Raw genomic sequence first — 144179 nt, 5'->3', positions numbered from 1 at the left:
AATGATAGCCATTAGACACATATAGTACTGTATATAGTTTTATTTAGGTTAACTGTGTTGTTTTAGTCGATATTCTTTTCTTGCATTATTAACCCGTGTTAAGTTGGCACGAATGAGGAAAATTAACCTTGCACGTCTCAGTTCTACATTTTACGTCATTATTATGACGTCACACAATTCATTCTGACGCAGGAAATATGACGTCACTATAGACCATGGACCTGAATCTCGAGGACTCAATGTACTCTGACAAACACAATCTTAGTCGATTTCTGTCCACTGGAGTCTCTTCAGAATGTCACGGTAAATAGACTAGACAAGATACACAAGTACGATAAAATATGGGATAAAATAACATGCATCAACCAAGTTAGCCTCTTCAGACACGTATGGGTATCTGATCAATCAATTGTAATCCGCACCTACACTGAGATCAACAAGGTATACACCATATACCGATGTGACGAAATCCAAGGTAGCGTGGCTTGTTTTACTAAAATAGATTGATCCTCCTATTTATTCTGGTTAATTTTAAGCCGCTCAAAACTGACAAGGGATACGGATCCGACTAATGACATGTACAATGTTTTCTTACATTGTCTGACTGGTTGGACGTTCCACCACTTCGTCGACGCCAAAATGCTGTCAAGAACTTTACAAAACATTCCTCAAGCTTCAAGAATAATTACTGTTCAAGTTTCTGAGCTCTTTGTCAAGGTCATATGTCACGAATCTTCTATTCCCGAGAGAGTGTTAGCTCACTGTCAATTCACGCATTATATCATTTACATTGTTACTGAGTGTACTGGCTCGGTGGTCTCCATTTTCTATTCAGCTTTATAACCCTTTATCAAACTTGGTATCATCACTGATGCTCAGTGATCCATTCATATAATCGTCACCCGAATTGGTCCTTTGTGCCAAATGATGTCTGTAGTAATTGCAACAGGTGTCGAATGGAATGTCTTTAGCATCTGTAAGATGTGAGCTATATTATAGATCATATTCACGTAAATAGAAATGACACAACTTTATGGAAGCTACACCAAAACGTCGCTATTGTGAATATAAAGAAGTTGATCATCCATAAAATTTTGTTATCTCTACACCACCAATTTCTAGAATGCCACTCAAACAAATTAAACGTAAATACATGAATGTGCTCCACCTAGTCAATACTTTTCGAGACAGTAAATAATAATTATAAAGTAGTCGACTTCTAGGAACATTTTTCTTTTTCATATCGGACTGATGGAATTTGTATCATATAGATGTACTTTTATATAAAGTGTTGTCCAACAGGGAGACCCCCAGCCTAGTGTCGATTACAGTGATCCATACTAGACTTTGCATGTGACCTTAGCATGGTTGGTAATCAAGGATTCTTCAACACGCCAACTGTCCAAGCTGAATGTAATGTTCTCATGGTTCATCCATTGTCAACACAGCAGCAGGACCAAGCTCTGGTAGTCAAATAGAAAACATGTACCACCAGGAATTCAATTGGTATTGATTCGACAATCATTATTTGTCAGCATCTTTCCCTCTTGGTAACGACAGCTGATCTAACAAAGCAACCGTAGTCATCTTCCATCAATACGATGTTCAAGATGTACACGACAGACATATTACTTGGGCCCTGGTTAAAATTGTTTCTGGACAGAACGTCAATTCCGTGGACGCAGATGCTAAGACGTATTTTTGCAACTGGATTAGGATTTGAACGTAGAAACAAGGGAGATTGTCTGTTCAGTAGATTTTTGTGTTGGAGAGTGTGCCCTTTCATGAAAGAATGAAAGGGCAGACGTCAGTGTCTGTATTTCTGTGTCAGTGTGTGTATATCATCTGAATTACCTATACCTTTTAGTTCATTGACCTAGAATCGTCATTGTGTGCTCCTAACATTTGACGTGACAACTGGTATGAATTAATTTCAGTCGAGCTTCCAGGTTATCTATTGATTGACTGATTCTATTTAGTAAAGTATATAGAAATGCCCCCGCGACAGCCGAGAATGGAATGTACAGATTTAGTCATGCTTTCTCTGGCATTTCTTAAACCAAAATTTTATGGAGCCTGCATAATAGGTTCCATTTTCCGCAAGCCTCAAATGAAAATGTGTCTTTACAGTTTGTGAAATTATGCACTAAATACTGTTCAATCATAATACGAACTATCGATTTGATGAATCATTGGGTAATTTCTTGCCTTCTCGAATTAATTGACGTTACATTACCTTCACAGCATCATAAAGCTGGCACTGCTTGATAGGGAGATTCGTTTAATATGACTAAAATTTAATACATTATAAATAAGTTACATTTGCAGTGCGTCTCAGGAAGTCATGTCGCTGAGATGTTACTGACACGCTACCTGTTGCGTCGTCGTCGATAATTCGAACCACATCGACTTCCGTTGGTGATTCATCAACATTCTGGACTCCATTGCCATCAAACAGATAATCCTTACCGTGTTAATTGCATATAGAATTATTCTGGTATGAATCTGGACATAATTTCATAGTTCCCAAGAAAGAGAACGACTGAATTCCTAAGAGTATTCATTTTGGGCAGGGCGTACATCCTCATACTTTTCGGGGTTTTATTTATTCCTAACTGTCCCCATAAGATCGAGGATAGAACTGGTCTTCAGCTTTCTTTGCTTATCGTATTAGGTGACCCACGGGAACGGGTGGTCAGACTGCTTGACTTGACTGATCGCATTCACATTCCTTACATCTATGCTCTTGATGTCAATCATCGAATTGTCTGGGTCCACACTCTGTTACTGACATACGGCCATCCTACAGCTGGAATATTGCTGAGCGCTGCTTTGGAGTATTGCATAAAACAAGCAAATGATTTTCCAAATGATCAAATCAACTGATCTCACACTTATTATTTTATATTTGATCACATTGTCAACATGTACATATCTCTATCACCTCTAAAATATATAATGTGGAACGGTGGATTGGCCTTTTGGTTCAAGCATTCGCTTTAGAACTGGATTCGATTTCCCACATGAAACATTGTGTGAAGGCCCTTTCTCTTGTTTCCTCCATAGTGGTATTGCTGGAATATTGCTAAAAGCAGCGTAAAATCATATTCACTCTCTCAACATACTGCACTTTCATTGTCAGCAGAGAATACTAGGTTTAAACGCTGATACGAGATAACAGCCAAATCTTAGTTTTCACGGTAACGTAACACAGTTGGAGTAATAAATCTGTCTCTAGGAACAAAAGGATACAATTAAAGACAGTGCAATCTGATCTGTATAGTTTCTGTGCAGAAGAAGAGGCACTCTTTAATGAGTACCACTGAAGTCATCACCGTATAATTTGTACTGAATCCGATCTGATAATTCAATTATGTTATGGTATCAGACCCTTATGACAACATTTGGTTACAGATTTTGTTTCACCTTTAATAAGAACCTGATAATTACTTTCCTGAAGAGGAGGTGTTATGAACATAGCTCCTGCTTCAAAATTGTATCGTACATGTAATGCGAGTACTATATCTGAAATAGTCTTGAGTTTCGTAGGCAATCATCTTTCATGATAGGATTTGGAAGAAGGAGAGTTGTTCAAGAGATGCAGGGGTTTTCTTGATCTATGGAACATTTGTCAGTAACCACAGACGTAGCAAAATCCTTGTCAAAAGTGAATGTCTTCTGAAGTTTACTCAGAAAACAAATCGTGAACGGTAAACTTCCTTACTGGTAACATCTGGTTGAGAAAAACGTTCAGGCAATATAAGTACGGATCACTCCTTAATGATATGTAAAATCAATATAGGCAAAACGTCTAATTTTAGCTCCATGTCTATCGTTGATCTGTTCAAATTTATCCAGAAACATAGTTTCCTTTCTATGAATTACAAACCTGCACTAGAAATAAGAAGACCACTGTGAGGGCCTCGTCTGTTTCATTTTTAGTCTTATGCATACAGATTCAGACTGACAAAAACATGTCCAGAAAGCCTAAAGTCATGGATTCAATTTTTCAGCAATCAGCTTTCATTTTCTGAAGAGAAATATTCCAGCCTTCAGCATTTCAAAACATTTCATGTTCTAACTTCGCAACATGTTTCAGTGTTTCCCATGTGACCAACTGACTCACCTTTGTGCTTACCATATGGTTGTAAAATGGTTATGATATAGCTTAATGGAGATTCCGTATAACGGAAAGAGTTTGCAGATGACTGCAGCATGTTTTCTCACTGTCACTGTTATGTATAAGAAAAGCAACGAATGATTTGCACTGAAAAAAAGCGCTTTGAAAATTCGAGCATATCATTAAACGTATCATTAAAGAATCTAAATACTTGCATCTATTCAAAATAGATTCGGTCAAAATACATTGTTAAAGTGGTGTTAATACAATGCTACCTTCTAGTGATACAATTACATCAGTTATTGGATTCGACTTAACTTGGGAACCCCTTTGTAATAATCTGAGTACATGTTTTGACACTTCTAACAGTGTTTGTTACATTTTCAACAGAATGGAATTTACTGATATGACTTCCTTATTGCATAGTCGGCCACGTGTAATATATAATCCTGAATTGTGACAATATGGCGAGAGGGATGACTTTAAATTTCTTTAATTTTTCAGAGCAATAGTCCGGCAGCCCCAGACATTTGTGTCCGCATTTCACAACCCTTCAAAATAGATTGAGGACACTCCTTCCACCAAAATTTAAAAGAACGTCCTCTGACATTTGCTCAAAATATTCCTGTTACAACTTTCAAGGCTTTTGTAAAGCTTACAAAATGCTTCATTGTACACATCAGAGGGATCACAATGATGCCCGGTTTACTCCCGTATAATCACAAGTACTATATGATCCCATTTTCCAGGTGAGATATTTACGTGTTTATGTTTCTGACTGTTGCCAATTTACGGTTGCAATTTCTATGATTATGTGAGGACAGCGTTCCTAGCCATCAGGTAAGATGACATACAATCAACAAGGTCGGGTTACTGGGAATGTTTTTAATCTAGAATATCAACGTCTCCATAGGGATGCGGCCTTGAATTCGTCTTCACCAACTCTGTGCCTACCTGGATCGAGTGGTCACTTTCTTTTACTTGGAATACACATGTCATCCTAATTGTGTAGATTGATTTCCATAATGTCAATCACACGTCTGACAGGTCATGAAAGTCGAAATCTTACAGTTGGAATATTGCAAAATACGGCGTTAAATAACATACAAAATCCTCGCAGCTGTGCCATTCATGATATATTCACTGTGAAACTGTGATTGTCAGTGTCAACGTTTTCTGATGGAGAGTACATGGATTTGAATAACTGGCAATGTTTTCAATGAAACAACACACTGTTTTTTCGGCTGATGTGATGGAGGGTACAGACGCATATACACAGGTAGATGCAGTAGAATATGTACAAACCGAGATTGAGGCCTTTCACGCCAACAATCCTTGAGAGAGATTCTACTTTGAATGTGATTTATGACTGCGGTTTGTATGGATTTGAGAAGATAAGAATATTGTCTGATGTTTTCTAAGAAGTTCACACTTGGGCTTTGCTGAAATGTCATGAAATGACCGATATCCAATACTCGTGCGGGCTATATATTAACATATCTGCAATACAAAAGAAATATAACCCTACATCAATATCCTCTTGGTATTACACAATACATGGAAGCCCGGATTTACACGAACATATCCATTATGATTAGAATCTACAGGCAAAACAGTGTATGCACTGGCGCCCAGAGAACATACCGTGTTTACGGACTATCGTCACGAAATATTTGAATTTGCAAATTTCCATAGAACAATTCATTGAGCACCGTGCAGTCAGGATAAACATGAGTCTGTGCGTACATGGGTTTCCATAAAGTTGGCTCCGCTATTTCAATGGTATAATTTCAGTTCTCCATACTCCACCCTCGTCATGTTTCATGCCATAATGGCGGGCAGTTAATCACTGTTACAAAAGTAAATACGTTCTGTGTAGATACACGCATACGCTTTGGGAATCGCTCTCATCGATAGACAAACTGCACATTGCGGCCAAATATTCCAGATATTCCATTCTAGTTTACTTAACGGAATATATTATAGAAATGCTTGGTCAGCAGTAATTGCGTGCGATATTTCCTTCCATGTTTATAGCAGGTAATACTTCGTACATAAACAGCAGTTGGTGTAGTCAACATTCGGTTTGCAGAGCTACTGTAATTCTTCTACCACAGGTACTTGCTGAACCTAAATGAATATTTAGACGTTTTTAGAGGACACGTGTAAGTTCTGTCTTGGTAACAGGCGCAATGAGATACAGTTACGATGTGTTATTGAATTACGTAATGTAAATTGTGACGGGTCACATTTTTACAAAGTTAGATTTCGCATCAGCAAAGAATGCTTGATCTGCAGTTCAAAGCTGGGATTGACATTTGCCACTCTCCTTATCACAGACATGAAATAAGCAGATTCCCTAAGAGCATTATATTTAAAGAAATGTGCCATTTACTAGTCCCATGGTAATACATCAAAGTGTCTTTGTTAAAGGAAAACAACTCAATACACGGGTAAGACACTTATAAGAAAAAACGAAATGAGAGAATGTATAATGGATTTACAATAACTCTAAATACAATTTAAAACCGAACCCTTCCTTCATTAGATACTGTGTCGTTCTTACTGTGACTTTATAACCAAAGGGCGCCTTCTGAAGATGGTTATCTAAATTTCACAGTTTATTCTATTTCCAATTCTTTAATAATTTTGCTTGGTTGCCTTCTTAGTTTTACAGGAACTAGCACCAAGTCTGGGTCGGACATTCTCCTCTTCTAAATACTCCCTCTTCTCCGTAGTGATAACGTCAGTATCTCACGTCGAATATATTCTAAAAATCCAAGTGTGATGCTTACCTACCTGGATGCCTACCAACTTCGAATACGTTCCAAGAATTTATATGTGTGTGTGTGTGTGTGTGTGTGTGTGTGTGTGTGTGGGTGTGTGTGTGTGTGTGTGTGTGGGTGTGTGTTAGTGTGTGTGTGTGTGTGTGTGTGTGTGTGTGTGTGTGTGTAACACCATTTGATGATTGGCGTGATCCATGGTGTACATTTGACCACTTTCTAAATGGCATTGTATAATCATAGCTTTCGGCCATGGGAGCCGTGCCAATTACCACTTATCAGAGGTGTACACAAAGTCCGCAGTCTTGACTACCAGTTGTCCGACTTCCATTTTTGTGGAAGCCGCAATGGCTGAGTGGTCTAGGCGTCTGACTTTGTGTGCTGGCGATAAGGTGCCTGACTCTGAGGGTGTGGGTTCGAATCTCTGATGGTACTCAACCCAACAAGAGTACAAGAATGTGTACTTTACAAAGAAAGTATAATCCCAAATATAACATATGTTTGACCACTTTCTAAATGGCATTGTGTATTTCATAGTGATCCATGATGATGTGTTACAATAGGGAAGCTGACACTAACTCTTAAAGCAGTTCTAATGTAATGTAACGTCATTTTGTGTTTTAAAAGGGAATTCTGCCATTTAATGTATTTGTCAAAGAAAATATCAACATTTTAAGCTTTACCATTTAGCATCAACAATAATGCATTTGTTAAGAAGTGCATTTTGGCACAGTATCTGAACTAGCGATTGTTAAGATCTCAGTGGAATCAGCTGGAAAAATGCAAAGGGTATGCCCATCTGTCGAGTGATGTTATCAATTGTACCATCAAACACGGACACCAACCAAAAGCAGCCAAATTAAACATCAGGTGAATATCACTCGGAGATCAATGATGATTAATGTGGTAATCAATACTGATGAGTGCTTCCTCCTCGCCCGGGAATTTGAACCCAGCGGGAAGCATGACCAAATTACCATCATTTACGTCTCAGGACGGACAGATCAGACTGGCAGTTGGAAACGTAGATGCTAGAACATCACACAGTTATTAAGAGTTAGAAATAAAACAGCTTGGTTTTTTGTTGGAACATGAGACTTTCTATTCAGGGCATACTGCTGTCGGATATCGTGTCGGATGTATGTATGTCGGGTACATGTGTTAATTATGTCTAAAGTTACTGATTTAGAATTGCCTTTTTTAAAGTGGGGAAACTTGTATTGTCATTTTGCTCTAACAAGCCAAATCTCAGTGATCCCTATCGCGTAAAATACCTCGTTACACTGTGAAGCTCTCTATATTTACTGTTGCATGCATGGACTATACATTTGAACGTAAAATCATAGCACTATTTCCATTTCCTGTAATTGAAGGTTATTACCTGCCATCCTCATTCTATATACCACATTCTGGGAATCCCATACGCCACTTCAATTTCATCACACACTATTACTGTTACAAAGAAGAACGTGAATGTCAGCCTCCCTTACTGCTACAATGTCTAAATGTCTCTCAAAGTGAGTGAGTGGGTGAGTGAGTTTAGTTTTACGCCGCACTCAGCAATATTACAGCTATATGGCGGCGGTCTGTAAATAATCGAGTCTGGACCAGACAATCCAGTGATCAACAGCTTTAGCATCGATCTACGCAATTGGGAACTGATGACATGTCTCAACCAAGTCAGCGAGCCGTTAGTCGCCTCTTACGACAAGCATGGGTTACTGAAGATCAATATTCTAATCCGGACCTTCAAGGGTAGTCTCTCAAAGAAGTTAGTGAGGAAAACTACAATATATTAGGAGCAGAAACATTGCAAACAGAAGTGACATCTCATCTTTTCCGTTTTGTCATTGTGGAATTTTCACATATGCTTAACACATAAAATCACACTAGTTAAGTTTGTAAAATATTGTCAGTGTATCTCCATATTGAGAGAACAATTATTAAGCCATTACACAAGAGACCACGTCGGTAATGAGAGAAACTATTTTAGTTCAATGACAATTAGCCGAGAGCATACATGTGATTACAGTTTCTTGCAATCAATCAATTTAGCTGCAAAATGAGACAGATGTTTTGGCGAGTTGAGCCCTACTTGTTAATCATTAAACGGCGGAGGTGGAAGAGCCATCTCTGTGTTTGTTCCCAAGAGACAGAACTCATTGCGTCATTGAAAATCATGTGTAAATGTTCATTAATGTCCCATAAATACCTTTGCACAAAGCGTTAATGTGACTGTCGGTTTACTGGAACTTTAACTTTAGAAAATAATCAGTTTCGATCCGATTTGGTGTAAAAATCAATATTGATGAGAACGATGAATGGGTTATACAAAGAAAGTTTTGACAACAGAAGTTCGTGCAAAGGGTAACTGTGCCCTGTTCTACCGGAAGTATACACCGCTGATACAGTTTTCATGAAATAGTGTGAGGTTGTTGCCACACCTATCAACACTCATGTCTGACGATAATAACTTGTAAATAATAGACCATACCATCCAGTGATTGTAATGATTCACCTCACTGTGGTACTACAAACACCAGGAACCACCGATCCACAATGTGAGTAAGGAGATGTGAAAGCTCTCTATAAATATAATACTGTAGGATAGCACACGCATCATGGTTGCAAGCAGCGTGCTCTGTTAAATTCCAGCGGATGTCGAACTTTAAATATTTGAATGATCTGACCTTGAATGGAAGGCTTAGCTGTAAGTTCATGCCTTTCCATGAACTTTGAATGATACTTACCTGCTCCTAAATGCCAAAGCAACTGGAAAATGCAGATGTCATAAGCAGGGGCTTATGGTAAATATATAGATAATTATAAATTATTTGTAGATATCAAAGTCTTCAGCTGCTTAAAGATTGCTCGACATAATGGCACTGATGGAAAGTTTAAGTCATGCCTTTTGTTATACTGCTTTGTGAACATGTTTCTATATTTGTTAGTCTTTATTGTTATTCACACATTTAAATATGAAGGAGACAGGCCGTGTTCTTTTTTTGGTTCAACCATATCCATGGGGATTGGTGCCAATGGGGATGCTGACTTCTTGCCTAAATGTCATATACCCAAATTTCACATATGTCACATTATTTTCTCAGTAATCTTCCAACTCCGTTTTGCTATGATTTTTGACAATTTGTCCTGTACCTTTGACATTTATGAAAAGAATATGATTCTTCAAGGAATGAAGATGTTCCTTAGGGTGGTTGTGTGACGGTGTACAAAGTTGAAAGTTGAAGATTCATTTCCTGGTATTCATTTCACATTTCAACGTTTGTCTGTTGATACAAAAGTCGTTCCTCCATTGTATAAACGATACTTCTGGACACAGCAATATACTTTAATAATAATAGTGCATATTTATAACGCGCACATATCCACGCTCAGAAGCATGTTCTTGGCACTTTATGGACTACTGAGCTTTAGAATCCATTAGATAAGGAAGGTCATGTCTTTAGGTTTTGGAGTCACGCCAAAAGGTGATACCTTAACCCTTATTGCAATATGCTTTAATAGCATGAATATATCCAAACTGTCGATGTGTTCCTTCGTGAAATACGGTGAGTGAGACACATAAGGATTAAAGAATAGACGACAATTCAGGTTTCACATACTGCCGACTCACACTCGAGTACTTAAGAACTCATGAAACAACGGCTTGTTTCAGTGGCACAGGCAAAATAGAATTATGTTATATTGATGTAAGAACGGTGCATATAATGCATTATGCTTTAGTGTTGTCAAGCCTTCCTCCATACAAATACCCACTACTATTCATATCATACAAATTCCTCACACTGTGCCTGCATCCATCTCTGCTATTGTCCACCTGCGGTGATGTTTAAGCTTAAGGATTGTTATCTACCCAATGGTGTGTTACTGTCCAGCACTGCAAGTACCTACACCGATATAAAAGTGTCACTGCCAGAGGCTTCAAAACATGTTAAACATTTAGAACTCTCCAACCGCTGAGGTAGTTGTTTTTATTGCTTATATGTTAAGGAACTTTACATAATGTTTCAGCCTGAGTTTCCTATATATGGAACTCATTAGCTCAATGATAAACAACACTTGCTTGTTGAAATAAGTTACAGTTTCAACATGATTGTGGAACAGAGTATACTAATCGAAATGATCACGAACAGAATCGTTTTAAGTTGATCCTAAAGGCAATGAAAGACAAATAAATCATAAATCAATATATGGGAAGTGATATTTATTGTACTGTCTGGCATAATGGCAATACTCTCGTTTAGGATGGATATAGCAAAGATTTGGAAATATGTTTACACACAACCTGTGACGCAACGAACTGTTTCTCATTAAGTATCCAACATAAAGTAGTTATGAAGGCATTTTATGTCCGAATATTACCAAAACACATGCGTAATCGATCAAAGACGCAATTGCAGACTCTTAGCCACAACAGTTCATTCACGTTTGAAAAGGTACTTGCTTTACTTCTTAGTTTTCAAGAAGGAATATTGGGGGGTTGTTTATTCGTCCAGAGACTACCATTTCTGGCGATAATTATGAGATTATTCTTCCGGCTGATAAGGAAATTATTATAGCTACAAACTGTTTCCGAGTTCTAATTATAATAGCAAATAAATATCAGATCCAATTTAGTAGACACTAAATGGTGAATACTTCATCAACAACCGCGGGCAAGTGACTACTTGTAACTAAAGAAAGCAGAATCAGACTATGCTGTGTTAAATTACAGATTCTCCCCTCGGGACTGAAACATTACTCCGACTGTGAAGGTAGTGGTTTCCGGGTAATGTTTCCAATTAAACCTGAGACAGAAACTCATTGTGCGATGACAAATGGATGTCACCATTCAAGTAAACACTTTGGGGTTAACGATGGAATTGTTCAAAATATTTCTGATGTAGATAGTTTGGGGATTCTGTAGAGCTATTAGGCTATGTTTAGTGACATATGTTTTTTCATAACTCAATCACAAATTATGAAGCTTGATCTGTCAGTTTACACATTGAACAATGAATAGTAGTCCATGTATAAAGGGTTTGACAAAATATTTTGGGAGATATATGCATAATGTACGGAATGGTCAGGAATGGAACTTCAGCTTCAGCCTTTGACGTAAACGGTTTGGCGTAATGTCACCAAATGTACCTAGGTGGTTTCACCTGAGGTTTCTGCTATGTAGGTTTATGTAATGTGGTTTTCACCATTGATGTCTTTAAACCAACATCAGATGACCCATACAGATGCGTAATAACAACGAACCGGTTCACGATGTTTGCACAGCAGGACTACTGACAATGACTTCAAATGAAAAATGTCAGCAAGGTACATTAGGCTTTATGTTCTGTTTTCTGACAACATAAACTTCTTTGTTAATACCTCTTTTTCATCGCCCTAATACAAAAGTCAATACTGATAACAGTAAAAACTATCGGATCATGCAATAGGCATAAACCTTTTTTCAAACGATCTTTGGAAATGAGGTTGCTTCAAAAACCATCAATAAAAACACAATGGTCCTTTCACTACAAATAACGCAACGAATTGTTGATGCCTATATTGTGAATTATGGAAGAAATCCTCTTTCCGAAAACAACGCAGTTCCGACACAGTAATGTTTATATAATTGCAGATCTTACGTACAAAAATTTTCTGTTAATCTTATGTAGAAAAAAACGTCTGATGTATTTGTAATGTCTTAATCTAATTCCGTTCAACAACTGGTCATGTACAATCATACTGAAATAGCGTTTTCTTCAGTTTTGCGTGCATAATATTTGAAATACCTTGTTCACCCACGGCTACAAAGGCAAGGTATGTTATCCTTTAATTCATCCACCGGGTACACACAAAAGTTTAGCTTTTTCAGGCGTATATATATACACGAAATGTCATCAATGTATCATTAAACAAATTCTGCTCACCGTCGGTTTTATGCGTGGGTACAACATATTAGTCATGACTGACGCTGCCAGATTCATCATAAAGAATATAGCAGTAGACGTAGTACTTATTTTTTATCTGATGTGATTTGTCATCCTTTAATGAAAGCAGACCTTAAGGGGTTTTCGCTGTCGTGCCCGTGTCACTTGAAAAGATATAAAAACGTATGTCCAAGCAAATGTCAGCGGTTTTCAGACACGTTTGTTTGGAATATAGCTGTATGTCTCGGTGGGGCTAGTAGGATATGTAATACATCAGTGCAGTTATTTGTCACAAAGTATATGTTTTGGTTTGGGAGAAGACTTTCTTCTCTTTGTGAGAGTTATGGAATTTCCACAGTCAACCTACAATGCAACTTATTCATTGTTAGTTTTTTATATAGGTTTTATTAAGATGAATGATGAAGCAATTAGGGGGAAAAAATGAAATTTTGGGCTCGTTTTGGGCTCATATCGACCTTATCCGTAAACATCAGAACAAAGGAAATGTGTCGTCGATCGGATAAGCGTATCCGGTACTTTGGTTCGTCCCGCAGTTCGTGAAGGTCAAAATCACTGTAGAAACATTGTACTACTATCCAAGCTGAGGAACCACTTTTCCCCAATGTAATCTGAGACCTGTGACATTCTCCAAGTGGGACAAGACTTCATGTAAGATTGGCAGGTGTTTCCGTAACCTGTCAGTGGAGTTGGCCTTGACTTTAGAAATGTCAGATGCTGCTGCTACTGAAACACGTGTTTTCCCATTACAGAATATCCAGGACATCTGCTGTCCTCACTGTCTTGACGTGAATGAATGTGGGATGGATTATATTTTGTCACTACCATTTCTACTAAGACAGTGTACATGGACTGTGTAATAGAGACAAGCGATGGGAATAAAACATTTTGTGAGAAGGAACTTGCCGTCTAGAAATTTCCCAAACTGGAAAGGTATCACATTTTTGAGTGATTGAGTTTGGATTACGCCGTTTTGAACAGCATTCCAGTGATACCACGACCTATCAGTATGATGTGTGAGAAAAGCCCGAAGTTATGATGCTGTCAAGACACTCATTGTAGTCTGTAAATACACTGAACCTGCTTGTATCTCTAATTGGAGTCACAGTATCTCCAGTGCAATATAATGTAAAATTACAATATGAAATTTGAACGCTTTCCTTTTGGCTATGATATTGTGTGAGCCGGCATGTTTTCAGTGGAATGGCATCTGATTATACACTGATGATGCAAAGTAATCTGAAGTGAAGAAGCACTAATGATAGCCATTAGACACATATAGTATAGTATAGTGTCGTTTTAATTAGGTTAATTGTGTTATTTTAGTCGATATACTTTTCTTGCATTATTAACCCGTGTTAGGTGGGCACGAATGAGGAAAATAACCTTGCACGTCTCAGTTCTACATTTTACGTCACTATTATGACGTCACATCATTCATTCTGACGCAGGAAATATGACGTCACTATAGACCATAGACCTGAATCTCGAGGACTCAACGGACTCTGACACATGAAAACACAATCTTAGTCGATTTCTTTCCACTGGAGTCTCCTTAGAATGCCACGGTAAATAGTGCAGACTTGACAAGATACACAAGTAGGATAACATATAGGATAAAATAACATGCATCAACCAAGTTAGCCTCTTCAGACACGTATGGGTATCTGACTAAATCAATTCTAATCCGCACCTACACTGAGATCAACAAGGTATACACAATATACCGATGTGACGAAATCCAAGGTAGCGTGGCTTGTTTTACTAAAATAGATTGATCCTCCTTTTTATTCTTGTTAATTTTCAACCAACCAAAACTGACAAGGGATACGGATCCGACTAATGACATGTACAATGTTTTCTTGCGTTGTCTGACTGGTTGGACGTTCCACCGCCTTCGTCGACGCCAAAATGCTGTCAAGAACTTTACAAAACATTCCTCGAGCTTCAAGAATAATTACTGTTCAAGTTTCTGAGCTCTTTGTCAAGGTCATATGTCACGAATCTTCTATTCCCGAGAGATTGTTAGCTCACTGTCAATTCACGCATTATATCATTTACATTGTTACTGAGTGTATTGGCTGTGTGTGAGCCAGGTAGTCACTTGTACACCGAGTGACCAGCATGATGGTCTCCATTTCCTATTCAGCTTCCGGTAGAGCTGGACATGCTAACCCTTTATCAAACTTGGTATCATCACTGATGCTCAGTGATCCATTCATATAATCGTCACCAAAATTGGTCCTTTGTGCAAAAATGATGTCTGTAGTAATTGATGTCTTTAGCATCTGAGAGATGTGAGCTATATTATAGATCATATACACGAACTGTGTAAACTAAACGTAAATAGAAATGACACAACTTTATGGAAACTACACCAAAACGTCGCTATTGTGAATATAAAGAAGTTGATCATCCATAAAGTTGTGTTATCTCTACACCACCAATTTCTAGAATGCCACTCAAACAAATTAAACGTAAATACATGAATGTGCTCCACCTAGTCAATACTTTTCGAGACAGTAAATAATAATTATAAAGTAGTCGACTTCTAGGAACATTTTTCTTTTTCATATTGGACTGATGGAATTTGTATCATATAGATGTATTTCATATGAAGTGTTGTCCAACAAGGAGACCTCCAGCCTAGTGTCGATTACAGTATTCCATACTAGAGACTTCGCATGTGACCTTAGCATGGTTGGTAATCAAGGATTCTTCAACACGCCAACTGTCCACGCTGAATGTAATGTTCTCATGGTTCATCCATTGTCAACACAGCAGCAGGACCAAGCTCTGGTAGTCAAATAGAAAACATGTACTACCAGGAATTCAATTGGTATTGATTCGACAATCATTATTTGTCAGCATCTTTCCCTCTTGGTAACGACAGCTGATCTAACAAAGCAACCGTAGTCATCTTCCATCAATAGGATGTACAAGATGTACACGACAGACATATTACTTGGACCCTGGTTAAACTTGCTTCTGAACAGAACGTCAATTTCTTGGACGCATATGCTGAGACATATTTTTGCAACTGGATTAGGATTTGAACGTAGGCATAAGGGAGATTGTCTGTTCAGGAGATTGTTGTGTTGGCGAGTGTACCCTTTCATGAAAGAATGAAAGGGCAGACGTCAGTGTCTGTATTTCTGTGTCAGTGTGTGTATATCATCTGTTTAGTTCATTGACCTAGAATGGTTATTGTGTGCTCCTAACATTTGACGTGACAACTGGTATGAATTAATTCAAGTCGAGCTTCCAAGTCATATATTGATCTAATGATACTATTGAGTAAAGTATATAGAAATGCCCCCATGACAGCCGAGAATGGAATGTACAGATTTAGTCATGCTTTCTCTTTCATTTGTTAAGCCACAATTTTATGATCCTGCTTAATAGATTCCATTCTCCGCTAGCCTCAAATGAAAATGATTATTTACAGTTTATGAAATTAAGCACTAAATACTGTTCAATCATAATACGAACTATCGATTTGATGAATCATTGGCTAATTTCTTGCCTTCTCGAATTAATTGACGTTACATTACCTTCGCAGCACCATAAAACTGGCACTGCTTGACAGGGATATTTGTTTAATATGACTGAAATGTTCCACCTTATAAATTAATTACATTTGTAGGGCGTCTCAGGAAGTCACGTCGCCGAGATGTTACTGACACGGTACCTGCTGCGTCTTCGTCGATAGTTCGAACCACAGCGGCTTCCGTTGGTGTTTCGTCAAATTTCTGGACTCCATTGCCATCAAACGAATAACCTTTACTGTAATTTACGTTAATTGTATGTAGAATTACTCTAGTATGAATCTGGAGATAATTGCATAGTTGCATAGTTCATAATTGCAACCGCGTGGAATGACTGGATTTCAAAGAATTTTCATTTGGGGCATGGCGACCATCCTCACACGTTTCTGTTTTTCAAAACTGTCCTCATAGAGATCAAGGTTAGAACTGGTCTTCAGCTTTCTTGCTTATCGTATTAGGTGACCCACGGGAACGGGTGGTTGAATTCCTTACATCCTCACATCAAATTCCCTACATCGATGCTCTTGATGCCAATCATCGGATTGTCTGGATCCACACTCTGCTATTGACAGACTCCTATTGACAGACATCCTAATGCTGGAATATTACGTGTGCTGGCGGTAGGAGGTCACCAACGGGATCCGGTGGTCAGGCTGGCTGACTTGACTGATCGCATTCAAATTGCCTTTGTCGATGCTCGTGATGTCAATCCTTGGATTGCCTGGGTTCACACTCTGTTATTAACAGGCGACCGCCCTACAGCTGGAATATTGCTGAGCACTGTGTTGGAGTATCGCATTACTCGTTATTATTTTGGACCTGATCACATTGTTTATGTTAACGTGTCTCTATCAGCTGAAAGAATAAGTAAGTTGATCATTCTGTTTGGCTTTGGGGTAGACCAATGGTTAAAGCGTTTGCTAGTCACGCCTAAAAGTGAGTTCGAATTCCCACATGGGCACAATGTGTGAAGTCCATTTCTAGTGTCCCCCGTCGTGATATTGCTGGGATATTGCTAAAAGAGGAGTAAGATCATACTCACTCACTCACTCACTCACTCACTCAACATAATGCAAATTTATTGAGTAAATGTTTCACGTCCACGATCATAGATAAATGTAAGTGCAAGGAACATTGTCATTAAGGCCTGAAACAATTAGAAGGACCATTTACTTGCATGCACCCCATAAACTCGTGTATCGTCTCGATCGACTTTTGTCTCATTTGTGTAACGAATTCTTCTCACACTTTCCGATCATTTCCTGCTACCACACATTCATCTATATCCACTTGAAACTTTCCACTCGGCCACGGGATTTCCCACCGCCAACATGGCGACAAAATGTCGTCTGCTTAATTCCTCCGCAAAGACCACCCGCCTAGGTGTGCTATAAACAGTAAGTGCAACAGCGATGCTACACCTAAAAGACATCCATATAAGAGGATTTATCTGCGGAGTGTCGTGGTCGATCTCAGCGGGATGAAAGAGAGGGTTTCGATTAAATGGCTACGTTGAAGAAAGGCGATCAATTCCATTTCCTGAGAACTGTTCAGGACTCACGCTTATGTCGGCAAAACCCCTGTAGTCCGGACGCTCGCAATAGAAGTTTCACTGTACATGTATATTCTAATTTTACTTACGCACCTTACTTGTGTTCCTTAATGAAAGTTTATCAGCAGGAAAATATCATGAATCCAATGTAGAAAGTGCACATTGTTAGATGGAATAACCTTCTATTTGCAGGGCAGACTGCGTAACACCTGGTATCTTCACTATTTGATGGTGATTCAGAATCGTCTGCTCATGATACAGTCTGCTTTTAGCAGACATGTATTCTGGCTATAGAAAGACCTTTCGCACTTTTAGGGACAACTACTGTTTCCTTTCTTGTTTGTTATTTCTTTGATTTCAAATGCTTGACGGCACAATGCAAAATATGTATATGATATCAATGGGTCTGGATCAAAAAAAATTTAAATTTAAATTTAAGGAATAAAATTTTGGAGAAATGTCTTATATAGTTAAGACAGTAATTACAAATATAAAAAAATCCCCTGCAAACAAATATTTGTGGTGTGTTAACAAATGACTATTATAACCAGTATATAAATAAATTAGAGTAAATTGATGACTGGTCGCCAACAGACCATGACAACAGCTCGCCTTGTGTTTGACCAATTTATCCAACTAAACCAGGTTAATGCAGAACGGTCGACATCAATAAGTGTGGGGGAAGATTTACATTTCCCTCGGGTCCCATTTGATTTTCAATGGTATTAATTAAAATACGGTTATCAAATAGTTCTGATACCAGATACACAGTAAAAGCTGCATCGATAAATCGGTAGATCAGTTTTCTCCCCTGAAGCCAACTGTTCAAATAAACGAGCCACAACGTCTCCTGGTGTTCTTTACAAGATCTCTGAAAACCGGAAATGGGAACCGGTGATGTACACAATGCATTTAACGCTATGTGGTAACTTGTATGCCACGTATTTGGGTCAAGGGCCTTTGGTAAAATAATCGATTTGATTAAAGTGAAAATTCTCGTATTGTTATAATACGATGTACCTGTGTAGCTTTATGATAGAATCCTGACTGGCAGACGAACGTACGTACGCAAGACATGTATAGAGTTGACTCATATGTTGTTTATTCGTTGTGTGACTTTACATGTGTCGGCCGAGTGAGTCAACAACTGTCGTAAAGCCTGATAACCTATATAATTACCATTAGCCTGAAAAAACTGAACTTCACCTCCCGCCCATGGAACCAGGCAATATACGGATGACACCTAGCGGAATGGCAAAGTATTCATCCTGTAAAGATATGCGTACTTCCTGAAGCTTCAGTTGTCCAGGTGGAGGTTGACGTTAACGTAAGTCGGAGTCGTCCCACAGATGCTCAACTGTGTTGAGATAAGTGAGATCAGTGACCACCACAGTACTTACCAAGCTCTTGGGGACCAACACTGACTATTTCCTGAATCGGCCCACATGCGTCCTCTTTTCGCTTCGTTGGAACCGGAAACGGAACTCGTCACTAATCCAAACACTACATCAAAGAGTTGGAGTAGCTACTGATGTGGTTATCGGCAACACTGCAGCCGATGATGTCGATTACGTTGAGGTAAATCACGCCAAAGTAAGGCCTCTGAGCTCTGTGCGATTCCGGCAGGTCGTAAATGGTAATGGATATTCTGTGCGGACATGGGACGAAAACCAGGCATCTGTGAGGTCCTGTTGCTCCTGAGGTGAAAGGAAAGTTATTTTCTGCCACCACCGTAAAGTGTTGGGCATCAGAGTTTAAGTGTATCTAGGAGAACCTTCAAGACGACTACCGGTTGGCTCGATACGTCAGCAACACCAGAAATGATTCCGAGAATCAACGGAATGGTGATGACCGACCGTCAAATGACCATAGCTTGGTCAGTTGTCATTACCCCGGAGAGCTCACATCCCATTACCACAGAAACAATGGCAATGAAGAAAGCATCTGCTGGTTGGAGTTCCAAAGGTTCTGACATCTGATCAAACACACACCAGGATATCTAATGATCTAGATCTGTTACAGATGATAAAGAGATGTTCTCTGTCACTATATATACACTAGTACTATACATATAAGTTTCAGATATATCTATGATCAGTTATTGTTCAATAACAATCAAATAGCCTCTTCCCTTCACTGATATAACCACCCGAACTTGAAATAGAGGAGAAGAGTGAGACCATTTCACGTGTTTCATGTTTAGATATATGCTAAGATTCAAAACAATCTACCAGGTTTTATGCCAGAAGGGATGACTTTCCATCAATCAACTTTCCTTTTATGTCGATAAACAACAGGTCCAGCCTTTCATGTTCACATTTTCCACTTTTGAGGAAAAATCGAGCATGTTCCGTTTATCAAGATTTCAAAGAGCGTCGTGCGACTCTTGCTCAGAAGTTGTTGGATCAAGGTTACATCATTCAAAGTCTAAAGCTTTCAAACGTTTTAAGGTAGACATGTGGAGAACATTACCAAATGTGTCGCCACAAGGACAAACATTGTCAGATGACACATTCACGTGTTTTTTCGGGTGGAAAAACCTACCAGCCTTTGTATGTGTTTATGACGGGTTCCACCGGTGGAACGGGATACGCTCAGCACTTTGTATCATCACTTAATATGTGATTCGTAAACACATACCCATCGGAATCGTACTATCGACCTTGCTTTTAGCATAGATTTCTTATGAAGTCCAATCAAGAAATCAAGAGAAACAATTGACATCACTACAACCAAATAAGGCATAGACTGACCCATCAGATAGAAAGGGTTTCCATGTTCTCGAGTGTGGAAAGTATCATCTCGGTGAACAAACGGCTAGACAATACACGGGCCATATTAAACTGCACTTTGGAGACAATGTCGGGGATTACGTGAAGACCAACAGACTTGGAATGCTTAGAAAACGTCTGTTATTCCCATCGGGACAATAAGCCGGCGCCCATTTGACTTATTGCCACGGTTACATTCCAAAATGACTGTGAACGCATTCTACCCATGTGTGTGTTTGGAGAGTACACTCATTAACACATACATACTTGGACAGTAATAGGGCATGATGAGTAACGTCTACAAGTATCTTGCTGATTTCCTTGACCATCTGCCCATTCCAGCAGCACCATGCACAGTTCGGAGAAGTCAAAGGTTTCACCGGGCTCACAGAGACATGTTAAGTGTCCTGCTCTTGCTGGAGATTTCTGACATGTTCCTGTACGATATTGTTGGAGTCTTCTTCATTGCTTTACTCATGGTTATTTAGTACAAATTATTTCTCCATCTCCCCATCTTGAAATGTGGGGAAACATATATAGTGTTAGAGGTATATCTTGTGCGAGTTGTTTTAACAATAATGTTCCTCTTTGGTGTAACGCTGTGTGACTGATTGTAGCTAGAATTACTTACTTCAACCACACATGTGTACATAATACAGAGGGAGAGAGAAAGAGCGAGAGAGAGAGAGAGAGAGAGAGAGAGAGAGAGAGAGAGAGAGAGGTGTGCCAACTGTCGAGATTTTACTTCATGCGCATTTGCCTCTCTACTTCTAAATGTCACCACATGTATCAAACACACCCATAAAACACGAGGAGAAATTACTTTTCATTTAAACAGTAAGCTGAATCATACGACACTAAATATGTCTAATAAACTCAGAACAAATACCAAATATTCCATGTGCTGCAACATGTGGTGAAAGTTTCCCTTTAGAAGTTAATGCCACTTCTGCATTCATAGATTCCATGTGCTGCAACATGTGGTGAAAGTTTCCCTTTAGAAGTTAATGCCACTTCTGCATTCATAGATTCCATGTGCTGCAACATGTGGTGAAAGTTTCCCTTTAGAAGTTAATGCCACTTCCGCATTTCATCTCTCTTCCAACTCATAACACCTAGCTTCATTAACATTGGACGGATCAAAACCAAAAAACAAATAAAATGTATTTACGTAGAAATAAAAAACCAATTGGTGTCAAATAGTGATATGTCAGTGAATGTCGCACACTGATTATGACGTTTCGGGTCTCCCCATACTGTACACAAATAACTGTTGAAAATATCAGTCTTCGATATCGATTCTACTCAAAATCACGATAACATATAGGGAACAGAAGACAGAAATTTATATCTGTACTTTCGGGCTCGGGCATTTGCTGGTCACAACATCACTTGTTATGATATTTGTCTGGTTACCTTTAGGTATGAGTGCATGGGATATACAATTATTTTTCATACTAAAGTGTTAAGTTTATGTGTAATTCCATTTCTACAATATATCTACACGTACTATCCGCATTTATAATAGATATTATGTATATACGATCTTGTAGCAGAGCTATTAACTTGCGGAACTATTATTGTGGCAAATAAGGCCAGTTATCCCACCGCCTCCCCAAAAGGGCCAGGAAGAAGTCAGGGGATGGGGTTGGGGATGGGGATGGGGATGGGGTGGGGGTAGTCTAGTGGTTAAAGCGTCCGCTCGTCACGCCGAACACCCGGGTTCGAATCCCCACATGGGCACAATGTGTGAAGCCCATTTCTGGTGTCCCCGCCGTGATATTGCTAGAATATTGCTAAAAGCGGCGTAAAACCATACTCACCCACTCAGGGGAATGGGATAGATTGAAAAAGAATTAGACTTCAAACGGTTGAAAACAAAATGGTCGGCCTGCTAAATCACATTGTTGTAATGTGTTTCAAGAAAAAAAAATAAACTCATAGTTTTAAATAAGTAATGTCTAATTTAGCATCAGTAGCTGAAAGCATATCTCGTCTCAGTACAAGATCCGAGTTTCCAAATTTCAAACTCTCTCGTGGATTCCAGTCAGAACGCCTGTACCATTTTGAGTGTACACAGGATTTTTATAGCCACTGTGCTTGTTAGATCAAATGGGATCTACTTCCAGAGATAGCCAGGAGCGGGTATTCTGACTATTCTTTCGCACCGATGCTGTATATTTACGCTGTCTCTGAGATTTGGTCACTGATGCACATACAAAATGTAACCGCCTTATTGAGGCCTTGAATGCTGTAAGTATTACAACGTTTGAGCACTAGATGACAATCCCTGAAGAATAACACGTTACATTGTACCTCAAAGTAAACGTAGACATCAAAGCTGGAAGTGCTTCATTATTGCTCGACATTGAGTCATGTTGACATGCTCGACATAGAGTGCATGTTGCCAATTGGGAACAGTAAAGTCATTCCTCTTGGCATACAGTCTGTGGGAGAGTGTTGTTGTCAGATTGAACATTTATGTTCAGATCCAAGTATGGAACAGATGCGGCTGTGTGGGTAAATCATAGGGAATTGACTATTTCCACACAGCCTCATCTGTTCCATACTTTGGTATGTACAGAAATGCTGAATGTGACAAAAATGCTCCCCGACAGACTGTATGCAAAGAGAAATGAATATAAATATCCATGAGCTGTCATTCTGTGTCCACTTTCTCAGGTTTCTTTCTTTTCGCTATGAGATTGAATTTACGCACTATGAAAGACAATCCACAGGTTCATCCCCTTCGGGTTGGTACGTGATGACTATTCTCACTATCACGGTAGTATTTAATCACATGGGGGTCAGGCAAACATGTGAGTGACAGCATCAATATCGGGGCACGATGGAACACAATCTACATTGTCCCTTGATCAGATCCATAGATCTGACTGTCCACTTGGTGTCGGGCACTTGGTTGGTTCATTCATACGGAACATGGAATGTTGTCATATCAACCAAACGATGCTTATGCGTGTGGGGGGTTTTCATCACATAGTAGTTCCCATAAAGAGTGGTTGTCAAGGAACAACTCTGAAATGTTACATATGTTATATTTTGGATTACACTTTCTTAGTAAAGTACAGATTCTAGTACTTTTTGGGTTGAGTCCCATCCGGTTGAGTCCCATCCGGCACCTAATCGCCAGCACACAAAGTCAGACGCCTAGACCGCTCAGCCACCGGACTCAACCCAAAAAAAAAGTGCTAGAATCTGTACTTTACTAAGAAAGTGTAATCCCAAATATAACATATGTTACATTTGATCACTTTCTAAAATGGCGTTGTGTATTTCACAGTTCTGAAATGGTCAATATCTTTATTTTGATGAACACCTGGTGTCTGGGTGTGTTGTATAGGCATCATGAAGATTTATACTGGTGACACCACTAACGTTGAGGGATTCATTCATATAATTGCGCCACAGTTATTTTACCTTGTAGACTCTTGCAGGTCGTTTTCGTCGGATATCACTGTATATTCACCGTCGGGGATTTCAATAATGTCGCTGCAGTATTCAACTAAAAGTTGTACTTGGATTTATAGATTAACAGTTTATTTAATTAGAGTCGTTATTTGTGTTACGTGTGGGGCTAAACAAATTCGTGATTTATGGGCAGCATCAAGAGTGACATGACATACAATCAACCAAGTGACGGAAGCTGTTATCCACCCAATCCACAGGAGACGCCTCGAACGTCTATGTTTGTAGATCCAACTGTGAGTATGCACATCATTATCCATGTAGTGACGGGGACTACCTTAAAATTGAAGTTTATCTCCGTAAATACTTGTTGGATTTATTTAAGTTTCATGCAATGACTAGCCATTGTCTCATTGATCTTGCAATTTACTGAGCCTGGCCTGACTTTATCTCGAATATGTTTACAAGTAAATGTCGATTTTAATTCATCAATAGAGAACGTTTGTTGAAGTAGTCTAATACAAATTTAACTGTGTCTTGTGGCACCTCTGACCTCGTAAATATTGACTGATCTCACAACAGAAATCAGTCAATATTTATTAGAAGTATCGTTAAGTGAGAGCGACTATCTCATTCCAGACGCTGATTCCATTACGTTAAACTCGGGAGCCTCCTCCTGTTTTTGTATTTCGTAGCCTCAAATCTCGCATCCGAAGATACAGCTCATTGCTGTCTCAAAACTTGAAAGCTGCATCTTTTAAATTACAAGTTAAGGATGAAAAAGATCTGAGAGAAACATCAGTTATAATAAAGTTTCAATCCAAAAACATTTATTTCAGTAATGTGAAGAGACGTGTTATAGTTTCTATTAGTAACTTCTTTTCAGACACGAGGGAGCTCGAGCAGCTCATTGTAGCAGAGTTGATGAAGTGTTCTCCTGTCGATTGACAGTTTCCCGTCAGGGTGGCCGTGATATTGTTGGAATTTTTGCCAAAACCATTGTACAGGCCTGTTTAATGATTCTTTCAGTCAGTAAATTTAATTTTGGAAGTTTACTAGCTATATGTTTGAGCATGTTATGATCAATGAATCTAGCTTGATTAGCACGGCTAAAATAAGACCCATTGGTGTCAGACATGTGCTAACCATGTTTTGTACCTTTTTTGGCCGTAAATGTTTTTGTCTGTTCCTTTGGAACCCCTTGGGAGTGACCAAGGAGTTATAACATTACAGTAGCCATAAAACGCAGGACCCCCTTCACTGTGGTTTACTATCCTAGGACAGCTTGACTCCTGACAGTTTCTAGGACTTCAGTCCTGCCCCACAACAAACCACCTAGCGCCTAACAGTCATCTTGGGTTATCCGGGGTAATAATGATCAGAGAGTGCAGTGAAATCGTTATTGACAAAACACATCATAGAGGTATATCCACACACACTTCAGTGATTTCAGCAAATTATTTCCTTGTTTCTTCGACGCAATAGCAGCTTGTTGTGACTTACTTGAAGAAGAAAACAATTTGCTCAATCGATTGACCTTTGTGTGGATATAACTCAGTGGCCACGAGTACAGATCCCGGTATCATGCAACACCTTCTATGTAAGGCTCAGAACTTATCACTCAATAATTGCAGGCCGTGTCATTTGATATTAAAGTCACACTCTCAAGGACACCTCGCGTCAGTCAAGGAATCCAGTTTCTGTTATGGTGCCCATTCATCTCTAACAGTGTAAGGTTAGTTTCTCCAAACGTTCACATCATTATAATAGCCGTGTTTTATACAGCTCCTACTTCTAATCACCTTCCACTCGACGACCAGTTTTTGTCCTGCGTCCACAATGGCGACCGGATGTCGTCTGCTGCATACGTTATCCCTGTGGCAAAGCCTGAAAACATGTTCCTGAAATAGAATTTGTTAGTGGACTTTCTAGATCGACGTCAGCGAGATAATGTCAAGGATTATATTTGTTTGACGTAAAACTGAAACATTACAAGTAGCTAAATATCTCCCCATCTTTTTCCAAACACCATGCGTGAAAATGTATCGAGGTTTTGTTCACTTATTTAATTGGGTAATGTAAATTTGTTATGAAAGTTTAAAATAATATTATGTTTGTGCCATTACAGACCGATATTTCCTATATGAATATAGCAAGCTATCTGACAAGACAGACCATGGCAACTTGTAATAATACCATATGTAATTCATTCCTGCTTGGAAACCGTACAAGAATCAGTATCGAAATGTGTCACTAACGAAATACAAGAAGTCGTTATCCGTAAGGTTGGTCATTATTGTCTTTCCCAAGTTCAAAGTTGTTGTCACGCAGAAACTATCCGTCCTCTTCACCTTTGGAACTACTTTACATATAAGCTGGCGATCAAAAGAAAGTATCCACTTGAAAATTGGATTTGACCAAACAATTACAAACGTTAACAAAACCTCCCTGTAGTACTAGCCACTTGAAATAGAGTCACGAAATATCGCGATGATTAGAGGAAGATAGCTGTGTGCGTGCTTCTACTTATAACGTGAAATTCCATACCGGCTTGTCTTTTCCATAATGACAATAATGTCAAAGTTTGCTTTTAAATAGTATTTTTAAATTATTCATTTCTCTGGCGATAAATATAATTATTGAGTTTAATCATGTGATTACAATGAGTAAGCTTGTGATCAAAACTCAAAAATTGTGATTATCATTCGCAAAATGGATATTTCTTGGAAAGAACACTCATCAATGTTATTAGTAAGATTAGCATTAGTGTAAGATATACAATTCCTTATTGTCGGGGTGATTGATCTTCTCTTTATTAGTGTTAGGAGAGCGGAAGGTCGCGGGTTCGATCCCCGACCGCGTCATACCAAAAGACGTTAAAATATGGTACTTGTTGGTCCCTGCCTGGCGCTCGGCATTAATGGGTACAACAAGGACTGGTCAGCTCGGAGTCTGTATAATGTATCTGAGTGGGGTATTCATGCTTCACTGCGGCATGGTATCTCAGTGGGCTAGCACTATAAAACCAGCTTCAGTCTGGGCTAGTACAAGCAGCCGCACATACACATACACACGCATGCACGTCGTCATATGAGCGAAATATTCACAAGCACGACATTAAACCCAGTTCACCTCACCTTTATTAGTGTTAGCACACAAATTAATGAATTATCGCAGTGTTCGTTATTGTATATTTGAATTTGAGAACAAAAAATTACAAACACTTTCAAAACGGTCCTAAGCTGAAAAGAGTCGCAAACACACTTTAGGTGGAAGTCATAGCTATGGTGGGCGTCTCAAAGACAGGGGCGGTGGGGTAGCCTAGTGGTTAAAGCGTTGGCTCGTCACGCCGAAGACCCGGGTTCGAATCCCCACATGGGTACAATGTGTGAAGCTCATTTCTGGTGTTCCCCCGCCGTGATGTAGCTGGAATATTGCTAAAAGCGGCGGAAAACCAAACTCAGTCAGTCAGTCAGTCAGTCTCAAAGACATCCCCGAATCGACAGTTCTTGTATGTTTCAATTTAAGCTACCATCAAACATAAACATGTCACCCAACAGTTTTTCATCAGGAACGTCGATCTACAAAATTAGAATTTATAGTTAATTAAATATTTTCTTAAAACATTTGGCTGTCGAAATCCTATGGGATCTTTATATGTGGGCCAATAAATAAAACGTAAACTATAAATCTTGAAAGAAAAGCGGTTTGTGAGGTTCTGTGCTTCTTAAATATCACAATATGATAAGTACGAGCAGATTTATTTCAGACCTACAAGAATCCCTTTCCACGGCTGTATTCTCACCTCTGTGGACCGTCCAAGAGATATATACACAACACAGGCACAAAGGCAAATAAAGTCTGATGTCTGATCCTCTGAGAATACATGGTGATTAATTCAACGGTTATCCTGAGTGAGAGCCATGCCTCTCTTGTGGGTTGGTACAGCGAGTGTGGAACCTTTGATAATTCCTCACCATATACCTTAATGGAGAGGCATATTCGGCTGTCGATGGTAACTGCTCGATCCAGACTTGGTTCCTTGGAGATGAAAGCAAAGAAAGCAATATGAATAAAAGATGGACTTGGTTTACCAGTTTAGCATTTTAGCTACGAAATATAGGAGACCTCCTATTTAGGAGAGTGTTTCATTGAACACAGACCGTCAAGATTATGGGATTTTGTAGGGGCAGATGACAAATAAATGCCTTCTTGGGAAGATACATTAAACGCCAGCATTTGATTACCTTGCAGAGTGTTCTGGGGTCAAGATCTCCCATGTTAAGTAAACGCCTCTGTGATGCATGAGCCCAGGGTCAATATTGGAACTCAGAACACATCGTATTGCCACTGCCGTCATTATTCTCCAGCCACCGTATTCGTCTACACGGGACACATCGTATGGCAAAACTTCATTGGGACAGTTTTCCTGCAACATTGTTTCAGTGTAGCAAAACGTCACTGGGACAGTTTTCCTGCAACATTGTTTCAGTGTAGCAAAACGTCACTGGGACAGTTTTCCTGCAACATTGTTTTAGTGAAGCAAAACTTCATTGTGACAGTTTTCCTGCAACATTGTTTTAGTGAAGCAAAACTTCATTGGGACAGTTTTCCTGCAACATTGTTTCAGTGTAGCAAAACTTCATTGGGACAGTTTTCCTGCAACATTGTTTCAGTGAAGCAAATCTTCATTGTGACAGTTTTCCTGCAACATTGTTTTAGTGAAGCAAAACTTCATTGTGACAGTTTTCCTGCAACATTGTTTCAGTGTAGCAAAACTTCACTGGGACAGTTTTCCTGCAACATTGTTTCAGTGTAGCAAAACTTCATTGGGACAGTTTTCCTGCAACATTGTTTTAGTGAAGCAAAACTTCATTGGGACAGTTTTCCTGCAACATTGTTTCAGTGAAGCAAAACGTCATTGGGACAGTTTTCCTGCAACATTGTTTCAGTGAAGCAAAACTTCATTGGGACAGTTTTCCTGCAACATTGTTTCAGTGTAGCAAAACTTCATTGGGACAGTTTTCCTGCAACATTAATATTGTTTTAGTGAAGCAAAACTTCATTGGGACAGATTTCCTGCAACATTGTTTCAGTGTAGCAAAACTTCATTGGGACAGTTTTCCTGCAACATTGTTTCAGTGAAGCAAAACTTCATTGGGACAGTTTTCCTGCAACATTGTTTCAGTGTAGCAACACTTTATTGGGACAGTGTTCCTGCAACATTGTTTCAGTGTAACAAAACTTCATTGGGACAGTTTTCCTGCAACATTGTTTTAGTGAAGCAAAACTTCATTGGGACAGTTTTCCTGCAACATTGTTTCAGTGAAGCAAATCTTCATTGTGACAGTTTTCCTGCAACATTGTTTCAGTGTAGCAAAACTTCATTGGGACAGTTTTCCTGCAACATTGTTTCAGTGTAGCACAACTTCATTGGGACAGTTTTCCCTCAACATTGTTTCAGTGTAGCACAACTTCATTGGGACAGTTTTCCCATATTCATTAAGTTTAACGAGGCTTTACAGATACAGTGTTATTGGAACAGTGCGACAGTGTAGCAAGGCGTCATTCTATCAGTGTGCCTTTATAGCATTATTGTGTAGTAGTAAGACTGTAGTAAGACGTCCTGTCGATAGTGTTCTTTTACTAGCTCCTCCGTCTAAATCTACCTTGAAGAAATATGAACACAAGTGAGAGTGCTCCTTTATCACAAATACAGTGAATGACGCAACAGTTTTCTGTAACATTATAACAGTCTAAGAAGAAGCCATTGTTACAGGGGTGTATGTAATGTTGTTTCAACATTGCCAGTCGCCACTGTTCCTGTGTTCCTGCAAGTCCTGCTGAACCAATGTTCCCATAACGTGTTCACGTCATTGCAAGACGTTATCAGGTCATTGTTCCTGTAACTGTTACAGACTTGCAAGACACAGCTCTTAAAGTAACATTAGCCATCGTTTCGTAGTTTCGCCAATCCACGGACTATGTGCACAACAGCCGTTTCGAAGATAGGTCATATCCCCACACAATCCATAACATAGTTACCTCCGTTCTTCCTGAGCCTGATTGCTTAGATCATATAAATACTTTGGTCCCTGCTTGGCAGATCGTCTTTATTGCCTAATGTGCCGAGATGATTGTATGTAATGCCTAATGTGATGTTATAATGGTATTTTGGTCGGAGAGCGAAGGAGCGCTAACCGATGTCTGACCTATGACTGTAGCAGGCTTGTGATGTCTACGCAAACAATTTGCTGACCATCTTGGCATCTTAAATGATTCAGGCCGACAATATGAGGCCGGTATTAGTCTCTAATGTTATTTATTTCCTCGCGGGGTCATGTTCAGTCCTTCTAATCAGGACACATTAGTGGTGCGCCTTACTGTGAGGGTCTGAAGTCGCAGACAATCACCAACATCTTTATTCAAGTATTTTGGTCCTTATGCGTGCATGTTTGTCCGGAGGCTGGCCGGAGTTGTGATGAAGGCGTTAGCGCAACACCGGGCTTAGATTACCCTCAAGGAGGAAGCAAATGCTATTTATATACCGGCTATTCAATAGCTTGAAACTTAAACCGCCCTGAAATAAGTCTTATTTATCATTTAAAGTCTGATAAGACTGGATGTTCATTGACACATCAAATATGTGACGGATGTATTTGTAATAGTCAAAAGTTATGTGTATAGATCTTTATGATGTGACACACACACAAGCGCACACACACAACGCACGCATTTACACGCACACGCACACGCACGCGCACACACAAACACATCCTGTGCAGTTTCTCGTTTTATCCATCCAATATCAAATTCTGGAACTGATCGCTCAACACAATCAAGAACAGTTCCTATCATGAAGAGATTTAGCATCACTTTCGGGATACACATCGGCAGACCAAGCACTCCACGAAATGTACTTCCAACTAAGGAAATTACATTCGGAACAAGTCCCCAGCAACCTACGCTCTGCACAAACCTTTTAATGAGCAACACTCGGCATCAGCGTGTATCCCCCCCGTGTTGTTAGTGCAGCACTACAGATACACACTATCATGACACTGACGGTCAGGGACAAGTGCTTGCCTCCGTCTCCATCAAGTACAACTGGGGCTCGTACGGAAGTGCCCCAAGGTATATCGCAGACTTCCTTTCAGCATGTTTGTGCTTTAACTCACATGGATGACCAGCTGGGAGGTTTAATGGCTGTTTTGATTGATCTATTAGCTGGGTGATCATGCCTTCTGTGATCTATTTGTCTAATACTTATGTAGTTCTTCAGTGGATATGTTGCTTAGCAACTGGGTATGAATTCGGATGAGTGTTTCAGAAGCGCACCTCAAGAATCAATGTTAAACGACGTAAGGTGCAATTAGGGCCTAACGGGAGTGTACCACTGAGAAAATTCAGAGTGCCTTATAACTCGGTGGCATTTAGCGGGTAATCAAACATGCGTGCTAACACTTCATCGATTGGGAGCTCTGTGGTTGTTAAAGGAGACGAATCAAAATGTTGATCCGGTGGGCAAAGTGGATGTACATAAAAATATAGATGGGCATACTTAGGGGAGAACAACTGCAAACTGTGGCTACTTTGCACACAGGCTTGTTAAAGTTATATATAATGCTTTCTGGACGGAGGGGCAGCCCACAGGTTATAAAACGTTAACTTGACACACCGTGAGTCCGGTTTCGATTTCCAACTTGGGTGCAATGTGTGATACTCATTTCTGGTGTACCACGCCGTGGAGCATGCTCGATAATATCCAGGGTATACGTTACGATCACTCTCCACTATACCCTGGATGCATCCACGGCTTGGCCCGATGATTTTATTACTTACCTTGGCTGTCTTTTTATCCAATCAGGTGTCTACTCTGGGAAGTTGAGCGAACCAATCACAACTCACTTTCGCTTCTTAAATTATCTAACCGTTTAAACGTGGCAACTGAATTGATGCAGAGGTACTCTGAAAGAGGTAGAAGGAATTCTTTTTATATATTTTTTTAAAGTTTCAGATCTGTCAATTTGTCTGTATTATTTCCTCAAAAAATCTGAGTGGCACTGCGAACAAACCTTCGCGACTGCGACCGCTATCTTTGTTGACACTGGCAAGCTGGGATGTAACGGCGGGTTAGCTGACTGGCTACTGTGAGAATGCGGAGCCAGCAAAGGAAGGTAATATAATTATCGGGCCAAGCCGTGGATGCATCCAGGGTATAGTGGAGAGTGATCGTAACGTGTACCCTGGAGATTATCGAGTATGGCCGTGGAGTGCCTCAACCATCAACTAAAGCCGTGTGAAATCGATTGATCTTCAGCAACCCATGCTTATCATAAGAGACCACTAGCGGGATCAGGTGGCCAGTCTCGTTGATGCATGTCACCGTATCCCAAGTGCGCAGGTCGACGCTCGTGATGTCATTCACTGGATCGTCTGGCCCAGACCGGATAATTTACAGACCGTCGCCATATAGCTGGAATATTGCTGAGTGCGGCGTTAAACAAACCAAACAGAACCTAACGCTCGTCACAATATGAGCACTAGATAGTCCCATAGCAACATTGTCGGTCGCACCAGATAGCCCCATGCTATTCCTATCTGCCGTGCGCTCCTGTGACATGCTCCCGACCCCGTTCACCATCAGCCTTCAACATCAAAACTGTTCGGCAAATCTAGCGTGTCTCCGCAAACTTCGTAACGACAGTAATGCATTCCCTATTAGCTTAGATTGCGGTGCTGTCAGGCTAGTAATTATTATCAAACATGTGTTATAAATAATGAATATGAAAATCCAGTCGTGGCAATCTCCTAGAAACGCACATGCCGGCCATGATGACAGAGTCGTCCCTGCCGGCCTCACACCAAGTGTACGTATTGGCCGCCTTGTGACTGATGTCGATGACACCAGACAGACAGATTGCGGAGCATGGACCGTCATCTTAATGAAAACACCTTCGGGCCAATTCCAGCACATTGCGATGTTAATATAATGAAGCAAATGAAAAAGTTTCTTAGACTGGATGTTAAAGTCACAACACGATCCAGTGTGTAGACTAAGATTTTTAATGCTTGGTACTGTCGCATTAATTGGGTGTATTTGTCTTTTTCCGTGAAGTTATTGTCATCTGAATTATTCTTCAAAGACAGGTAAGCACGGGTGGATCAGTCTTCTAAGTCGTCGCAATTAGCTGTTCAGAGTTGTGTCCCTTGAGCGTACCAGGAACAAATGATCGTGGGTTCGAATGCCTGTTTGTGTGTCATGGCCTGTCAACGCCATATCCGTGCTCTTGATTTTAATCAAAGTGGTAAATATCTACCATTTGAATCACTAATCGGGTATCACGCCTGACACACTGTTAAACTGTGGAAATCTGGACCACGTGATCTCGACTTGCATGGGCTTTCTTGGATATACATTTGTATGTATTTGTTTCAGGGTCTGTATGACAGACTAACTGCTAATTAACTGCCACACGTTTTAAAGCGGTCTTAAACCAACTCACTCACCCATTGCATTGATACAAAATGGTTATGGAAGGCGTCAGTGATCCGTACAACACATATAAAATGTTGAATTCTAAAACTCAGATTTTGTCATCTTTTTATGACAATAACTCAACACTCCAATCGAATAAGAAAGAAAACTCTCCTGTACTGTCTAGACGAAAGAAGACCGTACATCTGATCTGACGGCGACTTCTAGACGCTAAGGCGAAGTTACTGCGAAACAGACCAGCCCCAAGAGTATATGGGAAGTATCATGTATGTTTCGCTCAATGTCTCGAGGCTCTATTGTTTCGCCCGGTTCCATGGAGATGTGTGATTAGGTGGCGGTGTGAAGGATGAGCCTCGATAGGAACGTGTGTTGGCTTAACGATCTGTAGGATGCAGTCTTCCCGGAGAGTAAGTTTGGTTTAACACCGCGTTTAGCAATATTCTAGCAATATCTTGAGGTGTCTGTCTGTCTGTCTGTCTGTCTGTCTGTTTAAGGGGGTGGGGGCACCAGAAATTGGCTTCACACATTATGCCCATGTGGAGAATCAAACCCGGATCGTCGGCGTGACGTGCGAGCGCTTGAACCATTAAGCTATCCCACCGTCCCGTTTCCATCGTGAACATTAATAGTGAGTGAGTGAGTGAGTGAGTTTAGTTTTACGCCGCTTTTAGCAATATTCCAGCACTATCACGGCGGGGGACACCACAAGTGGGCTTCACACATTGTACCCATGTGGGGAATCGAACCAGGCTCTTCAGCGTGACGAGCGAACGTTTTAACATCAGGCTACCCCACCGTCCCTTTTCCATCGTGAACATTAATAGTAGTGAGTGAGTGTATTAGGTTTATCTCCGTTGAGGGCAGTATTTTGGTAATGCCATGGCGGGGCAGACAGGCATTGTGTGACAGTGGTCGCATACGTTTCCGGGTTTGGTGCCACACATGAGGACAAACCAATAATACCCACGACGATTCCGAGATCCGAATGAACAGATTCTGACAGACAGGGGGATGACGGTTACAGCAAACATAACACCTCTACAGGGGTCACTTCTTAAAATGCAAACATCCATCTCACAAGTATTGTCACCTCCGAGATGTAGGCGCGTCAGTATATGGCTAACTATATTTATGTACATGGGTTCTTTAAACACGTGTGTTCTAAACACATCATATAAAGATGGTGGTTATATGGGTGAATGCATGCCAATGCGTCAGTATACGGCTAACTATATTTATGTACATGGGTTCTTTAAACACGTGTGTTCTAAAGACATCATATTGGTGAATTGATACCAATGCGGCGTATAATGTTAACTCACTCACCCACAAGGAGATGAAGGGAAAATAGTTGTCCATCTCACCTGAACCATAAAAAGTTCCATTCTACTCTACCCACTCTGTAATGCAAAAGCCGTAACATTTCTAGATTTTCCCAGGTTCTGAATCTCCAACCAGGGGCGTAGCTAACACTATTAAAAAAAGCCCGGGCTTACACATGATTCTTGCTAAAAAGTTGGGCAAGCCATCAATACTATCTAAATATAAAGCTTTGCAAACTATCGGACTTACACCAAAAACATGGCTTGCTACGCTCCTGCCCACCTTACTGTTTCTTCTTTTTAACATTAATAGAGTTACTACAAAAACTAGTCTCACAGACTAAGTGTTAATCTTGGGAAGATTTGTTTAGCGCTAACCAAATGTTCTGGTCTCGTAATATATGACAGTTTATACTTTTTAGAACAGAACTTTATTATCAATTTTGACTAAATTACCATGCATCATTCCTTCTGATCGTTGATAGTCGCGTAGGGAAATCTCCTGATAGTCGAGTAGAAAAAATATTCTTAGTTTGTTGGCAGAATCTCTATCTTATCTCGTTGATTTTTTATTTACCTTTATAATGGGAGTTCGCTATATCCACAAAAAGTCCATGTAATTTGCTCGGAAAATGTTGCCTAAAGAAATTGTCCTCGGTGAGTGATTGGGAAAAAACGGTAGAACTAGCACAACAAAGTACCAGCCTCCATAATCAACCCAACATCGGAATCATCCAGGACTTTGTCTAATCCTTGACTGCCTCCGAGATTTTATGTTCGCGGTTCCATCTAAATATACCTTGAGGCACGAAACCTAAGAACACAACACGACGCCAAAATTCAATAATTCCACAATGAGCCTAAATGCCACGACAGGATATAATCCAAAGCTCAGGGGTGCCATTTCTTCGTTCCATCTGCCCCTCACGCAACACAGTCTGTCTCTGTGTTAATTACTAAGCCACTAGGTGATACGAAACTCTCGTTTGCTATCAATCATATCATTTTCCATTCCAGCTAATGGCACCAACATTAAAACCAAACACTGTACCCGAATTACATCAGAATACGTCCTGAGGGTCACGCAGAAACAATCGATACTCACGTTCTATGTAAATATTTAAACATAGCATGTAAAACAACAATTATCCTCTACTGTAGTGAGCGTGAAAGCACCTCGACGCGTTACCACTCCTTGGAACTACACGCCTGAAACTACCGCGCATGCGCACTGTTCAACAAAACCAATAACACAGATCGCGTGGTCAGTTATAGGAAGCAAGTTGTGGAGAGGAGACATCTGAACGCGAAGGATACTCAACTTCGTTCAGCGTGTCACACAAACTGTACAAGGTTTAAGGTGAGTAGATATGTTTCCAGTATGGATGTTGAACGGATTTGGCAGACACCATCCTGACCGTGAACTGTGTTGTTTTCCAACTCGGCCGTGTGGACCGAGTCTCGTCTGTCACAGAGTTGCACTTTGTTTACAACTTTAGTGTCGACAGCGTATTCGATATGGCGGGACTGGCTGCTATGGGATTTATCCCCCAGCTATGTCAGTTAGGGTTTTGGACGGATGTTAGGATAATTAATCGATGTCATCGATTATCTGTAGTCAGACAGTGCTGGATTGATTACTATTGATACGAACTTTCTTCTCGGTCAGCGTGGAAGTTTTCCTCCGAGGGTTTACTTTCTGGCTCGTGGTTAATGACAAATACTTAAACTACAACTATCTTCAACAATTATATAAATTATATTTATAAAGAATTTTAAGATACGTACAATTATGACATTTCCAGTCAGTTATTACGCTTATAGTCACGACAAGACTGAAACACAGCCTAATACTCTAGCGTGTTATTGTTGTGTATACTTTTCAAATTGTGGCTTAGCAAACATCAAGAAGTTGGTGTTGCAATCAGCATTATCGAGCTATTTACCAGAAATGCCTAAGCATCATTTTTAAAGTGGCTTTCATATTCAGTATTCTTTGGATTCATCCACTTGCAATTTTCATAGAAGTGTGCCAATTATGTAACTCTATCAAAGCTATTGTGGTGTATCCAAATGTACCAAATAGAGCTCTTCTAACATTTTGAATTCTTGAGATTGCTGGTGGATTCTATCTCAATATTCGAAACTGCATTAAAAACTCATCTTTTCCCAATTGCCTTCTCAAAGCTACTCTAAGATTACTGTGTACACTGCTATTATTTCCAACTCTTGGTGTTTTCTCCTATTCAAGACTCTTTCTCAAAGGGTCGTTGAGCACCATATGGTGGAAACAAGGGCTATACAAATCATTATTATTAGCAGTAGTAGTAGTAGTAAGGGGTAAGTAGACAAGTATTTCAACTGGGAAAGCAATATGTGAGCAATTTGTCCGATCACATTCACAGGAAATTTTAATTATTACAGAACTTGAGATGTAGTTGGTTCACACAGAACTAGAACATTGGTTCATCGGGGGGGTGGGGGTGGGGGGACTAAAGACCACATTGAAGTTAATGTTTTGCATTGGCGGAACACATGCAGCACCCCCCACCCCACCCCCCTTTGAAAATTCCTGGATCCGCCTTAACCTTCCCTAGTTGGTCAGTTAACTCTGCTACCTGAACAAATTACAATCATGATGAAGTGTAAATTGATTATTTGGTGAAGAAATTTGCTTCCTGATCTGGCTTTTTAAATTTTCAAAAATATCATGTCAATCCTGTACCACCTGGAGAAGGGAGAAGATCAGCTCTGTTCAGAGACCCAGCTGATCTGTTTGCTGGACTCTAAGGCAGCAGCCTTGATCCTGCTGATGAGGCCATATGGTTTAGTGATCACACGATGTAACTGTTGTGTAGGTCCGGTTGCTTTATCAGTAACACTGTAAACAGACAATTAACTACTGACATCACAAATTAATTAGTGTTGCTTTCAAACAGTCAACTTTCTGATTAATAGTCTTAAGAAAGCAAGCATTGTTGCTAATTATGATTTTTTTTTGCAATTGATGGTATTTTGACAGAAACTAATATCTGGTTCAGCAACATTCGACTGTAACTCATCGGTTGTCTTCATAATGTCTGGTTTAACAAGGTTTGACCAACTGGTACCAGTACATAATTATGTGTATATCTGGTTTAACAAGGTGACTGTAGATTGTTCCTTTTCCATGTTGATGTTTGGTTTGACACAGTTTGACTGTAGATGGTACATTACTATCATATCTGGTTTAACAAGGTTTGACTGTAGATGGTACATTACTATCATATCTCTTTTAACAAGGTTTGACTGTAGATGATACATTACCATCATATCTGGTTTAACAAGGTTTGACTAGATGGTACATTACCATCATATCTGGTTTAACAAGGTTTGACTGTAGATGATACATTACCATCATATCTGGTTTAACAAGGTTTGACTGTAGATGATACATTACCATCATATCTGGTTTAACAAGGTTTGACTGTAGATGATACATTACCATCATATCTGGTTTAACAAGGTTTGACTGTAGATGATACATTACCATCATATCTGGTTTAACAAGGTTTGAAAGTATAGTATATTTAGGTTGTTTTGGAATTTTCTACATTCTCTCTTGAAGATTTTACATAACCTCATGTAGGTTTATCGACGGTGAAGATGAAAATGAACAAGCTAAAGTTCATTAAATCCCTCCCGGAAAAGCTTTGACAGCTGAGAATCTAAAAAATAGGAAAAATACCAAATAAATTGTAAGATTTAATTTTATCAAAGCTAACAAGCTCAAGATAATACCTGCTTTTTCAAAGACCTGCAATGAAGAAAAACTATAGTAATTAATTTACAATGGCGCAATGTCAGATGAAGGTGGAATCCATTGTTGAAGAAAGGAGATATCTGATCAGCATACAGAAGATTGTTTTAGGACGTCTTGAGCTGAATCTCATTGTGATACGAATTCATCATGATTTGTCGCATGCTGCAAACAGCCGAAGCACAGTTTGTGTCCAGATCAGTTGTAATTAAATCTCTACCAGATATGATCCTGATTTGGTCTCATTCCTGATTAGTGTGCGATCGTTAATGGTGGCAGATTATTCTGCTGGCTGGTGGGTGTTATTTCTTCTGGTTGTCAGTGTGTATTGTTCTACAGGTGGTTTAGTATTAGTTACTTGTAATTGTTACCAGTAATTTAATTAAAACCTCAAAACGCTTTCACTGCAATAAATTTTCTGTATTTAGCGAATCTAAATAAATTACCTTTGAAGTGTTAACATTAACAATGTCAGAGGGTGGAGATGCCACGTGTTTACTCTGCAGAGTTGCCTCCCTTAGTCATGACAGGATCTTATGTTTGTTGGTTTGAATAAAACCTCTGATGCAGCTCAGAGATTACAAATTCTTCTGAGGGTACCACATATCGCGTGTTCAAAACTGAACTTGTCCTTGAAAAATATTTCACATATATCCCTTTCTCCTTGGCTCCTAAATCTCTCTTGTTTAGAACTTCCTGCCATTGTTTACCTGTAGAAGTAGGTAGGTGGCACCAAATTCCACCTGAAGAAAGAATGTGTAACCTCTGCGACACATGTGATGTTGGCAAGGAATTTCATTAAATTTTTCTCTGCCCTTTCTTCTAACATCATTGGAAAACTTATATCCCAAACCATTATGTTAAAAAAAGACCAATGTGGTAAGATTTAATGAATTGTTTAACTGTAAACGAATTAGTGTTTTAAAAAAACTGTGTATATATTGTAGTACTATCATGAAAACTGTACAATCTTCCTTGTAAACCATCCCATGTATTCTCAACTGTATATTTGTACCTCTTATGCCGAGTGTCCCGGCCTGAGCATAATAAAAGTTCTGTTTTGTTCATGTTCATTGGATTGTGATCATCATCACACTGTGTGTTTTGTCTTTTTCTAAACTAACCTAACATGCACCATTATTACTGAAATATTATTCAGCATGGCATTATAACAAACACGTACATTCACACATCTGTTATTCTCAAGAATAACGTATACATTGAGATTATCCATCTCCTCTCCAAACACAACAGGAAAGTGTAATGGTAAACCAGTCCATCTGCCTGGTTCAGCTCCTCCAATTATGGCCAGTAAATGTCAGATCATGATTCACTTGGATCATCCACCAATGCCATGTATAGCAGAGTCATCAAAATAACCCCAGTAAACTGTGCTCCCCTCCAGTCGTCAATTTCAAATCTATTAACACTGTAACTATCAGCCTGGTGACCAGGAATAGAAATAATTACATTGAACTTAAGAGCGAGTCGAGATTCCATTTGGAACACACGGAATACTGTTATTTTGTAATCATCAGCAATGACCTCTCTGCTGAATTGATCACTGATTGTTGTCTTGGGTTTTAGCTTTCACCAGTAACAGGTCGTATAGTATTGATCCATGGCAAATTTTGTCATATTTAGATATAATACATTGATTTCTTCTCATGGTGGGTCCGGAGGTTGTAGCGTTAGGTTAACCAGGAAGTCGCAGGTACTCCAACATGTATACAGCCAGCAGCGATGATGATAGTTGTAATACTCACAGAATATTGGAGTCTGTGTAAAGGGTCAACCTTTGGTGTTGCTAGGCAACATGACAATATGTCTTTGTTTATGTAATATATCCGTATCGTCTCTGATCAGACATCATAAGTCATGGGAGGATGCTGTGAGCTATATAGCCTTGTCATGATCATGTTATGGAATTCTATTTCTGGAGATCATATGAAGATCTACGCAGAATTACTGATTATTTGTCAAGTGTGAATTCTGTTTGTAGGTCTGTTGGAGCTGCGGGGTATTTTCCACATTGGTTCATAGGAGTGTGGTTTTACCTACTAATAGGTATGCTCAGAATTTACGTTAGCTTGCTAGGTGAGGTGAGGTGAAATTGGGTTTAACGTCGTGCTTGAGAATATTTCGCTCATATGACGACGTGCATGCGTGTGAATGTGTATGTGCGGCTGCTTGTACTAGCCCAGACTGAAGCTGGTTTTATAGTGCTAGCCCACTGAGATACCCTGCCGCAGTGAAGCATGAATACCCCACTCAGACACATTATACTGACTTTGAGCGGACCAGTCCTTGTTGTACCCATTAATGCCGAGCGCCAGGCAGGGACCAACAAGTACCATATTTTAACGTTTTTGGGTATGACGCGGTCGGGGATCGAACCCGCGACCTTCCGCTCTCCGGGCGGACGCTCTAACCACTACACCACGGAGGAGGTACCGTTAGCTTGCTAGCCAGAGACTAGAAAATTGTGCCAAGGGCCAGCGATGATCTAAATTCTAATTATGATATTGCTTGTACAGCATTGAGTACCAAACTCTCAATCAGATCTCACTCACTCAGTATTGCTACAAATTGGAATTGAAAACAACTGACAGAAAATGTAATCATGATGAGCCTTTTGTCTCTTTAAAACAAGACTTTCTAAAATCTCAGACCATGAGTGAAGTATGGTTTTCACTACTCCTCTGGACAGCATGGCAGAATTGATGAGGCTAAGTGACATTGTTGCCATTGAGTCAGCATAACCCTCGGACATGGATTGGTGCACAGACTATCAATCGTTGGTTTGTTTCAGTGAGTGAGTGGGATGATTTTACGCTGCTTTTAGCAATATTCCAGCAATATCATGGTGGGCAACACCAGAAATGGCCTTCACACATTGTACCCATGTGGGGAATCAAACCTGGACCTTCTGCGTGACAAGTAAATGCTAGTTTAACCACTAGGCAACCCCAACGCCCCCTCATTTATTTCATGTCAACGTGATTATTTACAGCCTATCGCTCTATAGCTCAAATATGCTGAGTTGGGCATGACAACAAACACACAACACTAAAGACTTTTGTGTCAGATAATAAGATCATCTTCAAATATTTTCAAAATTCATTGTTATGATGTTAATTACCAAGGACTGCTTCACAAAAATTGAAAAAGGATAAATAGATGATTCTAGGTTTGTAACCTAGCAGCTAGATCATGTTTCTCATTGGCAATAATTGATCAAAATGTAACCAATATCTTTTACCCTGAGGGAACTCTGATTAGCAGCCTTTCTGTTTACCGAAGTGAACCCAGAGTCCAACATATTGATGCTCATACAGTGAGCCAGTATACTTATGACTGACTGCTGATTATTTAGTCCTGGGTCCATTTCCAAGATGAATATTTGATAGTGCTGATTTTGTTTAAATCTCAGTGTGCAAAATGTATGCTGATCCTATGGTCCCTGTCTAGTAAAAATTTGTCAGGACCACTAAATGATCATTTGCAGTGGTCCTGTTGGCAAGTGAATTTTGTATTGATAGTTAAGTAATTCTACAAATGTTCCTTTAGACCAGTGAAGTACAGACAGGACCACTAATTATAGTCCACTCACCACTTGCTCACTGGTCCGGTGGTCTAGTTGGAAATTTTGAAGGTTTCTGTCCCTGAAATCTATGCTTCTGTTTAAGAATTGGTCCACAGCACCCTGGTCATGAGAAGTAACTTGATGGATTGGATGGTGAGGCTTGGTGACTTCATTGTTTGTGTGTCGTCGTACGTTGATTCCTGCTCACAGGATCAGCTGAATTGTCTGGTCCAGACTCAATTATTTAATGACAGTTGTCATTTACTATGGATTTAATTTGCCATTCTTGTCATGTCACCATCTCAGTACCAGATGAATTCTAAGGTACAATTATCAAAATTACATTTATGAAATTTTTACCTGTTCGGATTTGCAAGAATAGCTGGTTTTAGTCAGCTGTGTAATGATGCAAAGAAAGCCGATAGTTGGTATTTTTTAGGTGAAATCAACTTGAATGACATTTTGAGGTGTTTATTTATTGATGGAAACAAAGTCTGCATGCATGATGATAACACAAAACGATCATAGTGTGAAGGCAATCATGGCTCATAAACAGGGACACACACTTGTGAAAATCGTAGGGCTTAGATCACTTTGTGGAATGGAATGGGAGTTACAAAAGTCATAGGAGTTCAATTACCTTAAGGAAGTGGATCTGATCTGTTTTCAGACAGTTATTTTGTCCTTCTAGCCATAGTTGGAGAATGTTAAGCCATGATATTGTTGGGATAATGCTAAAAGTGGCGTAAAACCTCAACTCACTCACTCACTCACTCACTCACTCACTCACTCACTCACTCACTCACTCACTCACTCACTCACTCACTCACTCACTCACTCACTCACTCACTCACTCACTCACTCACTCACTCACTCACTCAAACCTCTAGCTTGGCCCTTCATGGCTGCAGCTATGTGGGGTGTTACCTGATATTTCTACACTGTCCAGTGCTCACATAGAGAGTTTTATTTTGTGTGTGTTGGCTAGTGATGCAGTGATGAAAGAGCAATAGCCATGAATGTGTCACAGACTATCCCCAGTAAGTCAAATTCAATGACACAATTGCATCAAGAGTTGTCCCCACTTGAAACCTTGTATGATTAATAGCAATAATCATCTGTTATATATTTTGCGGTATTCACTGGTCACTGGATCAGTGTGCACTAGATTTGCATTCTCAACTCCCTGGGGAGAATACAACCTGAACTGCCAGTGTTGTGCACGAAGGTTAACAGTCACAGTACCATCTCATCCTACTTATTAACTGCTGAGAGAACGGAGACATATTTCAAACACAGTCCCTTGCCTATGGAGACTGTACGTAAGCTATGTGCATTAGGCCAGGAACAAATCCCCAGAAACTCTTAACTTGTTTAACTTGAGTTATTTGTGACCTGTGTGCTGTACAGACGTCCGTGTGTAATGTTATTTGTGATGGCAGGAACGTTGACAGCTCGGACCAGTCCAGCATCACTGTGCTAATTAACTGCATGTTCTACCTGAAGACTTGTAGCAGTACACAGAAACCTCTTCAACATCCATGTTCCTCCCTCAAGTAAGTCATAGCCTCTACTGCCTGAATACACTGATCCGTCCTTGATAACAAGCAATGACAACCCCCACCCCCAGAGTTCCGAGAACATGGAAGTCCTCTTCAAGAGATGCTTTGGGGAGACATGCCATTAGCTGCAGCAGATGATGCATTGGGCATATAACTTTATTACATCCATCCCTGTGGGACGTGGGTGATTTATTGCCTCTCTGCAGGGTTGCGCTGCATGTTTAATTCAGCATTCCCTTGAGGGGTCTACAATGTTGAGTGTCAGGTAGAGAGAGCAAGAATTGAACAGACGTGGGGATACATGCAGGTCCCTCCTTAACTTGAACTGAACTCGTCCTTCGTGTGTTAATTCATCAGTTACACAAACAGGGTCATGTTAACCTAGAAAAGACACGTGTACACAGAGTGAATGGTAAAAACATGGCCGCTTATATACAGGAACTTGCATGTGTAAATAGGATCTAGGATGTGGACCAGTGTGGGCTATTTCCTGGGGCAATACTGGGAGAGTTGGTGCATTTAGAATAGAAATTTTAGAACTGGAAAAATAAATCAGTCATCCCAGGTTACATTCTTACATGCTGTATGTTTAGTTTGACTTAAGATTGTTAGTAAGGGCCAAGTGAAGTTGTTTTTTTAATGTTGTTGGAGGAAGAGAAGGGAGGGGATAGTGATTTCTTAAGTCCCAAATCTTTACTCACGGCTCCAGATAATTTTTCAACATCAGGAGTACGTACTCCTTTTTTCCAATACTGGAGTACTGGAAAACCTTAAGAGTACATTTAGAGTACTGAATGGAATTTAATGGAGTATCAGTAATCTTGTGATTCATTTCATATATGCACCACAACATTGCTATGCTTAAGTAAAAAGGTAAAAAAACAATAAAACAATAATTTTTCAGAAAAATACGTCTGTAAATGATTCTAAGACCGTACACCGTTGCCGTGGTGCATATCTTCTACGTTTTCTAAATTATTTCCTACCGTATCGTGCATAATATTTATCCGTACATACACCAAACGGCCCTTATCTGGAGACCTGTTTACTGATATGCAGTGAAAAAAGTACTTGACAAAGCAAGAACATGAAGAAAGTGCTTTAGTTCCAGTTCAGCATGGTCAGACTGCTGTCAGCCATTGCTTTTAGCTTCATTCTCAAAGTCAAATATCACAAATACTTAAGCATCCTGTAGACTACTAGCATGAGGATCGGTTGGTCACTATGGCTGCTGATTATGAGTGGTGGTTGGAAATATGACCTCTCTTTTGTGTCACCCTACCTTAATGTATGGACCCTGAACTGCATTATTGACCACAGGTTGGTCTAATCAAGGTTTGAATGTTACTGCTTCCATTATTCAGTTGCAATATTGCTCGGAAAAAACACAGCTGAAGCATTCACTGATTCAGTTAGTCCTCAGGAGACACTGGTGACCGAGTCCACATTTTGCTGTGCACAGTTGCATCAGAGATCCCAGAAATCTATGATCATGGTTTGAGGTCAAGTTTGATGTGATTATGTTTCTAATTCTGTCAGGATGGATTTCACCAAAGGGAGAAAGGTCCAAGACCTGCTTCACTTCAGGCACCACTCACTCATCAAGCTGGTATGGTGTGAAGTAACTGAAATATGTTTGACACAGTTTTACAGTTACGCCACTCTCACTCACTTTCTGCCTCTAATGACCTTTAATACTGATGCCCAAATTTGTAGACACTACTTACATTCAGCACTTAAGTAGCTGTAACACTAAGATGATCTTCTTTGACTCGGTCAGCACTCAGAAGTTTCAGCATCATTTTCAAATCCAGTGTCGATGTATCTCTATAAATCAGGCTCGGACATGATAACCTGACTCTATGGGAATGTTTTTCTTTTCTTGCGTCTCTTCAAATGAGTCGACAAACAATCCCGTCAGCAGCAGACCTCCAAAACATACATTTCGCTTCGCCTTACAATCGACTAAGTAAATTAACTATTGCCATGATGTTTCTGTTGATTGCGGAGCATGTTCCTTTGAAATAGAAAGAAATCAATTATTTAAGCTATTTCCCAGACAATATCTGTTTGGCGTAATGCAGAGTGCCGACCCCATGATACCTATCACGCTTGTGTGATGTTTATGTGATAGCTGGGCCAGATGATGTCAGATAATTGATTTTAACTCATTTTTTGAATCCAGGAGTGACTCGTTTCTGATACTTTATCTATTAAGGTTTTTGTCAGAAAAAGGTCATCACTGAATTGGCCTCGTCATGGATTATTTGTTTCAAGGAAAATAGTTTCCTTTTCAGTGGAAGAAGTAGAATGGGCATAATTGGTATTTTATGTTTTCTCTTTTTCTAAACATCATTTAACAATTGAATTGTAATGGAAATTTTGTAGGAGCCAGACTTGACATGTTTTAAGTGTAGCAGGATGTGGAGTTATCCCACAGATTACATCCTTACCTTGTCAGCTTCACAGCTGACACGGTTAATATCTTTAGTTATTGTAAGTCTGATCAAAGTTGTGAACCATATATATAGAGAATCTCACCCATGTGTCTACTGATATCAATTATATCAATACGAGTTGACAAAGTTACTAATATCTGAGGTTTTGCCAAGGATATTTTTACTTTTATCAAGAAGTGTTGATATATTTGATATCAGAAGACATAAGGGTGAGATTCGATTTATCATAAAGAAAATCACTCCTCATTAGTTTTCAATGAAAAATGTACATCTGAACATTAGATGTACAGTGCATTCATGTCATAGCATTGTGACATCATCAAGTTTATGATGTCATAGCATTGTCAGGGTATTGTACAAAATCTACTGTCAGAACGATATCTCCTAGCAGATATTGTTTGATATCGCACAAGCAATATCACCAGTGGAACACAGTGTTGGATGATAAGTCTTCTTATTAGGGAGTGACCTTGACTTAAAACACTTGGATGCTTGGAGACCTTCAGTGGTATATTTCAAGGGTGAGGACATATGAGGTTCCTGTGACATAATGAAATGTTGTAATGTACTGTAAGATTTGATCATTATTAAATTCAAGAGACCAATATATTGCTTCTGAAGACATTGGTATGGGGAATATAATGCAGTGTTAATGGAGTTTTCTGTACAGCTGTGCATACTTGACACATATTTCAGCTTTCTGTCTGATGACTTCATTCCCTGCACATGTACTTTATTGAACTTTAAATGTCTCCCCCCGTCCCCCTCCATCTAATCCAAAATGTATACAATTAAAACCAATTTAGCTTCATCTTTTTTGGCCTTTGTAAAATAATGTAATCTAGCATTAGTGTTTGACATGTCAAGTAAAAAACAAGTTGTTACAGTAAATGAGATAAAAACATCTCCAACATGGAAGCCAGATGTGGCAAGCAAAGGCCATAACTACATTAAACATTAAGCTACTATCCTGGCATTTTCTTAACTCAAGCCTGCCATTTCCCAAGCAGTCTGTTTTTCTACACCTGCCAAAACATACCAGTTTTACATTTCATTTGTCAAGAAAAAAATATTACATCGCAGCTCCCAGAATGGCATAACTAAATAAAATTGTCAGTTGTTTTTCTCACATTGGGATGTGAACAACATCACAACAATGGTTATGGGAGTATTAAGTTCATCAGTGTCACAGAATGCTGTATGTGGAGACATATTGGAGGGTAATGTCCTGTAGTGCAAGAGAGGTTGTTTCTTAGGCACGCTATGGTTAGTTATATACATGATACACTCAAATCTACTGATTCCCAGTACGTACATTGATTCATTTACAGGATTTCTGTGGCCCAAGTGAGAGAGTGAGTATGGGTTTATGCTGCTTTTAGCAATATGTCAGTTGACACCAGTAATGTCTTGCATAAAACATGTTGTGGTTGATATGTTTCCTAGATTTTGTATATTCAGCTGTTGTGGCATCAGGTTTGGTTGTTGAAAAAGATTTTCAGAATGCAGGGCTCCAGATAACTTTTGGTGGTGTGAGTGTACTTACACATCATATTGCAAGTGGAGGTGTACTAAGAATTGTGAAGGAGTACTGACATGTTTTTGTGTGAGCGAGTTGATGTGGTTTGTTTAGACAATTCATCGATCACTATTTCCAACCATGTATTTGTATTTGAAGACGCGTGAGAAATAACTGAGCGACTGTGTGATGCGCGAAATGTCAGGTCCGACTGGATATAAATAGGAACAGTGTAGTTTTTAGCCAATCGAAAAATAGTGATGCATATCGTTGCATGGCAACGCAAGGGATTCCTACTGTCGGGGTTTCCTTATGTGTCAAATCCTGTTTCGCAAAGAAACTCTTGACAAGTATTTATCCGAAATAGATTTCCATTTGCACGATACGCACGGAAATTAATTGTTAGACGTACGAAGGTATTTATGTGCGTACACGATACTCTTGAAATCTTATATTGTGTCATACTTAATTGATTTTGAGGCGTACATTACGCCTGTACGCCCCTTATCTGTAGCCCTGAGAATGGCCAGTAGATTGGTTGATACATGTCCAGATTCCATAGAATGATGCTGATGACGTCAATCACTGGATTATCTGATCTAGACTTGATGATTATTTTCAAACCACTATCAGTTAGCTGGGGAAAAACATCAACATTATTTCAAGGTTCATGTGGTTTATTTGGATTCACAAACTGTTCCTATGTGGACATTTTCGATGTGTCAAGAGCCCGGTCCAATGGGTCAACTACAATTATCAACAAACAAAACACCTACTCTTGTGTAAATGATTTGGTCTGGCCTAAGTATAGAATTAACAATAAGATAAATATGTAAATTAAATGTGTTGTGTTTGCGGTTACATAACCTAAAGGCGACCACAAAAAGACAAAAGTTTGTGTAATATTGGTGAATGTAATTGTTACGCTGCTTGTAATGTGTATAGTGGAAGACCCTACTTTTAAGCAAGACAGTCAGAATTGCAACATTTGTGCCCTAAAGCTTGATTGTTAGATGAAAACTTAATTGGACATAGAGACTACCCTAGCTGATCGTCAAAACGATGTATTTGCAGCGTGAAATACAAATATAATTTATCGAATCGTTTAAGCAAGATAAATTTCCATCGAAACAAAATTTATACATTCCATCAAGTGTGCTGAAAGCCTGGTGATAAAATGTTCAATTCTGTAGCATCATTGGCCATGGTGAAGAAATAGCTTGTAAAAAGTACAAACGGTCGTGTTTAAAGTCTTCGCTCAAACCAAACTCACTATCTGGAAAATACATGCACTAAAACCACTCAAGAAAAAGGATATTAAAAGTAACATGGAAGCCTGAAAATTCAAGTGAAAACACTTAAAGGTGTAGGTATTGAACCGCCTGATTTCCTTGAGACGCAATTGTGAAAGGATTCGCTCAGGCTGAAGACCAGCTTTCATTTCACTTCGATCTTCCATTGCCTGCACTGAATTGATTTGACCTGAAGTAATATTGCATACCTTTTGCTGCAACAATTCCAGGAACATTCCAGATTTGGTCAATAAGGGTCCCATTAATCTATTTTTTAATGTTTACTGAAATATTCATTTATTCTGATAAAAAGATACTTTGCACAAATACACAGTTTTTTCTTAATGATTATCAATGACTGCCTTTGGGCCATTGAGAGTATTTACATGTATTTTAATCATTTTCAATTATAACAGTTTCAACTTAATTGGTGTTCCTGAACCAAATGTTATTGGAATTTATTCCAAGCATGTAATATATGAAATCACTTTCCTCAACAATGGTTTCTGGTCAGCAAATACATTCATCGTTGACTGGCAATCAAAGGTATGATTATTGGCGACATTAAGCGTGTTTATGCGGCATTGGTTGGAATGATAGAAATTACTCATGGTTTTGAACATCAACGATAATATTGTCGAACTGATACATCAAAGAATTCTACAGCAGGTCATTTATTCTTAATCACATTCCTGTGGCAATAGCTGTGGGAACATTAAGAAGATTAGTTATATGGATGTTATGAATTCTTCAGCATAAATCCTATATTTAGTGGGATGTACAGACAGTGTTAATGACATATAGATGTTATCAATATACATGATTGTCTATGTCAACATGCTTCCAACCCTTTGACATATTACAGACTGAAGCTTCATCATGACATCAGTGGTACAATGTTAAGAGCAGAATTTGGATTCAAAGAACCTGGAGATGAAATGGTGGTAGGCATGCATGTAGAGATCCCACAGCAGAGAGATTTTTTGATTGATAATATCTGCCCATGTTGCCTGAAGCCAAGTGGGGAATGACTCTGATTCACAGCTTCAAAGAGTTCCGTGAGATACAGGGGAAATTGACTGGTAAATCTATTCAGATTTATTTCAGAATGACCTTGCATGGAATCTGCTTTTTAGGGTTGTTGAAATAACATCAATAGGACCTTTTCCTAAAAGCAATGTCAGAAATACAAATGTTGTAGTTCTTGCCCAGACTAACAATGTTATCACAAACCTATGGTAAGATGGTGTAAGGATGCCTTTTGTCACAGATAGACAGTTGCTGTATGAAGGATGCCTTTTGTCACAGATTGTCTGACCTCTGGACAGAGAGTTGCTGTGTGAAGGATGCCTTTTGTCACCGATTGTCTGACCTCTGGACAGACAGTTGCTGTGTGAAGGATGCCTTTTGTCACAGATTGTCTGACCTCTGGACAGACAGTTGCTGTGTGAAGGATGCCTTTTGTCACAGATTGTCTGACCTCTGGACAGACAGTTGCTGTGTGAAGGATGCCTTTTGTCACAGATTGTCTGACCTCTGGACAGACAGTTGCTGTGTGAAGGATGCTTTTTGTCACAGATTGTCTGACCTCTGGACAGACAGTTGCTGTGTGAAGGATGCCTTTTGTCACAGATTGTCTGACCTCTGGACAGACAGTTGCTGTGTGAAGGATGCCTTTTGTCACAGATTGTCTGACCTCTGGACAGACAGTTGCTGTGTGAAGGATGCCTTTTGTCACAGATTGTCTGACCGCTGGACAGACAGTTGCTGTGTGAAGGATACACTGATCCTTGGACAGAAACTTGTGAGCTATGCCTGTTGTCACTGGTTGGCAGATCCTAATATTGAACAGGCAGACAAGGGTGTAGGATCAGAGGCCCTTGTGTCACTGCTTAAACATGTTAAAGGTTTCCAAATCATTTAACCTCATGTGTGTCAGAATTGCACTATCCTATATGTGTTTACACAATACCAGACATTCTGGACATGAGCCCGAGATAGCTGAGAGCCTTGTGTTTACCTTGTTTTGCTGTTTCTCAAGTAAAATCACAAATCATACACAGAAACTTGATATATACCGAGGTTTAGATGATTAATCTTTCTGTTCAAGTTGCATAGTGTTTGTTAAGGATATATGTCAAGTTGAAAGCCGCTCCTCCAAGCCTGAATCAGGAGCAAGAGCCAATGGTCAATTTCACTAGTCACTTTACCCTTTTCCGATAATTTCTTAATTGACAGTAAAGAAGTAGGGCACCGTCTGAGGCAGTTGTCTTCCTCTGAGCATTCTTGGACAATAAACTGATGGAAGGCAGGCTGTTTGGTTACTCGACAGGTAGGTATGAAAATCAAATAATTAATGTTTTTTGGCCTTTTTAAGCATCTGTGAAGAACATAAGGGTGTGGGTCCCATTCCACAAACTGATCTCAGCACTACGGCTGTTGTGAAATATTTTTGAAACATGTTAATTTATCATTCATATTGCATATTTTAAAACCCAAACAGTCAGATATGTTCTCATTGTTATCTTAAAAGAACAAACTGCCCTGATTCCACTGCCAGCACATATTCATATTGTAATTACTTTCAATAAGTCAAGCTATAGCTGTGAGGGCAGAGTGGGGCGGTGGGGTAGCCTAGTGGTTAAAGCGTTGGCTCGTCACGCCGAAGACCTGGGTTCGAATCCCCACATGGGTACAATGTGTGAAGCCCATTTCTGGTGTCCCCCGCCGTGATATTGCTGGAATATTGCTAAAAGCGGCGTAAAACCAAACTCAGTCAGTCAGTCAGTGTGAGGGCAGAGTAGAGAGATACGCCATTTCTCTTTGTTTATGGTCATCCATGTACATGACATTGAAGCAATTTTCTGAAATTCTGGGTGTACTGAAGATATTCAAAGGGGCATTGTGTTGTGTGGAAGTGTAATAGTTTATCAAACAAATGCACCAAGTGTCAATTCTTCAAATTCACAAGTGATAAGGTTGGTTAAGAAGGAGAAAAGTTCTAATGGCAGTGTGGAGAAAAGAAATGGAACCCAACTGGCCTTGCCACCTAGTGTTCTTGTGTGTCAAGAAATGAAGAATGGAAAAATGTCAGTGTGAAGAAAGTTTTTGTGTGTCAGTATTTTGGGATCTAAGGTTATTCAGGTTCTTTCAAATGAACATCTTTTAATCGGACAGGAGGACAGGATTCAACCTAGACCATGTAGAATAAGCTTAGTCCCTGAATATATACTGCATGTATAAAAACTACTAACTCCATTTAAATCGAAAAGGAGCCCCCAGTTAGTTGTGAGCCTAAACCCGAGAAAAGTCCAGATTTTCCTCATATAGGAATTAATGCGGTAGTAATTCAGTAGTTCAGTGACTATGAGACAGACAGGATTCAACCCTCTGAATCCTGCCTCTTGATGCACAACTGATGATGTTTTAAGTCCTGTTGTGTGTATAAATCTAAGATGAGTTACCATGGTTACTATGTGAAGAAACGTTGGTTTTTGACAAGTGTGAATGTAGTGCAGGGAGATTTATGATTTGACAGATTTAAAAAATATTCTTCATTGGTCTTTAATATCATGACAGGGATTGCATTCACGTCATGGTGCTTAACAGCAGATGATTGAAAGACTGACAGAATGTGGATCAAAAATGCTACCTGAGTGCCCAACCTTGTGTCACTCCTACTTTAGTGATCAGTGTCAGTGCCATAGCCATGTTGACGGCCTATATTAGAGAACGTGCTGTACGCTAAATGCCAGCCACTAATATCACTCTGATCATTACAACTGTTTAAACAACTACCGTATATAAACTGAACATGTGATGAATCAGACATTAGACAGTACAATTAATGCTTAACATTCATTTATATAGGAAACAATTAGTTTTATTTCTGTGCTTACAGCATAGGCGGATCCAGAGGGGGGATGCAGTATAAGGATGGCAGTAAAACAACTAATACTATTTATTAGTTTTGATAGATGTCAGGATAGCATGTAAGTCCTGATTGTATTTTTCTTTTTGAGTTTTGCATGTGCTAGATATACCTTGCTTTCCTCGCTGCTGTCTTGAATGACCTTGGGCTCATATTGATTAGACAAATATGTGTAAGGTCACTGGGCAAAAATCAACGTTTTCATCCATTGAATGTCAGTCTGTGTCATTCAATGTCATGGTGATCCCATGGCAAAGGCATGTCATCAACCTCAGCCTAAACATGATGCAGAAGCAGTGATTGTCTCCACGTCTGCTCTCCACGATGACATCAGGTCACGTGATGATATGATGATACTGTCCCACATTTATCATTCACATCTCCTTTAAGGTATAGGAGAAATTATCTCCTTAGCTCAGATCACTTTAGTGGTGAGATCACCTCAGTGCTAAGATCATCTTAGTGCTGAGATCACCTTGGTACCGAAATCTCCTTAGTGCTAAGATCACCTTGGTGCTAAGATTACCTTAGTGCTAAGATCACCTTGGTGCTAAGATTACCTTAGTGCTGAGATCACCTTGGTGCTAAGATTCCCTTAGTGCTGAGATCACCTTGGTACTGAAATCCCCTTAGTGCTGAGATCACCTTGGTGCTAAGATCCCCTTAGTGCTGAGATCACCTTGGTACCGAAATCTCCTTAGTGCTAAGATCCCTTTCAGTGTAATAGGGCTGAGGTCTTGTCACTGGTAACATTTGCAGATGTTGGTCAAATTTTGGAGTGTATATATGCCATCTTCTGTCCTGCAGTATAATTTGCTAAATTCTGATGCAGTATTAGACATTACCTGTAAAGGATTATGTGAAACATGTACATCTTGCAGACTCATATTGCAGCTATTTACATAAAACCTGTTTTACATTGGGAGTTATTTTGGTTTCCAAGCAGATATTTTCTTCTTATGTAATGACGCATGATGCATTAGTGCAAGAAGACATCATCGTGATCATAATATTTTTTTCGTTCGTAAACATTGCCAAAGTATATGATGACAGAACTTGACATTTTAAGTTACATCAGACTGACTGACTGACTGAGTGATTTTGGTTTCCAGCAACATCACGCCACTTTTACATTGTACCAAAGTGGGGATTCGAATATTCCAGCAACATCAACGCTTTAACCACTCGGGGACACCTGAAATGGGCTTCACATATTGTACCAATGTGGGGATTTCACCCAGCCATGAACCCTCGATAGAAAATAACTGTTTTGTGATAATATATGTCACACCCAGTGGTTCCAGTGCTATGAGCTTTTGCAATGTGAGCTTGGTAGTGATAATTATTGTCAAGTCTAAATGTAACGCTCAATTTAAAAAATAGATTTTAAGATATGGTGAATTTACTCAGATGTATGGAACATATTATCAAAACGTTTATCAGACCATCGGGCTGGCTAGCTGTGAATTTAGACAGTCTGTCAGAAATCAAGCCCTTCTCGGGCGGTCTGATAGGCCTTTTTTCATACACTAGATAAGACACTTTGGTGCAAGGATACTTATGGACAAGATCATGTATTTGACATAGTGTGACTGGACTGGGTAAAGTCAGAAGTTTAGAAATGGAGGTCACAGCCGACTGGAATAAATTGTGGCAATAATCACCATGTTCAATGCTATAACCACCTAGTGTTGTCATTGGTCAAGATCTGGATGAGAGGTCACCATGAGGTGACTATGTAGTATGGTTGCTTGGTCAAGATCTGGAGTGACCGCCTCCGTGGTGTAGTGGCTAGAGCGTCCGCCCGGAGAGAGAAAGGTCAGCGGGTTAAATCCCCAGCCATGTCATACCAAAAGACGTTAAAATATGGTACTTGTTGGTCCCTGCCTGGCTCAGCATTAATGGGTACAACAAGGACTAGTCGGGTCGGAGTCAGCATAATGTGTCTGAGTGGGGTATTCATCCTTAACTACAGAATGGTATCTCAGTGGGCTAGCACTATAAAACCAGCTTAAGTCGTCATATGAGCGAAATATTCTTAAGTAAACCCCATTTCACCTCACCTCACCTCAAGATCTGGAGGAGAGGTCACCATGAGATGACAATGCTAAGTGTTGTTGTTTGGTCAAAATCTGGAGGAGAGATCACCATGGGGTGACTATGTAGTGTCGCCACTGGTCAAGATATAGAGGAGAGGTCACGATGATGTTGCTTGGTCAAGGTTTGGAGTGACCGCCTCCGTGGTTAAGTGGTTGGAGCATCCACTCTGAGAGCGAAAGCTCGCTAGTTAGATCCCCAACCCTGTCATACCAAAAGACGTTAAATATGGTGCAAGACAACAATCAGATCTAAAAATAAAAATATTGTGGTTCCGATTCTGGTGCCGACCCTAGTTTTTTGTAAGGGTATGAATAAAATAAGCTTTCAGATACAATTGTTTTTGCCCGGCACCAATGGACATCGGTCATTCTGATAGAGAAAGTCAACAGAAGCTTGTTTGAATAAATAATTAACCATTGTTATTAGTTCATACTGTACTTCCCAAAAAAATGTGAAAAAAAAAGAATTCTGACCTACCAACCCTAAATTCTAAAGAGGTGTTATCGGAACCACAACATTTTTTTATTTGGCCTCAGTGGAATAATGTCACATGCTGGTTTACATGATAACTAAGGTGGCAAGTTAGTCTAACAGCTGAAGCATTGGCACATCAGACCAAAGACTGGGGTTCTGATCCTCACGTGGTGCTGCATGAAGTTAGTGTCTGCTACCTGGAAGATTGCTCAGGAAGATCATTCACTGTGCAGAGTTGCATCCATGGGCATGGCAGATATCGAGGATCACTGGAATCCTATTTCAGTCTGATTTGGAGCTTGTGGTTTTCACCAAAGTTGTAAACCATTTGAGACCTGCGTCCCTTTGGGCTGCCTTCCACATTATGCTCACATGCCATGATATATCTTGAATATTGTTCAGAGTGGTGTTAAACCCAACTCAATCATTCAGAAAGATCAATTGACTCATTAGAGCGTCTTTGGTTACAGCATCATGGAAGTGCCACTGAATATGATATAACGTGATCCACGGTGACACTGCACAAGACGTAATGAACACGATGCATGACATGGCCGTGATGGCTGATGCCTTCATGTAACTGGTGTTAACGTGCTCTCACAGCGGTGGCCCATCAAGACTGTCAATGCCCTATCACATTGTCTTTGATCACCAGATGAATGTCAGAACTGACAAACTGGCCAAACATCATTATCACATGATTCAGTGTCGATGCGTTTGTCAGTCAATACCCCGTGTCATCTGACCCAAGAAAGAGGATATTGAGCCAGGTGATGAACCGTTATTGACCAGCGGTTACATCACACAAGATCACAGGACTCGTATTAGAGGCTATTTCATCGCCAAGTTTGATGGGAATTATTTGTGGTAATGTAGATTTAGCCTTGTAATTAGAGCGTCTTTGTTGTAAAAGCTAATGTAATTTGTATGCGATATTGACTGAATTGCTTGTTAAGAATGTGAATTGCTGGTTTTCTCATGTTGTTTGGAAAATAGCCCTGAAATGGTAATAGCCGTCAGTGAGTGTATGGTTATGGGGGATTTACGTCTGCTAGATCACACGTCTGCTGTATTTTCTGTGTGTCTTTGGCAAACAGGAGTGAAAGAGTGTTGAGAGATAATGTGTACTTTACTGAGTAGATACAAAGGCAAAGGAACTTTCATTCTTTTTCTCAGATGTTTACCCGTTCTGATATTTCGTTTCCATGCCCTGTATTTTACAGATTTGTTTGCATTGACAAATTATGTTTTATCAACTCAAATTCCATCTATCCTTATCCAACTCTGAACTCACTCACATTAATATCTACTCCCTTATAACTCTTACCACTTACACGTTACCCCCATAAATAAAAATCATGACACATTAATTTTTAAACACCAACCCCCATTTGAAGCTTAAACTCATTCACTGTTTATTCTGAATCCTTGCCATTAATTCTAAACACCTACCATTGATTTCGACAACTACATTTAATTCTGACGACATTTAATTCTGAAACCTTCATTAAAATCTGAACACCTTAAGTAAATTCTCAACACATCCAGCATTGATTCTGTAGACAATACAAAATCAGAAATGACGTTTTTGGGTTTATGGAAACATGAACGCAGAAATATTGTCTTGGTTAGCCAATCAAAATACCGGGAAATTACTTGCACTTTATTTATTACATGTAGCAGCCAGAGTATTTTAGTGGCATGCAGGAATGAATCTTTTTGTAAGATTGCTTCTCTGTTGGGAGAGCTTATTTGGAGTGAGGCATTCATTACTATGAATAATTTACGTTCTTTTGAGACAATAAAACTGATTAAGTACTGCGTAACGACCTTGGAGCACGAAATGGCACATGTCCGAAGTGTTTCTGTTGACAAGACAAACAGCCAATCAAAAATAGGGCTAATGAATTTGAGAAAACTTCATGATCAGTTTGAAAATAATTGCATCTCTTTGTACTGTGTATCACTATCATGGTTCTTTGGCATATCAGAATGTGTTTGTTTACGTGAGAAAATGGTGATTGTAACAAATGTCCCAGAAGAGTTTCGCTCGTAAAATGTAGTTGTCATTAATCAAGCCTATAAAACAAACATCCTTGATCAACCCAGTCATGTTACCCTTGAAATGTGTAAATGTTGAGATTATAGAACTAGTTGTCCCAAGGTTTCTTGTCCATCATACGGATCACTGAATGTTTGCCATCCCTTGATGAAAGCCATCTCCTAAATATTTTCGTATTGGAACCATTCACACAGTAAATATTGCTGTAAGTCTTGTATGAATAGGAAGACTAAACTTGTCCTAACATAAGATTGATCCTTTGATCGTCATGACAGGATTATGAAGACCTGAACACACAGGTTAATAATTTTCAATTAGGACTCCATAGTCGTCGCTATTCATTGAATGCAAGGCTAAGCAATATAACACGGTTATCACGTTGTGTAACAAAATGCGATGGAATACTCATCGACAAGACTCATAAATTTGGAAACGCTTGTGTATCCTTCAAAACTCTGCAAATTGTGATTAGACTGGGCTTAGAGAATCCTCAATATACTGGTCATGTTTTAGACAGGATATTATCGAGCTTTCGTAAAGTTTCTCGTTGTTATGATTGAGAGGATGGGGAAGTCCCAAGATGAAAGGCTTAAAGATTTTTCCCGGGGATTACAAGATGGTCTCCTTGTCAGACATTGTTTGGAGAGCGTTAGATATTGTGGAGTAGGTTTTGGCAAGGGGTTTCGAGTAATAGTGTGTGATGGAGAAGCATTAGTCAGACAACTGGAACACCTTCAAGGCTCTTGGTCCCATTTTCATATTTTGGTGAAATGGCATTCTGACCCTGTTTTCTTAATGGGTTTGTTGTTACTTGTCAATGTTAAAAACAGCTGAATTTATGATGTTTATATGTTTCAAATGAGTTACGATATATGGATATTTTTACCCTATGGACATGCACATTTTTGTCTCTGGCTTATGCTTTGGTTTTATTGCGTCGTAAAGATGGAAAATGGATTCATTAGAACTGTGTACACTCTATATCAGGAAGCAGTTTCTGTTTTTACATGAACATAACACCAGAAATACCCATTCCAGTATCTGGTTGTCATAGCTACAGTTATGTTTGGAAGTAGGAACAGAAATGCAAATATTCATTTATAGTCCCAATATAACTACTCCACTGTCTGGTAATGTGGGGTGCTGGGAATGTATCATCATGACATTCTGTCATTAGTAACTGAAGGTTCTGTGTGTGTGCTTTGGAATGGTAAATATCCTGTAATGATCAAGCATTGTATTCACTTAGATATCCTCTTGGAGACTGATCTTGACAAGTTTCCTTGCTGAATTGGGGCGGTGGGGTAGCTTAGTGGTTAAAGCGTTAGCTCGTCACGCCGATGACCCGGGTTCGATTCCCCACATGGGTACAATGTGTGAAGCCCATTTCCGGTGTCCCCCGCCATGATATTGCTGAATATTGCTAAAAGCGGCGTAAAACCATACTCACTCACTCACTCCTTGCTGAATTGTACATATCTCCCTATAACAAAACTCAGCAATATTAAGTTAGTGATTTTCAGCATCTGAGACTAGCAGTTTGATAATGATAACAGTTATATCAGTAATTTTGTTCAGATCCCCGATGGTTAATTATGACTTGGTTGCTGATAGACAAGAATGGAACCATGTTTGTGTTTAACACTGAAAGTTACATCTACCTGACCTCTCATATTTTCTCTGGGTCTTCAATACATTGCTGCTGTCTTGAGTCCAGACGATTGTGTAAGTAAAACAATTTGTAGACTTTATAAAAAAATATAATCCTATAATTCTGAACTGTTTCAACGAGTTCAGGTGACTTTTGATCAAGGGCAAAGGTGCTGAGCCCAATTAGTCACATAATCCTTTCAATTTTGGTATATGTCCATGTTACGATAAACAAGATGCTGGACATCTACGCAGTATTCACTGCAGCAGAGTTCATGTGCTTGTAGTCATGGTAATGACTACATTCAGGCAGTAAGAAAGAGCTGTAAAGAGTCCGGGCTTAGAATTGGTTTTCAGCACCCTTTGCTTTTTGTACACAGGATTGGGTGGTCAGGCTCTGTGGTTGATGAATGTTATTGTATCCTTATTGTGTAGATTGATGCTTGTGATGCTGATCACTGGATTGTCTGGTCCAGATTCAGTTAAGTTATAGCTGAAATATTGCTGAGTGGGCGTTCCCCAACAAACAGTAAGAAAAAACTGTGAAGACATATGCTGAAAAGTGTTTATCACTTTCTTTCATTTGTATTTGTGCACAAGCAATTGAACACTAATTTAGTTGTGTAAATAGGCTGATTATTTGAAGACGTCTTGATCAAATTAAACTACTATCTAAGTCTTTCGAGAAAAAAAATCTACAAATTCTATCGGAATGAAATATGATTAGTCCATTCCAAACACTGACCAACCCTGGTGCATGGGCCAGGCAAAGAGTAATGAATTTCTTTCTAGTTAATTAAGTTGCCAAGGGCTCTGGCTTGAGAGCTGAAGCTGTACAGGGTGAGCTAAACGATGTCACATTGGGTCTCTCTCCTTCATCTAGGCTACCCCCACTGATCAATACCTGTTGTCACTCCAGAAGAGTAGATTGATCAGTGATTGCCGATTCATCAGATCTGTTGATCCAAGGAAATTTGAGCAAGTCCTGCTCATGCTGTGTGAAATTGAATCCACAGTTTGGGGTGTCCGTTGTATGCCAACAACGGTGTGTAGGTCATTCGCTGTCAAATTATACATCTGATGCATGGCACTGGACATGACCGTCTGCTTAATGGCTGTTATTTTGAGTCTGGCAATATTAGGGGCCATTTCTGGATACTGCGAGACATATTAGGTGATGTGCTGGCCACCTCGTCAGTTTGTGTTGACGTTGACCTGTCAGAAGATATGGAGAGGGATTACATCTGATTGGTTTCTTAGGGATGCTCAGAGACAATTGTTTATGGCATTAGAGATGCCCGATCGGCAACAGGAAATTGTGCCACCAGGAAAATAAGCTTGTGGTGAACATGTTTGACAACAGTATTAGTGAAAAGCATGCAGATCAAATCCAGAAAGCCCAAATAAACTTAGTGCGTTGTATGGCTGCGCAGCTTAAGATGCATCATAAAAGTCCACAAGAAGTTGTGTGGTGTGTTTTTTGTTTTGAATCTTCCTACAGAAACAATGTTTCTACTTGCAAGCGTTCCTTACGTATTTTGTAACTTTTTGTTATGATCACAGTGTTGAAATTTTTACAGTTATATGGTATGTTTGTATTAAAAGCACCACAAAAAAAACAGTGTTTATACAGTTACATTAACAACATGATTCAATACTTTTACATATTTTTTCCATGCTCCCTGAAATTTTCACACATTTGAGACAACGTATTTGTAAAATATTTGCCTACCAAATAACAGATATCAGCAGTATTTTGTCATCCATGTCACCTGAAGCACAATGTTTTCCCTCAGTCGTGATCGGGAATACAGAAGTAGCCGTTTTCTGTCTGAGCGAGCAGGTAGCCGTGAATGGCTATTAATGGCAGTGTTAATGACATTCACCTCACCAGTCAGCCCTTCAGTGTAATACAATAACCTGGACATAAAAAAATCATCTGATCAATATATTTCAGCAGACGGCTTCCCAGTGCATGTGGTGGAGTAGATACTGTCAATATGCCGGATCCATGCCTACTTGGAGCCAGGCCAGCTTCTGAACTAACGATTTTTTCATAACTCTCAGATACATTTGTTCATTTTATACTTATATAAATATTTAATTAAAGCCAAACTGATAAAATAAAGAAAACTTATGACATGTTCTGTCAGTACCTCTGTATTTAAGAACAAATCAGTTTTAATTTCATAGTGTGGAATGAATAAATGTTACCATGTTATCTTAGGGTTAAACTTTAACTCAACCATTTCTGTCCTTCACATGTTTAATTAGCTAAGTGGATATTTGTGGAGTTTCGTTAACTTTGAAAATAAAACCTTCAAGCTACTGTATTGATAGTATCAAAGTTAATTCCGTTTCTCGGCAGTCCTCTCTAGCAATATATTAATGGTCCAACCTCTTCATGATCCGCAGACTCAAAGATATAGTAGGTTAAACCATGTCAGCTGATGAGAGCCAGAATGGGTTCAGCTAATCAATGGTAATGGTGGAGATCCTCTGCGGGTTGACGAATGATTGGCACTCTTGGTGTGTTGCAATCGACATGTTCCAGTATCAGTGAACATCATCACCTATGTCATCTAGATGATTAGGCTGATCCAGCTGCAGGAGGACAGTGTTAAGTACTTGCTTGTTGACGACAATTTGACCACAATGTGAGTATTTTTATAGACAGTGCTACATAATCATTTTCTGATATTTTTTCTGCCATACATGTTTGTTTTTCTCTCAGCATGCTCTCGGTCGATAGTATGTGATTAGTCAGGTGGTTAATTTGGGTCCGTCTCAACATTGATTGGGCGATGAAGCGTGGTGTCCGAAGATTGGTTAATGGGGCATCATGTCCTAAGAATAGATTTCAGTTGATGGTTCATCAATGTGACAAAACTCTACATCTTACATGATTTACCATGAAGTGAATATGTGGCTCATTGTGTCCAATTTCTGGATGGTGGCAGTCATCCAGATTGCCTTCCAATTCCCGATCTACATCACTTGACTCTTGTCAAATATTTGGTGTATTCACTTGGGAAATAATTATACTGATCCTTATGATGCTAACTGATGGTTTATTCTTAGCTTGTGATGTCTCCAAACATATTGTCACGAATCCAAAGAAAACATCTAAGGAGTACATATAGACTCACCTGAAAAATCGCCAACATACCCACCCTACACATCTACTCACCGAAATACTCACCCAAATATATCTACCCATCTGCCACCATCCACAGACAGTCCTTCTTATTTGGGGGCGGTGGGGTAGCCTAGAGGTTAAAGTGTTCGCTCGTCACGCCAAAGACCCGAGTTCGATTCCCCACATGGGTACACAGTGTGAAACCCATTTCTGGTGTCCCCATCCCTGCCATGATATTGCTGGAATATTGCTAGAAGCAGCGTAAAACAAAGTCACTCACTCACTCACTCATTCCTTTGAACAGCAGACATTTTTGTTTGAACTATGTACTTTGAATACATTTGGAGCAGGAAACATAACAGGTTGTGCTTCTAATTATTTGTAGTTGTCACATTCCACATCAATCTGGGGTGGTGGGGTAGCCTAATGGTTAAAGCGTTGGCTCGTCACGCCGAAGACCCAGGTTCGAATCCCCACATGGGTACAATGTGTGAAGCCCATTTGTGGTGTCCCCGCCGTGATGTTGCTGGAATATTGCTAAAAGCGGCGTAAAACCAAACTCAGTCAGTCAGTCAGTCCTCATCAATCTAAAACATATTAAAGTATGCCATTGTAAACATTAAGTACGGTTCACCATGATATGATGAATGAGTTGTAGCAGTGTAGCTTCACCAGAGCCATCCACTTGAGTACAACTCTCCGTAGACATCTTCCTCATTCATCTAGCCAAGCTGAACAGACTCTTGAGACAGCTCAGCCAAGTTTGGAAACAGTTTGACATTTATCTCAGTTATAACTGATTATTATTAATCATGTAATTGCGAAAATGTCTGTCTGGAAATACTGCTCTAAAGAAAACACGCTGTTATTCCAACCTGGGTAAAGCTGTACAGGTACTTATCACTGTTCTCTGTATTGAATGTAGAAGGATCATACTTAATGCATGTCCTCAGTGGCACATTGTTTGAATGAAGCTGATGAATGTTTTTCTGTGGTAAATGGAAAATCTATGAGGATTATTGTACAGTAACTACATGTATGACAAACACAATTATAACGATCGTATAGATACAACAAACCGGGGTTTTTTTGCTCTAACTCGATGTTTATTTTTATGAATGGGTATAATGAACTACACTTATGATAAACTATAATTAGTGGTACCTTGCAATTGTTATAACTGATTTTATGCTGTAGTTCTGGTGTAGATAGAGAAATGTTTGGAATGAGATAGAGAGTGAAGTGAATTGTGTTTGTGTTGATGAGAAAGTTAATTGGGGTATTAATGAGGGTATGTGTGGGTTTTTTGAGATTGCAGCCTAAGGCAGGTCTTATTCTTAGACAGTTTCCACTTTGGTGAAAAGTATGATTGGAGATGTACCCATTATCATAACGAAGGTAAATTTGTGAATGCAATCTGCAATCTTAGAATCATGGTGTGACTAAGGGAGGTAATTCTTCATCATGTTCAGAGATGAAGGCAGCACTTTATATGACTGAACCAGCAGTAGCCTCACTTTTTGCACAGTTGAAATGTTGTTTTTGGTGAGATAACTGTCAATGAAAATTGTGGTTCTTTAGGGCCTAGAGGTTGAAGTGTTCATTCATGACAAACAAGGGGTTCTTGAAGTTGGTCTGAGACTTAGGACATAAGTGTGTGAACATCAAGCAGTACTACAGGACACCAAGAATAAGCATCACCACTGCCTCTCAAAGACTGCTACACATTCTCGTTCCCCTACAAACACAGATACTCACCAGCTAAAACCCACTTACTTGCTTACTCACTCACTCACTCACTCACTCACTCGCTGTGATCATCTCATTCACTCACTAATCCACATCTCACTCACTAATCCACAGTCAACTCCTTGGCCATTCCGTGGACACACCCACCCATCAACCCAACCATCCACCCCTTCAAAATGCTCCACTGACATCCACTCATCAACCCAACCATCCACCCCTTCAAAATGCTCCACTGACTCGCCCACTCATCAACCCAACCATCCACCCCTTCAAAATGCTCCACTGACACACCCTCTCATCAACCCAACCATCCACCCCTTCAAAATGCTCCACTGAAACACCCACTCATCAACCCAACCGTCCACCCCTTCAAAATGCTCCACTGACACACCCACTCATCAACCCAACCATCCACCCCTTCAAAATGCTCCACTGACACACCCACTCATCAACCCAATCGTCCGTCCACCCCTTCAAAATGCTCTACTGACACACCCACTCATCAACCCAACCATCCACCCCTTCAAAATGCTCCACTGACGCTCCCACTCATCAACCCAACCATCCATCCCTTCAAAATGCTCCTCTGACACACCCACTTATCAACCCAACCGTCCATCCACCCCTTCAAAATGCTCCACTGATGCTCCCACTCATCAACCCAACCGTCCGTCCACCCCTTCAAAATGCTCCACTGACACACCCACTCATCAACCCAACCATCCACCCCTTCACTCACTCACCTACCACCCCAAAGGCCATTTTATAACTCCATGGAGTGATCACCTGTTTCGTGACAATACACCAATGTCCTACAGTTCTTGATAACATCATTTGCAACTGAGACTAATAGTGGCACCAGGTCGTTACTGGAAATAGGATTCTGCCAGCAATGTGTACGTTACCTCTACTTTAGTCCTAGATAACAACCTGCTCCTAATTGACAGTACATTTTCACAAAACACTCAGAGAAAAACAATGCAAGCATCTCTTAACTGTATTATTGACACATTTTGCTTAAATGCGTCACTGTCAAGTCAGTGATGTTGTTTCAGTTGCCTATTGTTGTTCACAGGACTCACAAATAGATACATTGAGTAAACCGACACTCAGTTTTGTTTGTGGCAGAGCATGCATGGTGGAGATTAGGAAGATACATAGCATCAATGCTAAATACTACATTGTGTTCACCTCTGCTTGTACTTTGTGTTGAAGTGAGAGTAGCACTCGCATAAGTCAACTGGATGGTCGGTACAAATGTCATCCCTTCATGTCAACCTATGTCATCTCGTGTCATGAATCTTTCATGTTGTGGAGAGGACCAGATGGTTTGTCTAGACACTGTAAGTAGGAGTTGGTATCAGTTTGAGATGTTTTATGTGATTAAAGTATTCATGAAATACTTGATTGAAATAATAACACAGACAATGGGATTTGAATGACTTTGTGATCAATTGTCTAGGGCTGCATACTAGCCCGGGCCGAGACAGCTCTATCTATGAAGTCTGAGGGAATCCAACAACATTAAAAAGCAATGACCAGTTTTGACTTCACACTGTATCTGCCCTATTGTATGACCAGCGGAGCTCACTGTACTGTCGTAGCTGGTCTCAAGTCAATGTTTAACAGATGGGGAAATGTAGCAGCTTTGTCATGAATACATTGTGAACAATATTACATCTCTCATATTTAGAAGGGGCGGAGGGGTAGCCTAGTGGTTAAGGCTTTCGCTCATAATGCCGAAGGCCCGGGTTCAATTCCTTACTTGGGTACAATGTGTGAAGCCCATTTCTGGTGTCCCTCGCTGTTGATATTGCTGGAATATTGCTAAAAGCGGAGTAAAACTCAACTCATTCACTTACTTACATTTAGCACTAGTCCAGTTATAGTCACAAGTATTTATATGATTTTATCACTGATCTAATAATAGAAGTTGCACATGTGCAGGTACTCATTTGGATATGCATAGGTGTTCAAACAGAACAGTGAACTTGAAAGTTAAATGTTCATCTCTGCCAGTGTGTAGAATAGTTGCTAACACTGAGCCTGAGGTTCAAGTTAGACAGACACTTCATGGCATCATCGTACAATCTTGCACATACTCAAGGTTAGTAAATATAATGCTTCAGATTTGATAAGGATAATATTATCTTTCCATGATACACAACATTCATGATAAGTCAGGTGTATGTTTAAATAGAATGACATATCCTATGATCTTTATGAAAAGTTGAAGGGTGTGTTGCCTTCCAGCTACCAAAGACACAATGCCTGCCGTCTCCTGTATGCGAGACAGGTGCTAGGTGAAGCACTTCACCCTAATTGATTCAATCATCATCACAACACAGATGCAACTGCAGCAAGACTGATTAAAGTGCCCCTAAAATTAATGGTTAATGTCAGTTGTAAATATTCAGGATTTCTATCATGGATTGCAGAAATTCTATATTTGTTCTGAAAATATATTTAACAAGGAAGCACCTTATAAAATGTTAGCTGTAGAGTTTATATATGAATTGTATGCCACATAGTATGATCCTTGATCGGACAATATGCTATGGAGTCTTGACTTCAGCAGTAGCTACCAAATCTTACCTGTTCACAGTTTTGATTCTCACTTGTTTGCACTCATGAAAATGACCTTACAGTTCAATGTGAACTTTCAGAATGTGAAAATCTAGCCTTTTTACTAGATATTTATGATGTGTAGGCAGAACCAAAGATATACTTGGAAATGAAATGGAAATGAAGTAATTTCTCCCTCCTTGGTTAGAAAGAGATGAAACTGTCACATATCATAAAAACACAATTGTGTTTCTGATCAATACTCATGAAGCCCCAACAAGGTTGTATGCAAGGGACTTTGCATGGTTCATCACAGTGAATCTACACACCACTCACTGTAGAACTATCTTCAAAAGGCAGACCACAATTAACCTACAACACCGACAAAGACGTTTCGAATCACAAGATATAATTGAGACAAAAGGGTGATTCATCAATATCTGCCAGGTTCAAGCTTGTGGACAAATGAGAAAATATTGAAGCAGTCTGCAAATATTGTTCTCATGTGGTGCTGTACAAGAACACAATGATGAACCAGGCTGAGAGTCACATCTTGAAAATACTCAGCTGGATTAGGAACCAGTGTCTGCAACACACATCGATCGGAAACTGACGAATTTCATTAAATGACAGTTTGTGAATGGAAATGTGCAAAGGTTATAGTTGTGGTGTGTCTGCATTTCAGGAAAATAGATTAGACTTGTTTGAGCAAGAAATTGTGGAATTGGCTATATTTAGATTGTGTATGAAAACTTGACAGTGATTGAAGGAAGTGTTAATCTGTCATTGAACATGCTTTATTGAATATGTGAATGTATTTTGGCTGGTGAAGTTTGAGTGAAATGGTGTTCTCCAAATGAAACCTGGTGGCAATATGATCCAATTATTTAGGATTGAATTTAGTAACTAGATTCACTCCCACTCACTCACTCACTCACTCACTCACTCACTCACTCACCCAACCACCCACCCAACCACTCACTCAACCACTCACTCAACCACTCACTCAACCACCCAACCACTCACTCACCCACCACTCAAGTATTCAACATTGTTACAGCAGTGTCGCATCTTAAATACTGTTAACTGTTAGAACAAATAACGCAGCAGATGAGAAGAAGCATGTGAAACTAATGGATGATGATGATCATGATACTCATGATATTGTTGGAATCACACAACATACTCTGCATAAAGCTGAGATTTCTCAGGATTATGGATAAGATTTGTTGCCGTTTGTTACAAACCAGACTTCAAAATGTAAATAACATTTGTAAAAAGAAGGCCATATACATTGAACTCTCAGATAACAAACTCATGTCCAGATGTGCCCTTGTGGACTAAGGTGTGCCATCTACAAATAGTTTTGATTACCAAGGCCAGATTGTAACCACTTGCAATTTGCCCTTATAAGTATGAAACAAACTAAATATCCTAGTCCCATGCTGTCCGGAACAAACTAAATATCCTAGTCCCATACCGTCCTGGAACAAACTAAATATCCTAGTCCCATGATGTCTTGGAACAAACTAAATATCCTAGTCCCATACCTTCTTGGAACAAACTAAATATCCTAGTCCCATACTGTCCTGGAACAAACTAAATATCCTAGTCCCATACCTTCCTGGAACAAACTAAATATCCTAGTCCCATACCTTCCTGGAACAAACTAAATATCCTAGTCCCATACCGTCCTGGAACAAACTAAATATCCTAGTCCCATACCGTCCTGGAACAAACTAAATATCCTAGTCCCATTCTGTCCTGGAACAAACTAAATATCCTAGTCCCATGCTGTCCTGGAACCAACTAAATATCCTAGTCCCATGCTGTCCTGGAACAAACTAAATATCCTAGTCACATACCATCTGGAACAAACTAAATATCCTAGTCCCATACCGTCCTGGAACAAACTAAATATCCTAGTCCCATACTGTCCTTGAACAAACTAAATATCTTAGTCCCATACTGTCCTTGAACCAACTAAATATCCTAGTCCCATACCTCCTGGAACAAACTAAATATCCTAGTCCCATACCTTCCCGGAACAAACTAAATATCCTAGTCCCATGATGTCTTGGAACAAACTAAATATCCTAGTCCCATACCTTCCTGGAACAAACTAAATATCCTAGTCCCATACCTTTCTGGAACAAACTAAATATCCTAGTCCCATACCGTCCTGGAACAAACTAAATATCCTAGTCCCATACCATACCACTCCTGGAACAAACTAAATATCCTAGTCCCATACCTTCCTGGAACAAACTAAATATCCTAGTCCCATGATGTCTTGGAACAAACTAAATATCCTAGTCCCATACCTTCCTGGAACAAACTAAATATCCTAGTCCCATACCTTCCTGGAACAAACTAAATATCCTAGTCCCATACTGTCCTTGAACCAACTAAATATCCTAGTCCCATACCTCCTGGAACAAACTAAATATCCTAGTCCCATACTGTCCTGGAACAAACTAAATATCCTAGTCCCATACCTTCCTGGAACAAACTAAATATCCTAGTCCCATACCTTCCTGGAACAAACTAAATATCCTAGTCCCATACCGTCCTGGAACAAACTAAATATCCTAGTCCCATACTGTCCTGGAACAAACTAAATATCCTTGTCCCATACCATTCTTGAACAAACTAAATATCCTAGTCCCATACTGTCCTTGAACCAACTAAATATCCTAGTCCCATACCTTCCTGGAACAAACTAAATATCCTAGTCCCATACCGTCCTGGAACAAACTAAATATCCTAGTCCCATGCTGTCCTGGAACAAACTAAATATACTAGACCCATACCTTCCTGGAACAAACTAAATATCCTAGTCCCATACCTTCCTGGAACAAACTAAATATCCTAATCCCATGCTGTCCTTGAACAAACTAAATATCCTAGTCCCATGCTGCCCTGGAAGAAACTAAATATCCTAGTCCCATGCTGTCCAGGAACAAACTAAATATCCTAGTCCCATACTGTCCTTGAACAAACTAAATATCCTGGTCCCATATTGTCCTGGAACCAACTCTGTCCTAAATCTGATCAATTAAGCTATTTGTTCCAGTACAGCAGCTGATGCGACAGATCTTCAAAAATAACAATGCAGATATCAAGTAGATGGACACTTAGTGCTTGTACATTGTTTTGATTGATTTCTTCATGATATGGCTTTTATGGTCAGATAAACATGAAATACACAACGCTTTAGTGAATACATTTAAGGTCTGTGTGAGCAATTGATAACAGACACTGCAGTGGCCAGGAAGTGTTGGGCTCTGGTGAAAGAAACAGTGTATCCAGCAGAACGATTACTCAAATTGAAATACATGTTTTCCAATAAGTCCTGCTTGTCTGTGGCCAGCATCCTAGTGGGAATTGTGTACAAGCTATCTGCCTTTGGATTTATGGTCCTCTCATAGAACATTTTTTTATCGCTTTTGTGTGGCTTTTGAGTGGCTTTTGAATGTTTCTAAGGTTATTTAGTTAACATGTTTAGTGCTTCAAGTTGTGTGTAAATAGGAATTTGGGAGGTAAAGCAGAAATTGCATTTGAGCTATTTCGTTGTAATAGTTCTTTGACAGATGTTTTGGCATAATGGCTCTCAGTAGAATTATAAGTTTTTGAACCTGTTTTCATTGTTGCTGTTGAACTTCTGAGAAGATGTTTTATGTTCACTGAAGAGGTGGGGTGTGTAATAAGTGTCAGTTTTGCAGAAGTATCCTCTTTTTGCTTATTCATGAACTGGAGTGTTCCATGGAGTTCCATTGGTTTGTTGTTGAATGCCACAGTGCAATAATCCAGCTGTTTGATATCTGTAAAAAATCTGAACCAGACAGTCCAGTGACTGATATCATGAGCATGGATCTATGTAATCAGGATACAATGATAAGCATCATTCAAGTCTGTGAATCTGACCACCTGATGTTGATCATTAGTACTACAATTCATTGCAAGTTGGAGACCGCCTCCGTGGTGTAGAGGTTAGAGCATCCGCCCGGAAAGCGGGAGGTCGCGGGTTTGATCCCCGACTGCATCATATCAAAAGACGTTAACATATGGTACTTGTTGGTCCCTGACTGGCGCTCGACATTAATGGGTACAACAAGGACTGGTCGGCTCAGAGTCAGTATAATGTGTCTGAGTGGGGTATTCATGCTTCACTGCGGCATGGTATCTCAGTGGGCTAGCACTATAAAACCAGCTTCAGTCTGGGCTAGTACAAGAAGCCACACATACACACGCATGCACGTCGTCATATGAGCGAAATATTCTCAAGCACGACGTTAAACCCAATTTCACCTCACCTCACCTCATTGCAAGTTGGTACTTCATTCAGTTACACCAACTGCAGTACTGTTGGCCTAATGACATCCCTGATCTTGCACTTTTGAAACAAGATCATCATGTTGGAAAGTGCTACCTTGCAGCAAGAACTGCATGAACCTCCATGAACTCAAAACTGGTCTACTAAAAATATTCACATTGTATTAATATCTGTAATTATCACATCTGTTCTCTCCCCCAGAGCCTCCCAGCAACAATGGCCAAGAAGAAGCCACAGCCACAACCTGTGGCCAATACAAGAGATTGTTTCCGAGAAGTGTTTGGCTTCTCGCTGGCCGACCTGTCTTCGCCGTCTGCCGCAGTACGTCTGCTGTGTCGTCCATCTGACCCAGCCTGTCTTGGGGTTACTCGCTTCCTGTTTGGTAAGTATTGATGAGGATGCTGAAGGCTGTCATTAGTTGGATGACAATAATGTGAGCAAAGACCAAACCCAGTAAGTCCATTGGGAAATGTCAAATTGGATGGTATGTGTATAGTTAACACTGCAAAGACTTGACATATGGCTGATCCATAGAAACAAGGTTGTAATACTTGTAAAATGGGTTTTATGGGCAAACTGCAAATAGATTTACAGGAAGTAGATAAGCCAACTTCTCATTTCATGGAAATGATGAGGTCTTCAAGACAACTATAGTTGTATGCTGATATGCCCATCACTCAGAGCAATGAGATCAGTGGTCAGAATTAATGTCCAAGTCAGGGTTTGATTTCCCACAAGGACATTGTGTCAACGGACTCCCACTTCACATCATCAGGCTGAAAACTCCTTGTTATTTCCTGAAGGTATACTGCTGTTGACTTGTACAAAAGCCTTCAGGAATACATAAAGATATGGCAACAGTGCTTCCTACTGATAAATTGGAGTTGATCTTTAAACTTCTTGCTTTTCAATTAACTTATGTAATCAGTATCAGATGGTGGTTGTGAAATACAGACAAGGAGCTGGTTCTTTACTTCAGTTGTCAAAATCCCCGCCCAGCGGCTTAGTGCGGCGATTTGGATGTAAATATATCTTAAGACCAAGATCCTTAGTTTCATTGTTCGTTCACCTTCATTTCACCCAAGGGGACTTTAAGACCCAAGAACTGTTCACTGGATTTTCTTCATTCCCCACATCTAGAGTACAATGTGTGAAGCCCATTTCTGGTGTTGACATTTCTGCCCATTGATATTGCTGGAATATTGCTGAAAGCGGCATAAAACTAAACTCACTCACTCTCTGTTGAGATATTATTATACCTGCCTATGTAATCATAAAGTTATTAACAATGTTAGATGGAGAAATGATTTTTTTACCATAGTTGAGAAAGTTGAGTGATATATATTCAAGTAATACTCAAGTATAAGCTTATTCCGAAGTTTCCCTATCAAAATACATAAACCATCGTCCGACCAAGCTGCATACAAGACTCAAGAACTTTCACATGCTCTGACACAAACAGTGTAAAAATCAATATCAACTTTTATTTTCTACATGTTGAAAAAACTTTTCAATTTGGATCAGAATTTGATCAGTTGTTCAGCTGATTTATCTGCATCCTGTATCTTCCAACCTGTTTTTCATGTGATGTTCTGAAGTCTTGAAATAGACGTGTGCCTCTCAACAATAGCCATGTATGGGCAGTCAAGCAACATCTTTCATCACAAGCTTCGCCGATTTAATCTCATATCCAACATATTCAGATTTTGCGATGGATAAAGCTGATGTTTTTTTGTCCATGCAGCCTCATTCCGGTTGCCATGCTGAGTTGATGCAATGCATGGCGAGGGTGGTATTCAGTTTCGTGATATTCGAGCAAATATCTCCCTGATTACATACTATCAATACAAGACACAGATGAATAACAGCAGTGCAGATAACATCAGCAGGATGCTCCCCTCGATACATCGTATCATGAAATATTAAACTTCTATTAATGTTACCCTGTTGACTGTCAGCCAAGCCATTCAGCACATGTACCCAATTCATCTTGAAACTACATGTTCACTGTAATAAGGCTGATTATGAACAATTTAAATCATGATGTTATTTTCTTAATCAAGTTAATGACATTGTTGCAACCAAAGAAGTGCTTGGGCTTTTTGTGAGGTCACAGCAGTAGTTATGTATTTTTTCTGGATTCAAATCTTTACCATAACAAAGTTCAGCATTGCCAATTTTATTTTAAACCATGTAATATTAATTCCATATTTCATTTATTTCATGCCTGGCATTTATGAATTTGGTACAAGCCATTGGCCCAGCCTATATTCTATATAATACTGGCATGGTAGTAACACATGTTACCAGATCCAGATTCTTCAGTCATATAACATGAACAAAGAGGTCATTTACAGGAAACAGTTTTCTCAAATGTCAGTATATCGTCAGTATATCCTCTTCTGTTTGAATATTAAGGAAAATAGGTCTTCAGACATGTAATAAAATGTCCCAGCTTCTGTTTGAATAAAGCATTTGGCCATGGCATCAATGCTGTTGATCACTGGATTGTTTGGTCCCTGACATTATTTACAGACCTCCGCCATATAGCTGAATTGCTGAGTCGGCGTAGTCTGGATCTGTTTGAATAAAAGTTTTCCTGGCATCATTGGATGAAGGGTCCCTATGGTTAATAGAGGAAATGCAGTTTAAAAAAGTGTTCACCATATTGAATCTATTGGTATGCAGTTTAAAGAGCACCATCTTGAAAATTGGTGATAGGGCTTGTTGATTTGGTTAACGGATATGATACCTCAACAACATGGCACTCTCTGTCAACCACTGGTGTGTCCAGCTCCAAGATTGTTATTTAGCTGGTTCCCTCATATACTGAACTTAACTGCTTCCCGGGCCCCATTCCTCAAAGCGATCGTAGCGTTAAGATGATCGTAACTCCTGTACTTTAACATAGATATACGACTGTCGTAGCGCTACGATCGCTGTCAGGAACAGGGCCCGGGTATACCTGAACAATCTTTGACAGACACAACACAGAAAACAAAGCACCAGGAATACTGGCATACTAAAAACATGTTTATTAAAAATTACAGATTTATTTAGTGCATCTTGTCCAGGTACTCTGCTCATGAGAGCCCAGTCATATAACTCTTTTGAATAAAATGATCTTTTATACTACGGAGCCATTTTCAAAGAAATCCATTCAAAGGAATCAAGGAATGGTCACAGCATATGAGTTTGTGAGTTGGGATTTACAGTGCTGGTAGCAATATTCCATGGCAGGGGACACCAGAGATGGGCTTCACATATTGTACTCATGTGACAAATCAAACCTTTGGTGTAACAATGCAAAGGTAGGCTACCCTGCCACTTCACATACATCTGAAGACACAGACAATGGGCTTCACATGTTGTATGTGGTTGATGAATCAAACATTTGACATGACAATGCAAAGGCATTTTAACCCGGCCCAAAGTACCCCCAAAATACGGCATATGCTGTACTTGTGTGAGGACTGGTACGTTCAGTGTGATAATCCAAGGCAGGCTACCCCACTTCTCCACATCAAGTGCACATGGTAAGACTGTAGAGTGATTGAGCCACTGCAGGACACTGCACAGTTGTCTTATGTTATTATACTGACATTTATCAGAAGAACTAGCATCTCCACAGAAACTAAACTGGTTCCACTGTTGGCTGGTACAACAGACTGGGCACTCTCAGGCTACAGACTGACCAGTTTACACTTCTGCACTATATCCAGTTATCATCTACTTATAGGTATGCATGCATAGAAATCTTCATCATGAATGTAAATACACATGGACAGAGCTGCACCTAAAGTTTTGGGGTAAACATTGCCACAAACATCTCTTCTAATGCTAATTTTGGGGACAGCAATTTTGATTCACAATCTTCACATCATCTGTTTTTGTTCCTTCAATACAGGGAACCAATAAATGCTATGTCATCAAATAGCTGCTACACAACATTGGCACTGCTTGTCTGCTTGTTCAGGATCTCGGCAAGCACAACAGCTGTTATTGTTTGTGGTCTGTTAGGTGTGTAAATTATACAATATATTCTATACTGGATTATCCTCAACAGCCAACTAATCTTTTGTGTTATAGAAATGCTTTATATGTAGATTGTTGGTTGTGAATGAATCTTAGGGCATGTGAATGCATGTGAATGCCCACCACTATTTCATTAAAGTTCTTTTAAAGGAATATGTGTTTTGGGAAAGAGAAAGATGTATAAAACACTATTGCATTGTAAGTTATAGTGACTGCACTGCTTTTTATGATTTTTGACAGTATAAGACCCTGCTTCAAGTTCAAGGAAATGATATGCCGCCTTTCAGAACTATTGTGTCACTTTTTACATCATACTGTTACAAGTTTAACTATTTTGTTTTGAAAAGTTGGACAGAGAACATGTATGATTCATTTGAAAGTGGGAATATGGCAGATATTCAATAACTTTTATGACAGACTCACAAGACAGGGTTGAATTATGGATTTCAACTTGTTTCTTTTTTTGTTGGGACAGTCTAGTACAGATGCTAGTAGTCAGTAAATAAATAAAGTTCTTAAAAAGCATTTTGAAGTTGGACGAACACATTGTTATGGATAGCAACTTCTTTTTATTCTTTATTCGACATTTTGGAGCTAATTCTTGCTCCTTCATCAGGTGAAAGAGCAAGAATTAGCTCTGAAACATCGAATAAAGAATGAAAAGAAGTCGTTGTCCATAACAACGTGTTCGTCCAACTTCAAAATGCTTTTTAAGAACTTCAGTAGTCAGTGGTTAGTTGCTTGATAAACACAATAACATCTGTACTCACACATCACATTAAGGAATTAAGTCTTTATACTCTTGATTTAGCAACTTCTTTTATCCAACTTAATGATCCTACTTATCTGTTCATGTCAGCAACGGCAATCCATCACTCCATTACAGAAAAGCTGTAGTAGTTACAAAGAATCAAGTGTTCCCAAAATTCTTTGAGTAATATATTAACCCTATGCATGATTGAAGGCAAAATGTACAGACACATGTTGAAGCAAGGTGAAAAGCCTGTAACTTGAAGTGTTAAGTATGTATTGATATTAAGTTATGATACTGAAATGAGCTCTGAGAGACACATATTGTTCCCACAGTTCTGTCATTTATCACATACTTTAACTCAGAATTTCTTTTTATCTAATTGGCCAACTCTCAACAGGATACATCTGTAGAGACTCTCAGAATGCTGTAGTATATTTTTGCTAGTGGTTCTGGGAATTTCATTATATTGTGGTCTGTTTTCTACCAATGTGTCATCAAGGAAAAAGCTTTAATAATTCCCATAAGAGTCGATCTCATGGGGCCGTAGCACTCAGATGTTCTTGATGCTAAATTTCTAAGGTTACCCATTACACATTACCACTGTTTGATTTGTCGTTTTGTATGTAACGGTTGGTAAATAATGATGTCTGTGGTAAAAATGAGTTCCTGAAGTTCTTAACTTGTTATCAAGAATTTATAAATCACAATGTTTTATTAGGTTACTTTTGTAAAGCAGAACCATTAGTGTCTATTCATGTTGTAATTACCATGTAAAATGTCACTATGTGTGTTTAGCTTAACTTGTACCAAAATGCTGTGAGTGAAGTTGAATGAGCCATAAAGAGTGAGAGTGCTGCATACTCTACATACACTTGTGTAGCTTTCTTTAAGCAAAGTAACATGCAGATGCTTGACAAGTCATGTGACAGCAAACTTATTGTCAATGGCTTATTGAATATGTGACAGAGATAACATACAGGTGCTTGTCAATTCATGTGACAGCAAACTTATTGAATGGCTTATTGAATATGTGACAGAGATAACATACAGGTGCTTGACAAGTCATGTGACAGCAAACTTATTGTCAATGGCTTATTGAATATGTGACAGAGATAACATTCAGGTGCTTGTCAATTCATGACAGCAAAATTGTCAATGGCTTATTGAATATGTGACAGAGATAACATACAGGTGCTTGTCAATTCATGTGACAGCAAACTTATTGTCAATGGCTTATTGAATATGTGACAGAGATAACATACAGGTGCTTGACAGAGATGTGACAGCAAAATTGTCAATGGCATTGAATATGTGACAGAGATAACATTCAGGTGCTTGTCAATTCATGACAGCAAAATTGTCAATGGCTTGTTGAATATGTGACAGAGATAACATACAGGTGCTTGTCAATTCATGTGACAGCAAACTTATTGTCAATAGCTTATTGAATATGTGACAGAGATAACATACAGGTGCTTGTCAATTCATGTGACAGCAAACTTATTGTCAATGGCTTATTGAATATGTGACAGAGATAACATTCAGGTGCTTGTCAATTCATGACAGCAAAATTGTCAATGGCTTGTTGAATATGTGACAGAGATAACATACAGGTGCTTGACAATTCATGTGACAGCAAACTTATTGTCAATGGCTTATTGAATATGTGACAGAGATAACATACAGGTGCTTGACAGCATGTGACTTAAACTTATCAATGGCTTATTGAATATGTGACAGAGATAACATACAGGTGCTTGACAATTCATGTGACAGCAAACTTATTGTCAATGGCTTATTGAATATGTGACAGAGATAACATACAGGTGCTTGACAATTCATGTGACAGCAAAACTTATTGTCAATGGCTTATTGAATATGTGACAGAGATAACATTCAGGTGCTTGACAATTCATGTTATTGACAGATAACAAACTTGTCAATTGTCAATGGCTTATTGAATATGTGACAGAGATAACATTCAGGTGCTTGTATGTGACAATTCAGGTGCTTGTCAATTCATGACAGCAAAATTGTCAATGGGTTATTGAATATGTGACTCAGATAACATGATAACTTGTCAATACGGAGAAGGATTATGTGGCAGTAGTTGACATTTTGAATTGAAGTGAATACATTCTGAAACAAGGTGAGCTTCAGCTTATTATTTCCATTTTCTGAACCATCGGCCTTGAAGCTTGAACTGTGGCATCTTAGTGGGCTAGCAATGGAAAATAATCCTGCCCTAAATAATGTTGAGCATGACATTATATCCAATCTCTCTCCATGTCTCTTCACCAACCCCTTGCCACACAAAAAGAGTCTGGAACCTATCTCTGTGGGAAACTTTTCATCACTGAATAATGCATGATGAGATGCACGTATGTAGCAGTCAAATATTTTTGTGATTTTATATAACCTTCAATAACAAGTTAATTATTCATAACACATATGATGGAAAAACATTAATAATTTCAAGTCTTTGCACTTGCATTTTAACATGTCAGCTATATTGAAAGTATTATCCTGATTTCATATCAGCTCCATGAGTTTACTGTATGGACTGAGTGATTTAGTGTGTGTTTAGTAGTACGCCGCACTCAGCAATATTCCAGCTATATGGCGGCGGTCTCTAAATAATCAAGTCTGGACCAGACAATCCAGTGATCAACAACATGAGAATCGACCTGCGCAATTGGGAACCGATGACATGTGTCAACCAAGTCAGCGAGCCTGACCACCCGATCCCGTTATTCGCCTCTTACGACAAGCATGGGTTACTGAAGGCCAATATTCTAACCCGGACCTTCACAGGTCACTGTATGGACTGATTCTTTCCCTTTCAGTTGGTACAGTAGTCATTAAAATTTTAACCCGTGAAGATCCAGGTTAGAATCTTCAGTAACCCATGCTTGTCGTAAGCAGCGACTAATGGGATCAGGTGGTCAGGCTCACTAACTTGGTTGACATGCGTCATCGTATCCCAATTGGATAGATTGATGCTCATGCTGTTGATCACTGGATTGTCTGGTTCAGGCTCAATTATTTACAGACCACCGCCATATAGGTGGAATATTGCTGAGAGCGGCGTAAAACAACAAACCAAATCAAACCATTAAACTTTTATCACTTGCATGTGGATAATTGCGCAAAATCAATTATTGATTAAATGGAAAGCATGTTATAGAATTGCCATCTCCGAATAATCACTAGACATTGTGCAGAGCTGCTATTGCAGCATATCAGATTCTAATGATCTGTCACATCTGCCACTGTACACTGACAGGTAGGCAGCCATCTTGGAAATATGTCAAAAGCAGTTTGCCTCAGAAACTTGGATTGTCCCTGAAATGTAAGCGACAGCAGTGTTTAAAAAATTAACTGCATTTCAGTTGTCATCAGCTTGCAGTTTCTCCAACATTAAATCTATTTTAATGGCATTCTCAACTGCAGCAAAAGGACTGATTATGGTGTAAATTATTGAAGAAGCAAAATCACAGGGGCATTCCTGTGTTAAATGTCAGAGCTGAAGAAAATTTGGTTTAGTTTAAACTCCATGCACTTCTTTTTAAAACACTAATATGTTTAACAACATGAAGCCAAAATACACAGGACTCTAATTCTGCCATGACACATGGTTATCTTCATCTCCAAGGATTGGTTGAACTTTAAAATGTGTACAAAAGTGACATGAGGTTTTACACTTGAATTTTTAATCATATTGAAAGTGTCTTAATTTCTGGCTTACTCTTCAGTTTAGCGGATATGATTTGAAACCTTTCGAACATTTAAGTGAAATTTATGGGGATGGGCGATTTTGTTAAACAAAGATAAACATCCCTTAGCTGAAGACTGGCATGTCATTTTTAGAAACCACACAATATTCTGAACTTGTCTTTCTTTAGAGATGACAAACCTTTATGAATAATCAATTTCTTTGTTTTAACAATGGCGACGTTTCTGTATAGATCCTTATGCCGTTTTCAAGTATATCGGTTTAAGGATCTATACCGAAATGTCGCCATTGTTAACATAAAGAAGTTGATCATCCATAAGGTTTTATCATCTCTATACCACCAACTTCTAGAATGCCACTGAAACAAAAACAATTGTCTTTCTTTAAACGCAACTTCTTAAGAAATTTTGAATGATTAAGCAGAGTGTTAAATTACATCATTATATATCTTCTTTTGAGGATAATTTGACATATATTCGATAGTTTGTAAAGTTTATTCCTATAAAACTTGTTATCTTTGTGTGTTGTAAGGTCATGACTATACTGGTGAATAATTGCGCCTTACTTTAAAATGTCAAGGATTAAACTTTTTATTTGATAGCATCATTGCATCTGTTGACGATAATATGGCATGTATTTGATCGTTTGCAAAGTTCATAGCGATATGAAGAGGTAAAAAAATAGTTTTGTTGTTTAACACTGCTCTCTGAAACATTGCAGGTGTATGTCAGAAGCTTGTAAATATTTGAGTCTAAAACAGATAATCTAGTGATTGATAATGTAAGTGACATTGACAAGTTCTCAAACATATGTTCAACTCCGAACATGCTGACCATGCATCTTACAACCAGCACAAGCTGTTGAGGAATATTTCAAGATGGTTGTGTGCATCCAAATATTTCGGTGTACGCTGCTGAAATCTGCCTGCCCAACTGCCCAACTCACTCAGCCACTGCATTTCCAATTTGAGCAGGTCCACAATTTAGTATAAATTGTTCAATTTGTAATTTACCATTCTTAAGGAATCCGTCTTCAAAGGAACTTATATCTCAGAGTGTCAGATAAATACTGTTAACAAGACAGGAGCTCGAAACTCAAGGAGAAATTGACAAATGGTAATATGTGTACAACAAGATGGCAGTTGTTCCCATTGTAATGTGTCTGCTTTGTAATGTAGAAAGATAGCATCAAACAATGTTTAGTGCTCACATCAAACCGTCGGATCCTTCAAGCAGTTAGTGGGACGGATCACTTTATTAGATAATTGTCTAATGTTTTCAGACAGACGTAACTTTCTCCAGCGTAATCTACTGACCCGAGATTAATTTGGAGATACTGTGCTACAAGCAACCAAATTAGTTGTGCTTGGAATGCTGATTACACAATGCGTTCCTCACCGCCATAACCCTCATGTCCAAGCTTATTACGGTATTTGTACACTTGATGGAAATGGTCCTATGGCTCAGTCAGCATGGTTTTATGAAAAGCATTCTTCCTCTGTAGCCTGAAATGTTTTGTGTTTAAAGCAAAGGAGTCTTGCAAGGTTAAGAGACAAAGAGGCTTAATCTGGGACTGTAATTGTATGATGTACAATGTTTAATCTGGGACTGTAATTGTATGATGTACAATGTTTAATCCGGGAATGTAATTGTATGATGTACAATGTTTAATCTGGGAATGTAATTGTATGATGTACAATGTTTAATCCGGGAATGTAATTGTATGATGTACAATGTTTAATCCGGGAATGTAATTGTATGATGTACAATGTTTAATCCGGGAATGTAATTGTATGATGAACAGTGATGTTGTTAAATGAAGGTTTGATTGCATCACTGCCGATGCCGGCATCAAAGGAACAGCTCCAGCATGATGCATCACCCATCCTTCAGTGCTCACCTAATGTGCTCATTTCAGGAATGGTTCCCTTTTAAAACAATTACACATGTTTTTGATGTTTGAGGATTTGGTCTTATGAGCCTGTTTATGATGCAAAGAAAAATCTTAAGGTTGTTAGTTAAATTGATTTTCTTATAAGGATGAATGATTTCCTCTGCTAAATTCAATATTTGTCTATTAGTCATGTTTACATAATTTTGTAAACTTGAAGTAATTTCTCTGGAGAAGTAGTTTTGTGGGCTGGAAGGACTTGAGTAAATAGGTTCAGGCTGTTTTGATGATTCCATTCAGTTTGGAGTAGTTGCTCAAATGCTTCCAACAGCCAAAGTCAGCAGATATTAAGTTGTCTTGACATTCTTGTAGGATTCAGTGTTTGTAACATATTTTGGTGAGCATACAAAAGTATGCTGTGTGTTCATGGTTTGATGCAGCACACAGCAATATTCCGTCTATGTGCTTATATGATAGTGGGTAATTAATAATTATGTCTGGACCAAACAGTGATCGATGCTGTGAGTGAAGATCCCTATTGTCACGGTACATCTGATGTCATCAACCATGTCACTGAGCCAGATTAGCTGATATGTTAAGTCACCTCATTCCCCTACCCAGAGTTCCAAGCGACCAGCATAGTTAGCCCCCGCCGCATGTTTGGCACAAAGCAGGCGATATAGTATTAGGCTCTGTCCATCCGTCCGTACATATATTTGTTGATGTTTAACTTCATCTTAAAATTAAACTACGACCTTCACTTTCATTACTTTTTAGGTTTGATTTGATCATTTCTGGCGGGGAATTATGTCACCTTCGTGACAACTGCTAGTTGAAATTTGCCACAGATTACTGTTAATTACATTTCAATTTGCATAGTTTTATTTTGTTTACATTATTTGTACAGCCCTACAAAGAGATAACAAGAGAGTCACTTTGATGTATTGTCATCCACCTTACTGCTGCAGATATAGTAGAATATCTGTATCACTAGGCAAAACAATATGAACAGAGCAGTAAAAAAATTTCATTTGGCCAGTCTCTTCAGATTTCAGAGTTCACTGAGAGGATTTTACACATTACCAGCCATGTAGCCAGCTGGCAAGAAGCCACAACAATTTCATCTAATTTGCCAAAAAGTTCTTCAAATTGCACGGTTTAATATTTGTCAATTCAAGTAGGACTAGGGTCAGGAAGTCCTTGGGAAGTGCATTTTGATTTAGGTTTTTCAAACAACCATTAGTTGTCTGGTTACTTACTTGTCATGTTGTATATCAATCTAGTTGTTCAGAACTCCACAAATTACACTGAGACTGCGCTATTGAAGAGGTCACTTATTACACTGAAACTTCAACTGTCACTTGGACTTCCGTAGCAAAAGACTTTACTCATGATACAGAGACTTCACTAATTATACCAGTTACACCAGTGAGACTTCACTAACCTCAGACACTTTACTAACTACACTGACGCTTCACTGATTACACTGATACTTCACTAACTGCCCAATGACTAGTCATTATTTACCATGTCTTAACCAAGACTGGAATTGGAAACCAGACTGAAAAGTGTTGTCCTTCTGTAGTTAAGGCCCATGTTGGGCGAGGTTAGTTGAGGCCCATCTTGGATGAGGTTAGTTAAGGCCCATATTGGGTGAGGTTAGTTAAGGCCCATATTGGGCCAGGTTAGTTGAGGACCATCTTGGGCATGGTTAGTTGAGGCCCATCTTGGATGAAGTTAGTTGAGGCCCATCTTGGGTGATGTTAGTTGAGGCCCATTTTGGGATGAGGTTATTTGAGTCCCACCTTGGACGAGGATAGTTGAGGCCCATCCTTGGTATGTGAACAACACTTTACTATGACTGATGGTCATGATTGATATAATACTGCTGTAGCCTCAGCATTCCAATATTTATTCTCTTTAAACAGAGTTGAGCAGATCAATTTGTAATTTCTACAGCCAACACAGTGCAACTGAGTATTTAATCATTTCACTTCTGGGTTTGGAATTTTATGTAAGTGAAAAGACAATTAAAGAACCTAGAAAATCATAAAAGTTGCCCTGACTGTATATGTGTACCTTTTTTTTCAGGTCTGTTGATGCTGTTTGACATTCCCCAGGAGAGAGGGCTGGGGATGGCGGATGTGCGCTGGGGCAATGCAGACGAGTGTCGGTTCCCCCTTTTCAACTTCCTCCAGCCTCTTCCCCTTGTGTGGATGTACATTGTATACCTCGTCATGCTTCTAGGTTGGTTCACAATTTGGCCAGTTGTTCATTATGTACCACCATTCCAAGAAAAACATATACCAAAATGTGTTCTTACAGTTCTCCAGATTTGTGAGTGAGTGAATTAAAAGTTTAATATGCCATTAATGTTTCATTCAGTGCCACATTGCAACTAGAAACATAATGTGCCATTCAGGTTCTTAAATCTTTCTGCGGCTGATTCTGGCTAGTCAGCATCTACTACCCACTTGAGCACCAACATCACTGCTGATTGTCCTCTCTGATTTAGTTGGCAAGACTATGTAACTGAAGTATTGTCCAAAGGAATATTAAGTCAAACTCACGATCACTTTTGTTAAACAATACGCAACTCTGAAAGACTGATGCTAATGTTCATGAAATCAAGGTTAATGTTTGTTGCGCTGTGATTTTCATGTAATAATAGTAATAGTAATGGTCCGCTTATATGGTGCTCATATCCAGGCACATTGCCTGCTCACGGTGCTATGTACATTAATAAGCTGTATTAATAAGCAGTAAGTCACTTCAACAAGAACCATGGAGGTTCTCTTTATTTCATCATTTTGTGTCCGGAATCAGCTTTGGTAACTAGAGACTGTGTAGCACTATCACTGACTACTTTTCACCTTCCACCTTCCAATATGCAGGTGCAGCAGGTATCATGCTGGGCTTCATGTTCCGCTGGAGTTGCCTGTCCTTCCTGGTCCCCTACTGGTATGTGTTCCTGCTGGACAAGACATCCTGGAACAATCACTCCTACCTGTACGGAGTCCTGGTCTTCGTTCTGATGTTCTCTGATGCCAACAGATACTGGTAAGTGTCTTGGAACAATCACTCCTACCTGTCTATGTCCATGTCGTGGTTCTGATATTCACTGGTGCCAACCAAAGTTGGTAAGTGTGGTACAGGAAACACCAATCCTGCTTGTACACCTGTGGATGCCAGTATAGAGTGTGGATAGTTCAGATCACCCCTCTCACTTTGGAACAACCATTCCTGTTGTATGTTGTAGCCTACACCATGCAGTTGCCCTGGGATGCCAGTATGTACTGATAGGACAAATTGTGTTGCTAAGGAACAATCTGTATACACTGATTGCTGGTTGCACAACCACCTGGTTCTAAGGGTTCTGTAGAGTAACAATGTAGGTTTTTGAAGAAGAAAACATAGACAAATATTTCATGGACATGTACTTAGATTTTGAGACAGTGTGGCACAGGTGTGTCCTTCACCTCCATTGTGCTGGTGAGACTGCGTTGTATTAATGAACATGATTTGTTTCAGGTCTGTGGATGGCTTGTTATTCCCAAAGATACGGAATGCTCATGTTCCACTGTGGAATTACACTCTGCTTAGAACCCTGGTAGGTATGACTGCTCATTAACCATAGTTTAAACATGAATCATAGTTTGGGGTTAAAGGTGTTTTATCAGAATGTTAAGGCAGATAGGTTCCCAGACAGATAGGTTCCCAGACAGCCATGCTTGTCATGAGATCTGACCAATGAGCATCAAGTGGTTACTCTGTAGTTTGACCTGGGTGCATGCAGCTCATCATTCTTCAGATGTTTGGATTGTATTCAACCATCAGTCTTCCTGACCTAGACTTGACACAGAACACTGCTTTAAGGTTCTGTTAGAATCTGACCAGCATCTCATCTGTTGGTGATATTGATGAATTATCATTAGGCTATGAGAACTGACATTAGATAACAGATACAATATTCATCCATGGACTTATACCAAATGACCCTGAGGTCTGTTACAAGCTGTTGTCATTCTTAGAGCGGCATTTAGAAGTTTGAGCGGTAAGGATGGATAACAATATATGGATGAACAACTTATTTATTACAGTGAGAGCGATGTAGCACTGTAGGTTCATCACTTGCTTGATAACAGCGTTAGAACCTACATGTTGCTCTCACTGTAGTAAAGAGGTTTTTCATCCATATAGTGTTATCCATCTTTAACTTGTTATCCATATAGTTGTATGTTTCCTTATTTACTCAACTACTTTTAGAATGCCAGTGAGCAATTAGACAATACATGGTAATGTTCGGGGAGTTTTGAGTAATATTTATTGTGTACCTCATCAATGTACCCATTTTTGTTTGCAGTTTTCATATTCTATGTGAAGTGTCATTTATTTGAGAATAGATGTCAATATGTTTTGTGTTTATGGAGGTGTAAACTTTAAAACATTGAAGTCAACTGATAAAAATGATTGAGTACATTGTTTGTAAATCATTATCACCAAAGACTATAGACATCATTCTTTGCATTAATGCAGTGAAACACCCATCACTATAGCCATTCTGTCAGCAGTGTCGGAAAAGAATACAGTGGAAGCTGTCTAAACCAGCACTCGTCGGGACTAAAGAAATAATCCGGTTTAGACAGCGTGCCGGATTGTACAGATGACACGGTTACCTCCGACTAGAAGTGAACAAGTTTTGTCAGTCTCATATACATTGTTCTATCACAATAACACATGTCAACTCACTCATTAAAATGTCTTTGTGGGCAACCATGTTGTTTCAACGCAAGACTAATTGGTGACAATACACATCCAGCCGAATCCTCGCCACACGCCGGATTAGACAGCGCTGATTACAGCATAAACCCACATTCGGGCGGCTCATATCAGGCCGAGATCCGGAATAGACAGCTGCAGGATTGCAGTGCTTTTAAATGATGATAATTGCACTAGCCACGGACGGGACTGAGATTTTATGCCAGTGTTGACAACTTGCCGGATTGGACAACTGCCGGTTTTGACAGCTTCCACTGTATGGTTTATGTTCAGCTTAACCAGTTGCTTCTTTAGGCAATGAAATGCCACAATCTCTTAAAAGTATTTTAGTATCTTTTTGTCTTAAGTTCTGTTTTGTATTCAGAAGATACACAATATGTTATTTTGGAAACTCTTATGCTGTGAAAAAAACAGTGTATAAAATTCACCCTATGGACTTGTCTCCATCCTTTGCCTTGACCAGCTTTGAAGTTCAATTAAGACAGGCAGTGGGTAACTCACAATGCCTGGGTTCTATTATTAGCATGGGTCAGTGCTGGATACAGCATAACAACGGAATCATTGATCAATTCAGGCACACAGGAAGATTAGACTTTGATGGTGATTGAACTGTGTTTTGTCTTGGTAATCAGGGTCTGTTTAATTGAATAAATTCAAAGAGCTTTGTGTCTGACTTTCTCCAAAAAATATTTTGTGATGCATCTTTGAGTGAGCCATTGTTTTGATGATGAGACCCTGAAGATTGAAGGACTGAAGCTGTTGTACACCATTCCAATGAAAGTCGTTTACTCAACACGAAAGAAAATGTTGACAAATTGATTGAAATGCTGGAGCTACTTTTTCAATCATGTGGAAAGTTCTTTTATCTGCCTTTAATGGAATGATTTTGCCAAATTTAGATTTTATTTCTTTTCTTGAATAATGTCAACACTCAAATTCAAACGTTTAATTATGTAAAATTGTAGATGCTACCTCATGTCATAGATCTTAATGGGAGAATACAATTTGATTGATCAGCTCTGGTATCATTTGATTGGTCTTTTAGAGTCCTTGCCTTTGCAGGAACATGACTTGATATTAAACTACATCACATGAAAAAGGATTTGATGAGGTTGCAAATATGGCACTGCTTCAGTATGTAGAATATGAGTTGAGTTGAGTTGGGTTTTGCGTTACATCGGCATTATTCCAGCCATATAGTGACGAGAAAAAGTTTGCATTAATAAACATTTTAAGTACATACTTGGAATGAGTTTTATTTTAAAACCATATATTCATTACATTGTCATTTAAGAGCAGAAAAAGTCATACCACCAAATTTAGAGATAGGCAATTTGTTAGTCACATTTCACAGTTACAATCTATGATAGTCACATTTAACAGTTACAATTTATGATACAGATCAACTTCCCTCAGGTAGTTCACTATCAGATGAGCGCTCATGTGGGAGAACAGATCTTTCAGATTTGTTGCATCATAATGTGAGTCCCTTGCAGACGATAAGTCAAATGTAGAATATGAACAAACAGAATATATGACTTCTATTTATCATGAACTTTTTATCAAGTAAATGAAACGTGTTGACAGCCATGTGGCATTACACCTGATGACCTGACTTCCATGTTTCAGTAGATGACCTGACTGCCATGTTTTCAGTCCACCTAATGACCTGACTATCATGTTTCAGTCCACCTGATGACCTGACTGTCATGTTTCAGTCCACCTGATGACCTGACTGTCATGTTTCAGTAGACCTGATGACCTGACTATCATGTTTCAGTCCACCTGATGACCTGACTGTCATGTTTCAGTTGACCTGATGACCTGACTGTCATGTTTCAGTAGACCTGATGACCTGACTATCATGTTTCAGTCCACCTGATGACCTGACTGTCATGTTTCAGTAGACCTGATGACCTGACTGTCATGTTTCAGTTGACCTGATGACCTGACTGTCATGTTTCAGTAGACCTGATGACCTGACTGTTATGTTTCAGTAGACCTGAGGATTTGATGACCTGATGACCTGACTGTCATGTTTCATAGACCTGATGACCTGACTGTCATGTTTCAGTCCACCTGATGACCTGACTGTCATGTTTCAGTCCACCTGATGACCTGACTGTCATGTTTCAGTAGACCTGATGACCTGACTGTCATGTTTCAGTCCACCTGATGACCTGACTGTCATGTTTCAGTCCACCTGATGACCTGACTGTCATGTTTCAGTAGACCTGATGACCTGACTGTCATGTTTCAGTAGACCTGATGACCTGACTGTCATGTTTCAGTCCACCTGATGACCTGACTGTCATGTTTCAGTAGACCTGATGACCTGACTGTCATGTTTCAGTAGACCTGATGATCTGATGAGTCCACCTGACTGTCATGTTTCAGTAGACCTGATGACCTGACTGTCATGTTTCAGTAGACCTGATGACCTGACTATCATGTTTCAGTCCACCTGATAATCTGACTGTCATGTTTCAGTAGACCTGATGACCTGACTGACATGTTTCAGTAGACCTGATGACCTGACTATATGTTTCAGTAGACCTGATGATCTGACTATCATGTTTCAGTATACCTAATGACCTGACTATCATCCTCAGTAGACCTGATGACCTGACTGTCATGTTTCAGTAGACCTGATGACCTGACTTCCATGTTTCAGTAGACCTGATGATCTGACGCATGTTTCAGTAGACCTGATGACCTGACTGACATGTTTCAGTAGACCTGATGACCTGACTATCATGTTTCAGTAGACCTGATGACCTGACTATCATGTTTCAGTCCACCTGATGACCTGACTGTCATGTTTCAGTCCACCTGATGACCTGACTTCCATGTTTAAGTAGACCTGATGATCTGACTCATGTTTCAGTAGACCTGATGACCTGACTGACATGTTTCAGTAGACCTGATGACCTGACTGCCATGTTTCAGTAGACCTGATGACCTGACTGTCATGTTTCAGTAGACCTGATGACCTGACTGTCATGTTTCAGTAGACCTGATGACCTGACTGTCATGTTTCAGTAGACCTGATGACCTGACTGTTATGTTTCAGTAGACCTGAGGATTTGATGAGGTTGCAAATATGGCACTGCTTCAGTATGTAGAATATGAACAAACAGAATATATGACTTCTATTTATCATGAACTTTTTATCAAGTAAATGAAACGTGTTGACAGCCATGTGGCATTACACCTGATGACCTGACTTCCATGTTTCAGTAGATGACCTGGCTGCCATGTTTTCAGTTGACCTGATGATCCAACTGTTATGTTTCAGTCCACCTGATGATCTGACTTCCATGTTTCAGTAGACCTGATGACCTGACTGTCATGTTTCAGTCCACCTGATGACCTGACTGTTATGTTTCAGTAGACCTGATGACCTGACTTCCACGCTACAGTAGATCTGATGACCTGACTGCCATGTTTCAGTAGATGACCTGACTGCCATGTTTCAGTAGATGACCTGAATGTCATGTTTCAGGTGTTCCTGGTGTACTTTATCGCTGGCCTGAAGAAGCTGGACCTGGACTGGGTGCGTGGCTACTCGATGCAAGAACTGTCCAAGCACTGGGTGTTTGACCCCTTCAAGTAAGTCCTCACCCACTCCGAATCTTGTAAACTCCATCAATGGGTATCCCAAATCCTGCACCTCAAGTTTCTGTTGGGCCAACCGTGGTAATTCTTCGTATGAATGACAATTGTATTACACTTCGAGACTGTTGGACAAAGCAAAAATTCAACAGTGAAGAAACAAATCATCAATACAAGACTAGAATGTGGTTACATGTAACTCACAGTTAACGGGTAACATCGGTACATGTATCTTCATCTGCTGCTGCAGCAGTCTTCAGTCTCAAGGCATTGAACAGTGGCACACATTGTCCTTGTCCGACCTTGTACACAGTGTCACGTGCAGCATCTGTCTCAAGGCATCGAACAGTGGCACACATTGTCCTTGTCCGACCTTGTACACAGTGTCACGTGCAGCTTCTGTCTCAAGGCATTGAACAGTGGCACACATTGTCCTTGTCCGACCTTGTACACAGTGTCACGTGCAGCATCTGTCTCAAGGCATTGAATAGTGGCACACATTGTCCTTGTCCGACCTTGTACACAGTGTCACGTGCAGCAGTCTTCAGTCTCAAGGCATTGAATAGTGGCACACATTGTCCTTGTCCGACCTTGTACACAGTGTCACATGCAGCATCTGTCTCAAGGCATTGAACAGTGGCACACATTGTCCTTGTCCGACCTTGTACACAGTGTCACATGCAGCATCTGTCTCAAGGCATTGAACAGTGGCACACATTGTCCTTGTCCGACCTTGTACACAGTGTCACATGCAGCATCTGTCTCAAGGCATTGAACAGTGGCACACATTGTCCTTGTCCGACCTTTGTACACAGTGTCACATGCAGCATCTGTCTCAAGGCATTGAACAGTGGCACACATTGTCCTTGTCCAACCTTGTACACAGTGTCACATGCAGCATCTGTCTCAAGGCATTGAATAGTGGCACACATTGTCCTTGTCCGACCTTGTACACAGTGTCACATGCAGCATCTGTCTCAAGGTATTGAACAGTGGCACACATTGTCCTTGTCCGACCTTGTACACAGTGTCACATGCAGCATCTGTCTCAAGGCATTGAACAGTGGCACACATTGTCCTTGTCCGACCTTGTACACAGTGTCACGTGCAGCATCTGTCTCAAGGCATTGAACAGTGGCACACATTGTCCTTGTCCGACCTTGTACACAGTGTCACGTGCAGCATCTGTCTCAAGGCATTGAACAGTGGCACACATTGTCCTTGTCCGACCTTGTACACAGTGTCACGCGGCAGCATCTGTCTCAAGGCATTGAACAGTGGCACACATTGTCCTTGTCCGACCTTGTACACAGTGTCACATGCAGCATCTGTCTCAAGGCATTGAATAGTGGCACACATTGTCCTTGTCCGACCTTGTACACAGTGTCACGTGCAGCATCTGTCTCAAGGCATTGAACAGTGGCACACATTGTCCTTGTCCGACCTTGTACACAGTGTCACGTGCAGCATCTGTCTCAAGGCATTGAATAGTGGCACACATTGTCCTTGTCCGACCTTGTACACAGTGTCACGTGCAGCATCTGCACCTGCACCTGCATGCATATGGAGATGTGCACACAATGGACATGCATATACATTCATGCTTCAGTGTTCAAGATGTTCAAGAAAAGTGCAAGTTGCAGACAGGTGCCAACTATTTGTGAGACTGACATCAGTGCTTCTGGCTTCTTTCACCACCACCTTGTATTTACTGTCAGGGAATGGTAGATCCAAGTGGGTTTAAGGATTGGCAAGGGTATCAGTGACATGCATGGGGCTTCTGCTCTTGCATCTCAATCAGCCTTATCTGTAAAGTTTAAATGTCATTTGTAAGAGTTATCTGCCTTGGGTCATAAACTGTTTCATATCAGGCCTGGGAGAGGTAAATGATACATTATGGCAGACAAAACAGCAATTACTAGATGGGATTGTTTACTGTCTGCCCAGGCCACAGTGTGAGCCGTGTCAATGCAGTGCGGCCTGCATCGTGCTGAAGTGATGTATGGCGATCATATTTTTTCCATTGATTACCATAGAGATCGTTGGATCTAATGATATTGTCTGATGGACGAAAGTGTTGTACTTCTTTTGTTGCTCCAGTCTTGGCCCCTGTGAGATGATCCTGTTGTTAGACTGCTTGGTAGATATGATCAATATAACATGTTCATCCCGTGATCTCCTGTGGTTGGCTGTAGACTAAGTAATCTGTCACAAGATGATAGAAGAAGGAACATCAGCCCATCTTCTCTGTATTAAAAGACTGATGGGAAAGTGGAATATTGCGTTTCAGTTGCCCAATAATGACTTTCTGGGAACAAAAGTATAAAATTGGCAAACACAGATATTTTGGCAGAGCACATTTTAGTTCTCCAGTTCATCTCACTGTCAGTAATGGATTAGTTTTTGATTACGTGAGCAGTTGTTAGAGAGTGAACAGTTTGTTGGGAGTGTCAAGTGTGGGCAGGGCTCCAGATAATTTTTCAACATCAGGAGTACGTACTCCTTATTTTTTCAATATAGAAAAACTTAAGAGTACATTTAGAGTACTGAATAGAATTTAATGGCGTATCAGTAATCTTGTGTTTCATTTCATATATGCACCACAACATTGCTAGTGTAAACAGGTCAATAAACAATGAAACAATACTTTTTCAGGTAAATACATCTGTAAATGATTCTAAGACTGTACACCATTTCCATGGTGCGTATCTGCTACGTTTTCTAAATTATTTCATAAGGTATCATGCATATTTTTTATCTGTACATACGCCGATATGGCCCTTATCTGGAGCCCTGATTTGTGTATAATATTGGAAATATGTTGGAAAGAAACTTGTTCTTCCAGTTCAACGCAGATAGGCAGGTAGTATTTACATGACTGAGACATGTTACTTCTGTTGTATCTGCATTAATGGCTACAACAAGGACTGGTCGGCTTGGAGTCAGTATAATGTGTCTGAGTGGGGTATTCATGCTTAACTGCGACATGGTATCTCAGTGAGCTAGCACTATAAAACCAGCTTAAGTCTGAGCTAGAACAAGCAGCCACACATACACATGAATGCAGGTTGTCATATGAGCGAAATATTCTTAAGTACGACATTAAACCCCATTTCACCTCACCTTCATCTACATGTACCTCAACCACTACCACAACCACAACTTCCATTTCATCTACGGCTACTACAGCTGCATCTACCACCACCACAACTACTACCACTTCTTCTACATCTACTGCCGCTACTACAACCACTACCACCATTGTAACTACAACCACAGCTACTACCACTGCTACCATTTCAACTCTCACTGTATCTACTACCAACTTCCACCACTACTGCCACAACATCTACTGCAACATGTGCTTGTACCACTTCATCTAGCAGTCCCACGACCACCACTACCACATCTACTACAACATGTGCTTGTACCACTTCATCTAGCAGTCCCACGACCACCACTACCACATCTACTACAACATGTGCTTGTACCACTTCATCTAGCAGTCCCACGACCACCACTACCACATCTACTACAACATGTGCATGTACCACTTCATCTAGCAGTCCCACCACCACTCACCACCACTACTCCCACATCTACTGCAACATGTGCTTGTACCACTTCATCTTCATCTAGACCACCACCACTACCACATCTACTACAACATGTGCTTGTACCACTTCATCTAGCAGTCCTAGTGTTAAAGCAATACTACACCACCACTTCACCACATCCTCGATTACTGGGCACAATGTAGCAGTCCCATTTCACTACTGTGCTACCCCATCTACTACAACATGCTGCATGTACTTCATCTAGCAGTCCCACGACCACCACTACTACAACATGTGCATGTACCCACTTCATCTAGCAGTCCCACGACCACCACTACCACATCTACTACAACATGTGCTTGTACCACTTCATCTAGCAGTCCCACGACCACCACTACCACATCTACTACAACATGTGCTTGTACCACTTCATCTAGCAGTCCCACGGCCACCACCACCACTACCACATCTACTACAACATGTGCTTGTACCACCACTACTGCTTCATCTAGCAGTCCCATCGACCACCACTACCACCACTATCTACTGCAACATGTGCTTGTACCACTTCATCTAGCAGTCCCACGACCACCACTACCACATCTACTACAACATGTGCTTGTACCACTTCATCTAGCAGTCCCACGACCACCACTACCACATCTACTGCAACATGTGCTTGTACCACTTCATCTAGCAGTCCCACGACCACCACTACCACATCTACTACAACATGTGCTTGTACCACTTCATCTAGCAGTCCCACGACCACCACTACCACATCTACTACAACATGTGCTTGTACCACTTCATCTAGCAGTCCCACGACCACCACTACCACATCTACTGCAACATGTGCTTGTACCACTTCATCTAGCAGTCCCACGACCACCACTACCACATCTACTACAACATCTACTACAACATGTGCTTGTACCACTTCATCTAGCAGTCCCACGACCACCACTACCACATCTACTACAACATGTGCTTGTACCACTTCATCTAGCAGTCCCACGACCACCACTACCACATCTACTACAACATGTGCTTGTACCACTTCATCTAGCAGTCCCACGACCACCACTACCACATCTACTACAACATGTGCTTGTACCACTTCATCTAGCAGTCCCACGACCACCACTACCACATCTACTACAACATGTGCTTGTACCACTTCATCTAGCAGTCCCACGACCACCACTACCACATCTACTACAACATGTGCTTGTACCACTTCATCTAGCAGTCCCACGACCACCACTACCACATCTACTACAACATGTGCTTGTACCACTTCATCTAGCAGTCCCACGACCACCACTACCACATCTACTACAACATGTTGCTTGTACCACTTCATCTAGCAGTCCCACGACCACCACTACCACATCTACTACAACATGTGCTTGTACCACTTCATCTAGCAGTCCCACGACCACCACTACCACATCTACTACAACATGTGCTTGTACCACTTCATCTAGCAGTCCCACGACCACCACTACCACATCTACTACAACATGTGCTTGTACCACTTCATCTAGCAGTCCCACGACCACCACTACCACATCTACTACAACATGTGCTTGTACCACTTCATCTAGCAGTCCCACGACCACCACTACCACATCTACTACAACATGTGCATGTACCACTTCATCTAGCAGTCCCACTAATACACCACCACTACCACCTCTACTACAACATGTGCTTGTACCACTTCATCTAGCAGTCCCACGACCACCACTACCACATCTACTACAACATGTGCTTGTACCACTTCATCTAGCAGTCCCACAACCACCACTACCACTTCTACTACAACATGTGCTTGTACCACTTCATCTAGCAGTCCCACAAACACCACTACCACATCTACTACAACATGTGCATGTACCACTTCATCTAGCAGTCCCACGACCACCACTACCACAACATCTGCGACACATCCCTTCCACCAAAGCATATGCCATTTCCACTACCATGACTGCTTATAGCACTGCCCCAATTCTCCATCGCTCCTCCCCTCATGCCTCCCTCTTCCTTCACCGCCCAGAGCCTCAACCTGAGAGTGACTGACTGGGGAGGCCAGCTAGGGAGAGCCTCTCAATGGCATCAGTTCCATGTTGGATTTCACACCCTTGACATTCCCCTCCAGCAAGGTGATGTAGGATCTCACACCCTCACGTCCCTAACTTGGGAGCTTGTGTGGGATCTCACACCCTCATGTCTCCCACGAGAGAGCTGGTGTCGGATCTCACACTCTCATGTCTCCCACAAGAGAGCTGGTGTCGGATCTCACACCCTCATGTCTCCCACGAGAGAGCTGGTGTAGGATCTCACACCCTCATGTCTCCCACTAGAGAGCTGGTGTAGGATCTCACACCCTCATGTCTCCCACTAGAGAGCTGGTGTAGGATCGTCCACCCTGGCGTCACCCATAGGGATCTTTGGAATGCTGCATGGACTGTGAGCTGAGTAGGGACATTCCCCTTTATTCACTATGTCAGCTCCAATGAAGGACCAGACTGTGACATGCCCACAAGAGATATAAACTTGTGAAATTTCGTAAAGTGGTTTCAATAGGATGTCATAAACTACTTTATACTCCATGATATTGCTGGAATATTTTTACAACCTTTCTTACTCACTTTAAGTCATAAGGTTCCTGTCATATGCTGGTGCATAGTGATAAGCTTACATGACCTTGGACGATTTCATTTTGAGCTATCTATGTACAACAGAATCCAGGTGAGCTATCCATGTACATCAGTCACCAGGTGAGCTATCCATGCAGATCCAGCCACCAGGTGAGCTATCCATGTACATCAGTCACCAGGTGAGCTATCCATGCACATCAGTCACCAGGTGAGCTATCCATGCAGATCCAGCCACCAGGTGAGCTATCCATGTACATCAGTCACCAGGTAAGCTATCCATGTACATCAGTCACCAGGTGAGCTATCCATGTAGATCCAGTCACCAGGTGAGCTATCCATGTACATCAGTCACCAGGTGAGCTATCCATGCAGATCCAGTCACCAGGTGAGCTATCCATGTACACCAGTCACCAGGTAAGCTATCCATGTACATCAGTCACCAGGTGAGCTATCCATGTACATCTGCATCCAGGTGAGCTGTCCATGTTAATCTGCATCCAGGTGAGCTATCCATGTAGATCCAGCCTCCAGGAGAGGTATCCATGTATAGCAGAGCCTCTTTGTATCTTTAAAAGAAATATGAGATGTGATAGACAGGGCCCAAACGCTAATCAAATATTTTGTCCCAAAAGAGACATTCATTTAAGTGCTTGCAAAATATTTCTGTATCACAAAGTAATTCTAATGTGTTTTAAATTGCTTTTCCAACTTGACACATGTTATTTGATAATGATGGGATGTCACAGTCACAGACTGTATGAAGACCGAATGTTGACAGACCTCAAACATGAAATATGCTTTTAGTGTTGTTGTCAAACTCAATAATCAGCTATCAGACTGTTACTATCGAGTGAATTCATTGCATCCTAGTCAATAAAGGCCATGCTGTGTGGTCTCAGGAAAATGGCTTTCGTAAATTGTTGACATTTCCTAGTCCTTCAGTTTACTGTGTGAGGATGTCAACACCAATTACTACTTCATCTGGATCTTCCCAGGACATAACATGGGGCAGAATGTATTCATGAAGGTGAAACGTAAGAGAATGCAAGTTTGTGGATAAATGTTCTGTTTTTCGTATTGATTTATAGTTTATCTATAGTTACACAATAAATGTTTGAACTGTTCTGGATTGTGAGTTGTAAATCAGAGTCAAACACTATTTTAGGATTATTTTTTATTTTTTATTTTCTTGTACCTTAGAGTACAGCATTGATTTTGTTACAAAGCAAAGAGAAATATTTCTGTGACGAGATGGGACTGTTTGTCAAACTGAAGTTTGATTTTGAAGGCTTGTCTATACTGTGAATTGGAAATTCCTTATATGGAAAATATGACATAAAAACATATCAAAGTGTTGAAATTTAGGATGACATATGTCAGTAAAAGGTATTTCTTGTTAAAGGAATTGTGTCACCGGGGTAATAAGGGTTTCCCAGCAAAGGTTATTGTTAGTATACCGGTAGGTAATTATCAGTAAAAGGTAAGCCGTTTGTTTTTGTCAAGTCAGCACATACCACATTGGTTCTGACATTTCTCATAGCTTTTCTTTTCCAAGTTTCAACCACTGATTTCACTTCACAGCTCCATGTTCTGTCTGTTGTTGAGATGCTGGAGATGTATACATATATTACAGTTTATGAACAATGCAATAAACATTCACCCACCTTACAATCTACCAAGGTTATGGAACCAATCTGGCTTGAATATTATTACTTTCCACTGCATATGGTGTCAGCTTCCAGAACAGAAGCTCTTTCTCAAGCAGAAACCCCACATGCAATAAATGGGATCGTGACTCAACGTTAATGTGATGCAGTTTTTATGAAAATCCAACATGAATACAACCTCAGTAAAAATGATTGCATAAAGTTAAAATTTACAGTTTTCATGTTACATCATAAAATGTTCAGTTCCTTTACAAGCAGCCTTACTCCTTACAGATCATAACAGTTATATAAGTATTGTAAATGCTGAATACTTGAACATGCTGCACTAGCCTGAGATCCATGGGATGCCAGTGAGAGGGTTCTCAATTGCAAGAACCGCCTTGACTAACTTGTAGAATAACATCATTGGATCAATGGAAGCAGGAATTTCCAGGGCATCAATCTGTCCAAAGCAGCATATATAACTTCCAAAATATTTTAGGAACAGTTCAATGTAAATCAATTTGAAAATAATAAGTATTTTTGTTTGGTAATTATTTAGGAAATATACTAAAACAGGCTAATTGACATCTTTCCCTCTCTTGGGGCAGTGGGGTAGCCTAGTGGCTAAAGCGTTTGCTCATCACGCCAAAGACCCGGGTTCGATTCCTCACATGGGTATAATGTGTGAAGCCAATTTTTAGTGTCCCCCACTGATATTGCTGGAATATTGGTTAAAGCAGCATAAAACCATACTTACTCACTCACTTTTCCTTACTTCTGAAAATAGCAGTGGCATTTCCTTGATCACATCATATGCAGGCTACCAGGAAGTGCCATTTTTGGTGCTTCCTGATATTGCTGGAATATTGCTTGAAGCTGTATAAAACTGTACTCACTCACTAGGGCTGAGACGGGTCCAAATGTTCTACCCGGGTACCCCACCCTCTATTACCCTACCCTACCTGGATACCTGTTATGTTAATTCCTGACATCAAATTTGAAAGAAATGGCAATATATTCTTAAGCTCAGAGGCTAATGTTTCGAGTTTATTCAACATCTTAGCCATGTATTATATTTAAAAGAAGTGACTGTAGTAATGTCTAAATCTTCAAAGACAATACAACCTTATATTCATGGAAGAATAACATATTACATTGTTTAACCTATTAGTCACATGATGATAACGGGTCCGGTTATGGAGACGGGTACCCAGGTCCAACTCATTACCCACACGGGTATCCGGGTTACCCGTCCCAGCCCTATCACTCACTATTTGGAAGTGTTCTTCAATTCAGATTTTCCATAAACACTTCACGAACATTCATTAAAAATTGAATTTCTCTGTGTTTGATTTCCATATCTTCGACTATTCAACTGTTATTCTATCATTGTCTGCAGCATATCATGCATTTTCTAGTCTCCACATTTTATTGGTTTAAGAAAACAATTTATGCAACGGAGCAGGTGACAAATGGCTGAAACTTCAAGAAAACAGATCCCAAATTACATGCATCTCAAGTACCCACCAAACTGTTAAGTGGTCTACAATATCAGCATCTCAGACTCCTAATAGCAGTTATCGCAGACTTCTAGACCCTGGGTTGACTGACTAATGATTAGGCCATGTCGTGCATTAACAAGTCCGTATTCAAATACACAGTAAAAAAAGCCCAGAGTTACATTAGTGCCAGACAAGTCCACAAAAAGTATGTTTCTGTACAAATTCTGGCTGGTAATAGGCTCCCAGAAATGCAGCAGAGTATAGATGTAATCTAAATCATATTTGAATCCCAGGATGTTGGTCATCAGCCAAAAAAAAATCAATTAGTGTTACAAAATCAATATAATGCTTGCTTGTGTGAGTTTGTATCAGTTCATATAGCGCTCTGGTTAATGTAATTTAACTTTCAGTTGCATTATTGTCTCTCAAGGGATTCTTATCGTGTCAGTTGTGTTTTGCGTGCGTACATTTCCTTATCTGATGGTGTTTGTTGTTAGGAAACGTGATTATGCTACCTTGTCTCTTTAGCTGGGAAAATGGGAATATCGGTGTTGTGACAATCAATGATCCTACAATCAAATTCCTGTTTATTTGAATGTAATTTAAGTAAATTATTTCTGGTAAAGGAACAAAATAATGGTTGTTTGTATCGATTGATAACAGACAGATTTCATGTTGCATGATTGAAATGAGAATTGTTCATGCAGTTTCAGTTATAGATTCAGCATGTGGCGCAAGTTTGTATTTGAATTCAGGACCAAGTACAACACTATGTGGAAATGTGTTGAGAGTTTGTGTAGAAGGTATACTGCAGAGTCACTTTAAGATTCCTACAACAAGTTGACCTTCATTACAACAAAAGCGGTATCAGACATTGAACTTCATAGGAGCGTGCTCTTCTCCCTCTACCATGACAGGGTCACTAGTAGCCCAGTTGTCAAAGGTACCACAATTTACTTCCCTTGGGCAGGCCTCAATCCTCTGATTGTGGTTTCAAATCCTGGTCTAGAACAGTTACAAGAAGCAGCAAGAAATTACAGAAAAATAGCCTGTGACGGCATTGATTATTTTAAGTGTCTGTGGTTTCCTTTTCAGAAAGTGACTGTTGTAAAGCTTTACTGCAGGTGATTCATACAATATCCTATTTATCACGTAATGCATCCAGCTTCAATAATTAACTCCAGGATAAGCACTGAAAATTAACTAGACGCTCCTTATAGATTTTCTGTAGAAAACATGGGCATGGATAGGTTACTTAATTGGTTAGTAACTATTTCAGAAGATTGTTCAGTTTCTTCGACCTCTGATAACAAATTTAACTAGTGTATGGTTTTTATAAGTGTCCTACTTTTTCACCAATCAGGGTCCATCATTGTCGCAATTGTGTCTACATCTGTGCCCCTATAACAGATGATATACCACTCCTCATACCTCATCTACATCCAGTATTCCCATGTGGACGTTTTCTGACATGTCATCAGATGGCCTTGATGATAAAGCTAGGTCAGCTTGAACAAATTGTCAAACAAACTTCTGTACACAATGCCTTGAGTATTTATGGATGATGACGTCAATATGAATCAAGAGCAAATCATGAAACATGGTTCTGATTTCATGAAACTTTCAGAGCAATTCAAGTATTTTCCAATCTTTCCAATTGACCTCAACATGTCATGCCTGTGTGAAATGCCAAGGTCAGTTTGAAGGTCATTCACTCGTGAATGCTAGAAGTGGAAGTAGTGTCACTAAAGTCTTTGCTAATATATGGGCACAGTGGGGAGGAGAGGAGTAGGGGTGTGGGATCGTGGACAGGGTGGCTAAAAGTTCACTTGTCAGATGGAAGACCCACACATGGGTACAATGTGTAAAACCCATTTCTGGTGTCACTACCACAATATTGTGGGAACTTTGCTTAAATCAACATAAAACCATACTCACTGATATATAATGGAATTTGAAATGAATACTTTTTCTATGACGTTTATTTCATACTTTCAAGACCCAATTTAAATAGTTTGACACTTGACATGTTTTTCCCCAACCCAGATGCCATAGTATAAAAGTGGATGTGTGTTTTTAATATTTTTCGTGAAGAGTGGTGACAGTTCCTTTTTCAAAGCCATACTGCATTAGCCATAAGTGTTTTCCTACCGAGTACTGTGTCATTAAAATTGGTAAAGTTTGTTGGCTTTCAGGTAATAGATTGTATGGGGCTACTTCATGTAATTTCTAGCCTTTCTAGTTGCTAAAAAAAAAGCCATCACCAGATTGTCTGGTCCAGACATGATCATTTATAGGCCAACCATTTCATTCAGCTAGAATATTGCTATCTTACAAGCAAGCAAACAAACTTTTGAAAACCAAGTGTTGCTGTATTTTTGTTCAAGGAAAAGCTTCAAACGTTTTGTGTGAATTAGAAAAACAATAATTGAAATCTTGAAATAGAAAGAGACAGTTTCTTGGAATCACTTTCTGTGAACTTGCAATAGACGTATAAATCGTCAGATCATCCCTCTAGTAAAAAGTAGTTCTGAACGGAGATCATTACAATCTGATTATATGCCAACTGACTTTACTTCTTCAGACAATCTTTACAATCAACTTCTGTTTAAATTCAATTTCCAAAGCCTTAAAGTAAGGGTTCGATTGAAATCTAAGTTGATAGTGTTCAGTGTGTTTCACTGCAGGGAAAAGAAGACGTCATTGTTAACAGGGTTTAACCCCAGGTGACAAACCCTGTAGAGGTTCATTGTGTTGATGTTATTGGCAGAATTATCTAAATACTATTCCCCTTTGTACATAAGACTATTCACGCTCCTTTGTCCAAGTATACAACCTGTGGAGCACATCTTTTATATCAGTTTTTCATTGCAACGAATTTACTCTGACCCGCTCAATTATCTTCGTTTTTCCTACGGATGCTAGTTCAGATTCAATTTGTGTAAATAAATTCAAGAAGAGACCCATGCAAATTGACACAGCAAATACACTGGAGGGGTCTTTCTTATGAAAGGAGTTTTATCTGTTCGTTTCAATGAAATGTAGCTCTTCCTCGGGCGAAGCCAGTGTGTTTCGAACTGTGGGGTTGCTGTGGTGAGATTAGATTGTAGGAATAAGGCTAGCGGAGTGTCAGCAGTGTTACATTAGCTAACTCAATTTCCCAGTTCTGCTCAACAGAGTCAGGGAAGGTCAAGATGATTTGAAGGATCCAGGATGTTAACAACTTTGGTTTCTGCCAATCCTTGTGCAGGGGTTGCTGAATAAAGAAAGTAATATATGATTTGGGAAATTTGAAGTCAGGGTGTTAATGGATTTTGACCCTGGGTCTATTTGTTGTGTGAGAGCTTTATTCAATCATGTGAACCTGCAGAGAGGTATCCATCAGAGGAATAATTATAGACAAGTAGTGTTGTTGTGGTGAGAGGACCGAACACACTACATGCAACTCTGGGGATCTGTTGCTGGGAGACATTACAGTTAACATCATCAAAGATGAAATGGCCTTCACTTGTTGTATTGACTTTAGGAGTTTAAGATCTTCATAAAATGTTTCAGAAAGTTTTGATTTCAAGTTGTGCTGCAACAGATCATGTTGACCTTGTGGAACGTTCTCTGTTATTATGGAAATTCAATATCATACTGATTGATACGTGCTCTCATATCTGAAATAAAACTTCAGAAAAAGTTTGATGAATGATGTAGCTATCATTTTAAAGATGGTGTTTGGGAAGTAGAAGTAAACCTTTCAAGGAAACAATGTCATCCAATGAGATTGAAACACGCTATTCTTGATTTTTCTTGTCACATGGAGTTTTTGGTTGGCTTACATCCTTTTTTATGCTTTTTCTTGCAAAACTGATACATGAAAAACCTCAGACACCTCAATGTGTTATTGTGATTCAACTTTCCAAGTTGAAATTTGCACTGATATACATACAAGTCACACACTGGCCGGTGTGTCTGTTATGTCCACAAACGCTTCTATATGCAATGATGTCACCACATCCAACCTGCTCCTTGCAAATTTGAAGAAAGTGAGTCTGGCATCCCTATTCAGGAGAACAAACCTGCTTTTGATGTAGATCATCCACAAGTTCAGAGGCTTCTGAACAGCAGACAATAACATCAAGGACACTATGGCAGATTCTCTACTAAAACTTCACATTATGCTTCACAAATTGGCATTCATTGAAGCCATTATTCACTGATGACCAAATTTGCACAAAATATGTATTGAATTTTATTTCGGCACTGAATCGTGCCATGACGATCAATTGTTGTTACCAGTTTCTCTGAGATGTCCTTGTATTACAAAAGGTTTTCTCCTCAAGCATGTCCTAATTATTTTCACTCCCAGGCAACATTAAATACCAATATAGCATTTTGTACTCCTACTCACTGTCATCGCTTAGCTTTTTCATTCCCTGAAAGCATTTTATTCTTCCTCAATGCTCGTTAATCCTCAAGCATTACTTCTTGCATGGTAACTCCATTTGTGATATCAAACAGTGTTGAATGATCATTGATGTGGCTTTGTAGCAGGGAATCACCATGAAATTGTTATATTTGGAATCCCTCGGAAACAGATTCAATATGGAAAAGGTGTGAAATAGATTTTCCACGAGAAAATTTCATGGTGCTGAATAGAAAAGTAGAAATAAAATAGCTTCATTATTTTTATATCTCTAGAAGTATTTATCGAAGTTTTATGGAGTGGTTACAGAGGGCGTCTTGTTTGTTCTTGGTAATGAAAGTGATGGATAGCCTGACGGTCGTGTTTGTTTGAAATAACTGTTGTAGTTTGCCCAGGACTTATTGATCAACAGACCATTGCTGAATGTTGCGTGTATTATTTTCTGTTGGAATCAGATCTAAAAGATTTAAGGTATGATAGATGAGGTGAGGAGACTTATACCATTTGTTTGTGTATCTTTGTCTGGATTGTGTGACTGGAACATTGGTACAACTGGCTGACATACACAGGAACTCATAGGACTCGTAGAATTATCATATGGGACAAGGTATTTGTACCATCGGCCACCACACAATGGAACTCAGGAGAATTGTCTTGTGTGAACGAGGCCTGGTTTCACAAAGTGATCATAGCGCTACGACTGTCGTAAGTCTATGTTAAAGTATGGGGGTTACGATCACCTTAATGCTACGATAGCTTTTTGAAATGGGGCCCAGGACTTTGGGGCAATGGGTCACCACACAATGGAAGAACTGTGTTGTTCAAATGATATTGTTAGCTTTGTTAACTAAAACACCATCAACTCAGTATTTGGTAGAAGACAGTTTTACTTTATGGTAGCAAGTTGTACTTTATGGTAGCAATGTTTAGAATTTGGATTAGAACTGGTGACTTGACAGATTATACATCATCAAACCCTGTAAGGAGTGTTGCTTATAGATAGATACTGGACAAGACTATATTATTTATAGGCTGCCATGACATAGCTGGATATTTAGGAATGTCATGAACCTGCACTTACTCAAAATACTGATAACCTTTTATATGTTTGTAGTTCTGAGTTTCTCCAGCAACTGGCTTGTGCAAATTGTACCAGCTTGTTTCACAGCCCCGAACCTTGACACAAAATTACTTTGATTAAATCAAAAACACAAATGTGACTGGGTCATCAGCAAGCATCTGACAGGAATTCTACTTAGAGCACCGAAACGCTAACTGAACCAAACATTTTGATAATGGAAGCATGATAAGGCGGGAGAATGTTAGCTGGCCAGACCGACTCGCCGCTACTCACATCCAAGTAGACGGTCAGACTGGTGGAGATAACGAAAGTGGAATATTATTGAAAAACCAATTGTGCTCAACTGTAATTATCAGGGCTGTGATACCGGAGAAAAGAGACTAGGATTGTACAGATTCCAGTGCAGTCAGGATGATGTCTGGCTTAATGGTGCTCAATTCCTGTCCATGTCCACACAACGTTATCAGACCACAACTGAGGATTTGTTGTGAGAAGTATCCCATATTTATGGTCTAAATAGCTGAAACAACCTATCTCCGTGTCATATAAAAAGTTACATGTTATGAACCCCTAATGTACATTCATGAGAATTGTATTGTTTTGAGAAGTCTGTCTGTCCAGGTCCCCTGTATGCCAGTCTGCAGAGTGAGTGAGTGAGTGTGGTTCTACACTGCTCTTAGCAAGTTTTTGTGAAAATTCATGGCCTTTGTTTTTGTTAAACCCTATTAGATGAATACAATCAGTGTATGAAATAAGCCAAAAATCCAGCCAGACATCAGGGCTGGTAACTTCAAAATGTTACCAGCCCAAAATGGATTTAACCAGACCAAATATGGTGAATTTATTCAGATGTATGGAACATCAAAATTTTTTTACCAGACCATCAGGCTGGCTAGCTGTAAATTTAGACCGTCCGTCAGAAATCTAGACCGTTCGGGCGGTCGGACGGGCCTTATTTCATACACTGATGCAATTCTGTGCTGTAGTATGCCTCTGTCGCCTCACAATGGTGCAAGGATCTATACTGAAACGTCATATAATAGAAAAAGAAATTGTCATCAATAAAGTATCTTGCCTTTAATGAAAATAATGCCCATGGCGCCAAATCACACATTGTACCTATGTGGGTAATGAAATTAGGGTTCTTGTGTAGTAATCAGAAACTCTAAACACTAGGTTATCCCAACGCCCCACTAGTCTGAACAGATGTCCATGATGAGTGTTCCACAAAGCGATCACAGTGCCAAGGTGATTGTAATTCCCATTCTTTACCCTAAACTTACAACCTTGGTAGCTCTAAGATGGCTTTGTGGAATGGGTCCCTTGTGGGTCATCGTATGACCTTGATGATTGTAGATTACCACTGTTATTCATGACTTTTGTATGAGTGAACTCCACACTTTTCTCTGCATCACATCCCAACAACAAAGGTTTAAGTACAGTAACATGCTGAACAGGTGAAACAGTCACCAGACTTAGGGTCCACTCAATGTCAAGTTGATGTTGGTCTGTTGTTGATGTTTCAGACTGCTGTTCACAGAGGACCAGATAGACATTTATGTTGTGTTTCTAGGCAGATTGACACTTGACCCTTGAGTTGATGTTGGTCTGTTGATGTTTCAGACTGCTGCTGACAGAGGACCAGATAGACATTTATATTGTGCATCTAGGCGGATTGACCCTTGACCTGTTTGTTGGCTTCCTTCTGTTCTTCGACAAGACACGATGCCTGGGGATGTTCTTCTGTTCCAGCTTCCATCTCATGAACTCCCAGATGTTCCATATTGGTAAGACTTGCTGTTCATCTTTAAATATTCATTTTCTTCATATGTTACGATTACAGAATGTAATGTCTTAAGTTTCAGGTTTTGTAAAAATTCAGTAAAAAATAAGACTATAGATGAACTGACAAGAGAGTTCTTTAACATAAATACATTATAAAGCAGCTGTTTGTAATTGTAAAATATGAGTAAATATGCATTATTACAGTTCAAAATGCATTCTTGTTGCTGAGTAATTTGATTTGTATCCATGACAGTCATAAAGCACCCACATCCAGGTCATCAGGTGTTTGCATTTTGATCTCAGATTTTCTTTCCGTCGTATCTCAGTTTCTATGAGGGGGGCTGCGGTAGGATGGAGGTTAGAGCTATCATCACACTGTTTGCTTCATGTATGCAATCTATGAAGCCAATCTCTGTAGTCTCCCACTGTGATATTGCCATGATATTGCTAAAAGCTTTGTAATATTCAACTCTCCCAGTTTCTGACTGGCTACATTTTGTTTCACATCACCAACCCAAATACTGGTTCATGTGAACGCAGTCAGAGTGAGTGAGTGAGTGAGCAAGTGAGTTTAGTTTTATGCCGCACTCAGCAATATTCCAGCTATATGACGGCGTTCTGTAAATAATAGAATCTGGACCAGACAATCCAGTGATCAACAGCATGAGCATCGATCTGCGCCATTGGGAACCGATGACATGTGTCAACCAAGTCAGCGAGCATGACCACCTGATCCCATTAGTCGCCTCTTACGACAAGCATGGGTTACTGAAGATCAATTTAACTCAGACCTTCACGGGTCGAACTCAATCAGAATCGAGATTTCCTAACATCAAGTGCACCAGGTTTCTGTGGAGACTAACCCCGTTCCTGTTGTGTTAAGGTATGTTCTCGTGGATGATGCTTGCCACACAACAAGTCTTCTGTTACGCTGACTGGCCACGACGGATGTTCAGAAAGGTGCCTCCATCACTAAGAGTACTCTCCCCTGATGACGAAGACATTCAAACCAGCAGCCATTGTCTATACAACAAGGAGGATGTCAAACCGGAGAAGGTCAGTATGATCCACTAATAAAATTGGAACTGAGAGAAACATTCGTGACTTAAAGCCTTCCATGGCTCCAGTATAGTGCGCGAGGAATAAATATTTAACATCATATCATCACCATTGAGTTGCTCTGTGGAACACGACAGCATGAAGGTTTTACTGCCGCCAGTTGTTTTATGAATGAAAGCTACTCAAACATTATTGACATTAATGATTCATATTCTATTGACTCTATCCAAATAGACAATGGGGCTTGTCTGTGCACATGGACTAAAAAGGCCACATGAAAGTGTGTTGTTACACTTCAACAAAAAGTATTCATGAACATACACTCTTCCTGTGGGTTAGGGGTGGTGGGATAGCCAAGTAGTTAGAGTGTTTGATCATCACACCGAAGACTCAGGTTCAATTTCCCACATGGGTACAATGTGTGAAGCCCATTTAGGTGACCCTGCTGTTATATTGCTGGAATATTGCTAAAAGTGGTGTAAAATTAAACTCGCACAATCACTATGAATCACAAAGTCTTTATTATATATGATGTGACGTTTCGATATAGATCCTTATACTGTTGTCAAGCAAGTTTTGGTCCAGTTAAATTCAAGGTCTGTGTTCTGATTATTGTAAAACACAGTTTTAGCCATGTATGAGACATATTTACCTCAAAACCTTTCAAACATATTCGGATAAATTCTACCACATCCACTGATTGCGCTATGGCTATCAAAGGTCTAGGTAGCAGAATGGAGATTGGGTAGATTAAATGGCTGTTGAGTATGAATAGTACTTGAAAAATATAGTGCTAAGAGAGAACATCTCTAACCATAACCTAGTTTGTTTTTGTTTTTGGGGGTTTTTTGTTTTTTTTCGATTATTAAATGTTTTTGGTTTTTTGGGGTTTTTTGGGTTTTTTATTCCAGCAAATCAGGTTACAAGCAGGGGTGAAATCATTGACAATGGAAACAATTGAGTAGCGAATGAGCAACAGTTCTGATTTCAAACAATCAATCAGCCATAACCTAGTTGATGCTGAGCAGTTGTACCATGATATTTTGAGGATTCGGCTTGGAATAGGTGCCAGCAACCTGTGCATGTCTTAAGATGTGTTTGGTCTAGCTCAGTGACTCTGCTCTTGAAACCAATCACTGGAATATTTACAGTCTGCTGCCATATTGGTGCAATATTGCTGGTGTAGCAGTAAACAGTACACAAAGTAAATGGGGTTTGTGCTCATATTGTTGACCTTAAAACAACACTTGTTCGCTTACATCTAAATTTGTCTAAAGCAGTGACAATTCTACATTATCATTGTTAGAGGTTCTTCATTTATGTTGCTGCACAGGAGTCTGGAGTGGGTTCAAGAAAGTCGCCCTCAAGTGTGTTTGTGCTTGGAGCTGCCTCTCCAACCAAACCATCTCTGTACCACAAGACATCCAGCATCTTCACTCTGTGCATCATTTTAAGCCAGCTCTTCCTGCCTTACTCCCACAGTCTCACCAAGGTAGGTGGTCTACTAGTCCCACAGTCCCACCAAGGTAGGTGGTCTACTACTCGAATAGTCTCACCAAGGTAGATGGGACACTACTCCCACAGTCCGACCAAGGTAGATGGTCCACTACTCGAATAGTCTCACTAAGGTAGATGGTCCGCTACTCCCACAGTCTCACCAAGGTAGGTGGGCCGTGGTCTACTACTCCCACAGTCCAACCAAGGTAGATGGTCCACTACTTGAATAGTCTCACCAAGGTAGATGGGCCACTACTCCCACAGTCTCACCAAGGTAGGTGGTCTGCTGCCTCCACAGTCTCACCAAGGTAGGTGGGCCGTGGTCTACTACTCCCACAGTCTCACCAAGATAGCTGGTCCACTACTGGAATAGTCTAACCAAGGTAGATGGGCCACTACTCGGATAGTCTCACCAAGGTAGATGGGCCACTACTCGGATAGTCTCACCAAGGTAGATGGGCCACTACTTGAATAGTCTCACCAAGGTAGATGGGACACTAGTCCCACAGTCCGACCAAGGTAGATGGTCCACTACTCAAATAGTCTCACCAAGGTAGATAGGCCACTACTCCCACAGTCTCACCGAGATAGCTGGTCCACTACTGGAATAGTCTCACCAAGGTAGGTGGTCCACTGCCTCCAGAGTCTCGCCAAGGTAAGTGGTCCACTACTCCCACAGTCTCGCCAAGGTAAGTGGTCCTCTACTCCCACAGTCTCACCAAGGTAGGTGGTCCACTACTCCCCGTCTCTCCAAGATAGCTGGGCCACTGCCTCCAGAGTCTCGCCAAGGTAAGTGGTCCACTACTCCCACAGTCTCGCCAAGGTAGGTGGTCCACTACTCCCCGTCTCACCAAGATAGCTGGGCCACTACTCCCACAGTCTCACCAAGGTAGGTGGTCCACTACTCCCACAGTCTCACCAAGGTAAGTGGTCCACTTCTCACACAGTCTCACCAAGATAGCTGGTCCAGGATAGGTGGTTCACTACTCTCAGTCTCACCTAGATAGGTAGTTCACTATTTTGTCTCACCAAGGGAGGACCCTACCATCAGTCTTACCGAGGCAGCTGATCAGCTGCTGTCTCACAATCACTATCTGTATGTCTGATGAATTTAATCAATCACAGTCTTTAAATTAACAGATTGTAAAGCCTTTTATTCTTGTATTTTATTATGTGTAACAGGACATCTTTACACAAGAGTCCCTTTTGAATTTCTCGAATGTAGACAATGCTGTATGATATGATACGAGCTATGTTAGTTGTTGACTATGGTTGTCTATCACAGGGCTACAACAACTGGACGAACGGCCTGTACGGCTACTCCTGGGACATGATGATCCACTCATGGTCCGTGCAGCATGTCCGCATCACCTACGTCAATCGGGACACTGGGGAGCAGGGCTATCTCAACCCTAATGTGAGTGTACAGCAGTGTGTGAAGAGGGAATAGAACTGCCACATACATCACAGTCATTTGTGTGTCATTTTATCTTCTTATCCGTTTAGAAGTACTTGATTACGGGCTGTGTGATATTTCTTGTTCTTTGTCCAGGCATTTTCTGGTTCTCGTCGCTGGAGTTCCCATGCGGACATGTTAAAGCAGTACTCCCAGTGTATTGCCAGTCACCTGCAACTCTACAACATCACCAACATCGCCCTGCACTTCGACATCTGGAAGTCCATCAATGACCGATTTCAACAGAGGTTAGAAGCATTTCCTACACCTTTAGTCATTCATTAGCTGTCTGTTGGTGAGGTGAGGTGAAGCAGGCTTTAGTGTCACCAGAAGATTATAGCACTACATCACGATGTCCTGTCTGCTTGTACTAGTCTAATGTCGATGTTATGGTGCTGGCACTATGAGTCATGTACCCAAGTTTAACATAGATACTCCTGTCAGATACAGTTTGAGACAATGAGCCCTTGTTTTATCTCTTTATACAGTATATAGGCTGTCAGTAATATGTGATCGTGTTTTTTGTCAGAATGTTTGATCCTCGGGAGGACATACTGGCAGCCAACTGGAACCCCTTCCAGGCAACGGCATGGACGATGCCTCTGTTGATAGACCTATCTGACTGGCGGGGAAAGCTGGCGGAGATACAATCGTCACTACACAACTCCACCAACCACACAGACGTTGTCTTTGTAGCAGACTTCCCAGGTACACAGCGTCAACTGTAGGGTTCATGTTTATGAAGACATTGCATACATCAAGTCATTAAGATGCAGACTATTGTTGTGGAATGTCCACTTGTGAAGAAATTCTGAAGTGATGTCGTGTTTATCACTTTGGTGTAACTATGAGCATGGGTATAATGCTGCGACTCCAAGAAACATAATGATGTCTGACTGATCTTGGATCAAACCCATGATCATTGGTTTCTGTTCAAATTGTAACTGATGTATGTGTGGGTGCAGGTCTCTTTCTGGAGAACTACGTACAGGAAGATCTGGGGAACACGTCCATTACAGTGCTGAAGGGCAGGGTGGTTGTGGAGTTGGTGGAGGACCGAGTCAACTATACGCTGATGGAGGGAGAGACCATGCAGGTGAGTACGGGGTTCCACCAAGCAGGGCTTACCGTATATTACCGTAGATAAGCCGAATTTTGAGGGGGAAAAAAAGTAGTCTCTAGAAGGGGGTCGTCTTATCTATGAGATATAATTTCTTGAAAGTATTTTTCAGGTCGTCAGTGCCCGGGCAGGACGATCTTACAGGTTAGCGGTACAGCAGTGGATGTTTACGACGATTACAGACACTTTCTTATACATGATAAATAAAATACATATAAAAGTATACATTTTGTTGTTATTTCAAAAAATATTTTGCCCTTAGTCATTATTAAGTTTCGTGATGCTACCTATTTACACATAATAAATCCACAAACAAGAAGTGATAATCCTGCCCGGTTAGCCATTTGCAAAATACATATTAAAGTATACATTTTGTTGTTAATTCAAATATTTTGCCCTTAGTCATTATTAAGTTTCGCACCTACCTATTTACACACAAAAATCCACAAAACAAGAAGTTATAATCCTGTCCGGTCGCCATTTGCAAAATGACATGTTGCCAATGCGATCAGCTGATCGTTGATTGCATTCACTTTCTTATAAATGAGCAATAAAATACATATTAAAGTATACAGATTTCGTTCTTTCAAAATATTTGGTCCTTAATCATTATCAAATTTAGGTACCTACCTATTTACACACAATTAATCCACAAAAAAAGAAGTTATGATCGTGTTCTGACATGTCCAAGTGCGATCAGCTGTTTCCTGTGACGTCACATACGGTGAAGAGGGTGATTGCTTCCTGTTGATTTGTCATGCCACACAAGCGATACACAAGTGATAATAATGGGCCCGATTGCTATTGTTTTGTTGTTTGCACAAACACTTTCAAGGAATGGGAGATTGTCGGAGTAGGGGCTTAATTCCTTTGTTTACCACAAAACAAACATACAGTAATAAGCGTGTGAAACCTGCGAATAAATGATGTATGCTCATTGTGTTTACACAGTATGAATGGATTAACGTATTGTTGCGGCGGTAATGTTTGATGAATAAATGATGTATGTTCAGTGTGTTTTATAGTTTATACAGTATACACGGTAGTGTTGACATGTATGACGGATGGGACTAAACTGAAACCAATGATAGTGTTCAAAAGGAAAACCATGCCCAAGGACAGATTCCCGACCGGGGTTATTGTGGCCGTACACCCAAAGGGGTGGATGGATGAGGCGTTGATTAACAGATGGATCAAGGATGTGTGGTGTACAAGACCAGGTAGCCTCCTAGGATGCAAGTCGCTCCTGGTATGGGACATGTTCCGGGCCCATTTGTGCGCGTCCGTGAAGAAGAGATTAATAGACAATAAGACACACCAGGCCGTTATACCTGGCTGCAGTCCCTTTACAGCCACTTGGCGTCTCACTCAACAAGCCCTTTAAGATGAACATCCGGAAGAAGTGGGCTGAATGGATGGTTGATGGAGATCACACATTTACAAAATCAAATGCCATGAGGGAGCCTCTCCCTGAAGTTGTTAAATGGGTAAAGGAATCGTTGGATGAGATTCCAAAGGACATGGTTGAAAAATCATTCCTCAAGTGTGGAATCTCGAATCGCGATGGATGGATCACAGGGCGAGGCCCTATTTGAAGAATTCATCACCAATGATACCAGAGCTGAAGAAGATGACGTCCTATCATGTGAACATTTAGAAGACTATTACGACGACGACACGGATGAATTGGCATGGCAGGCACTGGCCGGAGAAGACAGTGACACCGAGTTTGAGGGATTCACAGCGGACGATATATAAATGACTGTGAATGTTTAATGAATGTACTTATTGTGTAATATAGTGTTTACAAATCATCACATTATTCATTCTGTATTATTGTGTAATATAGTGTTTACAAATTAATTTCATCACATTTTCATTCTGTATTATTGTGTAATATAGTGTTTTGAATGAAAAAATGACTTCAGTTTTATTTACCCGGGAGCGTTTTCTCATGGGTTCATATTTCTACATGCACCGACTTCACAAAATGGCGTCTTGTTGTTGATGCATACAAACAGTGATCGTTGGGATTATAAGAAAGAAAACAAACCACGGCTTTCTACTATAATGGGCAGTGTGAACTTTATTAGATACTATATTCACCAAACATACTTACGTTTTCCATCCAACTGCCAGATGTCTCGTGGTGTGAGCTGGCCATAGCGTGGGGTTAGGCTTGTGTATGTTTTACAGTGAGCGTTGGGATTATAAGAAAGAAAACAAACACGGGTTTCCTGAATAATGGTCAGTATAATCTTTATTACCCGGTAGATACTATTTTCACCAAACATACTTACGTTTTACATCCAGAACATCCAGATGTTACATCCATTACTATCAGGTGTCTAGTGGTGTGAGTTGGGCCGCGACTCATCGCGGGGGGTCGGCTTATGTACGAAACATACCATTTTGACACTCATTTCAAGGGTCAAGCTAGGGGGTCGGCTTATCTATGGGATCGGCTTATCTACGGTAATATACGGTACCCTTGATTATCTTGTCTCGACTAATACAGTTAGTCATAAAAACAAAGCTGTAAATTATATCCCTTCACTATTGCATTGTACATTCACAGTGCTTTTTATTATCAGCAAATTATAACTTTAACTATTTATAATGTGTCATGTTTTTAATGTGTTTTTATTTTATTTATTTATTTTTATTTACTTATTTATTTATTTTATTTATTTATTTTTTTTTTTATTTATTTTTTTTTTTTTTTTGAGAGGGAGGAGAGCATATCTGGATAGTGTGCGGCATGGCTTGTACAAACCATGGTACAAGGATGTATTTTATTTACCTGTGCAGTTAGTTTGGAATTCTACAGACAAGTGACACTTCCAGAGTGCTGGAATGGGTGAGACTGTGGGAGTAGTGTTAAGCTGTGTGGAAGTTTAGCACAACAGTTGCCCAAACTGAGAGGATCTGCTGTCAGCACCTGTAGTTCTCATGGTGGTTGTTAAACCACTGCATCCATCTTTCAGAAAAAGCTGTGATGGCAACATCATATAAACACGGGGACTATAGTATGTTCAGCCAATTTACTGGCATAGAAATACAACATGCACCAGCTTTGATTGCCTGGTAAGACTGGTGTAATAAGTGATTGACTTCTTTGATTGGCATTCTAGAAGTTGTTGAGGAGATTTTTATGGATATACAACTTGTTTATTCCATATAGGTGACGCTTCAACATAGATTTTATTGGCATCGACAACAACATTAGAATCCTTGTTGAAACATCACCAATACAGAGTAAAGAAGTTGCATATCCATAAAAATTGTCCTCATTCTTAATTAGAGATTGGTGAATGTGTAGATTCAGCTTGGGTTAACTATGTGATGTTTAGTGGTGTTCCGATGATTGAAAAAAATAAAAAATCGATCGAAAGAAGGATTGAAAATGATTATCGATTGTAAAAAAAATACTTTTGATTAATCAGAATTTTGTTGTTTTTGTATAACACCCTTAAATTAAGTATACTAACCATTTAGTTTGATGAATATTCACGAACAAACATGCGCTCAACAGCGTAAAACTATGCGCATTGTAAAATTTTTTTGTTTATTTACAATTCCAGTGTCTTACTTGCATGCGTGCATTTCATTGCATGACAGTATTAGTTATAGAAAAAAACATTAATTAGAAAAAAACTTGGGAAAAACCCTTAAAATTGGTGATTACATTAAAAATTTATACATTTCAATTATAATCGATAATCATTCACCACAAGTCCTCTGATAATCAATAGAGGATTTGGTTTCCGATTCCCAACACTAGTGATGTTGCAGGTTCCTCCGGGAGAGTTCCACAATGTGTACACAGTCTCAACAACGTCCTCCTGCTACATGTACATCTACGTCAACACCACAGAAGTGGAGTTCCTGGAGAACCTCACCAAGTATGAGAACGCAATCACCAGCACGGAACACAATGATTCAGGTAGGTGGCCAGCTTAAGACTGTCAGTATCCTGGCTGTATATTTGCAACCTATTCATGTCCCCTGGCAGTGTACTTGCAACTTCACAATGTCACCTGACTGTTTGTGCTTGCAGACAGCCAGGCCAACATAACACTGACCAGGTTCCAGCAAGACCCCATGCTGGACCAGTACAAGGAGGCTCTTGCAGCCAAGAAAGCAGAGGAATCAAGGAAAAAGAAGACTTCCATAGAAAGAATAAAACAGTTCCTGGTTAAAAAATATAATCTTTTTATGAGGAGGTAAGACATGATTTTATCAGTTTTCAAGAAGCATTAGAACAAGTATATTCATATTACAAATGAGTGAGTGAGTGAGTTTTTATTTAACGTCACATCGGCAATATTTCAGCCATATTGTGACGAGAACATATTTGATTTTGAATGGAATATATATATATTATAAAAACCTGTCGACGAAGGACAGTAAAACAACTAGAATATCATAATTAGAATTAAAACTAGCGTGGAAAGTTTAAAACTAATAGCACTGTTGGGACAGTACAATATAAAAACAGGCTAGAGATCGCCAACAACAGAAGGTAGATCACCATACTAGGGATCATGGGGACTTACAGTACCTTTGCTACCTGCATGGACCCTAGCTGGATTTACAACATCCCTTCAGCTGCTGGCAATTGTAGGAAAATTTAGCCGGAAAGTTAAAAGAACAAAAATACTGCGATTAAAATGTGGTAAATTTACATCTTACTTTGAAAGTTTAGGGACTTACGTACCCACTCAGGAGGACAATGATTTTACAATACTTTAACCCCCTTTGAGGGTACAGCCACTAACAATCTAAGTTACTCATCTAAACTACCAATAATAAAATACATATCTATTTACAAACTATTCATCAAAATTTATCTAGCACTTCTATTTCTTTTAAAAATTCAATGATTAAATGATAATTAACACTCAAAAGATCCTTCACTGTTTTGACTATTACAAATGAACTAATGTCTTTGTCATACTCTTTTCCAGTTTTCGATTCACTTGGGGAGCAGTGAAAAGCATTGTTACGAACAAATCCTTTGATGAATTTCTTAATGAAACATACGTTTGGGAGACAGAAAATTTAATCAATGCCTCCGAGCTGGATCTGTCACCATGACAACAAGGGCCCAAGTTTCCATGAGCTGATTGTGATAACATGTGAGAATGTGTGGACAGATGTCGTGTAGCTTTAGTCTGTGAACTCATAACAGCTGGTTTCATTAAGGCTGTCTTCAGAGGAGGGTTGCCTCTGAAATAAGACTACGGTGCCTGATATTAGGGATGTCTGTTCATAACAAATATAAAGAAATGATGGAACAGGAAACCGTTCCAAACACTCTTGCTTCAGTTATCACAAGTTTAAAAGGAGCTGTTGAAGGGTTCTATAAATTCATTGATAGTTTTGAGAAAGGAAAATGCATAGTGCTAAAAGGGAAGACACTGACTCCCTGGCACCGTCGCATAAGTTGAAACACTGTCGTGACAAGCATTTGTTAACATAATGTGGTGTAATATTACCTCTTGCTTGAGTCAAGACAAGAACATAATGAGTGATTTGTACCTGTCTTCAAAACAAGATGAAAAATTAACTGTTTTGACTCAATAAGTTGTGGAACCTTCGGATGATATGTCTCTTCTCCAAATGTCTCTTCAAGATGTGCAAGAATCATAATTCCAAAATGGCTGCTTAGTGACATGGAAGAGTGAAAGCTCAAGCATTGACATCATTAACTTGTGAAGAATCTTCCACTGTTTCATCAGCCAATCAACGGTCATATGAGAATCTTCCACTGTTTCATCAGCCAATCAATGGCCATCGAAGAATCTTCCACTATTTAAAATCAGCCAATCAACAGTCACATGAGAATCTTACACTGTTTATTCGGCCAATCAATGGTCATAGGACAATCTTCCACTGTTTATTCAGCCATTCAAATTTATAATCACATTTAGCTGGCTGTAGAGCATTCAATCAAATGTATAAATTGACTGTAGATATATAGTCCCAGGAAGTAGAATGTCATTTTCATAAGAAACACCATAGTGAAAGGTGTATTTAGGAAACCTTCACTAATCACTCAGTTAAGCAAAGTGATGGAATTTTCATTTTTAACATGAACACCATTTGTCTAACATCTCCCTACTGGCAAACAAAGATAAGTTGAGCACCGACCTGACAATTGACCCGTATTAGCATGTATGAGTGCCGCCCACTGGCACTTGCCATTGTTAGCGAAGGGGCCCCAGGTTGTCCGCAATGAAGTGTAGTGTGACTTGCTACACCGACGTGAGAGTCTTATGAGCCATGCAATACACATGCACTAGCCTACATCTGCTCTACCTTTCACAAACCAAATGGGTTTGCTCATTGTAGTGCACCGCCTACTTCTCGTAAACGCGTTCTCTGCGCCGGTCCAACTTATCCTTGTTTGCCAGTAACATATTGCAGCATGGGTTTTTTTCCATGTCGCAAGGAGGGTGTATATTGATTTGACAACCAATGTTAAGACTTGAGGTTATTGTTAGAGGACATTGTAATATATTTTCTACAGTTGTTTATAAATGAGTAAACAAAATTCCATTCACTACAGTTTGTTTTCTCTACAAGTCATTCCAAGGGAGCTGTTTTACTGATCCTGTAGTATCTGGCCAGGTAAAACGTTATTTGTCAATCCAGATACTTTATTTTAGACATGTTAGTTCCGTTTGTATTGAAAAATTCATAAATGTTACACTTCTGTTCCAATTTCCTACATTTATGTTTAATCTTTGAGTGTGTTATTTTGTTGTGCAAGTCATTATCCCATATGTATATCTTACGCTTCAGGCCATATTGTTTTGTAGTGGGAAGGGAGTTACAAATTTTAATTTGAAAATAAATGAAAATGCACAAAATGCAATGTACCAAATGTGCAAATATTACTATATACTGTTTGACAAATATTTGTTTTAATAGTCCTATAAAGATTTCATGAACTATTTTTATTGTCAAAGAGTTTCTGTATGCAGTTCAAAACCCCTTGTCTTGTATTTTCTTTCCGAATTGTCAATTTTGTGTTCGTTGGATCTATGAACCAAGCAAAAATGAAGTTTGGCCTTTCACAATTGAACAAAAGTACATTACAGTAACATACCAAATCACAAATTGCCCAAAGTCTATAATACAGACTGTTTTGTCTTTTACTCAGTTTTGCTCAATTTAATACTCACTCAGCATTGATAATTGTTAAATACAATGTTAAATCATTCATTCCATTAAGCACAAAATATTGCAGTAATTTGCTCATTTTATTAGACAAATGTATACATAGAAACTATTAAATGTTGCGTTTTAACACTATTGTGACGTGTGTGAGTTGACTGGATCAGTATCAGAGGAAGGGCCTTAGATGTATCATGATGTACCATAAGCATACCACAGAGGCATGTATAGTAGAGGTCTCCTTCAACACTTCTAGGGGAGTGGTACAGAGTAACCACTTGATTGAGTAACCAGAAGGTGTGCTTATGTTTCAGTTTGTGAATCCTGTAGTAAGTCAAGGTGCTATAACGAAGGCCATGTACTACACTGATGGTCATGTTAAGCTGACATTGTTGTCATGTTCAATATTTTGTATACAGCTGCAGAAAGGATGAAATAAAGGTTGTGAGAATTGTTCCTTTGTGTTGACTTTGTGAACTTGTGGTGCAGGACACCTGTGATGAGTTTGATTAACACCACTTGAACTGTATTCCAGTTATATCACGGCATGTAAGCGTTATGTGGGAACACAGCCAAACATGTTTACCACCGTGGTGAAACCCTCAAGGATTGTTATGATGTTGATAAACGCCACTTGAACTGTATTCCAGTTATATCACGGCATGTCAGCGTTATGTGGGAACACAGCCAAACATGTTTACCACCGTGGTGAAACCCTCAAGGATTGTTATGATGTTGATAAACGCCACTTGAACTGTATTCCAGTTATATCACGGCATGTCAGCGTTATGTGGGAACACAGCCAAACATGTTTACCACCGTGGTGAAACCCTCAAGGATTGTTATGATGTTGATAAACGCCACTTGAACTGTATTCCAGTTATATCACGGCATGTTAGCGTTATGTGGGAACACAGCCAAACATGTTTACCGCCGTGGTGAAACCCTCAAGGATTGTTATGATGTTGATAAACGCCACTTGAACTGTATACCAGTTATATCACGGCATGTCAGCGTTATGTGGGAACACAGCCAAACATGTTTACCACCGTGGTGAAACCCTCAAGGATTGTTATGATGTTGATAAACGCCACTTGAACTGTATTCCAGTTATATCCGCGGCATGTCAGCGTTATGTGGGAACACAGCCAAACATGTTTACCACCGTGGTGAAACCCTCAAAGATTGTTATGATGTTGATAAACACCACTTGAACTGTATTCCAGTTATATCACGGCATGTCAGCGTTATGTGGGAACACAGCCAAACATGTTTACCACCGTGGTGAAACCCTCAAGGATTGTTATGATGTTGATAAACACCACTTGAACTGTATTCCAGTTATATCACGGCATGTCAGCGTTATGTGGGAACACAGCCAAACATGTTTACCACCGTGGTGAAACCCTCAAGGTTTGTTATGATGTTGAAACATAATCAGGTTTCTGTTCCTAAGGGACACAACTCTGCACAGCAAATAGCACCACCTTAGACAACTAGACCATCCCCCTACTGACATGAGGCAGTGGCAGCGTAAGATTACGCTCATAGATGTGTAATAACTAGGTATGACAAAGTTTGGTGGAGCTAATAGTCATTTACTTGAGTCTCCTTTTAAGATATTGTATGGAAACATTACAACTATGATATATGTATCATATTTCTATCCAGTATATAGTTACACAAGTAATGGTCATACCACTTGCAGGGCTCCAGATAACTTTTGGGGGTGTGAGTGTACTTACACATCATATTGCAAGTGGAGGTGTACTGAGAATTTTGAAGGAGTACTGACATGTTTTTGTGTGAGCGAGTTGATGTGATTTGTCTGGACGATTCATCGATCACTATTTCCAACCATGTGTTTGTATTTGAAGATGCGTGAGAAATAACTGAGCGACTGTGTGATGCGCGAAATGTCAGGTCCGACTGGATATAAATAGGAACAGTGTAGTTTTTAGCCAATCGAAAATAGTGACGCATATCGTTGCATGGCAACGCAAGGGATTCCTACTGTCGGGGTTTCCAACTGTGTCAAATCGTGTTTTGCAAAAGAAACTTAACAACAAGTATTTATCCAAAATAGATTTCCATTTGCAAGATAAGAACGGAAATTAAATGTTAGACGTACAAAGGTATTTATGTGCATACACGATACGCTTGAAATCTTATATGATGTCGTACTTAATTGATTTTGAGGCGTACATTACGCCTGTACGCCCCTTATCTGTAGCCCTGACTTGACTCTGATGTGTTTATCCTTACCAACAGAACTCTGACCTGCAGCTACCATATCATGGCTGATATGTTAACATTTGTATTATGTGCATAGTTGTGTCCTAAGTGTGTCAAAATCCTATGGTCATGGATTCTAATTCCTTTCCAACCCTAATAATGATTCTTCCTTTGTCAATGGCATTATACTCATGCTCATTTGTTTCACAAAATAGTAACAAACAGGGTCCCGTTCCTCAAAGCGATCGTAGCGCTACGACAGTCGTAAGTCTATGTTAAAGTATTGGAGTTACGATCACCTTAGCGCTACGATCGCTTTCAGGAATGGGGCCCTGGACTACAATGTTTGCTGACACCCTGATGGTGTTAAACAACATTGGAAACAAAGTCTCTCACCCATCTCACTCTTGGATGTCTTGCATAACCTCAACGAGGGCCACAGTGGCACACATTCATTCCAAGACATGGCATGACTCACTGATCCACATTATCAAATACAAAGTCACAGTTTAAAAATAAATTCATTTTAATGAAGCAAATAACGAAACCTTATACAAATGACAATATTCATCAGTTGCTGTAGACATTGTGATGGTAGTCTCTCTGACTAGATATGTATGGCATGAGGATTGATTGGTAAGTTCTGAGCATCACACAAAGAATTGTCCAACAGTGAAATCATGTAGTGTCCACAACAAACGTCATATCCACAAAAACTTAAGTCAACTGAGCGAATTTTTTCGCTGTGATGTCAGTAACATAAAAACAGCTCAGTGACCTTTGGAAAATGTTTAAGACAAGAACCTGCATTGATCAAGTAGTTACAGAAAAAGGGCTTAATATCAAAATTCATCTCTGAAGATAAAGGGGATGGGATTTAAGCTTCAAGCTTGAGATTAAGCCTGGCAGGAACAGCTTTGAACCTCATCATTAATGGCCTCAATCCATCATATAGTTATGGACAACCAACAAATAACTCGGCACCATATGTCTGGTTCAGTAGGCATTTCCAGATCGGAACCTATTTCAAATATACAAAGATGACATCACGGCAGCTGTGGAGAACAGACAAAGTAGAACAGTGAGTCAGTAAGGTTTTACGCCGCTTTTAGCAATATCAAGGTGGGGGACACCAGAAATGAGCTTCACATATTGTACCCATGTGGTGAATCGAACCCAGGTCTAAACGTGATGAGCAGACACTTTAACCATTAGGCTATCCCCCCGCCCACAAAGAAGACGACGACAGCTTTCACACACCTGGTAAGAGATGCTCCAGTATCACATGTGTTTCAATGTTGAAGGGGGTTTACCTTGAAATATCATTTCAATGTCTTCAGTTTATCTTTTGATGTGAAGCTCAGAACTTAAAACATCAGCCCTCGTGCATGACCTACATACACCATACTAACATGTATGTATATTTATTCACAGAGCACCCTTCAACACTGGGGTTGCAAACTGAATTTTCCAAAATATGGAACTGATAAGTATCTCTGTAGTTGGTTTTGTTGATTGTTGTTTGACGCTGCGCTTGGCAGTATTCCAACTATATGGCAACGGTCTGTAAATAATCAAGTCTGGACCAGACAATCCAGTGCTCTGCATCATGCACATCGATCTACGTAATTGAGAACCGATGACATGTAAACCAAGTCAGCGAGCCTGACCACCCGATGTTGTTAGTTGCCTCTTACGACAATCATGGGTTACTGAAGACCAGTCTATACTTAACATACGCAGAGAGACTGATCAAGTGTAACATGTAACATAATAAATGGCTTGGCTGAGCGGTTTTTGTTTTATGCTCCCCAGATTTTCAGCCAGTTAATAATTAAGTTTCATCCAAGCAAGTTATCAAAGACATAGCAATCAATCTCCTTGTCATGGCACACAAAAAGATTTGTGTTCTAAAACAATATCAAACTATTGAAATACTGAGTGTTATATTTATTGTTTTTGGATTAGAATTGCCAAAGTAACTGTTCACATAAAAATCACCATTTTATCATAAACAAAATATATTTATAATGAACATGAGTGTCTCTTGAACATAAGCCCCCATGAAAGACTTCTCGTCTTTCAACATTACATGATGGTAGGAGGATTGTAAAACCCCAAAAATCAAACAAAACAAATCCTTCAAGGATGTACTGAAAACAAATCTTTAAATAAATCATCTGTTCACAAATGTACAATTAAAGGGACTTAAAAATTGATTCGTAAAAAGTAAGTCATTTACTCCTCAATCTCTATGTCAGCAAATTGCTGAACAAACAGGAGGAATGAAAAAAATGTTTCTTAAATAATGTACAAATTATAAGCAATATTTATAAGTTGCTGTCAAACCGTTCCAGATGATAGTGCTGATCAACACATTTGTGGTAAACTACAGTTCAAAGGAACACAAAGGGACAACAAATTTTAGTTCAATATAACCCTAGTTTGCTGTACACCTTTTGCCTACATCAAGTGGCCAGGATCAATTCCATCAGTTGGGTAGAAGTGTGCCTGGTATGTATCGTACTGTATTAGTTTGATCCGTTACTCCAGCACTCTCACAACAGACCTATTGAGAGAGTGAGTGAGTTTAGTTTTACACCACACTCAGCAATATTCCAGCTATATAGCGGCGGTCTGTAAAAAGTCTGGACCAGACAATCCAGTGATCAACAGCATGAGCATCAATCTACGCATTTGGGAAACAATGTGTCAACCAAGTCAGCATGCCTGACCACCCAATCCCGTTAGTCGCCTCTTTCGACAAGCATAGGTTACTGAAGATCAGTTCTAACCCGGATCTTCACGGGTCCAACAGACCTATGGTTGTGACATGGTTGTGACATGGTTGTGACATGGTCGTGACATGGGCTAGATGAGGAAATCATAATGGACATGAAGAGACAAAGTCAAAACTGATATTTCTGAGGAAGACAAGAACTGAAAGGCGATACTTTCATGATGATGAGTCTATATCCTTGTCTACTGATTAAAACTGTTTTACTGTGAGATAGAGAGAATCATCTCTGAACCAATCTAGCATCACTACATCAACTGTCGCTCAGGGCACAAACAATATCAAGAGAAAGCTATCTTTTGCCTTTGTAGTCTCAATAAATACTTCACTTCAAATGAAAAAAAATGGTTGCTGACAATCAGTTGAGGCATAGAAAACAAAGAGATGTCACTTTTCGCCAGAATTACAATTATAACAGCAATTAGGATGATGGTTTAAACATTGAGTTCAAGGTACCTTTAGAAACCTCATTCAAACTTACTACGGCTGCAAATTGCTTTTGGTCCAGTCCCATAATTCCCTCATGGGCAAAAAACACCAACACAATTATTGACAATAACAGAATCTTAACTCAGAATGAATATACTGCAAAAGATTGCTTCACTTTGGCCACATTTGTTTCACATTGATCAGAATGGAACATTCATCAGTACTGAAACTCCATCTTCGCATTGCCCTTGCATGAGAGAATATACATGATCTACCAAATATAAAGGCAACACTGAAACACCTGTTGTATAATTTGGAGGACACTGAAATTGTAAATAAAATGTCCCACATAAAGAGAAACAAAATATATTTGTATTTGTAAAATGCTGTATCTCCTTCCAGCAGGAGATATTTAAAGTAATCTGTTTCCCTGAACAATATGTCAATATCAAAAAGGACATATCCATTGCATGGTAAATTATAACAAAATTAGCAAACAACTAAAAAATGAAGCAACCCTTCATATATATAAATAAACTACTTTACAATCATAGATTTCATACTTAGAACCGTATACAAGGTGTCAAAACGTACTCCCAAAAAGGATACACTAAATAATCTAGGAAAGCTGTCATAATCTATACCTTTTAAAAGGAAAGCAAAGCAAATTGCTGGCAGAATCTTCAGACCATAGAACAATGGAATTACCCCTTCAAATTATATTCTAAAAACATGAAAATTAGAAACGTGTACAAATCGAAACCTCTGAAATTATTGCTTAGATATCTCCAGTTGAATCATATGACATATGCAAACACCGGACTCCTGATTCAGCAGTCGGTGACCTCTTGACATATGCAAACACCGGACTTCTGATTCAGCAGTCGGTGACCTCTTGACATATGCAAACACTGGACTTCTGATCCAGCAGTCAGTGACCTCTTGACATATGCAAACACCAGACTTCTGATTCAGCAGTCGGTGACCTCTTGACATATGCAAACACTGGACTTCTGATCCAGCAGTCAGTGACCTCTTGACATATGCAAACATCAGACTTCTGATTCAGCAGTCAGTGACCTCTTGACATATGCAAACACTGGACTTCTGATTCAGCAGTCAGTGACCTCTTGACATATGCAAACACCGGACTTCTGATTCAGCAGTCAGTGACCTCTTGACATATGCAAACACCGGACTTCTGATTCAGCAGTCAGTGACCTCTTGACATATGCAAACACCGGACTTCTGATTCAGCAGTCGTCGACCTCTTGACATATGCAAACACCAGACTTCTGATTCAGCAGTCGTTGACCTCTTGACATATGCAAACATCAGACTTCTGATTCAGCAGTCAGTGACCTCTCAACATATGCAAACACCAGACTTCTGATTCAGCAGTCAGTGACCTCTCAACATATGCAAACACCAGACTTCTGATTCAGCAGTCGGTGACCTCTTGACATATGCAAACACCAGACTTCTGATTCAGCAGTCGGTGACCTCTTGACATATGCAAACACTGGACTTCTGATTCAGCAGTCAGTGACCTCTTGACATATGCAAACACCGGACTTCTGATTCAGCAGTCAGTGACCTCTTGACATATGCATATGCAAACACCGGACTTCTGATTCAGCGCAGTTGGTGACCTTTTGACATATGCAAACACTGGACTTCTGATTCAGCAGTCAGTGACCTCTTGACATATGCAAACACTGGACTTCTGATTCAGCAGTCAGTGACCTCTTGACATATGCAAACACCGGACTTCTGATTCAGCAGTTGGTGACCTCTCGACATATGCAAACACTGGACTTCTGATTCAGCAGTCAGTGACCTCTTGACATATGCAAACACTGGACTTCTGATTCAGCAGTCAGTGACCTCTTGACATATGCAAACACCGGACTTCTGATTCAGCAGTTGGTGACCTCTCGACATATGCAAACACCAGACTTCTGATTCAGCAGTCGGATACATAAAGTGGATACATAATTCAACCACAAACCCGATGTTAACATACTAGGTTACTGAAGTGTATAATACTTTGTACTGATGCCATGATCTGCATTCCTTGATGGATTCCCAAATAGAATCACAATGTACACAACTATTTGTCTCTTATACATAAAATGTTTCAAAACTGTTCTGAAATGCTCTATTTGAATTCCTCAACTAAGTTACAGAAATTGACCCCTTGAAAAATTACACACACAAGGTCACCTTGACCACTGATCAGTTTTCAGTTACTCAAAATTGTCAGATTAAATTGAAGTTTACATTATGAGGAACTAAAGTAGGGGGCCACAAGGCTGTTGCACAAGAAATATCACTGTTAGATGTAATCTGAGAGCTCATTGGTTGAAGCATTCACTCTCAAATCGTAGAGATCAAAATGGTGACTTTGCTGAACAAATTATCACAAACAGCCAATGTGAAGGTCATGACCTTCAGAATATCAACTGGACCCAATCAACAAAACGCCATTGGTTGTCCTGACACTATACAATAGCTGGAGTGCTGTGAAGTACCGACGACCAAGCTCTCTTTGGTGCATTTGTTTAGCATATTATCACATTATATTATCAATGTGAAGGTCACGACCTTCAGAGGATCACAAGGTTGATGGTCCCAATCAACATAACGTTTGTTCTCCATACAATACACAATTTTTGGAGAGATAACATCATCTTGGGTGACAAGCTGTAGTCAGTTTACGGTTTGAGCAGTTTACGGTTCATTCATCTGCATCATCATACTGTCCTGGTTCTTCTGGGAAGGTGAGAGTTGCCATGTTGCGAGGGATCGATGGTACGTGGAGATCGAACGCAAACAAGAGCGTTTGAAGGTCCTTGGTGGGCTGGTGAGCTTCTGCCCACGTCGGGTGTTGATACACAGGTGCAGCATCTGAAAACAAGACAGTCCTCTCAGTAACTATGGTAACATGTACATTACATTCAAGCAGTCCACAACTACATAAATCTGACAAAAGTTCTGTCTTTACTTTGTTGTTAATATTGCACTCAAGGCAGCACAGAAATATTCCAGTCTGGACCAGACAAACCAGTGATGGATATTGTGATTAATGATCCACACCATCAGGGTACAATGTCATACATTTAGCCAAGTCATTGATCCATTAAGTCACCTGTTAGGACCAGTATATGTTGCAAGGTACCAATTCTAATCTGGAGTACCCAAGGGGCAACACGCACCTCTCACATCCCTACTAACCTGTGTTGCTGGAGAATTGATCCTCTATTTCTTCATCCCAGTTCTCACTTTCTCCACTTGTCTCGTCCTCCGTACCTGGTACTGTCTGAGTATCGGAGGTTGGTTGTGAGGGGAGATCCCAGTCGTTTTCCTCGCTCCCATTGGCCGACCCCCAGTCTGTGCAGAATTAATGAGGACATCAATAACAGATTATACATCATACTAATCTGAATGTTTGATGTCCATTAACTCCATTCATACCAACTAAAACTGATATCCCATGCAAACACATTACTGGGACACGATAGTTTTCTGTCATAGTCTGGAGTCAGAGGACAGACAAAAACTAAAAATGGCTGAAATCAGCTTCTTTCTTTAAAGTGGATCATGGAATATTTTTAGAAATATAACCAGGAGAAAGAAAAAGCTGAAACACGATTCTTGATCCCACAAATAGAACAAAAATGAGGCAAGGGTTTACCTTGTTTGGAGTAGACATGTAAACAGTCATCGTCATCATATTCTTCTTCTTCCTCCTCCTCCTCCTCATCATCATCATCATCATCACCACCACCACCATCATCATCATCATCACCATCATCATCATCCCTCTTGCTGCTCCCAGCACCTTCACTCTCAGCTGCATCACTTGGTTCATTTGAAAATGTCTTATTCCGTGCAAGCCAATTCTGGAAAGATCTCTCTCCCCTGACAAACTTTTCCCTCTGCGTGGGCCCATTATGAGATCTCCAGATGGACATGTTTCTCCGTGCAGCTAGTTCCAGTTGCTGTTCACTGTACTTCTCTGAGTCCTCGTCACGATGTTCCTCCTCCCCAGTAGGAGGACCGCCATCAGGCACCTGAAACACCACCATCATTCCAATACATCTACGTTACATCGCGCCGAAGGCACGGGTTCTATTCCCCACATGGGAGAAAATGTGTGAAGCCAATTTCTGGTGTCCTCCACCGTGATATTCCTGGAATATTGCTAAAAGCAGCATGAAAACAGACTCGCTCATTCATATGATTTGCCAGTACTTGACCAGCTGAGCATTATGTTTGTCTGTGCTGTTCACTTGTGCTAAAAATGGCAGCAAACTTGCAAGCCCACTATAAATACAACAACCAGGTCCTGTAAAGCTAAGGGAGGGAACTCATGATATGCTGAATACTGGGCACTGGGCACTTACGACAATCACAATCTTAGTTATAACTTTCCAGTACACTATCACCAATGTTCACACTGATATGTGATTGTGCATCACAGAGTCCCCAAAATTGATAAATTACTGGAATTTCATCTGACTACAAACAACAATTACTCTATAATGTGCTTTTAAATCTAAAATTGTGGCCACCACAATAAAAGTGCAATATCTGAGATGTTTATGAATTCCACAAAAACATGGCTGATCATGATAACAGATATGAATTTCTGCTGGACAACCAAATTTGTAGGATACTTGAAGGACTGTAGGCATGTAAGGATTACTCTACCATTAATCAACAATGCTATTTAGTTGCTTTTTGATTCTATGATTGCATACATTGTGTCACATACCCAAATACATGTGTGGGAATTGATCCTGTAGTGATAAGATTCTACAAATGTTTATTTTTTTTAGTTTCAAGATAAATCAAATTATTAAATTTACAATCCACAATGAGTATTGTTAAAGTGAATATATTGACACATCTGGTAAGTTTTAACCAAGCATATGGATCAAATACAGCTACCAAAATCTCAACCTCCTACAACAGTCCTTATCGCCATAGATGGTCAATGGGAGATAACTCTGTATCACAAGCCAGATTACATCCCATATGGTTGAAGCAATGACAGTAAGTTTTCACAAATAACCTCACAACTCTGAATGTGATGTCAGTCCATTATCTTAACAATCAGCTCACCCGGATAATGAAGGTTTCAAGGCCAGTTAAGTCCTGGCGAGGCCTGCCCCTCCAGTTGTCTTTCAGCGAGGGATCCCTCAGAGGGTACTTGGACTGTCGCACCAAAATCGGAACCTCATGACGGGGCACACCAAGCTTGTTCTGTAGCCATGGACAACAGACAAACATCTTTACCACTAAGCCATGAGGACCAATTTCTACATGCAGCAATAAGACAACTGATACATGTTTTAACAATGACGATACACCAGCAATTTCCAGATTAATGGGGGCATGTTGGTCGAGCTGTCTAAGGGGCCGCACTAGTAAGCTAAAGGTGCCTGGATCGATCCCCACTTGTGACCGGGTGTACAAACCTTGGACTTAAAATTACTTGCAGGCTCTTTCAGTGTTGTCACAACCCCTAGTGTGCAGTACACAACCCTGTGCACTTAAAAGAACCCACTCATCCAACGGTAGGTGACCAGATAGTGGACACACGAACACATGCAGACACCAAGTTGCGGGTATAGCAACGTGCAGTATCATTGGACAAAGTACTGTGACTATGTGTCCCAGTCCACCCAGCTGCAAATGGGTACCTTGTGAGGATGAGGCTGTGAGTTGAATACTCCCCAGGGAGTTGAGTTGGTTAAAAGAATGCCAGACAAAAAAGACATCCGTTGATCAAGAGAACACCCAATGTCCAGTCTGACAAGGTGGTGGAAGTGTTTGAGAGAGGGGGACACCTACCTCATCAATGTCCAATCTTACAAGCTGGTGGAAGTGTTTGAGACAGGAGGACACCTACCTCATCAATGTCCAGTCTTACAAGCAGGTGGAAGTGTTTGAGAGAGAAGGGGGACACCTACCTCATCAATGTCCAATCTTACAAGCTGGTGGAAGTGTTGGAGACAGGAGGACACCTACCTCATCAATGTCCAATCTGACAAGCTGGTGGAAGTATTTGAGAGCGGAGGACACCTACCTCATCAATGTCCAGTCTGACAAGCTGGTGGAAGTGTTTGAGAGAGGAGGACACCTACCTCATCAATGTCCAGTCTGACCAAGCTGGTGGAAGTGTTTGAGAGAGGGGGACACCTATCTCATCAATGTCCAGTCTGACAAGCTGGTGGAAGTGTTTGAGAGTGGGGGACACCTACCTCATCAATGTCCAGTCTGACAAGCTGGTGGAGGTATTTGAGAGAGGGGGACACCTACCTCATCAATGTCCAGTCTGACAAGGTGGTGGAAGTGTTTGAGAGAGGAGGTCACCTACCTCATCAATGTCCAGTCTGACAAGCTGGTGGAAGTGTTTGAGAGAGGACGACACCTACCTCATCAATGTCCAGTCTGACAAGGTGGTGGAAGTGTTTGAGACAGGAGGACACCTACCTCATCAATGTCCAGTCTGACAAGCTGGTGGAAGTGTTTGAGAGAGGAGGACACCTACCTCATCAATGTCCAATCTGACAAGCTGGTGGAAGTGTTTGAGAGAGGAGGACACCTACCTCATCAATGTCCAGTCTGACAAGGTGGTGGAAGTGTTTGAGAGAGGAGGACACCTACCTCATCAATGTCCAGTCTGACAAGGTGGTGGAAGTGTTGGAGACAGGAGGACACCTACCTCATCAATGTCCAATCTGACAAGCTGGTGGAAGTGTTGGAGACAGGAGGACACCTACCTCATCAATGTCCAGTCTGACAAGCTGGTGGAAGTGTTGGAGACAGGACGACACCTACCTCATCAATGTCCAGTCTGACAAGGTGGTGGAAGTGTTTGAGACAGGAGGACACCTATCTCGTCAATGTCCAGTCTTACAAGCTGGTGGAAGTGTTGGAGACAGGAGGACACCTACCTCATCAATGTCCAGTCTGACCAAGCTGGTGGAAGTGTTTGAGAGAGGGGGACACCTATCTCATCAATGTCCAGTTTGACAAGCTGGTGGAAGTGTTTGAGAGTGGGGGACACCTACCTCATCAATGTCCAGTCAGACAAGCTGGTGGAGGTATTTGAGAGAGGGGGACACCTACCTCATCAATGTCCAGTCTGACAAGGTGGTGGAAGTGTTTGAGAGAGGAGGTCACCTACCTCATCAATGTCCAGTCTGACAAGCTGGTGGAAGTGTTTGAGAGAGAAGGACACCTACCTCATCAATGTCCAGTCTGACAAGCTGGTGGAAGTGTTTGAGAGAGGGGGACACCTACCTCATCAATGTCAAATCTGACAAGCTGGTGGAAGTGTTTGAGAGAGGAGGACACCTACCTCATCAATGTCCAGTCTGACAAGCTGGTGGAAGTGTTTGAGAGAGGAGGACACCTACCTCATCAATGTCCAATCTGACAAGCTGGTGGAAGTGTTTGAGAGAGGAGGACACCTACCTCATCAATGTCCAGTCTGACAAGCTGGTGGAAGTGTTTGAGAGAGGAGGACACCTACCTCATCAATGTCCAGTCTGACAAGGTGGTGGAAGTGTTGGAGACAGGAGGACACCTACCTCATCAATGTCCAATCTGACAAGCTGGTGGAAGTGTTGGAGACAGGAGGACACCTACCTCATCAATGTCCAGTCTGACAAGCTGGTGGAAGTGTTGGAGACAGGACGACACCTACCTCATCAATGTCCAGTCTGACAAGGTGGTGGAACTGTTTGAGACAGGAGGACACCTACCTCGTCAATGTCCAGTCTGACAAGCTGGTGGAAGTGTTGGAGACAGGACGACACCTACCTCATCAATGTCCAGTCTGACAAGGTGGTGGAACTGTTTGAGACAGGAGGACACCTACCTCATCAATGTCCAGTCTGACAAGCTGGTGGAAGTGTTGGAGACAGGAGGACACCTACCTCATCAATGTCCAGTCTTACAAGCAGGTGGAAGTGTTTGAGAGAGGAGGACACCTACCTCATCAATGTCCAGTCTGACAAGGTGGTGGAAGTGTTTGAGAGAGGAGGACACCTACCTCATCAATGTCCAGTCTTACAAGCTGGTGGAAGTGTTGGAGACAGGAAGACACCTACCTCATCAATGTCCAGTCTTACAAGCAGGTGGAAGTGTTTGAGACAGGAGGACACCTACCTCATCAATGTCAAATCTGACAAACTGGTGGAAGTGTTGGAGACAGGAGGACACCTACCTCATCAATGTCTAGTCTGACAAGCTGGTGGAAGTGTTGGAGACAAGAGGACACCTACCTCATCAATGTCCAGTCTGACAAGGTGGTGGAAGTGTTGGAGACAGGAGGACACCTACCTCATCAATGTCCAGTCTGACAGGCTAGTGGAAGTGTTTGAGACAGGGGGACACCTACCTCATCAATGTCCAGTCTGACAAGCTGGTGGACTGACTGACTGAGTTTAGTTTTACGCCGCTTTTAGCAATATTCCAGCAATATCACGGCGGGGGACACCAGAAATGGGCTTAACACATTGTGCCCATGTGGGGAATCGAACCCGGGTCTTCGACGCGTGACGAGCCAACGCTTTAAACAAGCTGGTGGAAGTGTTGGAGACAGGAGGACACCTACCTCATCAATGTCCAGTCTGACAAGCTGGTGGAAGTGTTGGAGACAGGACGGTACTTGAGTTAACAAGTTGTTGAAGAGATCAAGTGTCTTCAGCTGCACAAGTTTCTCAAATGATTCTGGCAACTCAGCGATCTAAAACATGAATATGATAAACATGAAATTTTTAGAGTAAAATTAATATTTTATACTTATCCTGACTCATGCTTATTTGCTTGTCTTCTTCTTCTGGCGAACATAGTGGAACACTTGTATCTCCCAATTGAAGTTCCCTTCAATAAAAAATCACTCATTAGTACTGACCACGAGTTACCTCCCTTCCACAAGCGCGGGAACGAGGGCGCCACCTCCTGCCATGTGCCTCACTCTCTCCTCATATACTGAGCCCAACACCTGAATTTCCAGGGAAATCCAAAGTGTTATGTGGGGAGGACGGGAGGGCTTACCTCATGAGTCAGGATAAGTATAAAATATTAATTTTACTCTAAAAATTTCATATTTTTCCTTATCCTGACTCATGCTTATTGCTTGTAGAATCCTACGGATAAGGAGGTGGGATTATATATACTTTGGATTTTACTAATTAGTGATTTGAACTGAGATGATTGCAATAACCCTATGGGAACTTCATAAAGGCACTGAACTGAAGAATTCCTGCTGTTAACTTATCAGCTGGGGTTATTACAATTTACTGAATATAATAAAAGCATATATAACATTAAGTAAGCTGAAGCCATTAATGTGATAGTATAAACTCTTGATAGTTTATAGTGAATACTTTTATAATGAACCAAAGTATTAAGCTTACAATATGCATATATATAAGCTATAATATAACTGTGCTTAAGATATAACTATAACTTAAGCTGTATAATAGTAACCAATTACTGAGAGTTTGTTAACTAATACATGTCATGAACTGAACATATGACTGAGCTTAAGGATTGAAACTTAAGCTGAACATATATATAATAGTAGAACTCCTAGAGTTGTAGGCATATATATAGTATGATATAGAATCACAGTACCGTATAACAACAAAAAAGACTCCTTAGAGTTTATTAGCTAATATACTTTATGATATGAGTATAGTACTGTGCTTAAGATATAATTAACTTGAGCTACCTAAATAGCCAAAACAACTCCGTAGAGTTTGTTAGCTAAAACATTTTATAATGTAACCATAATGCTTAAGATATGATGAAACTTAAGCAAAATATATAATAGCAAAAAACTCTTTAGAGTTTGTTAGCTAAGATACTTATATGATATAATATAGTATTGAGCTTAAGATATGAATAAACTTAAGCTACATATATAATAGCAAAAAACTCTTTAGAGTTTGTTAGCTAATACATTTTATAATGTAACCATAATGCTTAAGATATGAATAAACTTAAGCTAAATATATAATAGCAAAAAACTCTGTAGAGTTTGTTAGCTAATATACTTATGATATAAACATAGTACTGAGCTTAAGATATGAATTAACTTAAGCTACATATATAATAGCAAAAACTCTGTAGAGTTTGTTAGCTAATACATTTTATAATGTACCCATAATGCTTAAGATATGAATAAACTTAAGCTAAATATATAATAGCAAAAAACTCTTTAGAGTTTGTTAGCTAATATACTTATATGATATAAACATAGTACTGAGCTTAAGATATGAATTAACTTAAGCTACATAAATAATAAACAAAAACTCCGTAGAGTTTGTTAGCTAATACATTTTATAATGTACCCATAATGCTTAAGATATGAATAAACTTAAGCTAAATATATAATAGCAAAAAACTCTTTAGAGTTTGTTAGCTAATATACTTATATGATATAAACATAGTACTGAGCTTAAGATATGAATTAACTTAAGCTACATATATAATAGCCAAAAACTCTGTAGAGTTTGTTAGCTAATACATGTTATAATGTAACCATAATGCTTAAGATATGATGAAACTTAAGCTAAATATATAATAGCAAAAAAACTCTGTAGAGTTTGTTAGCTAATACATGTTATAATGTAACCATAATGCTTAAGATATGATGAAACTTAAGCTAAATATATAATAGCAAAAACTCTTGAGAGTTTGTTAGCTAATATACTTATATGATATAAACACAGTACTGAGCTTAAGATATGAATAAACTTAAGCTACATATATAATAGCAAAAACTCTGTAGAGTTTGTTAGCTAATACATTATAATGTAACCATAGAATTGAGCTTTAGATATGATTAACTTAAGCTAAATATATAATAACAAACTCCATGAGAGTTGTTAGCTTATATATAGTATGATATAAACACCATAGTACTGAGCTTAAGATAATAAATTAAACTTAAGCAAAATATATAGATAGCATGTATCTATTAGTACTGTCATCCGATAAGTATAAAATCTGTAAGATAGACTTATCTTCTCCGTGGAACTGTCAACTGTTGAGCGAGGACCATGGGACTGAAACGGTGGATATCTGAGACTTCCTTGGTGGTGATATCTCTCAGATAGTGGTTGGCAAACACCATATCGGATCTCCAGAAACATCCCTCCATTATGGTATTCAACGAACAATTCCCATGTAGAGCGAGAGTTGTGGCTAGCTCTAATTTCATTGAGGATTAGAAGCTCTTGGAGGGTCGCGTCCTACAGCCTTGTAAGCACGTAGTATGACAGTTCTGATCCAGATAGAGATAGTAGTACGTAAGACTTCCGTCTGCGTAGCTGTAGATATAGGGATAAATAATCTCTTAAATATCCCCTGCTCTATTTGGATCGTTGGAGATATATTTTCAGTGTACGAACTGGGCATAGTGATAGATCCATCATGATCATCGCGGTCCAAGTATGGATGAGAGAGCTGGGGCGATGGAATAATCTGTCTGGTTGACCTGGCAGTTGGTTTTCCCTATAAAATCCCAGCGAAGTCCCAGATGAGCTATGTTATGAAAATCATCAAAGCGTGTTCTCTCGTAATCCAGTGCGTGAATCTGACATCCTGGTGGCCGTAGCTAGTGCTAACAGGATCAAGGTTTTGTGGGTCAGTGATTCAAACGATGTAGATAGCGATGGTTCAAAAACCTCACTAGTGAGGTGATGGAGCATTATATTAGATCCCAAGCTGGAGCGTGAAACTTCGTTCTAATCCTCAATCGGAACGCTTGTAACAAACCAAGTAACTCTGGCGTTTTGTCAACTTGACGCCCGCTCTCATAGTATGACAGAACTTATAGCTGTCAGATACATGGACAAGGTTAAGCCTTTTAGATTCTTAGTTTAACGTAGATAACATAAGAAATCTGCCACTTGAGGATGTGTAGCATATCTGGCTGTAAATCCTTTTTTAGCAGCGTAATTGACAAAACTGTGCCATTTGTCATCGTATAAGTTACGAGTAGAGTTACGTCGTGCAAGCGTGACCGCTGTAGCCGCTCTGGCAGAATAACCTCTTATTCAGACATGCCTTGATACAATGCATACGTGAAGTTGGAATGATTCTGGTGTATCGTGCACTTGTTTGGTGTGCAGATGTATCGATAGATTGGAGCGTTGTGGGAGCTGAAGAATTAGTTTTCCGATTTCTTGTATGAGATCTGGAAACCAAGTTCTCGCTAGCCAGTAGGGCGTGACCAAATCAGATGGAGGCTCTGCATTTGACTGATTTTCTGTAAGACTTGCTTAGTGTGTCCGTTGCCCATGCTAGTGGGTCTGGCACTGGCGATCTGAATGTTGTCAGTTGCTTGTTGAACCGAGTGGTGAATAGGTCTATCAGAGGAGATCCTATTTCCTGTGTGTGGAGCATCCATTCTGTCGGGCGTGACGGTAGGTGTAGCCCAGAGAGAGCGTCTGCTAATACATTCTATGCTCCTGGAATGTGGCAAGTACTGACGTGTATGTTTAGATTGTCGATTCGATCGAACAGTCTGAAACATTGAGTCAGTAGGTTCTGTGACCTAGTTGAACCTTGTTTGTTCACATAAAAAAACGCCAGTGTTGAATTGTCTGTGTGAACCATTATCTGAGCGTTCTGTAGTAGGTTGCTCCAATGACTTAAGGCGTTTATAACTGCTTGCATCTCTAGCAGATTATGTGACATTTGCTCTCTTGCCGGTAAGGTGGGCTCCCCAACCTTGTAGTGACGCGTCTACGTACAGATGTGTTTTCGATTCCGGCTCTACTAAGGAGACGCTTGCGCAAACATTCAATCTCTTGGTCTTGATGATGAAATTCAACTGTAGTCTGAGACACTGTGGATTTGGATCCACTTGTATACCGTCGTCGAGGAAAATTCGCTGCGAAGTCCTTGACGATGCTCACTGAGATAATGTTGTCACTTGCAACCTAAGTCGTGAACTGAACTATGCTCGACCTCTGTGTAGGGCGTTGTCCATCAGCGGTCCAATCAGAACAAGGCATTTTGATTCTGTAGAATTACCAGCTGTGATGTCACGGTGTAGCAGGAAAAGGAACCTTGTATAATATAGTGCCGTCGTTGATATTAGAACAATCGTCGGTCTTCACCGTAACTTCCGAAGTTACCCGGTAACCACGTGTTTCGAGGGTTAATGGTAAGCGCCAGCGAAACCTCCGGTGAGGAAATACCTCGGCTCTATAATATTAATGCTGGGTAGGTTATTTTCCTGGCTGTCGTGAAAGTAACTTCAGTCTTGAAGATAATTCCGACTTCCTTATATAAAGGTTTAATAAAACTTGCAAGTTGTCAACTTGTAGACTGTATACATGAATGTATCGTCATAATTGTAGAATTAAAGCTGAACTTGTTGTACATATTTCTTCTCAGAAATGCGTTGGCGATATGAGTTTTATTAAGCTGTAACAAGGTTGCTGTTCAATTCCGTAATAGAATTGTCTGCAGATCTGCGTTGGGCTTCGAAGATTTAGAGCAGGCTGTATCCAGATTAGTTGGTACCGCTGCAATCGGATCAATAGGAGGTAAGGTGAAATAGTCTACATCATCATTCTTCATGGCGTAAGTCTGAGTTGAATTCTCGTTCTTCGATGAAAAAAACGTTGTAACTCATTCACCATCCAGTATCTAATCTCAGCATCTGAGAAAATGATACTTTCCTCCTCTTTTGGCGTAGGGTCACATGTAGTCCTAGATCTATAGGAAGATCTATGAGAGGACTGTGATGAACGGACTGACGAGTGGCTAGTGTAAGGGAGACCTTGGAGGAGACACCCTCCTTGAGCGCTGGGGACTTCGCGAACTCTACTATATCTTCGAGCGTTGGGGGCTTTTCGCGAGCGCTGGGGGCTTCCGCGAAGCTCTTCTAGGCGATGTAGATCTTCTAGGCGATGAAGAACTGGAGCCACTTAGCCTTCGCGACCTTAGCGAATGTATCGAAGTCAGTGTCCGTATCGACATATGGCTTGCCGCGAATGCCCTCCTGCATGACAAGGTGCGTGCTTTCGGCAAAGCTCCTTCTTGAAGCCTCTTGCAAAAGGTGAGGCTCTAGCTCCTTCCGCGAGGCGGCCTGGGATACCTTATGCAAAGAGCTCACTCGGGCAGGGTTGCCCTTGGCGGAGGTGCGTCTATGGGCTCAGAGGCCCTACGCGAAGCCAAGGCGGGCTCTGAGGCCCTGTATGACTTGATATGGGGTGGGCTCTGAGGCCCGTGGCTCTGAGGCCTCTGTAAGCCGTAGCTGTCTTCCATCACCCTCATTATCTGGTTGATCAAGTCGTCTGAAGCGGTCTGCGTTGATGAGGGATGTTTCTCTGCAGAGGTGTCGGGACCCTCAGATAAAATTTCTGGTGATAGTGTCGACATCTCCGGTTGTGTGCTAATCTGCGCTGAGGTAACAGTCGCAGAAACAAGACGTTTCTTATGACGAGCATCTAGAATGATAATCGGAATGTCATCATCATATAAAGATAATTCTGTTATAGGTAAACTATCGGAGGCAAAATTATTAGATTTTGTAGATTTCCCTTTTGGCGTAGCTGTAGACCTAGGGTTCGAAACGTATGTGATGATATGGACGTTTTCCTAGTCTTAGACTGAGAAGACGACAGGTCTTGAGATGCAGGTCGCTGCTTGGACATAGTGGACTGCGTCCCACGCTATTCTCCGAGGGAACTCAGGCATGCCACCAGCCAGTGGCGGGTCGTCAGTCAACATTGACAGGGAATATTAGCTTCTGATCTAATAGCCATGACTGAAGATTGTTTGCAAGATTTATCTGCCTTCCGTCTAAAAACGGAACATAAATATTTATCAAAGGCAGAAATTGGTAAATTAATACATAATTTACAACGAGAAACAATAGAACATGGAGTAATGCAACTAGGGCATTTTAAATGTGGATGAGTAGCGGAATAACGTAGTTTACAATCTGTGCAGATTCTCATTAACGTAAACTACTGAACAATCACGGCGAACCGTGAATAAACAGCAGAAATGCCATTAATAATCAATGCAAGTTGAATAAGGATACTAGTAACACTTCTATACTAAGTATAAGAGGTACTAAACTAAAAGGATATAGTGTGTTGGGAGACACAGGCGCTCTCACGACCAGCTCACTGGGCGAAAAAGGAGAGAGTGAGGCACATGGGTTCAGGTGGCGCCCTCGTTCACGCGCTTGTGGAAGGGAGGTAACTCGTGGTCAGTACTAATGAGTGATTTTTTATTGAAGGGAACTTCAATTGGGAGATACAAGTGTTCCACTAGGTTCGCCAGAAGAAGAAGACAAGCAATAAGCATGAGTTAGGATAAGGAAAAATATACATCTTCAAATAAAAGTATCTGCATGATATCCAAATATCCTGATGTTACCATCTTATATTATATATCATGCTTTTCAATTCCAAATTCTAAAAATGTGACATGACATCCCAGCATCAGTACAAGTTCCCTGAGTTGTCATGGAAACATATAACATCCCAGTATCAGTGCATGGTTGATGTGTTGTCATGGAAACATATAACATCCCAGCATCAGTGCAAGGTCCATGAGTTGTCACGGAAACATATAACATCCCAGCATCAGTGCAAGGTCCATGAGTTGTCACGGAAACATATAACATCCCAGCATCAGTGCAAGGTCCATGAGTTGTCATGGAAACATATAACATCCCAGTATCAGTACATGGTCCATGAGTTGTCACGGAAACATATAACATCCCAGCATCAGTACATGGTCCATGAGTTGTCATGGAAACATATAACATCCCAGTATCAGTACATGGTTGATGTGTTGTCATGGAAGCATACGATGTCAAGGCATCAGTACAACTTGAAGTTGAAGGTCCATTATACATACCAGGTTGTTGTCCATCCTGAGATCCATCAGTGACGTGAGCTGTCCGAAGTTGGGAGGAAGTAGCTGAAGGTGGTTCTTGGACAGGAGGCAGATCTTCAGGGAATGCAGGTTACAAAATGAGTGGGGCAACTCATGGAGCATGTTCTGACCTTGAAGAGAGAAAGAAACAGACAAATACAGACAGAAAGACATTGCGCCACACAGAATCACTATTAACATGATTCAAGTAATGAGCTTTTTATAGGCCTTGCTAAATTCCACTCAACTTCAAGATTTTATCCACGTACAACTTAGCGAATTATGAAACTCTCAACTCCCTCATCATTTTCCTTGTTATGTCACTTATGGGTGATAGTACAACTGTAATTGTCTCTGATTGGTAGTGCTATGATTACTTACTATCAATTACCATAATCACTATGACTATGATGACTATTAATGTTATTATGCATGTTGATTACCATGATTACTGACTCAGTGACTGGTTGTTGTCAACATTACTGAAAGTGTAAATTGCTATTATTATTGTTGTTTTTAATAGTAATCAATATACAATAGGTACACAAGTTTTGCCTTCCTTGAATGCAGGGATTCAGAGTGGTTCCTTTTCTACAACACTGTGTACAGGATTATCAAATTGAATCCAAAGATATAATCCAATAATATGGTAACCACAGTCTTCACAATAAACAGGATATACCAAAACATAGTTTACTCTTTCAGTTATATTAATAACAACATACTACAGTGGAATCTGTCTATTATGGACTGGCCTGGGAACGACTCATTTGTCCAGATTATAAAGCAGTCCGGATTGGTCAACTTTTGTCTGTTACTGTAGACGCTGCCATGATGAGTTACCTCCCTTAGTTAAGGACACCAGTGATTTTACTCAATATGTTAAAAAAGAATGTTTATAGTGCAAAACCTGCAATTAAAAAGACACAATGCTAGAATATATTTCTCTTTATAAAATAATAGTTTCAGATACTATAATTTATTATGTTTTATTAAGTCACTGGTAGGCGAATGTGTGCACAGCATGGAACGCTGGGTAGGAGATTGTGTGCAAAGCTGATTGCTATTTCTGGCTCACTATACGCGACAATTACACAGGGTAATCTTAATCCCTACATACATGACAATGCCTAGCAAAAACAAATTAGAACTGAATAAGTTGTCTAGTGACGTTTAATTGCAAATTTGACGTCTTTAGTGACAAAGTCATCTTCTCTTGTTTGTTCACACAAAGCGATATGATGTTGTTTTCTACCTCTTAATGAAAGTGTAACCCATAGGTAAGCCAACCTCCCTTCTACAGACTCTTTTTGGGGGGTCCTCAAAATGCGTCCTACAGTAATATACGGTTCGTTTTTTTCAAAAAGCTGACAGTAATGTTCACTTCACTTCAAAATATCTGAAAATACTCTGTCTAAGAACAGAAGAAACAGAGATATCTAATCAGCAGATTGTTATTGAAGTCATCGTCTGGATTACAAAGCATTGTTCTCATAGCAAGTTGATTGTTGGGACTGTTATTTTAGTCCATAATCCGTAATTAAGAGAGTCCGGATTATAAAGCAAGCTTTAATGATGAATTAACAACAATTTTGCCTGGACTCAAAGTTGTCGGATAATGGAAAAAACAGGTTTACAGAGAGTCAGTTTGACAGATTCCACTGTACTTCTAAATCAAGTTAATGACAAATAAATGATAACATCATTAAATCAATGCATATATTTTATCAGCAAAACCAAGTTAAAACATACCAAGATCAAGGAACTCCAAATTAACCAAGTTTCCAAAGTCTTCAGGTAGTTCTTGCATTTGATTCTCATCAAGATGTAGATCCTTGAGATTCACCATCTGACAAAAAGCGTTTGGCAGTTGTGCTATCCAGTTACCATTCTGAAAGTTCCGACATTCCAGTTCATCAATAACACTGCCAAGATGCAAAGTCTCTAACTGAGTCAACTCTCCTATCGAGTGGGGTAAAGATGTCATGAAATTACCACTCATGTCTAACACCTTCAATCGATGGTTTGTTTGTCCAAATCTTTCACTGACAGCCTGGTGGCGAAGCTTATTGTCTTTCATTGACACTTCTACAGCCTGTGGTAGCTGGGATATCCACTCAGGTAACTCTCAATCAGGTTGCTGTGCGGCATAAAACTTCTTCAGGGTTTGACTGGAGTTGAAGTGTTTTGGCAAGTGGTCAATTTGGTTTGCTGATAAATCTAGAAATTCAACACTTTTCAGATCACCAAAACTGTCTGGCAGTTTTTCAATGCTATTGTTGCTGAGGTTAAGAACTTTCAAGTTTTCAACTTTCCAAATCCTGATGGTAAGGATATCAACTTGTTTGTATTACATTCAAACATTTGCAAGTTTTCGAGGAGTCCAAATGTCTTAGGAAGTTGTGACAAACCGTTCTGCGTCAATGATGATGAGTGATTGTAAAGCATTAATTTCACGAAGTCATCAGGTAGTTTTTCAACACTGTTTCCAGTCAGTCTTAATATCCTCAACTTAATCAAACCACACACAGACTCTGGGATATACTCAAGACAATTTTCATTAAGATGAATCTCCTCTAGATGTGAGAGAGATCCAATACTATGTGGCAGCGTCTTTAACTGATTACCATTCACAGACAGGATTCTCAAGTTTGGAGCACCAAGCCCAAAACACTCAGGAAGGGATGTGAGTTCATTAAAATCAAGAATAAGTACAGCAAGTCTATCAGTGAGGTGTGTGTCAGACAGGAGATCAAGGCTTGTAGAAGATAGATCAACCTCATCGTCAGCCTCAGATTCACAGACACCATTGGTAAGGATCGCTTGGTTAGGTGTCTCCTTGCTTGGATTTACAAACTGTTTCTTACATTCTTTATGCTCAGTGTACACTGGTTCCCGGTCTTCAAACCTCTCTGAATCTGATGTCAGACTTTGTGAAGATATATCACTAGATATATCCATGATCGTGGAATGTTCAGAGCGATCTCTTACTTTGACTCACATGTAACCATTCAAAAACGGTCTTTCATCTTGACAAATTCTTCTTTCATTCCTCAAAAAGATTCTATCCCAATTCTGAAAATCAAGTACAAAATGATTTAAGACATTCACACTTCAGTTTTCCAAACAAACAATAGCACACTCAAGCATCCTTGGGGGGTCCATCATCATTATTTCACCACTCTATACACTGGACACCCCTCAATGTCCCATGTATACATACAGTCGATGTATTAGGCAGCTGTTATTTGTAACTGAGGAGACACAACCTGGTTCAAATGAGATGGGAATCAGCCAGTGGTTAGACCAAAATATTACATGAGCTATATTGCACGAGATACTGTTACATTTCCTTTTTACAAAAGGGAGAACACAAAATGTATATTGTTTGAATTCCTTTCAGTACTTAATGCTAATTTGCATACTTTTTTATGCTATTGCGATTTTGGGTAAATAGATTTCAGGATTCTGGGCTGAACAGTGTTACTCAGAGTGAAAACAATATTATCCTGGTGATCAGGTGACTGGGGTGTTGACATGCTCATTTCAGGCAATAAAGGCAGGGGACAAAGTTCATGCACAGAGTCAGGTTGTTTTGACACCCGTGTCATGAATCTCTACAATGCATTTGAAAATTAAAATAACACACATCACAACTAAAAGCAAAGTATGTAGGGAGACAAGAGAACACAGTACAGGTACACACAATTGTGATCGAAAGCCTTCATAAAGTCAGAGTGCAGAGTTTAGGGTTAGGCACCCTTTACTATCCTTGGGGTTAGGCCCCCTTTACGATCCTTAGTGTTAGGC

The 144179-nt window shown here is 40.0% G+C and overlaps 2 protein-coding genes across 2 annotated transcripts; one reads left to right on the top strand and one right to left on the bottom strand.

Moving 5' to 3' along the window:
- The first annotated feature begins 36212 nt into the window (after window positions 1–36212).
- Window positions 36213–118034, top strand: LOC124278444 (vitamin K-dependent gamma-carboxylase-like). The gene is made up of 16 exons (XM_046714147.1): window positions 36213–36326; window positions 71391–71571; window positions 83696–83851; window positions 84499–84664; window positions 85136–85214; window positions 89889–89995; window positions 106491–106654; window positions 107536–107708; window positions 109045–109203; window positions 110494–110625; window positions 110761–110912; window positions 111194–111372; window positions 111630–111760; window positions 115580–115730; window positions 115845–116010; window positions 116755–118034. Exons 2-16 carry the CDS (start codon window positions 71406–71408, stop codon window positions 116882–116884), a joined length of 2211 nt encoding a protein of 736 aa, XP_046570103.1. The 5' UTR covers window positions 36213–36326; window positions 71391–71405; the 3' UTR covers window positions 116885–118034.
- An 8299-nt stretch (window positions 118035–126333) lies between these two features.
- Window positions 126334–142422, bottom strand: LOC124278440 (protein scribble homolog). Its single transcript, XM_046714144.1, has 7 exons — window positions 142122–142422; window positions 140352–140500; window positions 133066–133197; window positions 129561–129701; window positions 128128–128506; window positions 127668–127823; window positions 126334–127340 (listed from the first exon to the last, which is right to left on the bottom strand). The coding sequence occupies exons 1-7, from the start codon at window positions 142369–142371 to the stop codon at window positions 127171–127173; spliced, it is 1377 nt and encodes a 458-aa protein (XP_046570100.1). The 5' UTR covers window positions 142372–142422; the 3' UTR covers window positions 126334–127170.
- Window positions 142423–144179: the final 1757 nt, after the last annotated feature.

The sequence above is a fragment of the Haliotis rubra genome, unplaced genomic scaffold (genome assembly GCF_003918875.1).
Source record: "Haliotis rubra isolate DU_JTF1 unplaced genomic scaffold, ASM391887v1 Scf237, whole genome shotgun sequence".
NCBI lineage: Eukaryota > Metazoa > Mollusca > Gastropoda > Lepetellida > Haliotidae > Haliotis > Haliotis rubra.
This window is presented reverse-complemented; position numbering and strand designations above follow the sequence as displayed.

Coding starts and splice junctions, on each gene's coding strand:
- LOC124278440 (XM_046714144.1), bottom strand. CDS start 142,371: ATGAGTGGTAATTTCATGACATCTTTACCCCACTCGATAGGAGAGTTG. Junction 128,507..129,560: donor TTGAAACCTTCATTATCCGG/GTGAGCTGATTG, acceptor GTGGTGTTTCAG/GTGCCTGATGGCGGTCCTCC. Junction 127,341..127,667: donor TCAATTCTCCAGCAACACAG/GTTAGTAGGGAT, acceptor TCTTGTTTTCAG/ATGCTGCACCTGTGTATCAA.
- LOC124278444 (XM_046714147.1), top strand. CDS start 71,406: ATGGCCAAGAAGAAGCCACAGCCACAACCTGTGGCCAATACAAGAGAT. Junction 71,572..83,695: donor GGTTACTCGCTTCCTGTTTG/GTAAGTATTGAT, acceptor CTTTTTTTTCAG/GTCTGTTGATGCTGTTTGAC. Junction 107,709..109,044: donor AGGATGTCAAACCGGAGAAG/GTCAGTATGATC, acceptor GTTGCTGCACAG/GAGTCTGGAGTGGGTTCAAG.